Source organism: Oncorhynchus clarkii, chromosome 9 (assembly GCF_045791955.1).
Source record: "Oncorhynchus clarkii lewisi isolate Uvic-CL-2024 chromosome 9, UVic_Ocla_1.0, whole genome shotgun sequence".
NCBI classification, from domain to species: domain Eukaryota; kingdom Metazoa; phylum Chordata; class Actinopteri; order Salmoniformes; family Salmonidae; genus Oncorhynchus; species Oncorhynchus clarkii.
In genome coordinates, this window is record NC_092155.1 from 2,489,281 (window position 1) to 2,628,208 (window position 138,928).

General features: G+C 42.7%; 2 protein-coding genes and 1 long non-coding RNA gene across 3 annotated transcripts; all 3 read left to right on the forward strand.

Moving 5' to 3' along the window:
- The first annotated feature begins 25,263 nt into the window (after nt 1-25,263).
- LOC139415763 (low affinity immunoglobulin gamma Fc region receptor II-like) lies at nt 25,264-48,853 on the forward strand. Its single transcript, XM_071163845.1, has 7 exons — nt 25,264-25,302; nt 26,951-26,995; nt 36,710-36,985; nt 37,664-37,906; nt 47,227-47,367; nt 47,541-47,582; nt 48,219-48,853. Exons 1-7 carry the CDS (start codon nt 25,272-25,274, stop codon nt 48,245-48,247), a joined length of 807 nt encoding a protein of 268 aa, XP_071019946.1. The 5' UTR covers nt 25,264-25,271; the 3' UTR covers nt 48,248-48,853.
- A 5,300-nt stretch (nt 48,854-54,153) lies between these two features.
- On the forward strand, nt 54,154-86,731 carry LOC139415767 (butyrophilin subfamily 1 member A1-like). Its single transcript, XM_071163851.1, has 3 exons — nt 54,154-54,361; nt 84,077-84,433; nt 86,427-86,731. The coding sequence occupies exons 1-3, from the start codon at nt 54,289-54,291 to the stop codon at nt 86,729-86,731; spliced, it is 735 nt and encodes a 244-aa protein (XP_071019952.1). The 5' UTR covers nt 54,154-54,288.
- LOC139415770 (uncharacterized) lies at nt 59,967-77,998 on the forward strand. Its single transcript, XR_011635013.1, has 3 exons — nt 59,967-60,096; nt 71,932-72,078; nt 77,490-77,998. It is a non-coding gene; the product is annotated as an uncharacterized lncRNA (long non-coding RNA).
- Nucleotides 86,732-138,928: the final 52,197 nt, after the last annotated feature.

Genomic DNA, 138,928 nt, shown 5'->3' on the forward strand with positions numbered 1-138,928 from the left:
CATCTGCACAGTCCATGTACAGACACTTACATACTGTCCTACATGTGAGAAATACATCTGCACAGTCCAGGTACAGACACTTGCTTACTGTCCTACATGTGAGAAATACATCTGCACAGTCCAGGTACAGACACTTGCTTACTGTCCTACATGTGAGAAATACATCTGAACAGTCCATGTACACACACTTACATACTGTCCTACATGTGAGAAATACATCTGCACAGTCCATGTACAGACACTTACATACTGTCCTACATGTGAGAAATACATCTGCACAGTCCAGGTACAGACACTTGCTTACTGTCCTACATGTGAGAAATACATCTGCACAGTCCAGGCACAGACACTTGCTTACTGTCCTACATGTGAGAAATACATCTGCACAGTCCAGGTACAGACACTTACATACTGTCCTACATGTGAGAAATACATCTGCACAGTCCAGGTACACACACTTGCTTACTGTCCTACATGTGAGAAATACATCTGCACAGTCCATGTACACACACTTGCTTACTGTCCTACATGTGAGAAATACATCTGCACAGTCCATGTACACACACTTGCTTACTGTCCTACATGTGAGAAATACATCTGCACAGTCCAGGCACACACACTTGCTTACTGTCCTACATGTGAGAAATACATCTGCACAGTCCATGCACAGACACTTACATACTGTCCTACATGTGAGAAATACATCTGCACAGTCCAGGCACTCACACTTGCTTACTGTCCTACATGTGAGAAATACATCTGCACAGTCCATGTACACACACTTGCTTACTGTCCTACATGTGAGAAATACATCTGCACAGTCCATGTACACACACTTACATACTGTCCTACATGTGAGAAATACATCTGCACAGTCCATGTACACACACTTACATACTGTCCTACATGTGAGAAATACATCTGCACAGTCCAGGTACAGACACTTGCATACTGTCCTACATGTGAGAAATACATCTGCACAGTCCATGCACAGACACTTACATACTGTCCTACATGTGAGAAATACATCTGCACAGTCCAGGCACTCACACTTGCTTACTGTCCTACATGTGAGAAATACATCTGCACAGTCCATGTACACACACTTGCTTACTGTCCTACATGTGAGAAATACATCTGCACAGTCCATGTACACACACTTACATACTGTCCTACATGTGAGAAATACATCTGCACAGTCCAGGTACAGACACTTACATACTGTCCTACATGTGAGAAATACATCTGCACAGTCCATGTACAGACACTTACATACTGTCCTACATGTGAGAAATACATCTGCACAGTCCATGCACAGACACTTACATACTGTCCTACATGTGAGAAATACATCTGCACAGTCCAGGCACTCACACTTGCTTACTGTCCTACATGTGAGAAATACATCTGCACAGTCCATGTACACACACTTACATACTGTCCTACATGTGAGAAATACATCTGCACAGTCCAGGTACACACACTTACATACTGTCCTACATGTGAGAAATACATCTGCACAGTCCAGGTACAGACACTTACATACTGTCCTACATGTGAGAAATACATCTGCACAGTCCATGTACAGACACTTACATACTGTCCTACATGTGAGAAATACATCTGCACAGTCCATGTACAGACACTTACATACTGTCCTACATGTGAGAAATACATCTGCACAGTCCATGTACAGACACTTACATACTGTCCTACATGTGAGAAATACATCTGCACAGTCCATGTACAGACACTTACATACTGTCCTACATGTGAGAAATACATCTGCACAGTCCATGTACACACACTTACATACTGTCCTACATGTGAGAAATACATCTGCACAGTCCATGCACAGACACTTACATACTGTCCTACATGTGAGAAATACATCTGCACAGTCCATGTACAGACACTTACATACTGTCCTACATGTGAGAAATACATCTGCACAGTCCATGTACAGACACTTACATACTGTCCTACATGTGAGAAATACATCTGCACAGTCCATGTACACACACTTACATACTGTCCTACATGTGAGAAATACATCTGCACAGTCCATGTACAGACACTTGCATACTGTCCTACATGTGAGAAATACATCTGCACAGTCCATGTACACACACTTACATACTGTCCTACATGTGAGAAATACATCTGCACAGTCCATGTACACACACTTACATGCTGTCCTACATGTGAGAAATACATCTGCACAGTCCATGTACACACACTTACATACTGTCCTACATGTGAGAAATACATCTGCACAGTCCAGGTACAGACACTTGCATACTGTCCTACATGTGAGAAATACATCTGCACAGTCCATGTACAGACACTTACATACTGTCCTACATGTGAGAAATACATCTGCACAGTCCAGGTACAGACACTTACATACTGTCCTACATGTGAGAAATACATCTGCACAGTCCATGTACACACACTTACATACTGTCCTACATGTGAGAAATACATCTGCACAGTCCATGTACAGACACTTACATACTGTCCTACATGTGAGAAATACATCTGCACAGTCCATGTACACACACTTACATACTGTCCTACATGTGAGAAATACATCTGCACAGTCCATGTACAGACACTTACATACTGTCCTACATGTGAGAAATACATCTGCACAGTCCATGTACACACACTTACATACTGTCCTACATGTGAGAAATACATCTGCACAGTCCATGTACAGACACTTACATACTGTCCTACATGTGAGAAATACATCTGCACAGTCCAGGCACACACACTTACATACTGTCCTACATGTGAGAAATACATCTGCACAGTCCAGGCACACACACTTACATACTGTCCTACATGTGAGAAATACATCTGCACAGTCCAGGCACACACACTTACATACTGTCCTACATGTGAGAAATACATCTGCACAGTCCAGGCACACACACTTGCATACTGTCCTACATGTGAGAAATACATCTGCACAGTCCATGTACACACACTTGCATACTGTCCTACATGTGAGAAATACATCTGCACAGTCCATGCACACACACTTGCATACTGTCCTACATGTGAGAAATACATCTGCACAGTCCATGTACACACACTTACATACTGTCCTACATGTGAGAAATACATCTGCACAGTCCATGTACACACACTTACATACTGTCCTACATGTGAGAAATACATCTGCACAGTCCAGGTACAGACACTTACATACTGTCCTACATGTGAGAAATCGAGTTGATTGATTTACATTATTCACATTTTTGTTTTGTATCTATTATCTTATTTTATTATTATTTATTGTTGCTGTTTATACACCTTGTGGGTGGAGGCAATAGTTAAAAAAAATGGGAGAAGACTAGTATTTTGTAGCTGAATTCCTCAGTGTACCTGTATATAAGAATATATCACTATGTTGCCAAAAATAACAAGACTGTTATTGTTTCCCTTCGATAAAATGCATACAAAACTACTTTCTGCGTATAGCCTATACCAGTGCTAACTCTTGCTAAAAATTTTTTTACACATATGCAGTACCTTTAGCAATAATAATAATAAACCTCTACTTTAGTAATGGAAACAATCATGACAGGTGTGTTGTAATTAAAACGAGTGGTGTCCACTGATTAAATCCAGTCTTTCTGCATTGTGAAGAGGGAAAACCCAGATATTCACAAAGTTTGTGATGAATGACAGGTTGTTTCTGAAAGGAAATATATAACATATGTACATTATAGGAACACCTGTAATTACAAAAAGTACAATGATTGATGTTTTGCTTTAGCTTTGAGATGAAGAATCAATGGTAGACACCTTGCAAGTGCATGAAAAGATCAACTGTACAAAAGTCTGTTTGTTGAAACTATACTTTCAGTTCCTGTTAATGCTCTGTTCCAGACTTACTTCTCCCTACACATCATAGCAATAGAAGGAAGAAGGATTGGGAAACTAACTGCAAATAACAATAAGCTGAACTCCGCCTAGCAGAGACATCTTTGTAATAGCAACTATTAATGATGTTTTATGGTATTAAAGTTAAGGGAAATCACCCTTAGTGGGTGAACCTCAGTAGGGGATGAAAAGGGAAAACCCCATCTTGGAAGCTGAGAGTATTACTTGCAAATTACTGTAAGTGTTTACCCCGGGTTGCAAACCAGCTTGCAATCCTTATTAAACAAACTAACCTCTGATCAAAGAAGTTTCCTGTGGTCTCTTGTATGAACTGAGGGCAGAAAGCGCTTACATTTCTTCATGCAAAATTTTTTCTCCTAAAATGACCCAAATTTAACTGCCTTTAGCTCAGGCCCAGGAGCAAGGATATGCATATTATTGGTTCCATTTAAAAGGAAATAGTTTGAAGTTTATGGAAATGTAAAAGATTTGGTAAAAGATAATACAATTAAAAAACCAACCGTGCTTTTCGGTTAGCTCAACCGTCCCGTTTAAGGGACACCGATGCCAAATAAGTTTTTAAGATGCTTTATTTTAGGGGTTTAGTGAAGGTGGGTCATTTTTTTACTCTTAGGACAAGGGGAGTGTACATGATGTTAAGACTTCACAAGGGTTAAAGTTTGCTGTTTACAAGAAGCATTGCCTGATATGAACCATGCCTCGAACAAAAGAGATATCAGAAGACCTAAGATTAAGAATTGTTCACTTGCATAAAGCTGGAAAGTATCTCTAAAAGCCTTGATGTTCACCAGTCCTCAGTAAGACAAATTGTCTGTAAATGGTTAAAGTTCAGCACTGTTGCTACTCTGCCTAGGAGTGGCCATCTGCAGCAATGACTGCAAGCTCACAGTGCAGAATGCTCAACGAGGTTAAGAAGAATCCTAGAGTGTCAGCTAAAGACTAACATGAATCTCTGGAACATGCTAACATCTCTGTTGATGACTCTATCATATGAATTAGGAAAAGGTGTTCCGCTAATGGAACACCTGGCCAACAGCCAGTGAAATTGCAGAGCGCCAAATTCAAACAACAGAAATCTCAAAATAAAAATTCCTTAAAGAAAAACTGATTTCAAAAGACTTAAGGATATTGAGACGCTTGAGTCTCTCCTAGCCAATAGCCTGGGGAAATGTAGAGCGGCAAATTCAAATAGTACTAGATAAAAACTAAAACTTTCATTAAATCACACATGCAGGGTACTCAATTAAAGCTACACTCGTTGTGAATCCAGCCATCATGTCAGATTTTAAAATGCTTTTCGGTGAAAGCATGAGAAGCTATTGTCTGATAGCATGCACCCCCCTCCGAAACACACGAACGAGACGTAAACAAAATAATTAGCGTAGCCGGCGCTACACTAAACGCAGAAATAAAATATAAAACATGCATTACCTTTGACGAGCTTCTTTGTTGGCACTCCAATATGTCCCATAAACATCACAATTTGTTCTTTTTTTCGATTCAATCCGTCCATGTATACCCAAAATGTCCATTTATAAAGCCCGTCTGATCCAGAAAATAACAGCTTTCCAAAACGCAACGTCATTTTTTAAAATTAAAAAAGTTGCCTATAAACTTTGCCAAAATCCTTCAAACTACTTTTGTAATCCAACTTTAGGTATTAATAAACGTTAATAATCGATCAAATTGATGAAGGGGCGATCTGTATTCAATAGCAGTGAGTCAACAAATTATGGACGATTTTCTCTCTTTCATACATATCCGGTGTGTACTCACTGACAGGAGGTGCCTATTCTTCATTTCACCAAGGATTAACTTCAACCCAATTCCCATCGTGTGGAAGTTGTAGAAACTGTAAGCTGGGCGCTATCTATTTTCCCTTGCCATAGACAATACAGGGACCTGGCGGAGGGATTTTTAATATTTTTTTCTGAACAGTTTTTCCTTGGGCGTTTGCCTGCTACACAAGTTCTGTTATAGTCACAGACATGATTTAACCAGTTTTATAAACTTCAGAGTGTTTTCTATCCACACATACTAATCATATGCATATACTATATTCCTGGCATGAGTAGCAGGACGCTGAAATTTTGCACGCTTTTTATCCAAAAGTTGAAAAAAGGCACCCTAACTACTAAGAGGTTTTACTTTAACTGTGATTATCTGAGGACAGCTCTCAGCTAGCAAAACATTACATACAGTTACCAGCCAAGTAGACGAGTCACAAAAGTCAGAAATAGCGATAAAATGAATCACTTACCTTTGATGATCTTCATATGGTTGCACTCACAAGACTCCCAGTTACACAATAATGGTTAGTTTTGTTCGATAAACTCCCTCTTTATGTCCAAAACCTCCGTTTTGTTAGCAAGTTTTGTTCAGTAATCCACTGGCTCCAAAGTGGTTTAGTTCAGGTATCCATTGGCACAAAGCTCGGTCAGCAGCAGGCAGACGAAAAATCTAAAAAGTACCATAAAAGTTTGCAGAAACATGTCAAACGATGTTTATAATCCTCAGGATGTTTTTGTCATAAATAACCAATAATATTTCAAAAGGACAATATCTCCTTCAATAGAAAAGGAAAAACAGGAAAGACGTGCTCCCGGTCACGCGCAACAAATATCTCTGGAAATTTCCACTGTCCACTCATTGGAAGTGGTGTTACTCCCTCATTTTTCAGAATAAAAGCCTGAAACAATTCCTAAAGCCTGGCCACATGTAGTGGAAGCCATAGCGATCACGAACTGTGTCATAGGTCTTTGTGTGGTGGATAGGCTTTCAATGGAGAGAAAATAAAAGCAATTCCTGGATGGATTTTCCTCAGGTTTTCACCTGCCATATCAGTTCTGCTATACTCACAAACATTATTTTAACAGTTTTGGAAACTTTAGAGTGTTTTTCTATCCAATACTACCATGCATATGTATATCCTAGCTTCTGGGCCTGAGTAACAGGCAGTTTAAATAGGGCACCTTATTCATCCAAGCTACTAAATACTGCCCCTGTTTCCAGAAAGGTTAAACACTAAACAAGAATGGTGTTCATAAGAGGACACCACAGAAGAAGCCACTGCGGTCCAAAAAAAACATTGCTGCACATCTGAAGTTCGCAATAGAGCACCTGGATGTTCCACACCGCCACTGGCAAAATATTATGAGGACAGATGAAGCTACAGTTGAGTTGTTTGGAATGAACTCACAACACTATGTGTGGAGAAAAAAAGGCACAACACACCAACATCTAAACCTCATCCCAACTGTAAAGTACGGTGGAGGGAGCATCATGGTTTGGGGCAGCTTTGCTGCCTCAGGGCCTGGACAGCTTGCTATCATCTATGGAAAAATGAATTACCAAGTTTATAAAGATATTTTGCAGGAGAATGTAAGGATATCTGTCCACCAATTGAAGCTCAACAGAAGTTGGGTGATGCAACAGGACAACGACCAAAAACACAGAAATAAATCAGCAGAATAAACAGAATAAAATACGCCCTCTGGAGTGGCCCAGTCAGAGTCCTGACCTCAACCTGATTGAGATGCTGTGGCATGACCTCAAGAGAGCGTTCACACCAGACATCCCAAGAACATTGCAAAATTGAAACAGTCTGATCTGAAAATATAAACAATGTTTGTTTGAGGTTATTGCTGCCAAAGTAGGGTCAATGTTATTAAAATCAAGGGTTCACATATTTTTTCCAACATGCACTGTGAATGTTTACACTGTGTGTTCAATAAAGACATGAACATGTAATTGTTTGTGTGTTATTAGTTTAAGCAGACTGTGTTTGTCTGTTGTTGTGACATAGATGAAGACCATTTTATGCAGAAATCCAGGTAAACCAAAGGGTTCACTCACGTTTTCTTGCCACTGTATATCCTTAAAACTTCATTGGGATAGGGGGCAGCATTGGGACGTTTGGATGAAAAGCATGCCCAGAGTAAATTGCCTGTTACCCAGGCCCAGAAGCTAGGATATGCATGTAATTGGTAGATTGATTTGGATAGAAAACACTCTGACGTTTCTAAAACTGTTTGAATGATGTCTGTGAGTATAACAGAACTCATATGGCAGGCAAAAACCTGAGAAAAGGTTCAACCAGGATGTGGGAAATCTGAGGTTTGTAGTTTTTCAACTCATTTCCTATCAAATTTACAGTGTCAATGGGGTCATAATGCACTTCCTAAGGCTTCCACTAGATGTCAACAGTCTTTAGAACCATGTTTGAGTCTTCTACTGTGAAGTGGGGGCGAATGAGAGGGGATTGAGTAAGGTCTCTCCCAGAGTGGCATGAGCTGGTCATGCACGTTCAAGTGACAGGTAGCTTGCTTTCCATTGCATTTCTACAGACAAAGGAATTCTCCCGTTGGAACATTATTGAAGATTTATGATAAAAACATCCTAAAGATTGATTCTATACTTCGTTTGACATGTTTCTACAAACTGTAACGGAACTTTTTGACCTTTCTTCTACTCGCGCCTCATGAATTTGGGTTATTGGGCAAAACGCACCACCAAAAAGTAGGTATTTGTACATAAATGATGGACTTTATTGAACAAATCAAACATTTATTGTGGAACTGGGATTCCTGGGAGTGCATTCTGATGAAGATCATCAAAGGTAAGTGAATATTTATAATGCTATTTCTGACTTCTGTTGACTACACAACATGGCGGATATCTGTTTGGGTTGTTTTGGTCTCTGAGCGCTGTACTCAGATTATTGCATGGTGTGCTTTTTCGGTAAATCTTTTTTGAAATCTGACACAGCGGTTACATTAGGGCCAAGTTTATCTAAAGTTCCATGCATAACACTTGTATTTTCATCAACATTTATGATGAGTGTTTCTGTATATTTGGCTGTGGCTCTCTGCAAAATCACTGAATGTTTTGGAACTACTCAACATAAAGCGCCAATATATAGTGAGAATTTTTGATATAAATATGACCTTTATCGAACAAAGCATACATGTATTGTGTAACATGAAGTCCTATGAGTGTCATCTGATGAAGATCATCAAAGGTTAGTGATTAATTTATCTCGATTTCTGCTTTTTGTGACTCCTCTTTGGCTGGAAAAATGGCTGTGTTTTTCTGTGAGTTGGAGCTTACCTAACATAATCATTTGGTGTACTTTTGTTGTAAAGACTTTTTGAAATCAGATACTGTGGCTGGATTAACGAGAATTGTATCTTTAAAATGGTGTAAAATACTTGTACGCTTGAGGAATTTTAATTATGAGATTTCTGTTGTTTTGAATTTGGCACCCTGCAAATTCACTGGCTGTTGGTGAGGTGGGACGTTACCATCCCACATATCCCAGAGAGGTGAAACAATATAAATATTAAATTGTATAGATATTTTACCATATAGTTATTAAACTATATAGATTTTAAACTATGTAGATTTTAAACTATATAGATACTAAACTATATAGATATTAAACGATATAGATGTTAAACTATATAGACATTAAAACATATAGATATCAAACTATATAGATATTAAACTATATAGATATTAAACTATATAGATATTAAATTATATAGATGTTAAACAATATAGATATTAAACATTATAGATGTTAAACAATATAGATATTAAACAATATAGATGTTAAACAATATAGATATTAAACATTATAGATGTTAAACAATATAGATATTAAACCATATAGATATTATGGAGCTGGGTTGGACCCCGTGCCTGGACTGGGCACCGGCGCAGAGGGCTCCGGTCCTGGAGCTGGGTTGGACCCCGTGACTGGACTGGTCACCGGCGTAGAGGAACGCTTCGGCCTTGGAGAGGGACTGGACGCCGTGCCAGGACTGGGCATCGGAGCAGAGGAAGGCTCCGGCCTTGGAGCTGAACTGAACACTGTGCCTGGACTTGGCACCGGCGCAGAGGAAGGCCCTGGCCTTGGTGCTGGACTGGACAACGTGCCTGGAGGAAGGCTCCTGCACTGGAGCGGGACTCGGGAGGCGCACTGGAGGCCTAGTGTGTTGGGCCACTGGAGACCAGAAAATCCATTTGGCTATACTTAAACTCTTTAACATCATCCTTAACTCTGGCATCTTCCCCAATATTTGGAACCAAGGACCGACCACCCCAATCCACAAATGTACCCCTATAACTTACATGGGATATGCGTCAACAGAAAACTTGGGAAAGTCCTCTGCTTTATCATTAACAGCAGACTCGTAAAAACAATGTACTGAGCAAATGTCAAATGGCCTTTTTACCAAATTACAATACAACAAACCTGCCATTCACCAAGCACACCCTAATTGACAAACAAACCATAACAAATTCAATGTTGATTTCAAAAAAGCTATCGACTCAATTTGGCACGAGGGCCTGCTAAACAAATTGATAGAATGTGGTGTCGGGGGAAGAAATACAACATTACATAATCCATGTTCACAAACAACAAGTGTGCGGTTAAAATTGGCCAGAAACACACATGTTTCTTTCCACAGGGCCTACAGCAGCACCTAGATGTTCTACACAGATTCTTCAGAACTGGGCCCTGACAGTAAATGTCAGTAAGACCAAAATAATGGTGTTCCAAAAAAGGTTCAGTTCGCACAAAGTCCATCTAGACACCGTTGCCCTGGAGCACACAAAAAGCTATACATACCTCAGCCTAAACATCACCACCACAGGTAACTTCCACAAAGCTGTGAACGATCTGTGATACAAGGCAAGAAGGGCCTTCTATGCCATCAAAAGGAACATCAAATTTGACATACCAATTAGGATCTGCCTAAAGATACTTGAATCAGTTACAGAACCTATTGCCCATTATGGTTGTGAGGTCTGGGGTTCCCTCACCAACCAAGAATTCACAGAATGGGACAAACACCACAATGGAATTACATATAAATATCCTCTGTAAATATCCTATGTGCACAACATAAAACACCAAATATAATGCATGCAGAGCAGAATTAGGACGATACCCGTTACTTTCAAAATCCAGAAAAGAGACGTTAAATTCTAGAACCACCTAAAGGAAGCAATTCCCAAACCTCCCACAACAAAGCCATCACCTACAGAGAGATGAACCTGGAGAAGAGTCCCCTAAGCAAGCTGGTCCTGGGGCTCTGTTCACAAACACAAACAGAACACACAGAGCCCCAGGACAGCAACACAATTAGACCCAACCATATCATGAGATTGCTATTGAGAAAGGCTGCCGTGGGCAGACCTGGATCTCAAGAGAAGACAGGTTATGTGCACATTTTCCACAAAATTTGATACAACACTAGCTAATATGGTTAGAAGTTTGCCCATAACAAAGTATCCTTCACAATTAGTAAACTTTTGGATAAAAAATTGTGTGGAAAAGTCCATAATAAAGCTCTGTGTACACATGGATTATGTACTGTACATATGTGGTAGTGGTGGAGTAGGGGCCTGAGGGCACACAGTGGGTTGTGAAATCTGTGAATGTATTGTCTGTTTTTTATTGTATAAACAGCCTTAATGATGCTGTACCCCAGGAAGAGTAGCTGCTGCCTAACAGGAACTAATGAGGATCCATAATAAACCCCAGGAAGAGTAGCTGCTGCCTAACAGGAACTAATGAGGATCCATAATAAACCCCAGGAAGAGTAGCTGCTGCCTTGGCAGGAACTAATGGGGATCCATAATAAACCCCAGGAAGAGTAGCTGCTGCCTTGGCAAGAACAAATGAGGATCCATAATAAACCCCAGGAAGAGTAGCTGCTGCCTTGGTAGGAACTAATGGGGATCCATAATAAACCCCAGGAAGAGCAAATGGGGATCCAACATTTTTTGTGACCTGTTGCCTTTTTTGGGGGCAGAAATGCCTTCTTGAACATATGAACTTTCATGTGCCTTAATAACAAACTTTTATGCCATCTATAAATACGAATAAAATTGTTAAATTATGAAACTTGCTGGTTTTAGCCACAGAAAAAGTTGGCAACCTTCGCGCTAGCCATGATTGGCTGAGATAATGAATGGGCTGGACATGCCGAGAGATGAGTTTCGGATTGGTATGTCGTGTAGAATCTTCTTTATATAAAATTATTTGTGTAGATAAAAAGTTGTGATTGACTACTTTCAGGAAGACGATCTTTACCATGCTGACTGACTCTAAAAATGAATCAGACGATGTGAACCAGAGTGATTTGACACGATGGGCTAAGCAAGCTGTACAAACAAAACAGAAACGACCCAGGATGTCTTCCTTATTTAAAGTGGTTCCAGTTTGCTGTGAAAAATCATGCATGTGGAAGAGTCCAGCTACATTTTCTGATATTATTACGCTCTGACCTGCCCCCTATCCTAGAGATGTTAAAGTGGTTCCAGTCTGCTGTGAAGAATTCATCCAGAAGAGTCCAGCTACATTTTCTGATATTATGCATTTCTAATATCATCAGGATGTTGTTTTCATTGCAAGTTAAAGCTTACTGTTGTCACGCTCTGACCTTATCTCTGTTTTCTTTATATTTTTGTTGGGTCAGGGTGTGACGAGGGTGGGTATGTTAGTTTTTCTATTGTCTAGGGAGTTTTTGTATATCTAGGGGTTTTTGAAAGTCTAGGTATATGTAGGTCTATGGTAGCCTAGTTCCCAATCAGAGGCAGCTGTTTAAATTGTCTCTGATTGGGGACCGTATTTAGGTAGCCATTTTCCTAGGGTATTTGTGGGTTCTTGTTCTGTCTGCACTGTACAGTGCCTTGCGAAAGTATTCGGCCCCCTTGAACTTTGCGACCTTTTGCCACATTTCAGGCTTCAAACATAAAGATATAAAACTGTATTTTTTTGTGAAGAATCAACAACAACAATCTACAACAATCATGAAGTGGAACGACATTTATTGGATATTTCAAACTTTTTTAACAAATCAAAAACTGAAAAATTGGGCGTGCAAAATTTCGCAAGGCACTGTACATATTAGCTTCACGGTTCATTTTGTTATTTTGTTTGTTTTGTTCAGTGTTCATTCTTAATAAAAGAATGTACGTATAGCACGCTACGCCTTGGTCTCCTCCTTACGACGCCCGTGACAACTGTTCTCTATCTACCTGACATTAGGCTGCTGGCTGCTAACTAGCTAACATTGAACCTATTTGGTTAACTATGACAATCGTTTTTTATTGCTAGTATTGTATGGATTGGGAATATGGCTCATTATTTAGCTAGTGTCATAACATGGCCCTTTTTGGGTATAGAGTATTCCCCTGTTAAGGGAATTTTTATCAATGATGACTAATTATGTATACATTTCAATCAGGACTGACTAATCAGAATACTATTATGTTACTGTATATGTACTAATCCGAATACTATTATGTTACTGTATATGTACTAATCAGAATACTATTATGTTACTGTATCTGTACTAATCAGAATACTATTATGTTACTGTATATGTACTAATCAGAATACTATTATGATACTGTATATGTACTAATCAGAATACTATTATGTTACTGTATATGTACTAATCAGAATACTATTATGTTACTGTATATGCATGAATTTTCTTTCTTAATCTTAGTACTGAATATAATGTGTGTGAATGAATCAATGATTAGAACAATGACGGTCTGTTCCTTGGTAGGAATGAATGAACTAAATCTTCAGACCGGCTAGAATGCTTATCTACACCGGAAAACCTTGGCTCAGCCGTAAATTATATTAAATTGGTAGGGAGACGGATGTGGGAAGGCTTGAGATACAGCCTTTGTACTGGAATGGAGATGGCACGGGTTGGTGCTGAAACTAAGGACGTCATTTTCAGTTTATAACCTGTGGTAAACTGTATCGTATTCAGTACTCTCGTGAATAAACTCTGCTGTTTGACTTTAAGACTGGGCTCTGTCCATTATTATAGAATAAGGGTCTTACAAATCCTTATGAATTGACAGAGTGTTTAATTTTAATTGGGTATTAAAACATAGAGAAATGTAATTCCTTTAACACCCCCTCTCTCTCCCTCAAACACCCATGTTCTGTATACTGTATACTCCCCTTGTCTCAAGGGTAAAAAATGACCCACCTTCACTAAACCCCTAAAATAAAGCAGCTTAAAAACTTTTTGGGATCGGCTACCCTTCCACGGGACGGTTGAGCTAATGCGATTAGAATGAGGTTGATAGTAACAAGAACATTTCCCAGGACATAGACATATCTGATAATGGCAGAAAGCTTAAATTATTGTTAATCTAACTACACTGTCCAATTTATAGTAGCTATTACTGTGAAATAATACAATGGTATTGTATGAGGAGAGTGCACCATTTTCAACATGAAAATGTATTAATAAACAAATTAGGCGCATTTGGCAGTCTTGATACAAAATGTTGAACAGAAATACAATGATTCATTGGATCAGTCTATAACTTTGCACATACACTGATGCCATATAGTGGCCAAAATCTATATTTCACCTGGGCTGAAATAATACATTATGGTCTTTCTCTTGCATTTCAAAAAAGATACAAAATAACTTTTGTTTTTTTCATTGTATTGTAATATATTTTACTGTTGTTATATTCTACTACATTCCTTTCACATTTCCATAAATGTCAAAGTGTTTCCTTTCAAATGGTACTAATAATATGCATAAATCGCTGAAGTTGGAGACTTTTATCTCCCTCGCCAACTTTAAACATCTGCTATCTGAGCAGCTAACCGATCGCTGCAGCTGTACATAGTCTATCGGTAAACAGCCCACCCAATTTACCTACTTCATCCCCATACTGTTTATATTTATTTACTTTTCTGCTCTTTTACACACCAATATCTCTACCTGCACATGACCATCTGATCTTTTATCACTCCAGTGTTAATCTGCTAAATTGTAATTATTCGCCTACCTCCTCATGCCTTTTGCACACAATGTATATAGACTCTTTTTTTTCTACTGTGTTATTGACTTGTTTATTGTTTACTCCATGTGTAACTCTGTGTTGTCTGTTCACACTGCTATGCTTTATCTTGGCCAGGTCGCAGTTGTAAATGAGAACTTGTTCTCAACTAGCCTACCTGGTTAAATAAAGGTCAAATAAAATAAATATCCTTGCTTCAGGGCCTGTTAGGCAGTTAGATTTGGGTCATTTTAGGCAAAAACATTTTTTTGAAAGGGCTAATCCTTAAAAGTTTTAAACCCCAAATCTATTTTGCATGAAGAAATGTAAGGGATTTCTGCCCTCAGTTCATACAAGAGACCACAGGAAACTTATTTGATCAGAGGTTAGTTTGTTTAATAAGGATTGCAAGCTGGTTTGCAACCCGGAGTAAACACTTACAGTAATTTGCAAGTAATACACTCAGCTTCCAAGATGGGGTTTTCCCTTTTTATCCCCTACTGAGGTTCACCCACCAAGGGGGATTTCCCTTAACTTTAATACCATAAAACATAATTAATAGTTGCTATTACAAAGATGTCTCTGCTAGGCGGAGTTCAGCTTATTGTTATTTGCAGTTAGTTTCCAAATCCTTCTTCCTCCTATTGCTATGATGTGCAGGGAGAAGTAAGTCTGGAACAGAGCATCAACAGGAACTGAAAGTATAGTTTCAACAAACAGACTTTTATACAGCTGATCTTTTAATGCACTTGCAAGGTGTCTACCATTGATTCTTCATCTCAAAGCTAAAGCAAAACATCAATCATTGTACTTTTATAATTACAGCTGTTCCTATAATGTACAGATATTATAAATTCCTTTCAGAAACAACCTGTCATTCATCACAGACTTTGTGAATATCTGGGTTTTCCCTCTTCACAATGCAGAATAACTGGATTTAAGCATTGGACACCACTCGTTTTATTTACTACACAAATCTAATCAAATCAAATGTATTTATATAGCCCTTCGTACATCAGCTGATATCTCAAAGTGCTGTACAGAAACCCAGCCTAAAACCCCAAACAGCAAGCAATGCAGGTGTAGAAGCACGGTGGCTAGGAAAAACTCCCTAGAAAGGCCAAAACCTAGGAAGAAACCTAGAGAGGAACCAGGCTATGTGGGGTGGCCAGTCCTCTTCTGGCTGTGCCGGGTGGAGATTATAACAGAACATGGCCAAGATGTTCAAATGTTCATAAATGACCAGCATGGTCCAATAATAATAAGGCAGAACAGTTGAAACTGGAGCAGCAGAACGGCCAGGTGGACTTGGGACAGCTAGGAGTCATCATGTCAGGTAGTCCTGAGGCATGGTCCTAGGGCTCAGGATCTCCGAGAGAGAGAGAGAAAGAAAGAGAGAAAGAGAGAATTAGAGAGAGCACACTTAAATTCACACAGGACACCGAATAGGACAGGAGAAGTACTCCAGATATAACAAACTGACCCTAGCCCCCCGACACATAAACTACTGCAGCATAAATACTGGAGGCTGAGACAGGAGGGGTCAGGAGACACTGTGGCCCCATCCGAGGACACCCCCGGACAGGGCCAAACAGGAAGGATATAACCCCACCCACTTTGCCAAAGCACAGCCCCCACACCACTAGAGGGATATCTTCAACCACCATCTTACCATCCTGAGACAAGGCTGAGTATAGCCCACAAAGATCTCCGCCACGGCACAACCCAAGGGGAGGGGGGGGGGCGCCAACCCAGACAAGATGATCACATCAGTGACTCAACCCACTCACCCCTCCCATCGACGGTATGAGAGAGCCCCAGTAAGCCAGTGACTCAGCCCCTGTAATAGGGTTAGAGGCAGAGAATCCCAGTGGAAAGAGGGGAACCGGCCAGGCAGAGACAGCAAGGGCGGTTCGTTGCTCCAGAGCCTGTCCGTTCACCTTCCCACTCCTGGACCAGACTACACTCAATCATATGACCCACTGAAGAGATGAGTCTTCAGTAAAGACTTAAAGGTTGACACCAAGTTTGCGTCTCTGACATAGGTAGGCAGACCGTTCCATAAAAATGGAGCTCTATAGGAGAAAGCTCTGCCTCCAGCTGTTTGCTTAGAAATTCTAGGAACAATTAGGAGGCCTGCATCTTGTGACCGTAGCGTACGTGTAGGTATGTACGGCAGGACCAAATCAGAGAGATAGGTAGGAGCAAGCCCATGTAATGCTTTGTAGGTTAGCAGTAAAACCTTGAAATCAGCACTTGCTTTGACAGGAAGCCAGTATAGGGAGGCTAGCACTGGAGTAATATGATCAAATGTACAGTTGATTTGTCAGAGGACAAACCATTCACAGAGACAAACTGATATCTTTCAGACAGATAAGATCTAAACCAGGCCAGAACTTGTCCGTGTAGACCAATTTGGGTTTCCAATCTCTCCAAAAGAATGTGGTGATCGATGGTATCAAAAGCAGCACTAAGGTCTAGGAGCACGAGGACAGATGCAGAGCCTCGGTCTGATGCCATTCAAAGGTAATTTACCACCTTCACAAGTGCAGTCTCAGTGCTATGATGGGGTCTAAAACCAGACTGAAGCATTTCGTATACATTGTTTGTCTTCAGGAAGGCAGTGAGTTGCTGCGCAACAGCCTTTTCAAAAATGTTTGAGAGGAAGATTCGATATTGGCCGATAGTTTTTTTATATTTTCTGGGTCAAGGTTTGGCTTTTTCAAGAGAGGCTTCATTACTGCCACTTTTAGTGAGTTTGGTACACATCCGATGGATAGAGAGACGTTTATTATGTTCAACATAGGAGGGCCAAGCACAGGAAGCAGCTCTTTCAGTAGTTTAGTTGGAATAGGGTCTAGTATGCAGCTTGAAGGTTTAGAGGCCATGATTATTTTCATCATTGTGTCAAGGGATATAGTACTAAAACACTTGAGCGTCTCTCTTGATCCTAGGTCCTGGCAGAGTTGTGCATACTCAGGACAACTGAGCTTTGAAGGAATACGCAGATTTAAAGAGGAGTCCGTAATTTGCTTTCTAATAATCATAATCTTTTCCTCCAATAAGTTCATGAATGTATCACTGCTAAAGTGAAAGCAATCCTCTCTTGGGGAATGCTGCTTTTTAGTTAGCTTTGCGACAGTATCAAAAAGGAATTTCGGATTGTTCTTATTTTCCTCAATTAAGTTAGAAAAATAGGATGATCGAGCAGCAGTAAGGGCTCTTCGGTACTGCACGGTGCTGTCTTTCCAAGCTAGTCGGAACACTTCCAGTTTGGTGTGGCGCCATTTCTGTTCCAATTTTCTGGAAGCTTGCTTCAGAGCTCGGGTATTTTCTGTGTACCAGGGAGCTAGTTTCTTATGAGAAATGTTTTTAGTTTTTAGGGGTGCAACTGCATCTAGGGTATTGCGCAAGGTTAAGTTGAGTTCCTCAGTTAGGTGGTTAACTGATTTTTGTCCTCTGGCGTCCTTGGGTAGACAGAGGGAATCTGGAAGGACATCAAGGAATGTTTGTGTTGTCTGTGAATTTATAGCACAACTTTTGATGTTCCTTGGTTGGGGTCTGAGCAGATTATTTGTTGCAATTGCAAACGTAATAAAATGGTGGTCCGATAGTCCAGGATTATGAGGAAAAACATTAAGATCCACAACATTTATTCCATGGGACAAAACTAGGTCCAGAGTATGACTGTGGCAGTGAGTGGGTCCAGAGACATGTTGGACAAAACCCACTGAGTCGATGATGGCTCCGAAAGCCTTTTGGAGTGGGTCTGTGGACTTTTCCATGTGAATATTAAAGTCACCAAAGATTAGAATATTATCTGCTATGACTACAAGGTCTGATAGGAATTCAGGGAACTCAATGAGGAACGCTGTATATGGCCCAGGAGGCCTGTAAACAGTAGCTATAAAAAGTGATTGAGTAGGCTGCATAGATTTCATGACTAGAAGCTCAATAGACAAAAACGTCATTTTATTTTTTGCGGGATGCACAGGGGATATGGTCACTAGTGTAACCAGGAGGTGAGGCCTCATTTAACACAGTCAATTCATCAGGCTTAAGCCATGTTTCAGTCAGGCCAATCACATCAAGATTATGATCAGTGATTAGTTCATTGACTATAATTGCCTTTGAAGTAAGGGATCTAACATTAAGTAGCCCTATTTTGAGATGTGAGGTATCATGATCTCTTTCAATAATGACAGGAATGGAGGAGGTCTTTATCCTAGTGAGATTGCTAAGGCGAACACCGCCATGTTAGTTTTTCCCAACCTAGGTCGAGGCACAGACACGGTCTCAATGGTGATAGCTGAGCTGACTACACTGACTGTGCTAGTAGCAGACTCCACTATGCTGGCAGGTTGGCTAACAGCCTGCTGCCTGTCCTGCACCCTATTTCATTGTGGAGCTAGAGGAGTTAGAGCCCTGTCTATGTTGGTAGATAAGATGAGAAGAGTCCGTCACTCCTCAGCAGGTCAGGCTTGGTCCTGTTTGTCGGTGAGTCCCAGAAAGAGGGCCAATTATCTACAAATTCTATCTTTTGGGAGGGGCAGAAAACAGTTTTCAACCAGCGATTGAGTTGTGAGACTCTGCTGTAGAGCTCATCACTCCCCCTAACTGGGAGGGAGCCAGGGACAATTACTCGATGCCGACACATCTTTCTAGCTGATTTACACGCAGAAGCTATGTTGCGCTTGGTGATCTCTGACTGTTTCATCCTAACATCGTTGGTGCCGACGTGGATAACAATATCTCTATACTCTCTACACTCGCCAGTTTTAGCTTTAGCCAGCACCATCTTCAGATTAGCCTTAACGTCGGTAGCCCTGCCCCCTGGTAAATAGTGTATGATCGCTGGATGATTCATTTTAAGTCTAATACTGCGGGTAATGGAGTCGCCAATGACTAGAGTTTTACATTTGTCAGAGCTAATGGTGGGAAGCTTCTGCGTCTCAGACCTCTGACTCCTACTCGCTGCTTAATGGGGAAAACCGGTTGAAATTTTCTGTCGGCTGAATGAGCGACACCGGTTGAGCATTCCTACAGCATTTCCTACCAGAAACCGTGAGAAAGTTGTCCGGCTGCGGGGACTGTGCCAGGGGATGTATACTACTATCTGTACTTACTGGTGGCACAGACGCTGTTTCATCCTTTCCTACACTGAAATCACCCTTGCCTAACGATTGCGTCTGAAGCTGGTCTTGTAGCACAGCTATCCTCGCCGTAAGGCGAGTACAGCGACTGCAATTAGAAGGCATCATGTTAATGTTACTACTTAGCTTCGGCTGTTGGAGGTCCTGACGAATCGTGTCCAGATAAAGCGTCCGTAGTGAAAAAGTTGAGGGAAAAAACAAAAATATAAACGGTAATTAAAAGTAAAAACCTTAAAGTTGTTAGGTAGCAAAATAGGTTGGCAACAAAACGCACAGCAACACGTAAACAAATCTGCAAGTTGTGACCGGAAATGACGTGATCTCCGTAATGAAAATACACCTGTCATAAATGTTTTCTTAACTAAAGCAGAGGTTTATTATTATTATTGCTAAACATACTGCATAGGTGTAAACAAATGTTTAGCAAGAGTTAGCACTAGTATAGCCTATTGGCAGAAAGTAGTTTTGGATGCATTTTATTGAAGGGAAACAAAAACAGTCTTGTGCAGATGTATTTCTCACATGTAGGACATAGTGTTTGTTTTACAGTCCTTCTTTGGGGGGCAGAATTGGCATCTCCTCCTCTTGCCTGCCCCAGCTGCAGCCTCAGGTGGATCAGGACAAGATACAGCCCCCTTATCTCAGCTCACTGGTCACCATAGCAACACCCACTCATAGCACCCGCTCCAGCAGGTATATTTCACTGGCCATCCCCAAAGCCAACACCTCCTTCCAGTTCTCTGCTGCCAATGACTGGAACGAATTGCAAAAATCACTGTTGGAGTTGGAGACTTATATCTCCCTCACTATCTTCAAGCATTGGCTGTCAGAGCAGCTTACCGATCGCTGCAGCTGTACGCAGCCCATCTGTAAATAGCCCATCCAACCAACTACCTACCTCATCCCCATATTAATTTTGTTGGGGGGATTTTTCTGTTCTTTTGCATACCAGTATTTATAACAATATTTCAACTTGCACATCCTCATCTGCAAATCTATCACTCCAGTGTTAATTGCTCAATTGTAATTACTTCACCACTATGGCCTATTTATAGCCTTACCTCCTTACTTAATTTTCACACACTGTAAACAGATTTTCTATTGTGTTATTGACTGTACGTTTGTTTATTCCATGTGTAACTCTGTGTTGTTGTTTGTGTCGCACTGCTTTGCTTTAGCTTGGCCAGGTCTCAGCTGTAAATGAGATCTTGTTCTCAACTGGCCACCTGGTTAAATAAAGGGGAAATTAATCAAATAAAAAAACAGCTTTCAAGCTTTCAAAAGCGCTGCAGAGGCTGCTGTGTTGGGGCTCCCTTATTTGAATGGGTGGAGTTACAAGGGCCTTTCCCAGCTGCTCCAGGAACACCCTCCTCTTGTTTCGCTTATCAGGCATCCAGGTAGGGTTGGTATGAGGACACATCAATGACGTAATGGAAGATGACCAGGGGCCAGCAGCAGTCATCCTCCTGCAGCTGTTATTTCCAATCACCTTGTCCAGGTTGTCCACACCTCCTTTGTTGTGGTTATAATTCAGAATGATGGCTGATTTCTTGTCCTCACGATCACTGATCTCAGCAGTTTTGTGCAGTGTGGTCAGGAGGACCACATTCTTGTTCCTCTTTGGGAGGTAAGAAACTAGAGTGGTGGTGGTGGTGAAGGCAGACTTTGATGAGAAGGCCTCTCTCCCCCTTGTTGAGAGGAGTGCAGGGGGGAGCTCAGGCTTGTTCTTTCTAACTGTGCCAACTATGGTGGTCTTCCTCTTCTGTAGTTGCTGGCTGAGTTCAATCAGTAACACACATAATCTCAATTTGTCATTGTGTGTGTGTTTGTGTATTTGTGGTTTTTGTGGTGTGTAAATGATTTTATAACAGCAGGGTCAAAATGATGAACAAAGGGGGTTTTCTCTGCTGTTAAACACAGTGGCAGGTCATGTTTTACCCTTAAGACAACACAAGAGTTAAGCACACTGTGTTTATCTACTGTTGTGACTTAGATGCCGATCAGATCAAATGACCAATTTATGCAGAAATCCAGGTAATTCCAAAGGGTTCACATACTTTTTCTTGCCACTGTTGATAGATAGATATACACAGACAATAAATATATATAAAATATATACAGTACCAGTCAGAAGTTTGGACACACCGACACATTCAATGGTTTATCTTCATATATACTATTTTCTACAATATAGAATAAAGGTGAAGACATCAAAACAATGAAACAACACACATGGAATCATGTAGTAACCAAGAAAGTGTTAACAAAATATATTTTATATTTGAGATTCTTCTAATTATCCACCCTTAGGTCCCAACTAGAAAAAGTAACACCTATCTGAGAATGCTGTTCATTGACTACAGCTCAGCATTCAATACCATAGTTCCCACAAAGCTCATCACTAAGCTAAGGACCCTGGGACTAAATACCTCCCTCTGCAACTGGATCCTGGACTTCCTGACAGGCCACCCCAGGTGGTAAGGGTAGGCAACAACACATCTGCCATGCTGATCCTCAACACTGGGGCCCCAAAGGGTTGGGTTCTTAGTCCCCAACTGTACTCTCTGTTCACCCACTACTGCGTGGCCAAGCACGACTGCAACACTATTATTACGTTTGCTGACAACTCAACAGCCTGATCACCGACAACGATAAGACAGCCTATAGGGAGGAGGTCAGAGACCTGGCAGTGTGGTGCCAGGACTGCAACCTCTCCCTCAATGTGAGCAAGACAAAGGAGATGATCGTAGACTATGAGAAAAATAGGGCCGTACAGGCCCCCATTAACATCGATGGGGCTGAAGTGGAACGGGTCGAGAGCTTCAAGTTCCTTGGTGTCTACCTCACCAACAAACTATCATGGTCCAAACACACCAAGACAGTCATGAAGAGGGCACGACAACACCCTTCAGGAAACTGAAAGGATTTGGCATGGGTCCCCAGATCCTCAAAAAAGTTTTACAGCTGCACCATTGAGAGCAACCTGACCGTTTGCATCACTGCCTGGTATTGCAACTGCTCGGGATCTGACCTTAAGAACAAATTCTTATTTTCAATGACGTCCTAGGAACAGTGAGTTAACTGCCTGTTCAGGGGCAGAACGACAGATTTGTACCTTGTCAGCTCGGGGATATGAACTTGCAACCTTTCGGTTACTAGGCCAACACTCTAACCACTAGGCTACCCTGCCGCCCCGATCAGGAAGTGACTCATGTTTTGAAACCGTGGTGCTCCCCTATTTGCCACATTCCTTTGTTCTAGGCGTCTACAGCATTTTGACGTAATTTCATGCCTTTTTTTTGAAGAATGAATGTTTAAAATTATTACTTTTGTATTTTGAAGTTCGCGCTCTGTTATTTCACCGGATGTTGTCGAGGTGGGACGCTAGCGTCTCAATGATCCGAAAGAAGTAAAAATATCTGAAGAGTTATATTAGGAAAATTATATCTTTATAATGACAATGGTCTAATGCCTCCTATCAGAAAGACCTGTAGAACACACCTGGCTCTCCTCCACCAGTCATACAAGGAGAATGGTCTAATGTCTCCCATCAGAAAGACCTGTAGAACACACCTGGCTCTCCTCCACCAGTCATACAAGGAGAATGGTCTCATGCCTCCCATCAGAAAGACCTGTAGAACACACCTGACTCTCCTCACCAGTCATACAAGGAGAATGGTCTAATGTCTTCCATCAGAAAGACCTGTAGAACACACCTGACTCTCCTCACCAGTCATACAAGGAGAATGGTCTCATGCCTCCCATCAAAAAGACCTGTAGAACACACCTGACTCTCCTCACCAGTCATACAAGGAGAATGGTCTAATGTCTCCCATCAGAAAGACCTGTAGAACACACCTGACTCTCCTCCACCAGTCATACAAGGAGAATGGTCTAATGTCTCCCATCAGAAAGACCTGTAGAACACACCTGACTCTCCTCACCAGTCATACAAGGAGAATGGTCTAATGCCTCCCATCAGAAAGACCTGTAGAACACACCTGACTCTCCTCACCAGTCATACAAGGAGAATGGTCTAATGTCTCCCATCAGAAAGACCTGTAGAACATACCTGACTCTCCTCACCAGTCATACAAGGAGAATGGTCTAATGTGCCTCCCATCAGAAAGACCTGTAGAACACACCTGACTCTCCTCCACCAGTCATACAAGGAGAATGGTCTCATGCCTCCCATCAGAAAGACCTGTAGAACACACCTGACTCTCCTCCACCAGTCATACAAGGAGAATGGTCTAATGTCTCCCATCAGAAAGACCTGTAGAACACACCTGACTCTCCTCCACCAGTCATACAAGGAGAATGGTCTAATGTCTCCCATCAGAAAGACCTGTAGAACACACCTGACTCTCCTCACCAGTCATACAAGGAGAATGGTCTAATGTCTTCCATCAGAAAGACCTGTAGAACACACCTGACTCTCCTCCACCAGTCATACAAGGAGAATGGTCTCATGCCTCCCATCAGAAAGACCTGTAGAACACACCTGACTCTCCTCCACCAGTCATACAAGGAGAATGGTCTAATGTCTCCCATCAGAAAGACCTGTAGAACACACCTGACTCTCCTCCACCAGTCATACAAGGAGAATGGTCTAATGTCTCCCATCAGAAAGACCTGTAGAACACACCTGACTCTCCTCACCAGTCATACAAGGAGAATGGTCTAATGTCTCCCATCAAAAAGAAAGCAAGCACTTGTTCAGAGTGAGCGGTCTGTCTACCAGAAGATGGTTGCTGACTGCTAGACCACCAGTCAAGACCTGCAGTTGTCTCTGGGGGCCCCTACTGAACCAGCAAGCAAAGACATCAGGATGCATTAATCCTCAATCCTCTCAGTAGTAACTCATAGTAGGGGTTAGAGGTCAATCTTCTTCGATATACATTATTGGCTGATAGTAGGGGTTAGAGGTCAATCCTCTCAGAATAACACAGTTGAGCACATGGGAATGGTTGGCTTTAATGGATATTACCCTAGTTCCATTGATGGTGGGAGGAGTGACAATGAATAACTATACAGTGGTAGAGGAAGTATAGACAAGATAATCTACTCTCTCTGTTTCATCACCTAGTCAATACTCTCAGATCTATAGAAATATACAGTGGTAGAGGAAGTATAGACAAGATAATCTACTCTCTCTGTTTCATCACCTAGTCAATACTCTCAGATCTATAGAAATATACAGTGGTAGAGGAAGTATAGACTAAATACTTGACTGTCTCTTCCTCTGTTTCACCGCGTCGTCAGCAGGGACTTTTGTGTGTGGTCAGAACATGAAGGAGGAGGAGGGTCTATAAGTCTGTAACTGGAGATCACAGTCTCACTCAGCATCAAGACAGGATGAAACTCACACTGCTCTGCTGGCAGCTCTGTAAGTACTCTCCCTCCCTGTGTGTGTGTGTGTGTGTGTGTGTGTGTGTGTGTGTGTGTGTGTGTGTGTGTGTGTGTGTGTGTGTGTGTGTGTGTGTGTGTGTGTGTGTGTGTGTGTGTGTGTGTGTGTGTGTGTGTGTTGTGTGTTGTGTGTGTGTTTCGGCAGGTGAGATGGAACATCTTACGATTATCTATTATTATCTATTATCTATTATCTCAGTTTAAAATCTATATAGTTGAATATCTATATAGTTTAATATCTAATATCTATATAGTTGAATATCTATATAGTTTAATATCTATATAGTTTAATATCTATATAGTTTAATATCTATATAGTTTAATATCTGTATAGTTTAATATCTATATAGTTTAATATCTGTATGGTTTAATATCTGTATATTTTAATATCTATATAGTTTAATATCTATATAGTTTAATATCTATATAGTTTAATATCTATATAGTTTATAGTCTTGTCTCAGCCAGGTCAGCAGGGGGGGGCAATGAGACTGTAGTCTTGTCTCAGCCAAGTCAGCAGGGGGGGGCGGGGGGGGGGGTAATGGGACTGTAGTCTTGTCTCAGCCAGGTCAGCAGGGGGGGCAATGAGACTGTAGTCTTGTCTCAGCCAGGTCAGCAGGGGGGGGCAATGAGACTCTAGTCTTGTCTCAGCCAGGTCAGCAGGGGGGGGGGGGGGGGCAATGAGCCTGTAGTCTTGTCTCAGCCAGGTCAGCAGGGGGGGGCAATGAGACTCTAGTCTTGTCTCAGCCAGGTCAACAGGGGCGCGGTAATGGGACTGTAGTCTTGTCTCAGCCAGGTCAACAGGGGGGGGGGGGGGGGGGGATAATGGGACTGTAGTCTTGCCTCAGCCAGGTCAGCAGGGGGGGGGATAATGGGACTGTAGTCTTGCCTCAGCCAGGTCACCAGGGGGGGGGGGGGGGATAATGGAACTGTAGTCTTGTCTCAGCCAGGTCAACAGGGGGGGGGGGGGGGGGTAATGGGATGGTAGTCTTGTCTCAGCCCGGTCGGGGTCCATAGTGAGGTCATATTAGTTTGTAGCTGAGAGTCTCCTCTTTCCATAGTGGGGTCATATTAGTTTGTAACTGAGTCTCCTCTTTCCATAGTGGGGTCATATTAGTTTGTATCTGAGTCTCCTCTTTCCATAGTGGGGTCATATTAGTTTGTATCTGAGAGTCTCCTCTTTCCATAGGGGGTCATATTAGTTTGTAGCTGAGAGTCTCCCCTTTCCATAGTTGGGATAGTTGGGTCATATTAGTCTGTAACTGAGTCTCCCCTTTCCACGAGACTTGTGGGAGTTGTAGAGTGCCATTCCACACAGATGTGGAAGTCCAACATAGTCTGATGCTGTGGATTGCAACACAGACGATGCAAAAACACAGATCTCTTAAATTGACGGATTTTGATGGGAATTTTTGCAGTATGTTAATAAGATTCACACAAGAATGTGTTAATAGACTATTAAGTAAATTAATATCTGTGGTGCAGCTCAGTGTTTCCATCATGTACCATAGTGATAGTTCTCTCTGTGTGTTTCAGTGTTTACATCATGTACCATAGTGATAGTTCTCTCTGTGTGTTTCAGTGTTTACATCATGTACCATAGTGATAGTTCTCTCTGTGTGTTTCAGTGCTGTTGAGTACTCTGGTATACTGTAGCCTCGGACAAGGTGGAGGTGAGTACATTTCTCTATATTCATCACCTGTTCTATAATAGTAACATTTCTCTATATTCATCACCTTTTCTATAATAGTAACATTTCTCTATATTTCTCTCTCTCAGCCAATCATCAATTATTGGTGTAAGTACTGTGCTTGTTGAGTGCCCTTCCCTATAAGACTGTTGTCAATTTGCTTACTGTACAATAGCATTGTATCTGGTCGACCACTATTTTTTTCCAGAAGTTTACTAAGGTTTGGTAATAGGCTGACTGCAACTTCAAAAACTAAGAAGAAATCTAAGTTTTAGCACAGGGACTCAGTCTTGGAAATTCGTACCATGAAGACAGAACGCACCTGCTAAAATCGGTTTCCTATTGAACATACTTCTTTCCATAAGATAGTTTGATTACATTTTAGGGTATCTGAGGAGTGTATAGAAATGTATTTTGACTTGTTGAAACAAAGTTTAGGGGTTTTCGGATTCATTTCTCTGCATGTTGATCAGTGGATTACTCAAATCGATTGCGCCAACTAAACAGACTTTTTGGGATATAAAGAAGGATTTTATCTAACAAAACGACACTACATGTTATAGCTGGGACCCGTTAGATGACAAGTCAGAGGAAGATTTTCAAAAAGTAAGTGAATATTTAATCGCTATTTGTGAATTTATGAAAATTTATGGAAAAATATTTTGACGTGGGGCGCCGTCCTCAAACAATCGCATGGCATGCTTTTGCTGTAATAGCTACTGTAAATCAGAGATAGATGAAGAAGAATATTTAAACTGATACAAGACAATATATGTACCTAAATGTTTAAAATCCATCAATTTTACGATTATTTACTTCAATTGCTCCAGTTTCACCGGAAGTTGTCCCACTAGCCCTAAGAAGCTCTGATTGAACCATGTTGTAGAGTGTTGATAACTGTAGCTCTGATTGAACCATGTTGATAACTGTATCTCTGATTGAACCATGTTGTAAAGTGTTGATAACTGTATCTCTGATTGAACCATGTTTAAAGTGTTGATAACTGTATCTCTGATTGAACCATGTTGTAAAGTGTTGATAACTGTATCTCTGATTGAACAATGTTTAAAGTGTTGATAACTGTATCTCTGATTGAACCATGTTGTAATGTGTTGATAACTGTATCTCTGATTGAACCATGTTATAAAGTGTTGATAACTGTATTTCTGATTGAACCATGTTGTAAAGTGTTGATAACTGTATCTCTGATTGAACCATGTTGTAATGTGTTGATAACTGTACCTCTGATTGAACCATGTTGTAAAGTGTTGATAACTGTAGCTCTGATTGAACCATGTTATAAAGTGTTGATAACTGTATTTCTGATTGAACCATGTTGTAAAGTGTTGATAACTGTATCTCTGATTGAACCATGTTGTAATGTGTTGATAACTGTACCTCTGATTGAACCATGTTGTAAAGTGTTGATAACTGTAGCTCTGATTGAACCATGTTTAAAGTGTTGATAACTGTAGCTCTGATTGAACCATGTTATAAAGTGTTGACAACTGTATTTCTGATTGAACCATGTTGTAAAGTGCTGATAACTGTATCTCTGATTGAACCATGTTGTAAATTGTTGATAACTGTAGCTCTGATTGAACCATGTTTAGTGTTGATAACTGTAGCTCTGATTGAACCATGTTGATAACTGTAGGTCTGATTGAACCATGTTGATAACTGTAGGTCTGATTGAACCATGTTGTGAAGTGTTGATAACTGTATCTCTGATTGAACCATGTTTAAAGTGTTGATAACTGTATCTCTGATTGAACCATGTTTAAAGTGTTGATAACTCTATCTCTGATTAAACCATGTTGTAGAGTGTTGATAACTGTATCTCTGATTGAACCATGTTGTAAAGTGTTGATAACTGTATCTCTGATTTAACCACGTTGTAAAGTGTTGATAACTGTAGCTCTGATTGAACCATGTTTAAAGTGTTGATAACTGTATCTCTGATTGAACCATGTTGTAAAGTGTTGATAACTGTGTCTCTGATTGAACCATGTTTAGAGTGTTGATAACTGTATCTCTGATTGAACCATGTTTAAAGTGTTGATAACTGTATCTCTGATTGAACCATGATTAAATGTAGCTGAAAAAAGTGAAGAAGTTGGCAATATCAGTTGGTTTTGTGATGAATGATTCAATGAATGATAGAGCTGAGTTTGCCTTTTTCCCAAAAATGTATTTAAGGTGCTCCAAAGCTTTTTAGTATAATTATTTTATAATTTATTTTTGTTTATATTAGTCACATGATTTCTTAATTTGCAGTATGTTTGCCAATCAGTTGGGCTGCCAGATTTATTTGTCATACCTTTTGTCTCATCCCTCTCAACCATATCATTTTTCAATTCCTCATCAATCCAAGGGCATTTAACAGTTTTTACAGTCATTTTCTTAATGGGTGCAAGCTTATTAGTAGCTGGAATAAGCAATTTCATAAATGCGCCAAGTGCAGCGTCTGGTTGATCCTCATTGCACACCACAGACCAGCAAATATTCTTTACATCGTCAACATATGAATCATTACATAACCTCTTGTATGACCTCTTATACACTATATTAGGCCCAGCCTTTGGAACTTTGCTTTTCCTATATATGGCCACTATATTGTGATGAATACCTCCTGTGGATCTGGATACTGCTTTAATAAAGCACATTTCTGCAGCAATAGATGTTGATGATTTAATTCCCGTGCAGTTTTCCCTGGAAGGTTGGATGTACCAGGTTGCAGGCGCTGGTTAAAGTTTGAAGTTTTTTCTTGAGTGGGCAGCTTGATGAGAGCCAGTCAATATTTAAATCACCCAGAAAATGAACTTGCCTAGAGTGGTGGGTGCAGAGTCAATTGCAGCAAGCAGAGGATACTGGGGAAGCCGACTTAATTTGGAATCCCAAACGCCCCAAAACAATTGCCGATAAATATACAAAAAAATTGTCCGACCCAACACAGGACACAAACGGACAGGAACACAAACACGTACACTCTGACTAACAGAAAACAATCCCGCACAAAAATAGGCGGGCCTAACAGGCTTAAATAGACATGAATCAATAAACAAAATAAGAGACAGGTGCAACCAATAAGACCAAACAAACAGAAAAGGAAAAATGGGTGACCGGCGACGACAACCGCCGAGCGCCGCCCGAACAGGCTGGGGAGCCACCTTCGGTGGGAGTCGTGACAATACTTCTCTGTTGATGTGAAAAACATTTCAAGCATTTCCCACATGTTATCGATACTGACTGTTAACGCTTGATGGTCTATAGCAGCTTCCCACCAGAATGGGCTTTAGGTGAGAAAGATGAACCTGTAGCCATATTACTTCAACAGTATTTAACATTAGATCTTCTCTAAACTTTACAGGAATGTGGTTCTGAATATGAACAACAAAACCGTCCCCGTTGGCATTTCTGTCTTTTCTGTAGATGTTATAACGATGTATTGCTACCACTATATCATCAAATGTACTATCTAAGTCAATCCATTATTTTCTGGGTTGCTTAATTGTTTTTACTGCTTTACTGGGAAGCTTATCAGAATTAGACTTACTCATGTTGTTTATATTGGAGCTGCAAAAAAGTGGTCTTCCTACTGGGGCTCAGTGTATGTCTGGTTCATTGGCTCATGATTAATGCATACCATTTTATTTTTTATTTTTTATTTTACAGTTATTTTACCAGGTAAGTTGACTGTGAATACATTCTCATTTTATAGCAACGACCTGGGGAATAGTTACAGTGGAGAGGAGCCAACTGTAAGCTGTAGGATCAACATTCAGAGATATTATTAAGGGGACATCATTTAAGTTACTTACAATGTGTCTGCCAACGCTCCTAGGATAATGTACATTTGATGCAGCATTATGACATTGTCACACTGGTAGGGATTAACTGAGCTGGTCTTGGGTCATTGATCAGTCATTGTTTCATCTTATCTATGAACATAGACAGGGCTTTAACTCCTCTAGCTCTACAAATATATAGGGTGCAGTCCAGGTAGCAGGCTGTCTGCCACTAGCACAGTCAGTGTAGTCAGCTCAGCTATCCCCATTGAGACCGTGTCTGTGCCTCGATCTAGGTTGGGCAAAACTAAACATGGCGTTGTTCGCCTTAGCAATCTCACTGGAATAAAGACCTCCTCCATTCCTGTCATTATTGAAAGAGATTGTGACATCTCACATCTCAAAATAGGGCTACTTAATGTTAGATCCCTCACTTCCAAGGCAGTTACAGTCAATGAACTAATCACTGATCATAATCTTGATGTGATTGGCCTGACTGAAACATGGCTTAAGCCTGATGAATTGACTGTGTTAAATGAGGCCTCACCTCCTGGTTACACTAGTGACCATATCCAGGGCGCATCCTGCCACTGCGGAGGTGTTGCTAACTTTTACAATAGCAAATTGTCACGACTTCCACCGAATTCGGTCCCTCTCCTTGTTCGGGCGGCGGTCGACGTCACTGGCCTTCTAGCCATCGTCGATCCGCTTTTCATTTTCCATTTGTTTTGTCCTTGTCATACACACTGTTGTAGTAAAGTCAACATTCAATGTATTAATATGAGTAATAGACTATACTAGTAACGGATACATTCAACGTATTTATATGAGCTATAGTAGTTAAGGAGACATTCAATGTATTAATTTGAGATATAGACTATAGTAGTTAAGGAGACATTCGGTGTATTCATTTGAGATATAGACTATAGTAGTTAAGGAGACATTCAGTGTATTAATATGAGTTATAGTCTATAGTAGTTAAGGAGACATTCTATGTATTAATATGAGATATAGTCTATAGTAGTAAAGGAGACATTCTATGTATTAATGTGAGATATAGACTATAGTAGTTAAGGAGACATTCTATGTATTAATGTGAGATATAGACTATAGTAGTTAAGGAGACATTCAATGTATTAATATGAGTTGTAGACTATAGTAGTAAAGGAGACATTCTATGTATTAATGTGAGATATAGACTATAGTAGTTAAGGAGACATTCTATGTATTAATGTGAGATATAGACTATAGTAGTTAAGGAGACATTCTATGTATTTATATGAGTTATAGACTATAGTAGTAAAGGAGACATTCTATGTATTAGTAGGAGTTATAGTACTAAAGGAGGCATTCAATGTGTTATTATGAGTTATAGTAGACAAGTCGTTTTTCAATGTATAAATATGATCCATATACTATAATAGTAAAAGAGTAAATCAAAGTATTAATATGATCTATAGTCTATAGTAGTAAAGGAGACATTCAGTGTATTAATATGAGTTATAGACTACAGTAGTAAAGGAGACATTCAGTGTATTAATATGATCTATAGTCTATAGTAGTTAAGGAGACATTCAGTGTATTAATATGAGTTATAGACTACAGTAGTAAAGGAGACATTCAATGTATTAATATGATCTATAGTCTATAGTAGTTGAGGAGACATTCAGTGTATTAATATGAGTTATAGACTACAGTAGTAAAGGAGACATTCAATGTATTAATATGATCTATAGTCTATAGTAGTTGAGGAGACATTCAGTGTATTAATATGAGTTATAGACTACAGTAGTAAAGGAGACATTCAATGTATTAATATGATCTATAGTCTATAGTAGTTGAGGAGACATTCAGTGTATTAATATGAGTTATAGACTATAGTAGTAAAGGAGACATTCAATGTATTAATATGATCTATAGTCTATAGTAGTTGAGGAGACATTCAGTGTATTAATATGAGTTATAGACTATAGTAGTAAAGGAGACATTCAATGTATTAATATGATCTATAGTCTATAGTAGTTGAGGAGACATTCAGTGTATTAATATGAGTTATAGACTATAGTAGTAAAGGAGACATTCTATGTATTAATATGAGTTATAGTCTATAGTAGTAAAGGAGACATTCAATGTATTAATATGAGTTATAGTCTATAGTAGTACAGGAGACGTTCAATGTGTCATGTCATTAAATTGAAGACATAGTTTTATCAAAGATTCTCTGTAATTAGTATAACGTGATCAAAGTAATTAATCGTGTAACTGTAATTAACTAGGAAATAGGGGGCACCAAGGAAAGTATTCAGATTACAAAGTTATAATTTCCCAATATAACCTTTCAGATATTTTATATCTGATCAATTAGTCTTCAAATTAATGAATTATTTACTTTACCTCACGTTAGTCTCATTCCAAACATCGTAAATTGTTTGGTTATCTGCATGAACCCAGTCTTCATTTTGAGTCATCCATAGAGCAATTGTCTTAAATAATTTATTTATTACTAACTAAGTATTTCACAGAAATGCATAAACACACAAACAAGGTAAATATGGTTACAAGAAATGATAGGGGGATGTGCCCTAGTGGGCTAAACCGGCATGGCGGCTTGTTAGACAAAAGGGGAAGTGGGGGTCGACTAAGAAGTCACTACAGAGTTAATAACTATAAAATTTGAAATGCTAATCCTTTGCACATGAACGCTCACTCATTCGGGAACAATTGCATTCAATATATATATTTACTCTCAGTGTGTCGTCTCATTTGCTGTTGATAAGTTTGTTTCTGTTGGAGAGTTTTGTCCTCTCTCTCTCTCTCTGTCTTGGTTAGAGGGGATAGTTCAGAGTGACATTCATTTGTTATAGAATGGATGTTTCGGCGGTTGTCGTTAATAATTACCATCAAAGACTTGTTCTTATTCTGTCGGTATCGATAGTCTAAGATTTTAACCACGTGGAATGGTTAAAAGATTCAACAATGGTCTACAATCTTTGTCCTCCCATGATTGAGAGAAACATGGTCTGGTGATAATTTCTCAAAGTTGGGTTTTATTCGGAATTGCAGAAAAGGGTCGGTCCCAGGACACCTGACCCTAACTGGGCTCAGGGGCGGTCCTCTGATTTAGTACAAATCAAAAGGGAATTTATATTTTCATTCATTAAACAGCCCAAAATCATATTACACAATTTTACAAACAGTATCATACTCACTCATTCATATTATACAACAAGTAGATGTAAACCTCATATCTGAGGCTATTATATAAACAGCGTTATGGTAATGTGGCCACACCGTCTCCCATGATCTTCCACAAGTTGTAACAAACGGATCAGTTCGTAGCTGGATTTTTCACCGATCTTTTATACTTTCTCCGGAACATGAAATTTGTTCGTACCTCAACTTCTGTGAGGTGGAAGAAATTCCTTAGTGTAATTGAACATTTACTCTGCCTCTCATACTATGTGGCCATGTGGCAGGGTCTTCTCAGGAATTTACAACCTCTCTCTGACCACAGCAGCCTAGTTGAAGGAGGCAAGGGGGAGGCAGGGAGAGGGGGCTGGGCCTTGCTATACCCAAAGAGGGCAACGGCATGACAAATGTATTAATTTGAGTTATAGTCTATCGTAGTAAAGGAGACATTCAATGTATTAATAGGAGTTATAGTCTATAGTAGTAAAGGAGACAATCAATGTATTAATAGGAGTTATAGTCTATAGTAGTAAAGGAGACATTCAATGTATTAATATGAGTTGTTGAGGAAATTTCCTGTATTACCAAATCATGAGAGAGCAAACCACACACAAGTCAGAGTTATCATAAAGTCCATCTTTAATTATATGAGCTTCACCATAGCCTTGTGACTCGCAGATCAATTCAGTGTCTATAAATGAATTCTCTGAGAGTGCTTAAAAATAGTTCTTAGTATCATTTATAGCCAAGACACAACCATCTCAACTCACATGACGAATAACAGATCTTAGGAACAGTACAAAGGAAGACTTTACTTGAGAGAGGAGTATCCCATAGCCAGACAGCATTAGCTATAAATTATCTTTCAGTTTGGTCTCCTAAACGAAGTTCTTATCTCGTTCTTGGTATCACTTAGGACCAAAACATTACCTCATACAATGGCATATATCAATTGTCAATTCTAGATACTCCCATCTCAAATACACCTCCTCCTGGACAAGCTCACCGAGACAGTGAGCCTCTTAGGTCATATACTAGATCAAGTTAAGGGCAACCTCAGAGGAGACATGTAATAGTTACAGACACATTCCCATAAGAAGACAAGCCTGACCTCTCCCCTCTCTGGGGCTCTTTCCCACATAAGCATACTTATGAAAATTGATAAAAACATCAATCAATGTTACCTAAAGAATTCTGATTCTGCCACAACAGAGTTATAGGCTTTAAAAGTTCTGTTTGAAAAAGCTAACCTTAGCTTTCCTATCTGACTGAGTATATTGGTTCCTGAGTTCCCTGAAAGGTTACATATTGCGGGGCCTATTCGATGCTAATGCAGAACGCCACAGGATGTTTTTGTGCTGGTCAAGGGCATTCAAGTCTGGGGTGAACGAAGGGCTATATCTGTTCCTAGTTCTATATTTTTTGAAAGGGGCTTATTTAAGTAGGAAAGGAAAACACTTTTAACCTCTTGAAGCTAGGGGGCACTATTTTTATTTTATGAAAAATAACATTCCCAAAATAAACAGCCTATTTCTCAGGACCAGATGCTAGAATATGCATAAAATTGACAGCTTGGGATAGAAAACACTATAAAGTTTCCAAAACTGTAAAAATATTGTCTGTGAATATAACAGAACTGATATTGCAGGCGAAAGCCTGAGAAAAATCCAATCAGGAAGTGACTCTTATTTTGAAACCCATGTGTTACTATGCATCCCTATTGACCATTGAAAGGGATATCAACCAGACTCCTTTTTCTACGGCTTCCCTAAGGTGTCTACGGCCTTTAGACGTAGTTTCAGGCCTTTATGTTGAAGAATGAGCGTAAACAACCACATTGCGTAAGTGGTCAGCTGATGGCTCTCAGAGTGATTCTTGCGCAAAAGAGAGAGGTAGCCATTTTTCCTCCCGGTCCTACTGAAAAGCCAACTGTCCCGGTTGATATATTATCAAAAAGATATTTGAAAAACACCTTGAGGATTGATTATAAAAAACGTTTGCCATGTTTCTGTCGATATTATGGATATAATTTGTAATTTTTTTCTGCGTTGTCGTGACCGCTATTTCCGGTGGATTCCTGGGCATAACGCATCAAACTAACAGAGGTATTTGGATATAAAAAATATATTTATGGAACAAAAGGAACATTTGCTGTCTAACTGGGAGTCTCGTGAGTGAAAACATCTGAAGATCATCAAAGGTAAACGATTAATTTAATTGCTTTTCTGATTTTCGTGACCAAGCTTCCTGATGCTAAGTGGAAAGAATGCGATGCTAGGCTATCGATAAACGTACACAAACGCTTGTATTGCTTTCGCCGTAAAGCATAATTTCAAAATCTGAGACGACAGGGTGATTAACAAAAGGCTAAGCTGTGTTTCGCTATATTTCACTTGTGATTTCATGAATATGAATATTTTCTAGTAATATGTTTTGACCCTTGCGCTCTGCTATACAGCGGTTGCTTATGACAATTCTCCCGGAGCCCGGAGGAATAGTTCTAAGAGGTTAAGTGGTGCTGAAACCTGCATTATAAATTGGGTGGTTCCAGCCCTGAATGCTGATTGGCTGGAAGCCATGGTATATCGGGTGTGACAAAACATTTATTTTTATGCCGAAAGAGTCCGAATCTCATCTTCTCATGACCTTATCTCTCTCTCTCTCCCTCCTCTCGATCTCCTCCTCGCTCTCTATCCCTCTCTCTTGCTCTCTTTCTCAGATATCTCTCTTCCTGCCTATCTGAGTGTCAGTCCTGACAGATCTCAGTTCTTTAAATATGAGTCTTTCTCTCTGAGCTGTGAGGATCAGGGGAACTCTGCTGGATGGAGAGTGATGAGGAACGCAGAGAGAGGGAATGTTTCAGAGTGTAATATTGACTGGGGAAAACAACAAGGGTCTTCATGCATCGTATTGCTAATACCATCAGACAGTGGAGTGTACTGGTGTGAGTCTGGGTCTGGAGAACACAGCAATGCTGTCAACATCACAGTACATGGTATGTCCACAAACACCATCTACTAACATTATTGTGTTTAGTGGTTCATTTGGTTTCAGATAGCTGATGTTATGTTTATATATGATGTTTATATATTATATACAGCTGGAGCTGTGATCCTGGAGATACCTGTTTATTTATGATGTTTATATATTATATACAGCTGGAGCTGTGATCCTGGAGAGACCTGTTTATTTATGATGTTTATATATTATATACAGCTGGAGCTGTGATCCTGGAGAGACCTGTTTATATATTATATACAGCTGGAGCTGTGATCCTGGCGAGACCTGTTTATATATTATATACAGCTGGAGCTGTGATCCTGGAGAGACCTGTTTATATATTATATACAGCTGGAGCTGTGATCCTGGAGAGCCCTGTTTATATATGATGTTTATATATTATATACAGCTGGAGCTGTGATCCTGGAGAGACCTGGTTATATATGATGTTTATATATTATATACAGCTGGAGCTGTGATCCTGGAGAGACCTGTTTATATATAATGTTTATATATTATATACAGCTGGAGCTGTGATCCTGGAGAGACCTGTTTATATATTATATACAGCTGGAGCTGTGATCCTGGAGAGACCTGTTTATATATGATGTTTATATATTACATACAGCTGGTGCTGTGATCCTGGAGAGACCTGTTTATATATTATATACAGATGGAGCTGTGATCCTGGAGAGCCCTGCCCTTCCTGTGACTGAGAGAGATTCTGTGACTTTGAGCTGCAGATATCAGGGAACTCTCTCTAACCTCACAGCTGATTTCTACAAAAATGGATCCCTCATCAGGACTGAGACTACAGGAGAGATGACCATCCCTGCAGTATCCGAGTCAGATGAAGGACTCTACAAGTGTAACAACTCTGAAGGAGAATCACCAGAGAGCTGGATGACAGTGACAGGTTAGAATATGAGAAACCTTGACATTCAGATCTTCTGGTTCTTCTTTACACTGTTAAGAGGTGCTGAAACCTGCATTATGAACTGGGTGGTTCTTCTTTACACTGTTAAGAGGTGCTGAAACCTGCATTATAAACTGGGTGGTTCTTCTTTACACTGTTAAGAGGTGCTGAAACCTGCATTATAAACTGGGTGGTTCTTCTTTACACTGTTAAGAGGTGCTGAAACCTGAATTATAAACTGGGTGGTTCTTCTTTACACTGTTAAGAGGTGCTGAAACCTGCATTATAAACTGGGTGGTTCTTCTTTACACTGTTAAGAGGTGCTGAAACCTGCATTATAAACTGGGTGGTTCTTCTTTACACTGTTAAGAGGTGCTGAAACCTGCATTATAAACTGGGTGGTTCTTCTTTACACTGTTAAGAGGTGCTGAAGCCTGCATTATAAACAGGGTGGTTCTTCTTTACACTGTTAAGTGTTGCTAAAACCTATAAACTGGGTGGTTCCAGCCCTCAATGCTGATTGGCTTGGAAGCCGTTGTATCACACGGTACACGGTAAAGCATGTATTTTTACTGGTTGGTAACCAGTTTATAATAAAGCACCTCAGTGGTTTGTGGCGATGCATAAGATCAGTATGTTGGTACATTGGCCATACAGTGCCTTGCGAAAGTATTTGGCCCCCTTGAACTTTGCGACCTTTTGCCACATTTCAGGCTTCAAACATAAAGATATAAAACTGTTTTTTTTTGTGAAGAATCAACAACAAGTGGGACACAATCATGAAGTGGAACGACATTTATTGGATATTTCAAACTTTTTTAACAAATCAAAAACTGAAAAATTGGGCGTGCAGAATTATTCAGCCCCTTTACTTTCAGTGCAGCAAACTCTCTCCAGAAGTTCAGTGAGGATCTCTGAATGATCCAATGTTGACCTAAATGACTAATGATGATAAATACAATCCACCTGTGTGTAATCAAGTCTCCGTATAAATGCACCTGCACTGTAATAGTCTCAGAGGTCCGTTAAAAGCGCAGAGAGTATCATGAAGAACAAGGAACACACCAGGCAGGTCCGAGATACTGTTGTGAAGAAGTTTAAAGCCGGATTTGGATACAAAAAGATTTCCCAAGCTTTAAACATCCCAAGGAGCACTGTGCAAGCGATAATATTGAAATGGAAGGAGTATCAGACCACTGCAAATCTACCAAGACCTGCCGTCCCTCTAAACTTTCAGCTCATACAAGGAGAAGACTGATCAGAGATGCAGCCAAGAGGCCCATGATCACTCTGGATGAACTGCAGAGATCTACAGCTGAGGTGGGAGACTCTGTCCATAGGACAACAATCAAAAAAAAAAAAGAAAGCCATTTCTTAAAGATATCCATAAAAAGTGTTGTTTAAAGTTTGCCACAAGCCACCTGGGAGACACACCAAACATGTGGAAGAAGGTGCTCTGGTCAGATGAAACCAAAATTGAACTTTTTGGCAACAATGCAAAACATTATGTTTGGCGTAAAAGCAACACAGCTCATCAGCCTGAACACACCATCCCCACTGTCAAACATGGTGGTGGCAGCATCAAAACATAAAGCAAAATCTACAATGGAATGGTTCAAAAATAAACATATCCAGGTGTTAGAATGGCCAAGTCAAAGTCCAGACCTGAATCCAATCGAGAATCTGTGGAAAGAACTGAAAACTGCTGTTCACAAATGCTCTCCATCCAACCTCACTGAGCTCGAGCTGTTTTGCAAGGAGGAATGGGAAAAAATGTCAGTCTCTCGATGTGAAAAACTGATAGAGACATACCCCAAGCGACTTACAGCTGTAATCGCAGCAAAAGGTGGCGCTACAAAGTATTAACTTAAGGGGGCTGAATAATTTTGCACGCCCAATTTCTCAGTTTTTGATTTGTTAAAAAAGTTTGAAATATCCAATAAATGTCGTTCCACTTCATGATTGTGTCCCACTTGTAGTTGATTCTTCACAAAAAAATACAGTTTTATATCTTTATGTTTGAAGCCTGAAATGTGGCAAAAGGTCACAAAGTTCAAGGGGGCCGAATACTTTCGCAAGGCACTGTATACTGTAAAACACCTATTGCTTAAATATGTACTGGCTTGGTAGTAACATGTCTAACACTGTATTTGCTGTAACTAACCATGGAAATATACTGAACATTTACATTAGGAACAGAAGAACTAACCATGGAAATATACTGAACATTTACATTCACAAACAGAATACTAAATCTGTGTTCATGTACAGAACATAGTCGGAAGTTTACATAGACTTAGGTTGGAGTCATTGAAACTCGTTTTTCAACCACTCAACAAATATGTTCTTAACAAACTACAGTTTTGGCAAGTCGGTTAGGACATCTACTTTGTGCATGACACCAGTAATTTTTCCAACAACTGTTTACGGAAATATTGTTTCACTTATAATTCACTATATCACAATTCCAGTGGGTAAGAAGTTTACATACACTAAGTTTACATACACTAAGACTGTGCTTTCTGATAGGCGAATTGCGATCATTTGAGTCAATTGGAGGTGGATGTATGTCACGCCCTGACCTTAGAGAGCTTTATATGTCTCCATTTTGGTTTGGTCAGGGTGTGATTTGGGTGGGCATTCTATGTTCCATTTTCTATGTTTTCTATTTCTTTGTTTTGGCCAGGTGTGGTTCTCAATCAGGGACAGCTGACTATCGTTGTCTCTGATTGGGAACCATACTTAGGCAGCCCTTTTTCCCACCCTAATAATAATGATAATTCCAGTGTACTCCCTTCAATCATTAGTTTTAAACTTCCTCAATGGTCATATGTACTGCACCTTGGTCTTCCTCTTTCGACAGCCGTGAAAATGTATTTCAAGGCCTACCTTCAAACTCAGTGGCTCAAAAATTAATTATTTAAGACCTCAGAAAGAAGTTGTAGAACTCCAAAAGTCCAGTTCATCCTTGGGAGCAATTTCCAAACGCCTGAAGGTACCAGGTTCATCTGTACAAACAATAGTGTGCAAGTTTAAACACAATGGGATCACGCAGCCGTCATACAACTCAGGAAGGAGACGCGTTCTGTCTCCTAGAGATGAATGTACTTTGGTGCGAAAAATGAAAATCAATCCCAAAACAACAGCAAAGGACCTTGTGAAGATGCTGGAGGAAACAGGTATAAAAGTATCTATATCCACAGTAAAACGAGTCCTATATCAACATAACCTGAAAGGCCGCTCAGCAAGGAAGAAGCCACTGATCAAAAAACCCATAAAAAAGCCAGACTACAGTTTGCAACTGCACATGTGGACAAAGATCGTACCTTTTGGAGAAATGTCCCCTGGTTTGATGAAACATAAATAATGACCATCGTTATGCTTGGAGGGAAGGGGGAGGCTTGCAAGCCGAAGAACAACATCACAAGGGACGCACAAGGGGTGGTAGGTTCATGTCGTAGGGGTGCTTTGCTGCAGTAGGGCCTGGTGCACTTCACAAAATGGATATATTGAAGCATCATCTCAACATATCAGTCAGGAAGTTAAAGCTTGGTCGCAAATGGGTCTTCCAAATGGACAATGACCCCAAGCATACTTCCAAAGTTGTGGCAAAATGACTTAAGGACAACAAAGTCTAGGTATTGGAGTGGCCATCACAAAGCCCTGACCTCAATCCTATAGAACATTTATGGGCAGAACTGAAAAAGCGTGTGCGAGCAAGGAGGCCTACAAACTTGCTTCTGTTACACAAGCTCTGTCAGGAGGAAGTGGCCTAGATTCACCCAATTTATCTGGAGTATTTCTCCTTTCTTATCCGGTGTCCAGTTTGAATTTAAGTATACTCTAATTATCTCTCTTTTTCTCTCTTTCTCTCTTTCTTTCTTTCTTTCTCACTTTCTCTTTTTTTCTTTCTTTCTCTCTCTCGGAGGACCTGAGCCCTAGGACCATGCCTCAGGACTACCTGGCCTGATGACTCCTTGCTGCGCCCTAGTCCGCCTGGCTGTGCTGCTGCTCCTGTTTCAACTGTTCTGCCTGTGCCTAAGGAACCCTGAACTGTTCATCGGACATGCTACATGTCCCAGACCTGCTGTTTTCATCTCTCTAGAGACAGCAGGAGCGGTAGAGATTTATTTTATTTTATTTTAATTCACCTTTATTTAACCAGGTAGGCTAGTTGAGAACAAGTTCTCATTTACAACTGCGACCTGGCCAAGATAAAGCAAAGCAGTGTGACACAAACAACAACACAGAGTTACATATGGAATAAACAAGCGTACAGTCAATAACACGATAGAAAAAAGAACGTCTATATACAGAGTGTGTAAATGGCGTGAGGAGGTAAGGCAATAAATAGGCCATAATAGCGAAGTAATTACAATATAGCAGATTAACACTGGAGTGATAAATGAGTAGATGATGATATGCAAGTAGAGATACTGGTGTGCAAAAGAGCATAAAAGTAAATAAAAACAATATGGGGATGAGGTAGGTAGATTGGGTGGGCTATTTACAGATGGACTATGTACAGCTGCAGCGATCGATTAGCTGCTCAGACAGCTGATGTTTAAAATTAGTGAGGGAAATATAGGTCTCCAGCTTCAGTGATTTTTGCAATTCGTTCCAGTCACTGGCAGCAGAGAACTGGAAGGAAAGGCGGCCAAAGGAGGTGTTGGCTTCGGGGATAACCAGTGAGAGATACCTGCTGGAGCGCGTGCTACGGGTGGATGTTGTTATCGTGACCAGTGAGGTGAGATAAGGCAGAGCTTTACCTAGCATAGATTTATAGATGGCCTGGAGCCAGTGGGTCTGCCGACAAATATGTAGCGAGGGCCAGCAGACTAGAGCATACAGGTCGCAGTGGTGGGTGGTATAAGGTGCTTTGGTAATAAAACGGATGGCCCTGTGATAGACTGCATCCAGTTTGCTGAGTAGCGTATTGGAAGCTATTTTGTAGCTCGGTAGGATAGGTAGGATAGTCAGTTTTACTCAGGATAGTTTTGCGACGTGAGTGAAGGAGGCTTTGTTGCGAAATAGAAAGACAATTCTAGATTTGATTTTGGATTGGAGATGTTTAATATGAGTCTGGAAGGAGAGTTTACAGTCTAGCCAGACAACTAGGTATTTGTAGTTGTCCACATATTCTAGGTCAGAACCGTCCAGGGTAGTGATGCTAGTCAGGCAGGCGGGTGCCGGCAGTGAACGGTTGAAAAGCATGCATTTGATTTTACTAGCGTTTAAGAGCAGTTGGAGGCCACGGAAGGAGTGTTGTATGGCATTGAAGCTTGTTTGGAGGTTAATTCATTCTTGTGACTCTCAAACCCGGATCTGGGAGCGTAATGATCGCCTGACACGAATTAGCATAACGCAACGGACATAAATCTTCCCAAAAAATATTCCTATTCATCACAAGTGAAATATATTGGAACACAGATTAGCCTTTTGTTAATCACCCTGTCATCTCAGATTTTCAAAATATGCTTTACAGCCAACGCTAGACAAGCATTTGTGTAAGTTTATCGATATCCTAGCATAGCATTATGCCTTGCTAGCAGCAGGCAACCTTGTCACGGAAATCAGAAAAGCAATCAAATTAAATCGTTTACCTTTGATGAACTTCGGATGTTTTCACTCACGAGACTCCCAGGTAGATAGCCAAAGTTCATTTTTTCCCAAAATATAATTTTTGTAGGCGAAATAGCTCGGTTTGTTAATGGTGGCGGGACCCCTTTATGTCAGATTATAATGGTGGCGGGACCCCTTTATGTCAGATTATAATGGTGGCGGGACCCCTTTATGTCATAGATTATAATGGAGGCGGGACCTCTTTATGTCATAGATTATAATGGAGGCGGGACCCATTTATGTCATAGATTATAATGGTGGTGGGACCCATTTATGTCATAGATTATAATGGAGGCGGGACCCCTTTATGTCATAGATTATAATGGTGGCGGGACCCCTTCATGTCATAGATTATAATGGTGGCGGGACCCCTTTATGTCATAGATTATAATGGTGGCGGACCCCTTTATGTCATAGATTATAATGGTGGCGGGACCCCGTTATGTCATAGATTATAATGGTGGCGGGACCCCTTTATGTCATAGATTATAATGGTGGCGGGACCCCTTTATGTCATAGATTATAATGGTGGCGGGACCTCTTTATGTCATAGATTATAATGGAGGCGGGACCCATTTATGTCATAGATTATAATGGTGGTGGGACCCCTTTATGTTATAGATTATAATGGTGGCGGGACCCCTTTATGTCATAGATTATAATGGTGGCGGGACCCCTTTATGTCATAGATTATAATGGTGGCGGGACCCCTTTATGTCATAGATTATAATGGTGGCGGGATCTCTTTATGTCATAGATTATAATGGTGGTGGGACCCCTTTATGTCATAGATTATAATGGTGGCGGGACCCCTTTATGTCATAGATTATAATGGTGGCGGGACCTCTTTATGTCATAGATTATAATGGAGGCGGGACCCATTTATGTCATAGATTATAATGGTGGCGGGACCTCTTTATGTCATAGATTATAATGGAGTCGGGACCCATTTATGTCATAGATTATAATGGTGGCGGGACCCCTTTATGTCATAGATTATAATGGTGGCGGGACCCCTTTATGTCATAGATTATAATGGTGGCGGGACCCCTTTATGTCATAGATTATAATGGTGGCGGGACCCCTTTATGTCATAGATTATAATGGTGGCGGGACCTCTTTATGTCATAGATTATAATGGTGGCGGGACCCCTTTATGTCATAGATTATAATGGTGGTGGGACCCCTTTATGTCATAGATTATAATGGTGGCGGGACCTCTTTATGTCATAGATTATAATGGAGGCGGGACCCCTTTATGTCATAGATTTATAATGGTGGCGGGACCTCTTTATGTCATAGATTATAATGGTGGCGGGACCCTTTTATGTCATAGATTATAATGGTGGCGGCACCCCTTTATGTCATAGATTATAATGGTGGCGGGACCCCTTTATGTCATAGATTATAATGGAGGCGGGACCCATTTATGTCATAGATTATAATGGTGGCGGGACCCCTTTATGTCATATGGAGGCGGGACCCATTTATGTCATAGATTATATGACGAGCTTTCATAAATGTACTTTTGGCATTGGCTAATGTTCTCATGTTCGGTTATCTTAATGTAATCTTTGACATGTTACCCTATTCAGAAATTGCAAATGTACTGGGTGTCACCTTCTCTTCCTCTGGCCAATGTACTTATGTCCTTGCTACTTCAGCATAGCAACTGGACCTATTTATATTACATTAGCTCCCACAGTCACCCCCTTTGAAAAGGGGGAGGACCACGGCAGCTTTTCAATATTTAGGGAACTTGGGCGATATGAAAGAGAGGTTGAACAGGCTGGTAATAGGGGCTGCAACAATTGCGGTGGATAGTTTTAGAAAGAGAGGGTCCAGACTGTCTAGCCCAGCTGATTTGTACAGGTACAGGATTTGCAGCTCTTTCAGAACATCTGCTATCTGGATTTGGGTGAAGGAAAAGCTGGGGAGGCTTTGGCAAGTAGCTGCGGGGGGTGGGGGGGGGGGGGGGGGCAGAGCTGTTGGCTGGAGTTGGGGTAGCCAGGAGGAAAGCATGGGCAGCCATAGAGAAATGGTTATTGACATTTCCGATTATGTTGAAATGTTGTAGTTGGGTATGGAAATTTCAGAATTTTTGGTGGCCTTCCTAAGCCAGGATTCAGACACGGCAAGGACATCAGGGTTGGCGGAGTGTGCTAAAGCAGTGAGTAAAGCAAACTTAGGGAGGAGGCTTCTGATGTTGACATGGATGAAACCAAGGCTTTTTCAATTACAGAAGACAACAAATGAGAGTGCCTGGGGACACGCAGGACCTGGCTTAACCTCCACTTTACCCGAGGAACAGAGGAGGAGTAGGATGAGGGTACGGCTAAAGACTATCAAGACTGGTCGTTGAGTGCGTTGGGGACAAAGAATAAAAGGAGCAGATTTCTGGGCATTGTAGAATAGATTCAGTGCATAATGTGCAGACAGGGGTATGGTGGGGTGCGGGTACAGTTGAGGTAAGCCCAGGCCCTGAGTGATGATAAGAGAGGTTGCATCTCTGGATGTGCTGGTTATACTGGGTGAGGTCACCGCATGTGTGGGAGGTGGTACAAAGGAGGAATCTGATGCATGTAGAGTGGGACTAGGGGCTCCACTGTAAACTAATACAATGATAACTATCCTAAACAACAGTATACAAGGCATAAAGCAATCACAGGTGTTGATTGGGAGAGCTGATGCTCTCAACAACAGCTAATCAGCTAAGACAACAACAGGTAAAATGGCGAAGAATGGGCAGGGGGTCGGTTAACTACACACAGGGCCTGAGTTCGAGGCCGACAGATAAACATAATAAACAAAGTGGAGTACTGTGACAAATGAACAGTCCAGCAGGCATCAGCTATGTAGCCAAGTGATCATTGGGTCCAGTGAACAGCAATAGATGGAGCAGGGAAGCCGCGGGGTAGGCGTTGCTACAGTTGCACGCGGGAGACACAGCATTTAAAGTTAGTAATCCGGGGTAGGTAGAAGCGTCTGCTCCGTCGTCTGGCAAAGGCCGGTTGAAGGCACAGCTGATGGAATTACATCTGCGGACCAGTCGTGGTGGTACGGCGGGGCGCCCTGTCGACGAAGGGGCAGGGCCAGATGGAGAAAGAGGTATTGCTAGCCGGGAGATGCGCCTGGCTCAGGGCTAGCTTCGGGGCTGGGTCACTTGGTGGCTTGATGATCACGTGCTTTTACATTTGCATTTCTTGCTGTTTGGGGTTTTAGGCTGGGTTTCTGTACAGCACTTTGTGACATCAGCTGATGTAAGAAGGGCTATATAAATACATGTGTTTGATTGATTGATTGATTGATTATTGTGGCAAGCTTCAAAAAAGTTTGACCCAAGTAAAAAAAAAAAATGTAAAGGCAATGCTACCAAATACTAATTGAGTGTATGTAAACTTCTGACCCACTGGTGATGTGATGAAAGAACTAAAAGCTGAAATAAATCACTCTCTACTATTATTCTGACATTTCATATTCTTAAAATAAAGTGGTGATACTAACTGACCGAAGACAGGGAATTTTTACTAAGATTAAATGGCAGGAATTGTGAAAAACTGAATTTAAATGTATTTGGCTAAGGTGTATGTAAACTTCCGACTTCAACTGTATGTGTGTGAGTGTGAGTGTGTGTGTGTGTATATTTTCATTTTGTTATTTTATTTCCATGCCCAACATAATTCAATCTCCAACTGCAGTTCCAGCTCCCATTCCATCTCCAGCAGTCCCAGTGTTGTCCATGTCTCTACCCAGGCTGCTGTGTAGTCTACTGGTGGGGTCTCCCTACCTGCTGGTGACCATCATACTGATGGTGAAAGGCTGCAGGAGCAGGACTCCGGGTGAGAACCTGAGTTTATTCAGGATCGACTCATTCCAACAGAATACCTGCTGTAATTCACAATGACTCAAAATCAGAAAGGACTGACAATACTGAGAGAGTCATGTTGTAAAGTGTTGATAACTGTATCTCTGATTGAACCATGTTGTAAAGTGTTGATAACTGTCTGTTTAGGTGAAACCAGGATACCCAGGAATACCCACCAAGACCAGTTAGGTGAGTTTCTACCTTACAACACAACAGCTGCAGGGGCACAATATGGTATTCTGAACACAGTGTGTACTATATTATGTTACCTCTTAGTAGAAGTAGAAAGTAGGATGGTTTAGAGTCAACTACCACAATATGGTATTCTGAACACAGTGTGTACTATATTATGTTACCTCTTAGTAGAAGTAGAAAATAGGAAGGATTCTCTACCATAATATGTAATGGAACTGATATGAATTCATGCATTTAGGAGTAAATAGCCCTGGTATTGATAAAGAGTATATAGCCTGGGTATTGAAAATGAGTAAATAGCCCTGGTATTGATAAGGAGTAAATAGCACTGGAATTGATATGGGAGAGCTGGACATAAGGGGGAAATAGCCCTGGTATTTGGTACATAGTAAATAGCCCTGGTATTGATAATTAGTAAATTGCCCTGTTATTGATAATTAGTAAATAACCCTGGTATTGATAAGGGAGAACTGGACATAAGCAGGAGCCCCATTGGAAGTAATTTGATAGGATTCTAAGTAGCACAGTATTGACTCGTAAATCATCTGATATGATTTACATTTCTTAGTGGTTCTGTATTGGATAAGTAAATACATGGCCACACTGATGAACTACTTCTGTGTTGAACAGGTGATTGTGTTGAAGAAAAGAGAGGCTGAGATCACCTGATCACCATAACAACCATCAGAATGGAACTCATGGAATTCTAATATAGAACTGTGAGTCACAATGCTGTATGTTGTTACATTGTAGCTCCACCTGCTGGAACAATAGTGGCATTTGATCAAATGTGATCTATTAACTGATACATGTATTATTCTGATTGGAATGTGTTTTAATATAATGTGTGTTGTATTATTCATCCAGCAGCTGTCCTTTAACATCAGTCATATACTGGTCATATACTGTATAGCATTATGGTTGATACATTGTAAATGCCTTAACTTATCATGTCTATACAGATCAACTGTGGTTCAGGCATTATTGTTACAGGTTCAGTATAATGTTATACCGTTACATGTTACAGAGTTGGAAAACATACAGGAGAGGAGAATTCAATTATTACAATTATTTACTTTATTTTCCTATTTTGGTCTCTAGAATAGTGCAGCATAATTTTATTTTATTTAAACATGAAACTAAAGTAGGCCTTTTGTTTTATTGTGGTTGTTTTGTGCAAAACCATTATTTTTCAATTAATCATCGAGGAAAGATATTGCTTTTGTCTTTGTAGCATATATAAATAAATAAATGATTTTCCTCAATCATGTAGCCTGTTTTTTAATCTGTTCTGAATGACATCACAACCACTTCATTTTTAATTTCATTCACTTCCCTTGAGTATCTTCTACATACTCCATTCCAGGTTCCCCCTACAGCCCCCAGGGCCTTGAGTATCTTCTAAATGCTCCATTCCAGGTTTCCCCTACAGCCCCCAGAGCCTTGAGTATCTTCTAAATGCTCCATTCCAGGTTTCCCCTACAGCCCCCAGGGCCTTGAGTATCTTCTAAATGCTCCATTCCAGGTTTCCCCTACAGCCCCCAGGGCCTTGAGTATCTGCTAAATGCTCCATTCCAGGTTCCCCTACAGCCCCCAGGGAGTATATCTACAGCCCCCAGGGAGTATATATATAATATCTACAGCCCCCAGGGAGTATATCTACAGTATCCACAGCCCCCAGGGAGTATATATATAATATCTACAGCCCCCAGGGAGTATATCTATAATATCTACAGCCCCCAGGGAGTATATATATAATATCTACAGCCCCCAGGGAGAATATCTATAATATCTACAGCCCCCAGGGAGAATATCTATAATATCTACAGCCCCCAGGGAGAATATATATAATATCTACAGCCCCCAGGGAGAATATCTATAATATCTACAGCCCCCAGGGAGAATATATATAATATCTACAGCCCCCAGGGAGAATATATATAATATCTACAGCCCCCAGGGAGTATATCTACAGCCCCCAGGGAGTATATATATAATATCTACAGCCCCCAGGGAGTATATATATAATATCTACAGCCCCCAGGGAGTATATATATAATATCTACAGCCCCCAGGGAGTATATATATAATATCTACAGCCCCCAGGGAGTATATATATAATATCTACAGCCCCCAGGGAGAATATCTATAATATCTACAGCCCCCAGGGAGTATATATATAATATCTACAGCCCCCAGGGAGTATATATATAATATCTACAGCCCCCAGGGAGTATATATATAATATCCACAGCCCCCAGGGAGAATATCTATAATATCTACAGCCCCCAGGGAGTATATCTATAATATCTACAGCCCCCAGGGAGTATATATATAATATCTACAGCCCCCAGGGAGTATATATGTAATATCTACAGCCCCCAGGGAGTATATCTATAATATCTACAGCCCCCAGGGAGTATATATATAATATCTACAGCCCCCAGGGAGTATATATATAATATATACAGCCCCCAGGGAGAATATCTATAATATATACAGCCCCCAGGGAGAATATCTATAATATCTACAGCCCCCAGGGAGTATATATATAATATCTACAGCCCCCAGGGAGAATATCTATAATATATACAGCCCCCAGGGAGTATATATATAATATCTACAGCCCCCAGGGAGTATATATATAATATCTACAGCCCCCAGGGAGTATATCTATAATATCTACAGCCCCCAGGGAGTATATATATAATATCTACAGCCCCCAGGGAGTATATCTATAATATCTACAGCCCCCAGGGAGAATATATATAATATCTACAGCCCCAGGGAGTATATCTATAATATCTACAGCCCCCAGGGAGTATATATATAATATCCACAGCCCCCAGGGAGAATATCTATTATATCTACAGCCCCCAGGGAGTATATCTATAATATCTACAGCCCCAGGGAGTATATCTATAATATCTACAGCCCCCAGGGAGTATATATATAATATCTACAGCCCCCAGGGAGTATATATATAAAATCTACAGCCCCCAGGGAGAATATCTACAATATCTACAGCCCCCAGGGAGTATATATATAATATCTACAGCCCCCAGGGAGTATATCTATAATATCTACAGCCCCCAGGGAGTATATATATAATATCTACAGCCCCCAGGGAGAATATATATAATATCTACAGCCCCCAGGGAGTATATATATAATATCTACAGCCCCCAGGGAGTATATATATAATATCTACAGCCCCCAGGGAGTATATCTATAATATCTACAACCCCCAGGGAGTATATATATAATATCTACAGCCCCCAGGGAGTATATATATAATATCTACAGCCCCAGGGAGTATATATATAATATCTACAGCCCCCAGGGAGTATATCTATAATATGTACAGCCCCCAGGGAGTATATATATAATATATACAGCCCCCAGGGAGTATATATATAATATCTACAGCCCCCAGGGAGTATATATATAATATATACAGCCCCCAGGGAGTATATATATAATATCTACAGCCACCAGGGAGTATATATATAATATCTACAGCCCCCAGGGAGTATATATATAATATATACAGCCCCCAGGGAGTATATATATAATATCTACAGCCCCCAGGGAGTATATATATAATATCTACAGCCCCCAGGGAGTATATATATAATATCTACAGCCCCCAGGGAGTATATATATAATATCTACAGCCCCCAGGGAGTATATCTATAATATCTACAGCCCCCAGGGAGTATATCTATAATATCTACAGCCCCCAGGGAGTATATATATAATATCTACAGCCCCCAGGGAGTATATCTATAATATCTACAGCCCCCAGGGAGTATATATATAATATCTACAGCCCCCAGGGAGTATATATATAATATCTACAGCCCCCAGGGAGTATATCTATAATATCTACAGCCCCCAGGGAGTATATCTATAATATATACAGCCCCAAGGGAGAATATCTATAATATCTACAGCCCCCAGGGAGAATATCTATAATATCTACAGCCCCCAGGGAGTATATATATAATATGTACAGCCCCAGGGAGTATATATATAATATCTACAGCCCCCAGGGAGTATATATATAATATGTACAGCCCCCAGGGAGTATATATATAATATCTACAGCCCCCAGGGAGTATATATATAATATCTACAGCCCCCAGGGAGAATATCTATAATATCTACAGCCCCCAGGGAGAATATCTATAATATCTACAGCCCCCAGGGAGTATATATATAATATATACAGCCCCCAGGGAGAATATCTATAATATCTACAGCCCCCAGGGAGTATATATATAATATCTACAGCCCCCAGGGAGTATATATATAATATCTACAGCCCCCAGGGAGTATATATATAATATCTACAGCCCCCACGGAGTATATCTATAATATCTACAGCCCCCAGGGAGTATATCTATAATATCTACAGCCCCCAGGGAGTATATATATAATATATACAGCCCCCAGGGAGTATATATATAATATCTACAGCCCCCAGGGAGTATATCTATAATATCTACAGCCCCCAGGGAGTATATATATAATATCTACAGCCCCCAGGGAGTATATATATAATATCTACAGCCCCCAGGGAGAATATCTATAATATCTACAGCCCCCAGGGAGTATATATATAATATCTACAGCCCCCAGGGAGTATATATATAATATCTACAGCCCCCAGGGAGTATATATATAATATCTACAGCCCCCAGGGAGTATATATATAATATCTACAGCCCCCAGGGAGTATATCTATAATATCTACAGCCCCCAGGGAGTATATATATAATATCTACAGCCCCCAGGGAGTATATATATAATATCTACAGCCCCCAGGGAGTATATATATAATATTTACAGCCCCCAGGGAGTATATATATAATATCTACAGCCCCCAGGGAGTATATATATAATATCTACAGCCCCAGGGAGTATATATATAATATCTACAGCCCCCAGGGAGTATATATATAATATCTACAGCCCCCAGGGAGTATATATATAATATCTACAGCCCCCAGGGAGTATATATATAATATATACAGCCCCCAGGGAGAATATCTATAATATCTACAGCCCCCAGGGAGTATATATATAATATATACAGCCCCCAGGGAGAATATATATAATATCTACAGCCCCCAGGGAGTATATATATAATATCTACAGCCCCCAGGGAGTATATATATAATATCTACAGCCCCCAGGGAGTATATCTATAATATCTACAGCCCCCAGGGAGTATATATATAATATCTACAGCCCCCAGGGAGTATATATATAATATCTACAGCCCCCAGGGAGTATATATATATAATATCTACAGCCCCAGGGAGTATATCTACAGCCCCCAGGGAGTATATATATAATATCTACAGCCCCCAGGGAGAATATATATAATATCTACAGCCCCCAGGGAGTATATCTATAATATCTACAGCCCCCAGGGAGAATATCTATAATATCTACAGCCCCCAGGGAGTATATATATAATATCTACAGCCCCCAGGGAGTATATCTACAGCCCCCAGGGAGTATATCTATAATATCTACAGCCCCAGGGAGAATATATATAATATCTACAGCCCCCAGGGAGTATATATATAATATCTACAGCCCCCAGGGAGAATATCTATAATATCTACAGCCCCCAGGGAGTATATCTACAGCCCCCAGGGAGTATATCTATAATATCTACAGCCCCCAGGGAGAATATATATAATATCTACAGCCCCCAGGAGAATATATATAATATCTACAGCCCCCAGGGAGAATATATATAATATCTACAGCCCCCAGGGAGTATATCTATAATATCTACAGCCCCCAGGGAGAATATATATAATATCTACAGCCCCCAGGGAGTATATCTATAATATATACAGCCCCCAGGGAGAATATCTATAATATCTACAGCCCCCAGGGAGAATATATATAATATCTACAGCCCCCAGGGAGTATATCTATAATATCTACAGCCCCCAGGGAGAATATATATAATATCTACAGCCCCCAGGGAGTATATCTATAATATATACAGCCCCCAGGGAGTATTCCTGAATCATTAGTTAGGTATCATGCAGCAACATGTTGATAACTCTGCCTTCCTCTCTGATTAAATTATTGTAATTTCTGCCATACTGCTCACACCTGTCTAGCTAGTCAACAACTGACAGTGAATATAACATTCATTTTATATGATCAATGTTCTTGGGTCATTTCACATCGTAAATTGTTACTAGTTTAAATATTTACTACAGCCTAGTTGTTGTCACATTTATTTCACTATTCACATTAGTGCTCGTATGTGTTTTAGGACATTTGACATGAAGTTAATGTCCATATCAGAACACTGGATGGATCTAGATATCGCGAGACGACATGATGTTAACGTCCATATCAGAACACTGGATGGATCTAGATATCGCGAGACGACATGAAGTTAATGTCCATATCAGAACACTAGATGGAGCTAGATATCCCGAGATGATAATCAACTAGAAGTACTGTAAGTGAAAGTGAAAGTAAAGTGTGAAACTCCACCTCCCTTTTCCTCCGTTATTTCTGGAACAGACGCAGTGTTACATTCTGTTTGTTGACAAATTAGCCTTTCAACTGTTTTGGTTTATGTTTCTAAACTCCTAATAATTGTATTGACCAGTTACAAACAGCTTTACCTTGGAGTCAGACTTGTTTTGTTAGTGAAATGAAGACCTTTCCGACCTCGGCGGTCTGGTGTTTGGGGATTCTGTTCATCAGTGTATCATTGATAACGACAGGTAGGACACAACATTATTCCTTCATTATTTAGCCTGAAGGATATTTTATTATCTGAACATAATATTAACAAGAAATAAACGGGGAGAATTCAAGTGCAGGATCAAAACCGAGTGCAGGAAATGATGTCTTGTCGTCGCTGTGTTGTTGTCTGATCAGACAGGACAGTTTGGGTGTGGTGGTGCTTTAGGGTGGTGTCCGCGGCAGACACTGCAGTTAGGGTAATCTCCATCTCCATCAGACTGGACAGTTTGGGGTGTGGTGGTGCTATAGGGTGTGGTGGTGCTATAGGGTGGTGTCCGTGGAAGACAGGACAGTTTGGGGTGTGATGGTGCTATAGGTTGGTGGTGCTGTAGGGTGGTGGTGGTGTAGGGTGGTGGTGCTGTAGGGTGGTGCTATAGGGTGGTGGTGCTGTAGGATGGTGGTGCTGTAGGGTGGTGGTGCTGTAGGGTGGTGGTGCTATAGGGTGGTGTCCGTGGAAGACAGGACAGTTTGTGGCGTGGTGGTGCTGTAGGGTGGTGGTGCTATAGGGTGGTGTCCGTGGAAGACAGGACAGTTTGTGGTGTGATGGTGCTATAGGTTGGTGGTGCTGTAGGGTGGTGGTGGTGTAGGGTGGTGGTGCTGTAGGGTGGTGGTGGTGTAGGGTGGTGGTGCTGTAGGGTGGTGCTATAGGGTGGTGGTGCTGTAGGGTGGTGCTATAGGGTGGTGGTGCTGTAGGGTGGTGTCCGTGGAAGACAGGACAGTTTGTGGTGTGGTGGTGCTGTAGGTGGTGGTGCTATAGGGTGGTGTCCGTGGAAGACAGGACAGTTTGGGGTGTGGTGGTGCTATAGGTTGGTGGTGCTGTAGGGTGGTGGTGGTGTAGGATGGTGGTGCTATAGGGTGGTGGTGTTGTAGGGTGGTGGTGGTGCTGTAGGGTGGTGGTGGTGCTGTAGGGTGGTGGTGCTATAGGGTGGTGGTGGTGCTGTAGGGTGGTGGTGCTGTAGGGTGGTGCTATAGGGTGGTGGTGCTGTAGGGTGGTGTCCGTGGAAGACAGGACAGTTTGGGGTGTGGTGGTGCTATAGGTTGGTGGTGCTGTAGGGTGGTGTCCGTGACAGACAGGACAGTTTGTGGTGTGGTGGTGCTATAGGTTGGTGGTGCTGTAGGGTGGTGTCCGTGGAAGACAGGACAGTTTGGGGTGTGGTGGTGCTGTAGGGTGGTGTTGCTGTAGGGTGGTGGTGCTGTAGGGTGGTGGTGGTGCTGTAGGGTGGTGGTGCTATAGGGTGGTGGTGTTGTAGGGTGGTGGTGGTGCTGTAGGGTGGTGGTGGTGCTGTAGGGTGGTGGTGGTGCTGTAGGGTGGTGGTGCTATAGGGTGGTGGTGTTGTAGGGTGGTGGTGGTGCTGTAGGGTGGTGGTGGTGCTGTAGGGTGGTGGTGGTGCTGTAGGGTGGTGGTGCTATAGGGTGGTGGTGTTGTAGAGTGGTGGTGCTGTAGGGTGGTGCTATAGGGTGGTGGTGCTGTAGGGTGGTGCTATAGGGTGGTGGTTCTGTAGGGTGGTGGTGCTATAGGGTGGTGGTGCAGTAGGGTGGTGGTGCTGTAGAGTGGTGGTGCTGTAGGGTGGTGGTGCTGTAGGGTGGTGGTATAGGGTGGTGGTGCTGTAGGGTGGTGTCTGTGGAAGACAGGACAGTTTGGGGTGTGGTGGTGCTGTAGGGTGGTGGTGCTGTAGGGTGGTGGTGCTGTAGGGTGGTGGTGCTGTAGGGTGGTGTCCGTGACAGACAGGACAGTTTGGGTGTGGTGGTTTATCAGGGTGGTGGTGCTGTAGGGTGGTGGTGCTGTAGGGTGGTGGTGCTGTAGGGTGGTGTCCGTGACAGACAGGACAGTTTGGGTGTAGTGGTGTAGCAGGGTGGTGCTGCTGTAGGTTGGTGTCCGTGGAAGACAGGACAGTTTGGGGTGTGGTGGTGCTGTAGGGTGGTGGTGCTGTAGGGTGGTGGTGCTGTAGGGTGGTGTCTGTGACAGACAGGGCAGTTTGGGGTGTGGTGGTGTCCGTATTTACACAATACTTCGATATGGCAGTGACTGTTTCATAGCAGGTTAGGAGAATTAGTTTAATTATTTTAAGGTTAGGAAAAGGGTTAGTGAAGACAGATTCTGGTCTGAATTGAAGAGATACAAAGAATTCAGATCGTAAAACGTCTTGTCTTTAGTCATAAATATGGCTGAAGCTAAGGTCTTTATATCAGTACCATTATAGATTAGGGTAATGACTATAGAGGTAGAGGATTCATCTTTATATCAGTACCATTATAGATTAGGGTAATGCCTATAGAGATAGGTCTTTATATCAGTACCATTATAGATTAGGGTAATGACTATAGAGATAGGTCTTTATATCAGTACCATTATAGATTAGGGTAATGACTATAGAGATAGGTCTTTATATCAGTACCATTATAGATTAGGGTAATGACTATAGAGATAGGTCTTTATATCAGTACCATTATAGATTAGGGTAATGACTATAGAGATAGGTCTTTATATCAGTACCATTATAGATTAGGGTAATGACTATAGAGATAGGTCTTTATATCATTACCATTATAGATTAGGGTAATGCCTATAGAGATAGGTCTTTATATCAGTACCATTATAGATTAGGGTAATGACTATAGAGATAGGTCTTTATATCAGTACCATTATAGATTAGGGTAATGACTATAGAGATAGAGGTCTTTATATCAGTACCATTATAGATTAGGGTAATGACAATAGAGATAGGTCTTTATATCAGTACCATTATAGATTAGGGTAATGACTATAGAGGTAGGTCTTTATATCAGTACCATTATAGATTAGGGTAATGCCAATAGAGATAGGTCTTTATATCAGTACCATTATAGATTAGGGTAATGACTATAGAGATAGGTCTTTATATCAGTACCATTATAGATTAGGGTAATGACTATAGAGATAGGTCTTTATATCAGTACCATTATAGATTAAGGTAATGACTATAGAGATAGGTCTTTATATCAGTACCATTATAGATTAGGGTAATGACTATAGAGATAGGTCTTTATATCAGTACCATTATAGATTAGGGTAATGACTATATAGAGGTCTTTATATCAGTACCATTATAGATTAGGGTAATGACTATATAGATGTCTTTATATCAGTACCATTATAGATTAGGGTAATGACTATAGAGATAGAGGTCTTTATATCAGTACCATTATAGATTAGGGTAATGACAATAGAGATAGGTCTTTATATCAGTACCATTATAGATTAGGGTAATGACAATAGAGATAGGTCTTTATATCAGTACCATTATAGATTAAGGTAATGACTATAGAGATAGGTCTTTATATCAGTACCATTATAGATTAGGGTAATGACTATAGAGATAGAGGATTCATCTTTATATCAGTACCATTATAGATTAGGGTAATGACTATAGAGATAGGTCTTTATATCAGTACCATTATAAATTAGGGTAATGACTATAGAGATAGGTCTTTATATCAGTACCATTATAGATTAGGGTAATGACTATAGAGATAGGTCTTTATATCAGTACCATTATAGATTAAGGTAATGACTATAGAGATATGTCTTTATATCAGTACCATTATAGATTAGGGTAATGACTATAGAGATAGGTCTTTATATCAGTACCATTATAGATTAGGGTAATGACTATATAGAGGTCTTTATATCAGTACCATTATAGATTAGGGTAATGCCTATAGAGATAGGTCTTTATATCAGTACCATTATAGATTAAGGTAATGACTATAGAGATAGGTCTTTATATCAGTACCATTATAGATTAGAGTAATGACTATAGAGATAGGTCTTTATATCAGTACCATTATAGATTAGGGTAATGACTATAGAGGTCGAGGATTCATCTTTATAGCTGTGACATTATAGATTAAGGTAATGACTATAGAGATAGAGGACTCATCTTTATAGCTGTGACATCATATTGTCTGGTCAACTTCAAAACATACAGAATGCTGCAGGGTACTGACCAAGACCAGACGGAGAGAACACATCACACCGGTTTTAAGGTCTCTGCACTTGCTGCCTGAGAGTGTTAGAACGATTGTGCACCTCAATACATATCAGACATGTTTTTTTAGTTATGTACCCAGGTAGCACAAACATATGGGCTGATTTCCTGTTACTACAGATCTAAAACTGCTCTGGTCTGGTAGCTGGGTCCGGTCTGAGTCCCAAATGATATACTGTACAGACTAGGCCCTGGTCTGGTAGCTGGGTCCGGTCTGAGTCCCAAATGAATGACTGTACAGAGTAGGCCGGAGTCATTCAGCCCAGATCTGGCAGCCTGAACTGAGCCAAGCCTGCCATTTTAGGGCCAGATCAGCTCATCAATGCCCCAAATCCACTCGATTCTACCTCCTCTTCCACCACTAAAAATAATATATGAAATGTAGGTAGTAATATTTATATGAAATGTAGGTAGTAATATTTATATTAAATGTGCCACCCCTCATCAGGCATTATGTATTAACAGTAGCATGGATGTATCCAAATAAATTTCACTAGAAAACAGATTCAACAAATGCAGCTACTTTGATGTGATTCTATCTGACCTGACCATGTAAGCCGTAGTTTTCTAGCTAGCAAGCAAGGGATAAGAACGTTACCAGCCTGCATAGCAATCAAACCAATATAACTAACTAACTGATAGAACTAACAACCAGTCTGCTTCTCTAACAACCTAACTGATAGAACTAACAACCAGTCTGCTTCTCTAACAACCTAACTGATAGAACTAACAACCAGTCTGCTTCTCGAGCAACCTAACTGATAGAACAAACAACCAGTCTGCTTCCCTAATAACGTAGCTGATAGAACTAACAACCAGCCTGCTTCTATAACAACCTAACTGATAGAACTAACAACCAGTCTGCTTCTATAACAACCTAACTGATAGAACTAACAACCAGTCTGCTTCTCTAACAACCTAACTGATAGAACAAACAACCAGTCTGCTTCTCTAACAACCTAGCTGATAGAACTGACAACCAGTCTGCTTCTCGAGCAACCTAACTGATAGAACTAACAACCAGTCTGCTTCTATAGCAACCTAACTAATAGAACTAACAACCAGTCTGCTTCTATAGCAACCTAACTAATAGAACTAACAACCTATGTTCAACCTTCCATACTGTTCAACCTTCCATACTGTTCAACCTTCCGTACTGTTCAACCTTACATACTGTTCAACCTTCCATACTGTTCAACCTTCCATACTGTTCAACCTTCCATACTGTTCAACCTTCCATACTGTTCAACCTTCCATACTGTTCAACCTTCCGTACTGTTCAACCTTCCATAATGTTCAACCTTCCGTACTGTTCAACCTTCCATACTGTTCAACCTTCCATACTGTTCAACCTTCCGTACTGTTCAACCTTCCATACTGTTCAACCTTCCATATTGTTCAACCTTACATACACTTGGAAATGACTTATCAATGGACAAACAATGATAATAAACATAATTCTCATTCACTGTGAGGTTTACCAACTCAGAGACGTATGGCCTCTGTTCTATGATCACACCAAGCACACTCTCATTTCCATTTCTCATAGAACACTGATGAGAACGTGTCCGCTGGAGCTGTTGACTTCTTCCATCTCAACTTTCTCCTTCCGGTTCCTAAGAGAGTGACAGCACAAGACTTGAAGAGCAAAAAGAAACACAACACATAACAGTATTAACAATGTGGTAAGCTATACATAATTATATGTGTGTGCAGCCTTATGTCTCTCCATCTGGTGTCGGAGGTGAAAGTGTTTCTCCTGACAATTGGCACGAGAGGATGTAGACTATGGCTCTTTACTATTATTTTTTATTTTTTATGTCACCTTTATTTAACCAGGTAGGCCAGTTGAGAACACCTTTATTTAACCAGGTAGGCCAGTTGAGAACACCTTTATTTAACCAGGTAGGCCAGTTGAGAACACCTTTATTTAACCAGGTAGGCTAGTTGAGAACACCTTTATTTAACCAGGTAGGCCAGTTGAGAACACCTTTATTTAACCAGGTAGGCTAGTTGAGAACACCTTTATTTAACCAGGTAGGCCAGTTGAGAACACCTTTATTTAACCAGGTAGGCCAGTTGAGAACACCTTTATTTAACCAGGTAGGCCAGTTGAGAACACCTTTATTTAACCAGGTAGGCCAGTTGAGAACACCTTTATTTAGCCAGGTAGGCCAGTTGAGAACACCTTTATTTAACCAGGTAGGCCAGTTGAGAACACCTTTATTTAACCAGGTAGGCCAGTTGAGAACACCTTTATTTAACCAGGTAGGCCAGTTGAGAACACCTTTATTTAACCAGGTAGGCCAGTTGAGAACACCTTTATTTAACCAGGTAGGCCAGTTGAGAACACCTTTATTTAACCAGGTAGGCCAGTTGAGAACACCTTTATTTAACCAGGTAGGCCAGTTGAGAACACCTTTATTTAACCAGGTAGGCTAGTTGAGAACACCTTTATTTAACCAGGTAGGCCAGATCACCTTTATTTAACCAGGTAGGCCAGTTGAGAACACCTTTATTTAACCAGGTAGGCCAGTTGAGAACACCTTTATTTAACCAGGTAGGCCAGTTGAGAACACCTTTATTTAACCAGGTAGGCCAGTTGAGAACACCTTTATTTAACCAGGTAGGCCAGTTGAGAACACCTTTATTTAACCAGGTAGGCTAGTTGAGAACACCTTTATTTAACCAGGTAGGCCAGTTGAGAACACCTTTATTTAACCAGGTAGGCCAGTTGAGAACACCTTTATTTAACCAGGTAGGCCAGTTGAGAACACCTTTATTTAACCAGGTAGGCCAGTTGAGAACACCTTTATTTAACCAGGTAGGCCAGTTGAGAACACCTTTATTTAACCAGGTAGGCCAGTTGAGAACACCTTTATTTAACCAGGTAGGCCAGTTGAGAACACCTTTATTTAACCAGGTAGGCCAGTTGAGAACACCTTTATTTAACCAGGTAGGCTAGTTGAGAACACCTTTATTTAACCAGGTAGGCCAGATCACCTTTATTTAACCAGGTAGGCCAGTTGAGAACACCTTTATTTAACCAGGTAGGCCAGTTGAGAACACCTTTATTTAACCAGGTAGGCCAGTTGAGAACACCTTTATTTAACCAGGTAGGCCAGTTGAGAACACCTTTATTTAACCAGGTAGGCTAGTTGAGAACACCTTTATTTAACCAGGTAGGCCAGTTGAGAACACCTTTATTTAACCAGGTAGGCCAGTTGAGAACACCTTTATTTAACCAGGTAGGCCAGTTGAGAACACCTTTATTTAACCAGGTAGGCCAGTTGAGAACACCTTTATTTAACCAGGTAGGCCAGTTGAGAACACCTTTATTTAACCAGGTAGGCCAGTTGAGAACACCTTTATTTAACCAGGTAGGCCAGTTGAGAACACCTTTATTTAACCAGGTAGGCTAGTTGAGAACACCTTTATTTAACCAGGTAGGCCAGTTGAGAACACCTTTATTTAACCAGGTAGGCAAGTTGAGAACACCTTTATTTAACCAGGTAGGCTAGTTGAGAACACCTTTATTTAACCAGGTAGGCCAGTTGAGAACACCTTTATTTAACCAGGTAGGCTAGTTGAGAACACCTTTATTTAACCAGGTAGGCTAGTTGAGAACACCTTTATTTAACCAGGTAGGCTAGTTGAGAACACCTTTATTTAACCAGGTAGGCTAGTAGAGAACACCTTTATTTAACCAGGTAGGCTAGTAGAGAACACCTTTATTTAACCAGGTAGGCCAGTTGAGAACACCTTTATTTAACCAGGTAGGCCAGTTGAGAACACCTTTATTTAACCAGGTAGGCCAGTTGAGAACACCTTTATTTAACCAGGTAGGCCAGTTGAGAACACCTTTATTTAACCAGGTAGGCCAGTTGAGAACACCTTTATTTAACCAGGTAGGCCAGTTGAGAACACCTTTATTTAACCAGGTAGGCCAGTTGAGAACACCTTTATTTAACCAGGTAGGCCAGTTGAGAACACCTTTATTTAACCAGGTAGGCTAGTTGAGAACACCTTTATTTAACCAGGTAGGCCAGTTGAGAACACCTTTATTTAACCAGGTAGGCTAGTTGAGAACACCTTTATTTAACCAGGTAGGCCAGTTGAGAACACCTTTATTTAACCAGGTAGGCTAGTTGAGAACACCTTTATTTAACCAGGTAGGCCAGTTGAGAACACCTTTATTTAACCAGGTAGGCCAGTTGAGAACACCTTTATTTAACCAGGTAGGCTAGTTGAGAACACCTTTATTTAACCAGGTAGGCTAGTTGAGAACACCTTTATTTAACCAGGTAGGCCAGTTGAGAACACCTTTATTTAACCAGGTAGGCCAGTTGAGAACACCTTTATTTAACCAGGTAGGCCAGTTGAGAACACCTTTATTTAACCAGGTAGGCTAGTTGAGAACACCTTTATTTAACCAGGTAGGCCAGTTGAGAACACCTTTATTTAACCAGGTAGGCCAGTTGAGAACACCTTTATTTAACCAGGTAGGCCAGTTGAGAACACCTTTATTTAACCAGGTAGGCCAGTTGAGAACACCTTTATTTAACCAGGTAGGCTAGTTGAGAACACCTTTATTTAACCAGGTAGGCCAGTTGAGAACACCTTTATTTAACCAGGTAGGCCAGTTGAGAACACCTTTATTTAACCAGGTAGGCCAGTTGAGAACACCTTTATTTAACCAGGTAGGCTAGTTGAGAACACCTTTATTTAACCAGGTAGGCCAGTTGAGAACACCTTTATTTAACCAGGTAGGCTAGTTGAGAACACCTTTATTTAACCAGGTAGGCCAGTTGAGAACACCTTTATTTAACCAGGTAGGCCAGTTGAGAACACCTTTATTTAACCAGGTAGGCTAGTTGAGAACACCTTTATTTAACCAGGTAGGCTAGTTGAGAACACCTTTATTTAACCAGGTAGGCCAGTTGAGAACACCTTTATTTAACCAGGTAGGCTAGTTGAGAACACCTTTATTTAACCAGGTAGGCTAGTTGAGAACACCTTTATTTAACCAGGTAGGCCAGTTGAGAACACCTTTATTTAACCAGGTAGGCTAGTTGAGAACACCTTTATTTAACCAGGTAGGCCAGTTGAGAACACCTTTATTTAACCAGGTAGGCTAGTTGAGAACACCTTTATTTAACCAGGTAGGCCAGTTGAGAACACCTTTATTTAACCAGGTAGGCCAGTTGAGAACACCTTTATTTAACCAGGTAGGCTAGTTGAGAACACCTTTATTTAACCAGGTAGGCTAGTTGAGAACACCTTTATTTAACCAGGTAGGCCAGTTGAGAACACCTTTATTTAACCAGGTAGGCCAGTTGAGAACACCTTTATTTAACCAGGTAGGCCAGTTGAGAACACCTTTATTTAACCAGGTAGGCCAGTTGAGAACACCTTTATTTAACCAGGTAGGCCAGTTGAGAACACCTTTATTTAACCAGGTAGGCCAGTTGAGAACACCTTTATTTAACCAGGTAGGCCAGTTGAGAACACCTTTATTTAACCAGGTAGGCCAGTTGAGAACAAGTTCTCATTTACAACTGCGACCTGGCCAAGGACTATATCTGTTCTTAGGTCTGCATTTTTTGAAAGGGGCATGCTTATTTAAGATGGTGAGGAAGGCACTTTTGAAGTACAACCAGGCATCCTCTACTGACGGGATGAGGTCAATAGCCTTCCAGGATACCCGGGCCAGGTCGAAATTCAAGTTGCACCCTCCTCGGCCTTGCTATCTCACTTTTATTTGAATGTTAACTGGTATAATAATAATATAGCAATAAAGAATCAGAAGAAATATAACCCCCGATAACCAGTACAACAGGCTTTCACCAGCTTCTCTGTTCTATCCCCTAATAACCAATACAACAGGCTTTCACCAGCTTCTCTGTTCTATCCCCTAATAACCAATACAACAGGCTTTCACCAGCTTCTCTGTTCTATCCCCTAATAACCAATACAACAGGCTTTCACCAGCTTCTCTGTTCTAACCCCTAATAACCAATACAACAGACTTTCACCAGCTTCTCTGTTCTAACCCCTAATAACCAATACAACAGACTTTCACCAGCTTCTCTGCTCTATCCCCTAATAACCAATACACCAGGCTTTCACCAGCTTCTCTGTTCTATCCCCTAATAACCAATACAACAGGCTTTCACCAGCTTCTCTGTTCTATCCCCTAATAACCAATACAACAGGCTTTCACCAGCTTCTCTGTTCTATCCCCTAATAACCAATACAACAGGCTTTCACCAGCTTCTCTGTTCTATCCCCTAATAACCAATACAACAGGCTTTCACCAGCTTCTCTGCTCTATCCCCTAATAACCAATACAACAGGCTTTCACCAGCTTCTCTGTTCTAACCCCTAATAACCAATACACCAGGCTTTCACCAGCTTCTCTGTTCTAACCCCTAATAACCAATACAACAGGCTTTCACCAGCTTCTCTGTTCTATCCCCTAATAACCAATACAACAGGCTTTCACCAGCTTCTCTGCTCTATCCCCTAATAACCAATACAACAGGCTTTCACCAGCTTCTCTGTTCTAACCCCTAATAACCAATACAACAGGCTTTCACCAGCTTCTCTGTTCTATCCCCTAATAACCAATACAACAGGCTTTCACCAGCTTCTCTGTTCTAACCCCTAATAACCAATACAACAGGCTTTCACCAGCTTCTCTGTTCTATCCCCTAATAACCAATACAACAGGCTTTCACCAGCTTCTCTGTTCTATCCCCTAATAACCAATACAACAGGCTTTCACCAGCTTCTCTGTTCTATCCCCTAATAACCAATACAACAGGCTGTCACCAGCTTCTCTGTTCTATCCCCTAATAACCAATACAACAGACTTTCACCAGCTTCTCTGCTCTATCCCCTAATAACCAATACAACAGGCTTTCACCAGCTTCTCTGCTCTATCCCCTAATAGCCAATACACCAGGCTTTCACCAGCTTCTCTGTTCTATCCCATAATAACCAATACAACAGGCTTTCACCAGCTTCTCTGTTCTATCCCCTAATAACCAATACAACAGACTTTCACCAGCTTCTCTGCTCTAACCCCTAATAACCAATACAACAGACTTTCACCAGCTTCTCTGTTCTATCCCCTAATAACCAATACACCAGGCTTTCACCAGCTTCTCTGTTCTAACCCCTAATAACCAATACAACAGACTTTCACCAGCTTCTCTGCTCTATCCCCTAATAACCAATACAACAGACTTTCACCAGCTTCTCTGTTCTATCCCCTAATAACCAATACAACAGGCTTTCACCAGCTTCTCTGCTCTATCCCCTAATAACCAATACAACAGGTTTTCACCAGCTTCTCTGCTCTAACCCCTAATAACCAATACAACAGGCTTTCACCAGCTTCTCTGTTCTATCCCCTAATAACCAATACAACAGGCTTTCACCAGCTTCTCTGCTCTATCCCCTAATAACCAATACAACAGGCTTTCACCAGCTTCTCTGCTCTAACCCCTAATAACCAATACAACAGGCTTTCACCAGCTTCTCTGTTCTAACCCCTAATAACCAATACAACAGACTTTCACCAGCTTCTCTGTTCTAACCCCTAATAACCAATACAACAGACTTTCACCAGCTTCTCTGTTCTATCCCCTAATAACCAATACAACAGACTTTCACCAGCTTCTCTGTTCTAACCCCTAATAACCAATACAACAGGCTTTCACCAGCTTCTCTGTTCTAACCCCTAATAACCAATACAACAGGCTTTCACCAGCTTCTCTGCTCTATCCCCTAATAACCAATACAACAGGCTTTCACCAGCTTCTCTGTTCTATCCCCTAATAACCAATACAACAGGCTTTCACCAGCTTCTCTGCTCTATCCCCTAATAACCAATACAACAGGCTTTCACCAGCTTCTCTGCTCTATCCCCTAATAACCAATACACCAGGCTTTCACCAGCTTCTCTGTTCTATCCCCTAATAACCAATACAACAGGCTTTCACCAGCTTCTCTGTTCTATCCCCTAATAACCAATACAACAGACTTTCACCAGCTTCTCTGCTCTAACCCCTAATAACCAATACAACATACTTTCACCAGCTTCTCTGTTCTATCCCCTAATAACCAATACACCAGGCTTTCACCAGCTTCTCTGTTCTAACCCATAATAACCAATACAACAGACTTTCACTAGCTTCTCTGCTCTATCCCCTAATAACCAATACAACAGACTTTCACCAGCTTCTCTGTTCTATCCCCTAATAACCAATACAACAGGCTTTCACCAGCTTCTCTGCTCTATCCCCTAATAACCAATACAACAGGCTTTCACCAGCTTCTCTGCTCTAACCCCTAATAACCAATACAACAGGCTTTCACCAGCTTCTCTGTTCTATCCCCTAATAACCAATACAACAGACTTTCACCAGCTTCTCTGCTCTAACCCCTAATAACCAATACAACAGACTTTCACCAGCTTCTCTGTTCTATCCCCTAATAACCAATACACCAGGCTTTCACCAGCTTCTCTGTTCTAACCCCTAATAACCAATACAACAGACTTTCACCAGCTTCTCTGTTCTATCCCCTAATAACCAATACACCAGGCTTTCACCAGCTTCTCTGTTCTAACCCCTAATAACCAATACAACAGGCTTTCACCAGCTTCTCTGCTCTAACCCCTAATAACCAATACAACAGACTTTCACCAGCTTCTCTGTTCTAACCCCTAATAACCAATACAACAGACTTTCACCAGCTTCTCTGTTCTAACCCCTAATAACCAATACAACAGACTTTCACCAGCTTCTCTGTTCTATCCCCTAATAACCAATACAACAGACTTTCACCAGCTTCTCTGTTCTAACCCCTAATAACCAATACAACAGGCTTTCACCAGCTTCTCTGTTCTAACCCCTAATAACCAATACAACAGACTTTCACCAGCTTCTCTGTTCTAACCCCTAATAACCAATACAACAGACTTTCACCAGCTTCTCTGTTCTAACCCCTAATAACCAATACAACAGGCTTTCACCAGCTTCTCTGTTCTAACCCCTAATAACCAATACAACAGGCTTTCACCAGCTTCTCTACTCTATCCCCTAATAACCAATACAACAGACTTTCACCAGCTTCTCTGTTCTAACCCCTAATAACCAATACAACAGGCTTTCACCAGCTTCTCTGTTCTAACCCCTAATAACCAATACAACAGGCTTTCACCAGCTTCTCTGTTCTATCCCCTAATAACCAATACAACAGGCTTTCACCAGCTTCTCTGCTCTATCCCCTAATAACCAATACAACAGACTTTCACCAGCTTCTCTGTTCTATCCCCTAATAACCAATACAACAGACTTTCACCAGCTTCTCTGTTCTATCCCCTAATAACCAATACAACAGACTTTCACCAGCTTCTCTGCTCTATCCCCTAATAACCAATACAACAGACTTTCACCAGCTTCTCTGTTCTATCCCCTAATAACCAATACACCAGGCTTTCACCAGCTTCTCTGTTCTAACCCCTAATAACCAATACAACAGGCTTTCACCAGCTTCTCTGTTCTATCCCCTAATAACCAATACAACAGGCTTTCACCAGCTTCTCTGTTCTAACCCCTAATAACCAATACAACAGACTTTCACCAGCTTCTCTGTTCTATCCCCTAATAACCAATACACCAGGCTTTCACCAGCTTCTCTGTTCTAACCCCTAATAACCAATACAACATACTTTCACCAGCTTCTCTGCTCTATCCCCTAATAACCAATACAACAGGCTTTCACCAGCTTCTCTGTTCTAACCCCTAATAACCAATACAACAGACTTTCACCAGCTTCTCTGCTCTAACCCCTAATAACCAATACAACAGGCTTTCACCAGCTTCTCTGTTCTATCCCCTAATAACCAATACAACAGGCTTTCACCAGCTTCTCTGTTCTATCCCCTAATAACCAATACAACAGGCTTTCACCAGCTTCTCTGTTCTATCCCCTAATAACCAATACAACAGGCTTTCACCAGCTTCTCTGTTCTATCCTCTAATAACCAATACAACAGACTTTCACCAGCTTCTCTGTTCTAACCCCTAATAACCAACGGAAACTAATACATTCTTTTTTTTAAAACTAGGCAAGTCAGTTAAGAACAAATTCTTATTTTCAATGACGGCCTAGGAACAGTGGGGTTAACTGCCTGTTCAGGGGCAGAATGACAGAGTTGTACCTTGTCAGCTCTGGGATTTGATATTTTCGGTTACTAGTCCAACGCTCTAACCACTACACTCTAACCACTGGGATACGCTGCCGCCCCTACATTCTAACCACTACACTCTAACCACTACACTCTAACCACTAGGCTATGCTGCTGCCCCAAAGCTTTTCTCCTTGAACCACTAATTATATTGGATAACATTTGTGTTTAAATCTACTTGTAAATATGCATTAAAAACCTAACTAAAATGACCTCTTTCAGGCTATTGGCAATGTAAAATCTTTGCCAGGAAATGGACAGTAGTTTCCCAATGACCCTCCAGACTGTTTCTTTTATAAGGAAGTACTTCCAGATGTTAACATGTGTATTATGAAGTAAACAGTTATTTAACATGGTGTAGACTGCATCACTCATTCCCTCTATATATTAACACATTAGATTAAGGCCAAAGGTTTTGAGAATGACAAATATTAATTTTCACAAAGTTTGCTGCTTCAGTGTCTTTAGATATTTTTGTCAGATGTTACTATGGAATACTGAAGTATAATTACAAGCATTTCATAAGTGTCAACGGCTTTTATTGACAATTACATGAAGTTGATGCAAAGAGTCAATATTTGCAGTGTTGATCCTTCTTTTTCAAGGCCTCTGCAATCCACCCTGGCATGCTGTCAATTAACTTCTGGGCCACATCCTGACTGATGGCAGCCCATTCTTGCATAATCAATGCTTGGAGTTTGTCAGAATTTGGAGGTTTTTGTTTGTCCACCCACCTCTTGAGGATTGACCACAAGTTCTCAATGGGATTTAGGTCTGGGGAGTTTCCTGGCCATGGACCCAAAATATCAATGTTTTGTTCCCACTTAGTTTTCACCTTTGCCTTATGGCAAGGTGCTCCATCATGCTGGAAAAGGCCTTGTTCATCTCCAGAAGTTGTTGTGTTCTTAGGCAAAATTGTGGATGAGCCCACTCACTTGGCTGAGAAGCAACCCCACACATGAATGGTCTCAGGATGCTTTACTGTTGGCATGACACAGGACTGATGGTATTTGAGAGTGGGGGTATATCCCTGCGAGATCTGTAAAAAAAGGACAGAAGTCCCAGTTGCAGTGAGTTTTTTTTTAAAGACGAGAGTTCTAGAAAATAGTGAGTTAAAAAACAAAAATAAAATAGGATAGGATATTTGAACACTGTTTGATTTACGTGTAGTAGCAGTATCATATTGAGAGATGATGTATCAATAATAGAGATATTTGAGGAAGTACCGGAATAGGACATGAAGTCCTGTCCGTATTCTCCAGTAATAGATTCACAGAAGTCTATGGTATCGGTTCTAATACAAGGTATTAAGTGCCGTGACCAATTAATTATTATCCGGGGAAGAGTGTAGTGCTATCTTAGGAAATAGTTAATAGAAGGTGTGTATGATAGACGTGAAGAAATCTAAAACACCCTGAACTCCTGTTGGGAGTGTTTAGGGAATAATAACTAGAGGCATGGCGACCAACAGACCTGTTTCTCCCTGTAATATAGAGATAGCGGAATTTAATAAATGCGCTGAAAGAAGTGCACGAGCATTCTACCAATTCAGCTGGAATATGGGAAAAATTTAGCAAATTAGAGAAAATTGGACAACATTTTCCTGCTGACGGAGAATTCAAATCAAATAAATAATTCAGGGAGGCAATTATGACTTGGCACAAGGACATAAAACCAGAATCAAAAGCTCAATATACCAGTGTTTAGATGTCAGCATTATATCAACAGAAAATGCGTAACGATAAACCCAGAAAGTGTAACACCAGAACACTAATACAGAAAGACTGGGGCCATAGAGAATATCACTAACTATAATTTCAATGACCATACCCATTACCTTCTGGTGTAGACCCTCTAAACCAAAGAAACATGGCGGAAAGCATCAAAGCATAGGGAGACCGAGTGTTTTAGCTGTGTGGCTATTTGGCCATTGGAAAAGGGAGTGTAAAGTGGGTGTGGTCATTGGAAAAGGGAGTGTAAAGTGGGTGTGGTCATTGGAAAAGGGAGTGTAAAGTGGGTGTGGTCATCGGAAAAGGGAGTGTAAAGTGGGTGTGGAACTGTATTCAGAGGAAATGCTGCCAGGCAAGCGTTTGCATCATTTTCAAAAGATCAACAACTACTCGTTTTGAGGTTAGCAAGAATGGAACTTTCACCTAGCGGTGTCTCTGTTCCATCGATATACATAGAGATTAAAGTTGTGAAGGAAGACGTATGAGATAACGTTTTACCTAACTGTTCAGTAAAGGCCAGGGATTAAATATTGTGGGATTCCTTGCGATGAGAAATTGGCTAAATTTGCCGCAGGAAAACATATTTTGGGTTGAAGATTCTAAACGCCAGGGGAACGGATTCTAAAGGTAACACATTTAAATATGGCCAAACATTCCTTGCAAAATGCAGGAGGCCTTAGGGTTTATTTAAATCATGGGACATTTTATGTGGTTTTATTTTTAAATACATTTACGTTTCTTATTCTGGAATGGGATTCTAGAATGGACGAAAGGGTGGAGGGGTCACGAGGAATTAGCATTGGGGTTACCAAACCTAAAAGGAACTTATATATTTTTTTATGTGGTATGATGGAGAACCACATGGGGAAAAGGATCGGTGGTGAGATAATATGGCCGTGTTGTGGGATTTATAGGATGAAATGTTTTGAAGAGGTATTTAAATGGTTTCTGAAGGACAGGCAAAGAAAGGAGGAGGAAACATCTGAATGGTGAGGAAAAGCCTTGAATATTAACAATTCCTAATGAAGAATGATCAAGTTCATTATGAATTAAATAGACGGTTCATTATATAATTCACGAGAAACACCAGTCTCTATCCAAATTGTACCATTACTTTATGAGATACTACCATTTCCTTAGGGAGTTATAAAGAGTTGTGATTCTAAGTTGATTAGTTAAGTGAATCGGTTTATTTTTGAAATTTCACCAGAGGGATCGTGGAATTCTGCGAGGGGTTAGGGTGCCATCTTCATGATCTGGTAACTCTTCCTAGAGCTCGCCAGTAGAATAAGGGAGTACGGACTCATTTAGAAAATGTTTTTTAGCAGTAACATCATGTTATGCTTTTTGACATTTGTCTTATAGATGTTATTAAGAAAATGTCATAATTCATCATATAGTCAATGTTTGTCTAGTTTCCTGAAACAGAAATGAAATTAACTTAACTGTTGTTATGATCTGTGCTTTTTTGAGGTTATCATGGAAGGTGACATCAGATCGTGTTTTAATGCATGAATTTTTGACCACAGACAGTGTGTGTCAACCTCAAAACCCTCCCTAACCGGCTGAAGGAAGAGCGACAAAGGCTCTGAGAGACAGTGACTTTTACCACTCTGAGTCCGGGCCGTAAACCAGGGCCGGGGTGCTGAGAGCGTGGAGAGAGAGAACAAGCTCAGGTGAGAGACTCGTGTACGTGGGGGAAACGGAAGTATCTCCTTGGATATTAAAATCGGGACATTATCAAGGGCCATGAAATGTGACGGGCAAAAGTTTACATGTGCCTTTGGGAAAATTAACTGTAAATGACATCTGAACAAGACACGCCAGAATGATAGGTGCAGGGCGACGGAAATGGGAGGGGGTATACGCCCTGCTAACTATTTAAACTGGGAATGCATTGAGATCCTGATCTTTCTTGACCAGGCCACTCATGACAGGACAACAGGGACAAAAGGGGGGGCTGTAATGAGAAGAGTTATGACCGGCAGTAAAAGGTGGTTTATAAATGTGTGTTCTCACAGGGACGATCGAAGTTGATAAAACTGGAATTGGAGCCTTAGTCTCAAAGTGAGCGCTGAGGTCAGTCATTCCAGATTCTGGTTGGGATAAATTATAAAATGTTTTCGTTGTGATTGGGATACAGCGAGAGAGAATTGCTAAAGCACGATGAGGGGTGGATACGCTGCTAACATTTATGCGGCCGAGAAACGTATCTCTCAGTGTCATGATGAAGGGAGGTGGTTTGTGTGGGGGAATCACTGGACGCCCTCGTGGGATCTAACCCATACTCTATCATTACATCTAACCCATACATCTAACCAATACTCTATCATTACATCTAACCCATACATCTAACCCACACTCTATCATTACATCTAACCCATACATCTAACCAATACTCTATCATTACATCTAACCCATACATCTAACCCATACTCTATCATTACATCTGACCCATACATCTAACCCATACTCTATCATTACATCTGACCCATACTCTATCATTACATCTAACCCATACATCTAACCCATACTCTATCATTACATCTAACCCATACATCTAACCCATACTCTATCATTACATCTAACCCATACTCTATCATTACATCTAACCCATACATCTAACCCATACTCTATCATTACATCTAACCCATACATCTAACCCATACTCTTTCATTACTTCTAACCCATAACACACAATACTCTATCATTACATCTAACCTATAACACGCTATACTCCTCTATCATTACATCTAACCCATAACACACTATACTCTATCATTACATCTAACCCATAACACACTATACTCTATCACTACATCTAACCTATAACACACTATACTCTATCACTACATCTAACCCATAACACACTATACTCTATCACTACATCTAACCCATAACACACTATACTCCTCTATCATTACATCTAACCCATAACACACTATACTCTATCATTACATCTGACCCATACATCTAACCCATACTCTATCATTACATCTAACCCATACTCTATCATTACATCTAACCCATACATCTAACCCATACTCTATCATTACATCTAACCCATACATCTAACCCATACTCTATCATTACATCTAACCCATACATCTAACCCATACTCTATCATTACATCTAACCCATAACACACTATACTCCTCTATCACTACATCTATGTGAGAATGCTGTTCATCGACTACAGCTCGGCATTCAACACCATAGTACCCTCCAACCTCGTCATCAAGCTCGAGACCCTGGGTCTCGACCCCGCCCTGTGCAACTGGGTACTGGACTTCCTGACGGGCCGCCCCCAGGTGGTGAGGGTAGGCAACAACATCTCCTCCCCGCTGATCCTCAACACTGGGGCCCCACAAGGGTGCGTTCTGAGCCCTCTCCTGTACTCCCTGTTCACCCACGACTGCGTGGCCACGCACGCCTCCAACTCAATCATCAAGTTTGCGGACGACACAACAGTGGTAGGCTTGATTACCAACAACGACGAGACGGCCTACAGGGAGGAGGTGAGGGCCCTCGGAGTGTGGTGTCAGGAAAATAACCTCACACTCAACGTCAACAAAACTAAGGAGATGATTGTGGACTTCAGGAAACAGCAGAGGGAACACCCCCCTATCCACATCGATGGAACAGTAGTGGAGAGGGTAGAAAGTTTTAAGTTCCTCGGCATACACATCACAGACAAACTGAATTGGTCCACTCACACAGACAGCATCGTGAAGAAGGCGCAGCAGCGCCTCTTCAACCTCAGGAGGCTGAAGAAATTTGGCTTGTCACCAAAAGCACTCACAAACTTCTACAGATGCACAATCGAGAGCATCCTGGCGGGCTGTATCACCGCCTGGTATGGCAACTGCACCGCCCTCAACCGTAGTAAGGCTCTCCAGAGGGTAGTGAGGTCTGCACAACGCATCACCGGGGGCAAACTACCTGCCCTCCAGGACACCTACACCACCCGATGTCACAGGAAGGCCATAAAGATCATCAAGGACAACAACCACCCGAGCCACTGCCTGTTCACCCCGCTATCATCCAGAAGGCGAGGTCAGTACAGGTGCATCAAAGCTGGGACGAGAGACTGAAAAACAGCTTCTATCTCAAGGCCATCAGACTGTTAAACAGCCACCACTAACACTGAGTGGCTGCTGCCAACACACTGACACTGACTCAACTCCAGCCACTTTAATAATGGGAATTGATGGGAAATGATGTAAATATATCACTAGCCACTTTAAACAATGCTACCTTATATAATGTTACTTACCCTACATTATTCATCTCATATGCATACGTATATACTGTACTCTATATCATCGACTGTATCCTTATGTAATACATGTATCACTAGCCACTTTAACTTCTTGACCATACTTGAGACGCAGACGTCTCAAGTAGGCACCTGGAAATGCAAATGCGCTACGCTAAATGCTAAATGTACTCGTTACAACTCAAACCTTGATCAAAATTCACAAGCAGGGTATTGAATTAAAGCTACACTCGGTGTGAACCTAGCCAGCAAGTCAGATTTTTAAAATGCTTTTCGGCGAAAGCATGAGAAGCTATTATCTGACAGCATGCACCCCCCAAAATGCTAGCACGACACGTAAACAACAGATTTTGCGGTAGCCGGCGCTACCCAAAACGCAGAAATAAAATATAAAACATTCATTACCCTTGACGAGCTTCTTTCTTGGCACTCCTATATGCCCCATAAACATCACTATTGGGTCTTTTTTTCGTTTAAATCGGTCCATATATACCCAAAATAGCTTTGTATGGAAGCTGTGTCATTCAGAAAAAAACATCGTTTTTAAACGCTGCGTAATTTTTTAAAATAAAAAAAGTCGACGATAAACTTTCACAAAACACTTCGAAATCCTTTTGTAATCCAACTTTAGGTATTAGTAAACGTTTATAATCTATCAAAATGATTACAGGGCGATGTGTATTCAATAGGTCCTCGCTTGCAAATCAATGGCTGCCAATGTCTTCATTAACAACATCCGGGTGAAGACTGGGAAAATGGATGCCAGATAGATGGATTTTCCAACAATTAATTCAATTGAAAATGACGACAATGGCGACACCGTGTGGAATTTGTATGAATTGCAGGCAGGTCGATATTAAATTCTGTTCTCTTTTAACAACTCGTGGAAGTGACTTATGGAAAATATTTTTAGCTTTCAGAGAGCAGTTTTTCTTGCGTTTTTCAATGAAACACACGATCTGTTATAGTCACAGCAGTGATTTAACCAGTTTTAGAAACTTCAGAGTGTTTTCTATCCACACATACTAATCATATGCATATACTATATTCCTGGCATGAGTAGCAGGACGCTGAAAAGTTGCGCGATTTTTAACAGAATGTTCGAAAAAGGAGGGGGTAGAAGTAAGAGGTTTTAAACTATGCCACTTTGTTTACATACTCATCTCATATGTATATACTGTACTCGATACCATCTACTGTATCTTGCCTATGCTGCTCTGTACCATCACTCATTCATATATCCTTATGTACATATTCTTTATCCCTTTACACTGTGTACAAGACAGTAGTTTTGGAATTGTTAGTTAGATTACTTGTTATTACTGCATTGTCGGAACTAGAAGCACAAGCATTTCGCTACACTCGCATTAACATCTGCTAACCATGTGTATGTGACAAATAAAATTTGATTTGATTTGATTTTGATCTAACCCATAACACACTATACTCTATCATTACATCTAACCTATAACACACTATACTCTATCATTACATCTAACCCATACATCTAACACACTATACTCTATCACTACATCTAACCCATAACACACTATACTCTATCACTACATCTAACCTATAACACACTATACTCTATCATTACATCTAACCCATAACACACTATACTCTATCACTACATCTAACCCATAACACACTATACTCTATCACTACATCTAACCCATAACACACTATACTCTATCATTACATCTAACCCATAACACACTATACTCTATCACTACATCTAACCCATAACACACTATACTCTATCACTACATCTAACCCATAACACACTATACTCTATCATTACATCTAACACACTATACTCCTCTATCATTACATCTAACCCATAACACACTATACTCTATCACTACATCTAACCCATAACACACTATACTCTATCATTACATCTAACACACTATACTCCTCTATCATTACATCTAACCCATACATCTAACACACTATACTCTATCATTACATCTAACCCATACATCTAACACACTATACTCTATCACTACATCTAACCTATAACACACTATACTCTATCACTACATCTAACCCATAACACACTATACTCTATCACTACATCTAACCCATAACACACTATAATCTATCACTACATCTAACCCATAACACACTATACTCTATCACTACATCTAACCCATAACACACTATACTCTATCACTACATCTAACCCATAACACACTATACTCTATCATTACATCTAACCCATAACACACTATACTCTATCACTACATCTAACCCATAACACACAATACTCTATCACTACATCTAACCCATAACACACAATACTCTATCACTACATTAACCCATAACACACTATACTCTATCACTACATCTAACCCATAACACACTATACTCTATCACTACATCTAACCCATAACACACTATACTCTATCACTACATCTAACCCATAACACACTATACTCTATACATACAGTGTTGAGTTCCCTCAAGATGATGGAACATGGATTAGTGATCCACACTTCCATGTCAGGTGTTCGTGCCTATCAGGTAAAATGGAGGAGATGGGGAACAAAGAGAAAATGACATGACTTGGGAACACCTCTCGGGAAACCTGGCGCCTAAATGGGAAGACTGGGTGAAAGCACGAGGAAGCATCATTAGGGCTTTATAGTCCGGCAGGAAAGTGTCCTGGAGGCATAGAGTCAGGTGAAGAGAAAGTGGGAATTGTCATGGTTTCAGGCTTTGGTTGTCATGCATATATAATTATGCATAGCTTATCACATCGTTAACACTGTTATTTTTTTGTGTTTTTTGTTGCTTTCCAAGTCTTGTGTTTTGTGTGTCGTTTTGTTGCTTTCCAAGTCTTGTGCTGTCACTCTCTTAGGAACCAGAAGTGGGAAGTGCAGAAACTGAAAGCTGCTCCATCTGTCATTGAACGAGACGGCCGATTCAGCTGGAATTACATTTTGTTGTGTGATCATAGTTCAGAGGCCATAAGTCTCTGAATTTGTTCACCTCACGGTGACTGTTCATTGGTTGTTCATTTGTTTGTTTGTTTAATTAATGTTTTATAATAATTTGTTAGGTTTTATTCATGTTTTATTATCATTGTTTATACATGTATTAGTAATTTCCAAGTTCATATGAGTTGAACATTAGGATGCTATTGTTCAAGACGAGGGACTGTTGGGTTCCACATTTTGAACATTGAGATATTAATTAAACGAAAGAAGCATAGAATCCAAGGAGAAAAAGACTGGGCCTCTGTAGAAAAACAGATAGCTGTGGAATGGGTTGGAATGAGTTGGAATGAGTTGGAATGGGTTGGAATGGGTTGGAATGGGTTGGAATGGGTTGGAATGGGTTGGAATGAGTTGGAATGGGTTGGAATGGGTTGGAATGGGTTGGAATGGGTTGGAATGAGTTGGAATGGGTTGGAATGGGTTGGAATGGGTTGGAATGGGTTGGAATGGGTTGGAATGAGTTGGAATGGGTTGGAATGGGTTGGAATGGGTTGGAATGAGTTGGAATGGGTTGGAATGAGTTGAGGGAGTAGAGCAACGGTTGAGATAGGGGAGACAGATGGACATCTGTTGACTCGGGGACAGAGGGGTTGAAATAGGGGAGACAGATGGTCGTCTGTGGACTAGGGGACGGAGGGGTTGAGATAGGGGAGACAGATGGTCGTCTGTGGACTAGGGGACGGAGGGGTTGAGATAGGGGAGACAGATGGTCGTCTGTGGACTAGGGGAAGGAATGGTTGAGGTCAGGAGGTGAGGTCAGTTCCTCTTAAGTTAGTAATCAGGGTTTAGTATCTGGTTACCTTCTTCCTGTTGAGCATAAGATGTAACGATTGGAGACAAGAGGGAGTGTCTTAAGTGGGACATAAATATCTGGATGGAACAAATGTTGGGTTGTCTGATTACAGCTGTACAGAACCTTTGGGAATAATTAAACTTGGTTAAAGCTTCTCTAGTGTCCGTGGGTTATTTACTCTGAAAAATAAGAACCTAACACAGGTAACCATGGAAGAACAATGATTCCAAGCACCACCCTCCTTTTCAAGCTTCCAGTCTGTTATTCGAACTCAATCACCATGACAGAGTGATCTCCAGCCTTGTCCTCGTCAACACTAACCTCTGTTAACGAGAGAATCACTGACATAATGTCAGCTGGTCCTTTTGTGGCAGGGCTGAAATGCAGTGGAAATGTTTTTGGGGGATCAGTTCATTTGCATGGCAAAGAGGGACTTTGCAATACATTGCAAATCATCTGATCGCTCTTGATAACATTCTGGAGTTTACCCAAACTGCCATCAAACAAACTAAGGCAGCAGACATTGTGGACTGTAGACTGTAGACTGTAGACTGTAGACTGTAGACCCATACAAGCTGTGTAGCTCTCGTAGTAGATCAACTGTATGTTCAGAAACACAAAGACTCCATGTCTAATCTAAAAATTACAATGTTCTCATAGAGTGAAAATATATATACATATTTTAGTATTCAACCGTATTTTTAAAAATATTTTTTTTTGTTTTTACAGTATTTTATAAATAGATAAGACAGCATTAGAAGAAAGGATAATTAGCTAAATAATTATTATTGAAATAACACATCTTCAAATAAAGGAACTGGAACAGTAAAGAACTGAATCAACATGGTAAACACACAGCAAACACAGGAACAATATGTGGGGATGGAAGATGGGTTTGGAAAAGTGTTATGTGAGTGAACAAAAATGTAATGGTTGCAAATCCCAGAGCCCATGTTTGTGAGCAGGAGTGAGAGAGAGCTTTCCATTTTGTGCAGATGAGGGATATACATTTTAAAATAAATTATTAATATAGTTTATTTATTGTCCTATCATGACACTCACCTGATGGACCCACTAAGGAGGAGTTCTTATCTGGTTTACAGGCCTACTGTAAGTAGCCTAGACACCCACCTGATGGACCCACTAAGGAGGAGTTCTTACCTGGTTTACAGGCCTACTGTAAGTAGCCTAGACACCCACCTGATGGACACACTAAGGAGGAGTTCTTACCTGGTTTACAGGCCTACTGTAAGTAGCCTAGACACCCACCTGATGGACCCACTAAGGAGGAGTTCTTATCTGGTTTATAGGCCTACTGTAAGTAGCCTAGACGCAGCCAAATCAGAATGGTGAGTGTGGTCAGAGACCTAGAGCAGCAAGATCCCTTATGATTCTGAGCTGCCTGGCAGGGTTGGTCCTACGAACCCCGCTGATGGGAGAGCACAAATTACAAGGACATTCTCAAAGCTGCTAATGAGAACCTTGATGACCTTGTACCTAGCCGGTGGGGATTCCGGTGGGGTGCCCCCAGCCATGCAGTGGCTGTGCTGGCAACACTAGCTGCAGTAACCCATGGGCAGGGGGTCACACTCAGACAATCAGAGACGGGTCAAGCTATTGTGGCCCTGGTGGCATAAAATCATCAAAAAGTCTGACTGCAGAGATGCTTGGGGAAAAGGTCACAATGGGGGGCCTGTGTGTGTTTCAGGGGACAGGGGTGAATCTGATCTCCTTTTACTTGACAATGGTCACAACGGGGGGCCTGTGTGTGTTTCAGGGGACGGGGGTGAATCTGATATCCATCACCTAGGACTTGACAATGGTCAAATCTCACATTTTTGGCATATGGTACTGTATTCATTAGTGGTAGAGTATGGAACTGTTTAACATATAGAGCTGATGGTTGTTATGGTACTGTATTCATTAGTGGTAGAGTATGGAACTGTTTAACATATAGAGCTGATGGTTGTTATGGTACTGTATTCATTAGTGGTAGAGTATGGAACTGTTTAACATATACAGTTGATAAACAGTTGAAGTCGGAAGTTTACACACACCTTATCCAAATACATTTAAACTCAGTTTTTCACAATTCCTGACATTTAATCCTAGTAAAAATGAGGATCACCACTTTATTTTAAGAATGTGAAATGTCAGAATAATAGTAGAGAGAAGGATTTATTTCAGCTTTTATTTCTTTCATCACATTCCCAGTGGGTCAGAAGTTTACATACACTCAAATAGTATTTGGTAGCATTGCCATTAAATTGACTAACTTGGGTCAAACGTTTTGGGTAGCCTTCCACAAGCTTCCCACAATAAGTTGGGTGAATTTTGGCCCATTCCTCCTGACAGAGCTGGTGTAACTGAGTAAGGTTTCTAGGCCTCCTTGCTCACAAATGCATTATCAGTTCTGCCCACACATTTTCTATAGGATTGAGGTCAGGGCTTTGTGATGGCCTCTCCAAAACCTTGACTTTGTTGTCCTTAAGCCATTATTCCACAACTGGAAGTATGCTTGAGGTCATTGTCCATTTGGAAGACCCATTTGCGACCAAGCTTTAACTTCCTGACTGATGCCTTGAGATGTTACTTCAATATATCCACATAAATGTCCGATCTCATGATGCCATCTATTTTGTGAAATGCACCAGTCCGTCCTGCAGCAAAGCACCCCCACAACATGATGCTGCCTCCCCCGTGCTTCACGTTTGGGATAGTGTTCTTCGGCTTGCAAGCCTCCCTCTTTTTCCTCCAAACTTAACGATGGTCATTATGGCCAAACAGTTCTACTTTTGTTTCATTAGAAACAAACAAAAAGCCCGATCTTTGTCCCCATGTGCAGTTGCAAACCGTAGTCTGGCTTTTCTATGACGGTTTTTGTAGCAGTGGCTTCTTCCTTGCTGAGTGGCCTTTCAGGTTATGTCGATATAGGACTTGTTTTACTGTGGAAATAGATATTTTTGTACCTGTTTCCTCCATCATCTTCACAAGGTCCTTTGCTGTTGTTCTGGGATTGATTTGCACTTTTCGCACCAAAGTACGTTCATCCCTACGAGACAGAACACGTCTCCTTCCTGAGCGGTATGACGGCTGCGTGGTCCCATAGTGTTTATACTTGCGTACTAATGTTTGTACAGATGAACGTGGTACCTTCAGGCGTTTGGAAATTGCTCCCAAGGATGAATCAGGCTTGTGGAGGTCTACAATTTACAATTTGCCCCCTCTATGATGTCTTGGCTGATTTTCTTTGGATTTTCCCATGATTTCAAGCAAAGAGGCACTGAGTTTGAAGGTAGGCCTTGAAATACATCCACAGGTACACCTCCAATTGACTCAAATGATGTAAATTAGCCTATCAGAATCTTCTAAAGCCATGACATAATTTTCTGGAATTGTCCAAGCTGTTTAAAGGCACAGTCAACTTAGTGTGTGTAAACTTCTGACCCACTAGAATTGTGATACAGTGAATTATAAGTGAAAATAATCTGTCTGTAAACAATTGTTGGAAAAATGACTTGTTTCATGCACAAAGTAGATGTCCCAACCGACTTGCCAAAACTGTAGTTTGTTAAGAAGACATTTGTTGAGTGGTTGAAAAACGAATTTTAATGACTCCAACCTAAGTAAACTTTCGACTTCAACTGTACTTTACATTAACAAAATGCTCATTGCAATTTAAATGTATATATGTCGTTGTTGTCTTCTCTGTTGTAATCTGATCCGTCTGCTGGAGAGTTCATCAGAGTCTCTCTGGTTGTGTTTCCCCGAAGATCAAAGCCTTTCGTTGTTGTTAGAATGGATACTTCAGAGTACCATTCGGAAATGTTCTCATAGATAGATATTTCGGCGGTTGTCTGTATCCTCGTTCTAGGTTCTCTCTGTGGTAACAAAGGATTTTCAAAAGATCATTCTATAGAATGGAGAGAGAGAGAGTTTCGGTATTTATGGGGGGGGTCATAAACCGGTGGGGGGGGGGGGGGGGGGGGGGGAAGAGAGACAAAGGGGGTTTTCTGACCATCACCCAACAGGGCAAAGTCTTTGCAGAAGCTACAATCTATCTACAATATTAAAGCTGATCTACCCCCTAGAAAATAAAGGGATCACAGCTTTCACCTGGATTCACCTGGTCAGTCTATGTCATGGAAAGAGCAGAGCTGTGTTCGAATACTCATACTAACCACACTAACTGTACTATTTGTGATGTGAACATAGTATATAGTATGCTTATTGGTCATAGTATGGATACAGTTAGTATGCAAAAAGTTCTCGGATGTTGTACTAAATTCGCCAAAATATGAGGTATGCTCGCAGAGGACATTATTATCAACGTATTTTAGGGCCCACAATGCAATTCTTCAGGAAATAGAGGTTCACATCAGCGTAGCCTAGTGGTTAGAGTGTTGGACTAGTAACCGGAAGGTTGCAAGTTCAAACCCCCAAGCTGACAAGGTACAAATCTGTCGTTCTGCCCCTGAACAAGGCAGTTAGCCCACTGTAGGCTGTCATTGAAAATAAGAATTTGTTCTTAACTGACTTGCCTAGTTAAATAAAGGTAAAATAAAATACGATTTTAAGAAAATTATATTATACATCAAACTTGCCAGTATATTTACTACTGGATATCTAACTACCCAACGTTTATTGACTTGATTATTCCCATCATTCTTAGCTTAGCTAAATGGTGTATTCGTTGTGCTTTCTCAATGGACATTCGGGTGCTTTCGTAAATTCGCTCTGGATATCTACACTGATTTCAGAGCACTCTTGTCTGAATGTACCAGAGCACAGAATAATGAATTTATGAGTGCTCAACACCCTTTGAATATGAATGATGTCAGTTAACGTCAGCAAAAAAGCTAAATTAAATTGTTGCCAACAGCACAGTTAGTCACCTCTCTAAATAAATGGTCAGAGTGGTCTCATTTGTGTCTGGAAGTAGCTAGCAAGCTAGCCAGCTTGGGTACTTGACTACCGTTGTAAGGTCAGAATGCTCATATCAACCCTACTCCTCGGCCCGAGCGTGTAGTTTGTGCCCCGAGAGCGAAACACTTTGATTTTACAATGGACAATCTGACAATGCTCTGAATTTATGAGTGCACTCCGGCACTCCAGATTAAATTTAAGAACACACCCGAAGTCGTAAAATGTCGTAGTCATTTGTTACGCTAACTAGATAGTAAGAGGTTGCATAGCAACAGCATCAACTTCCGGTAGACAGGCGAAGAGCTAGTACACTCAACTGAAAGGATCCTGTTCAGTTACAGTATACTAAAATGAACTAATAGTATGTAGCATATACTCAATAAGTATGTAGTATACAGCATGTTAGTATGGGTATTCGAACACAGCTCAGGTGTTCATAATGTTTTGTATGCTCAGTGTATAGTTGGCCTACAACTTGAGTTACTTAATGAGAGGGAGCAGCATTGAGCTAGCAACTTCACTTCCTGGAGTAGCTAAAACTGTCTACAAAAATGTCCCACATGAGACACCACCTGAGTCTTCACATAGGTATGAATGGTGTCATATGGGCCAGAATCAGAAACAGGAAGTTACCAGGTGTCTTTAACTGTGTGTCCTTTGTTTTTCTCCAGGGTCGTCTGAGGTTCAGGTTGTTGGACCGGCTGACCGAGTCGTTGCCTTAGCTGGTGATGACGTAATTCTGCCATGTTCCCTGAAACCCAATGTCAGTGCTGAGGACATGGCAGTGGAGTGGACAGGATTGTACCTGAAAACAAGAAATGTCCATCTTTACCGTCAAGGTCGAGACTCGAATGAGGAGCAGTTTACATCCTACAGGGGAAGGACATCAATGTTTCATGAAGAACTGAAGAACAGCAACTTCTCCTTAAAGCTGACCAGAGTTACTCTCTCTGATGCTGGAAGCTACAGGTGCTTCATTCCAACACTGACCAGCCAGGTGAAGAACACCACTGTTCAACTCTTTGTTGGTGAGTCATGAATACTGGAGATGTGATCAGAGGTTGTATTGGTAAATCTGGCTAAATGATTGGCTGCTAAAAAATCAACATGTCTTCCTCCCTCATCATTCCTTCCTCTGTTATAGATCATGTATTCAGCTGGTCTTCCTCCCTCATCATTCCTTCCTCTGTTATAGATCATGTATTCAGCTGGTCTTCCTCCCTCATCATGTATTCAGCTGGTCTTCCTCCCACATCATTCCTTCCTCTTTTATAGATCATGTATTCAGCTGGTCTTCCTCCCTCATCATGTATTCAGCTGGTCTTCCTCCCTCATCATTCCTTCCTCTGTTATAGATCATGTATTCAGCTGGTCTTCCTCCCTCATCATTCCTTCCTCTGTTATAGATCATGTATTAGGCTGGTCTTCCTCCCTCATCATGTATTCAGCTAGTCTTCCTCCCTCATCATATATTCAGCTCGTCTTCCTCCCTCATCATTCCTTCCTCTGTTAGAGGTCATGTATTCAGCTGGTCTTCCTCCCTCATCATGTATTCAGCTGGTCTTCCTCCCTTATCATGTATTCAGCTGGTCTTCCTCCCTCATCATTCCTTCCTCTGTTATAGATCATGTATTCAGCTGGTCTTCCTCCCTTGTCATGTATTCAGCTGGTCTTCCTCCCTCATCAGTCCTTCCTCTGTTATAGATCATGTATTCAGCTGGTCTTCCTCCCTCATCATGTATTCAGCTGGTCTTCCTCCCTCATCATGTATTCAGCTGGTCTTCCTCCCTCATCATTCCTTCCTCTGTTATAGATCATGTATTCAGCTGGTCTTCCTCCCTTATCATGTATTCAGCTGGTCTTCCTCCCTTATCATTCCTTCCTCTGTTAGAGATCATGTATTCTGCTGGTCTTTCACACTGTCTGTGTCCCAATATTCCTACTACCTACTGTTGACTCACTGGCTGTGTCCAAATATTCCTACGACCTACTGTTGACTCACTGTCTGTGTCCCAATATTCCTACTACCTACTGTGGACTCACTCTCTGTGTCCCAATATTCCTACTACCTACTGTATTGTCCCAATATTCCTACTACCTACTGTTGACTCACTGGCTGTGTGTCCAAATATTCCTACTACCTACTGTTGACTCACTGTCTGTGTCCCAATATTCCTACTACCTACTGTTGACTCACTGTCTGTGTCCCAATATTCCTACTACCTACCGTTGACTCACTGTCTGTGTCCCAATATTCCTACTACCTACTGTTGACTCACTGTCTGTGTCCCAATATTCCTACTACCTACTGTTGACTCACTGTCTGTGTCCCAATATCCCTACTACCTGCTGTTGACTCACAGTAGTTACTATGTACTGATAGTAATACATACTGTAGAGAATGTAATGTATAGTCAACAGCATTGTGCTGTTTTGCTAATTGATTTGTCCAAGGCTTTTGACACAGTGAATTATTGATGTCTGTCAAGTAAAGCTGTTATGGTTTAATGATTATCTCAGTGTTACATCACAATGTATTCAGGTTGATGACATGGTAATGCTGGAGTGCTGCAGGGTTCTGTTAATACTGGAGTGCTGCAGGGTTCTGTTAATACTGCAGTGTTGCAGGGTTCTGTTCATGACTTCTGACCATCTTTCTGTCAATACTCTGTTGTATCTTGTATCTGTGTAGGTGCTGTATCTCAGCCAGTGATCTCTGTTTTATCTTGTATCTGTGTAGGTGCTGTATCTCAGCCAGTGATCTCTGTTTTATCTTGTATCTGTGTAGGTACTGTATCTCAGCCAGTGATCTCTGTTTTATCTTGTATCTGTATCTGTATCTCAGCCAGTGATCTCTGTTTTATCTTGTATCTGTGTAGGTGCTGTATCTCAGCCAGTGATCTCTGTTTTATCTTGTATCTGTGTAGGTGCTGTATCTCAGCCAGTGATCTCTGTTTTATCTTGTATCTGTGTAGGTACTGTATCTCAGCCAGTGATATCTGTTTTATCTTGTATCTGTAGGTGCTGTATCTCAGCCAGTGATCTCTATTGTTGGAACTAAAGACTGGGGGGTGGTCCTGAAGTGTGAGTCTGGAGGCTGGTTTCCTGAACCTGAGATGGAGTGGCTGGACAGTTCTGGAACCATCCTCCCTGCTGATGGACCTCCAGAGAGACACAGGGACTCAGAAGGCCTCTACGCTCTGAGACGACATGTCACCGTGGACCAGACTGACACCAACAGGTTCACCTGTAGAGTTCACCAGACGGAGATCAATCACCTGAAGGAGACAGAGATTCATGTCCCAGGTGAGGTCTTCATTGGTTAACCCAAATACCTGAGACCTCTAGTTAGTTAGACTAGTTGGTGGAGGACGGTTTCCTAGGGTGTGACCTTATTGGTCTGTTCAGTAGTATGTATAAATGATGCTTTACTTCCTGTACAGTATATATGTAGTGTTGTAATGGTTTGACATGGCTTCTCTGTTTCAGATGACGTGTTTCCTAAATTACCCTACTGGTGGAAGGTTGGTCTACTAATAGCAGCAGCTGTTATAGTTCTTGCAGCTGTTGTAGTTCTCACAGCTTCAGCTGGTGTCTACATGTGGAGAAAACATACAGGTGAGTTTAACCTTGATGTCTGACTGGTCCTTGATCTCTGACTGGTCATTGATCTCTGACTGGTCATTGATATCTGACTGGTCATTGATGTCTGACTGGTCCTTGATCTCTGACTGGTCATTGATCTCTGATTGGTCATTGATGTCTGACTGGTCCTTGATCTCAGACTGGTCATTGATGTCTCAACATTAAACAAGTGAACTTTCAGTTTACATTTATTTGATTAATTTGTAAAAATTTCTGAAAACCTGTTTTTGCTTTGTCATTGTGGCGTATTGTGATGTCCTTATGGGGTATTGTGATGTCATTATGGGTTATTGTGATGTCCTTATGGGGTATTGTGATGTCATTATTGGGTATTGTGATGTCATTATGGGGTATTGTGATGTCCTTATGGGGTATTGTGATGTCATTATAGGGTATTGTTGTCACCTATTCCTAATCAGTTGTCTTCACCGGTATCCCTTTTTCATTTTCGTTTGTTTCTGTCTAATTGTTTTCACCTGTTCCTTGTTGTTGTTGTCTTGTTAGAGTTTCACATATAGATATTATGATTATTACTATAATACTGATGGGTCAACTGTTAATCACAGACCTCATGGTTTATTACTATAATACTGATGGGTCAACTGTTAATCACAGACCTCATGGTTTATTACTATAATACTGATGGGTCAACTGTTAATCACAGATCTCATGGTTTATTACTATAATACTGATGGGTCAACTGTTAATCACAGACCTCATGGTTTATTACTATAATACTGATTGGTCAACTGTTAATCACAGACCTCATGGTTTATTACTATAATACTGATGGGTCAACTGTTAATCACAGACCTCATGGTTTATTACTATAATACTGATGGGTCAACTGTTAATCACAGACCTCATGGTTTATTACTAGAATACTGATGGGTCAACTGTTAATCACAGACCTCGTGGTTTATTACTATAATACTGATGGGTCAACTGTTAATCACAGACCTCATGGTTTATTACTATAATACTGATGGGTCAACTGTTAATCACAGACCTCATGGTGTATTACTAGAATACTGATGGGTCAACTGTTAATCACAGACCTCGTGGTTTATTACTATAATACTGATGGGTCAACTGTTAATCACAGACCTCATGGTTTATTACTATAATACTGATGGGTCAAATGTTAATCACAGACCTCATGGTTTATTACTATAATACTGATGGGTCAACTGTTAATCACAGACCTCATGGTTTATTACTATAATACTGATGGGTCAACTGTTAATCACAGACCTCATGGTTTATTACTATAATACTGATGGGTCAACTGTTAATCACAGACCTCATGGTTTATTACTATAATACTGATGGGTCAACTGTTAATCACAGACCTCATGGTTTATTACTATAATACTGTTTATTCATGTGTTTCTAAAGTGAAGTAGTCATCTCTTTTCTATCCTGACTAGTAATGTCCTCTAGTTCTACATCTAACCTGACTAGTAATGTCCTCTTGTTCTACACTATATAACTCTACATCTAACCTGACTAGTAATGTCCTCTTGTTCTACACTATATAACTCTACATCTAACCTGACTAGTAATGTCCTCTACATCTAACCTGACTAGTAATGTCCTCTTGTTCTACAGTATATAACTCTACATCTTACCTGACTAGTAATGTCCTCTTGTCCTACAGTATATAACTCTACATCTAACATGACTAGTAATGTCCTCTTGTTCTACAGTATATAACTCTACATCTAACCTGACTAGTAATGCCCTCTTGTTCTACAGTATAAAACTCTACATCTAACCTGACTAGTAATGTCCTCTAGTTCTACAGTATATAACTCTACATCTAACCTGACTAGTAATGTCCTCTACATCTAACCTGACTAGTAATGTCCTCTTGTTCTACAGTATATAACTCTACATCTAACCTGACTAGTAACGTCCTCTACATCTAACCTGACTAGTAATGTCCTCTACATCTAACCTGACTAGTAATGTCCTCTAGTTCTACAGCATATAACTCTACATCTAACCTGACTAGTAATGTCCTCTACATCTAACCTGACTAGTAATGTCCTCTTGTTCTACAGTATATAACTCTACATCTAACCTGACTAGTAATGTCCTCTTGTTCTACAGTATATAACTCGATTCAGTTTTCAGGAGAGTTTGACCTTTTTAGAACATGTCTGACCCCCAGGGCAGGTCCTCAGGTCCTCTGAGAGAATGTCATGGCTTTAAGGTTCGCTCACCAACATGTATGTTCTGACTGACTATCTGTTCTTGTCCTCAGGGGGAGCTGATGACAGGACGTCATCAGAGAACCAAAGCAATCACAGTCTTTATGATTCTCATGTTTCCTAGTATTACTGGTCAGTTTATTGTGAATGTTGTTGCTTCATTCTAAATCATCCTTTATATGTTTAATAGATTCTGAGGGGATTGAAGAGATGGAGATGGATACTGCCTGATCGGGCGATGCTCGGCGGTCGTTGTTTCCGGCCTACTAGCCGCCGCAGATCTCGTTTTCCTTTTCTGTTAGTTTAGTCTTATTGGTTGCACCTGTTCCAATTTGTGTATTCTTCATTTGCTCGTCTATTTAAGCTTGTGAGGCTCACTCTTGTTTGTGCGGGATTATTTTGTTTTGAGTTGGAGGTGTTTTGTGCTCCGGACTGTGTTACCCTGTGTTTTGGGTTGGTCAGTGTTTTGGGTTGGTCAGTGTTTTGGGTTGGTCAGTGTTTTGGGTTGGTCAGTGTTTTGGGTTGGTCAGTGTTTTGGGTTGGTCAGTGTTTTGGGTTGGTCAGTGTTTTGGGTTGGCCAGTGTTTTCCACCCTGTGTTTTGGGCATGACCAGCTGGTTTCTCCATGCATCGCGCCGACAGAAACAAACATATTTCTGGTAAGAAGAGGGGCGGGGCGTAGGCCTTATGGTTAACAACAACATACAGGAACTCAAGTCCTTCTGTTCACATAGCAATGATTAAAACATTCCCAAACCAGAAACCGTGGATTGATGGCAGCATTCGCGTGAAACTGAAAGCGCAAACCACTGCTTTTAATCATGGCAAGGTGTCTGGTAACATGACCGAATACAAACAGTGCAGCTATTCCCTCCGCAAGGCAATCAAACAAGCTAAGCTTCAGTATAGAGACAAAGTAGAGTCACAATTTAACAGCTCAGACACAAGAGGTATGTGGCAGGGTCTACAGTCAATCACCGATTACAAAAAGAAAACCAGCCCCGTAACGGACCAGGATGTCTTGCTCCCAGGCAGACTAAATAACTTTTTTGCTCGCTTCGAGGACAATACAGTGCCAATGACACGGCCAGCAACCAAAACATGCGGACTCTCCTTCACTGCAGCCGACGTGAGTAAAACATTTAAACGTGTTAACACTCGCAAGGCTGCAGGTCCAGACGGCATCCCAAGCCGCGCCCTCAGAGTATGCACAGACCAGCTGGCTGGTGTGTTTACGGACATATTCAATCAATCCTTATCCCAGTCTGCTGTTCCCACATGCTTCAAGAGGGCCAACATTGTTCCTGTTCCCAAGAAAGCTAAGGTAACTGAAGTGAAGTGCTTTGAGAGACTAGTCAAGGACCATATCACCTCCACCCTACCTGACACCCTAGACCCACTCCAATTTGCTTACCGCCCAAATAGGTCCACAGACGATGCAATCTCAACCACACTGCACACTGCCCTAACCCATCTGGACAAGAGGAATACCTATGTGAGAATGCTGTTCATCGACTACAGCTCAGCATTTAACACCATAGTACCCTCCAAACTCGTCATCAAGCTCGAGACCCTGGGTCTCGACCCCGCCCTGTGCAACTGGGTACTGGACTTCCTGACGGGCCGCCCCCAGGTGGTGAGTGTAGGTAACAACATCTCCACCCTGCTGATCCTCAACACTGGGCCCCACAAGGGTGCGTTCTGAGACCTCTCCTGTACTCCCTGTTCACCCACGACTGCGTGGCCACGCACGCCTCCAATTCAATCATAAAGTTTGCGGACGACACTACAGTGGTAGGCTTGATTACCAACAACGACGAGACGGCCTACAGGGAGGAGGTGAGGGCCCTCGGAGTGTGGTGTCAGGAAAATAACCTCACACTCAACGTCTAAACTAAGGAGTTGATTGTGGACTCGGAAACAGCAGAGGGAGCACCCCCCTATCCACATCGATGGGACAGTAGTGGAGAGGGTAGTAAGTTTTAAGTTCCTCGGCGTACACATCACAGACAAACTGAATTGGTCCACCCACACAGACAGCATTGTGAAGAAGGCGCAGACCAGTCCTCTACTGGCTGTACTGGGTAGAGAGGAACCAGGCTCTGAGGGGTGACCAGTCCTCTACTGGCTGTACTGGGTAGACCAGAGGAACCAGGCTCTGAGGGGTGACCAGTCCTATACTGGCTGTACTGGGTAGAGAGGAACCAGGCTCTGAGAGGTGACCAGTCCTCTACTGGCTGTACTGGGTAGAGAGGAACCAGGCTCTGAGGGGTGACCAGTCCTCTACTGGCTGTACTGGGTATACCAGATGAACCAGGCTCTGAGGGGTGACCAGTCCTCTACTTGCTGTACTGGGTAGAGAGGAACCAGGCTCTGAGGGGTGACCAGTCCTCTACTGGCTGTACTGGGTAGACCAGAGGAACCAGGCTCTGAGTGGTGACCAGTCCTCTACTGGCTGTACTGGGTAGTGAGGAACCAGGCTCTGAGGGGTGACCAGTCCTCTACTGGCTGTACTGGGTAGAGAGGAACCAGGCTCTGAGGGGTGACCAGTCCTCTACTGGCTGTACTGGGTAGAGAGGAACCAGGCTCTGAGGGGTGACCAGTCCTCTACTGGCTGTACTGAGTAGACCAGAGGAACCAGGCTCTGAGGGGTGACCAGTCCTCTACTGGCTGTACTGGGTATACCAGATGAACAAGGCTCTGAGGGGTGACCAGTCCTCTACTGGCTGTACTGGGTAGATAGGAACCAGGCTCTGAGGGGTGACCAGTCCTCTACTGGCTGTACTGGGTAGACCAGAGGAACCAGGCTCTGAGGGGTGACCAGTCCTCTACTGGCTGTACTGGATAGACCAGAGGAACCAGGCTCTGAGGGGTGACCAGTCCTCTACTGGCTGTACTGGGTAGAGAGGAACCAGGCTCTATGGGGTAACCAGTCCTCTACTGGCTGTAATGGGTAGAGAGGAACCAGGCTCTGAGGGGTGACCAGTCCTCTACTGGCTGTACTGGATAGACCAGAGGAACCAGGCTCTGAGGGGTGACCAGTCCTCTACTGGCTGTACTGGGTAGAGAGGAACCAGGCTCTAAGGGGTAACCAGTCCTCTACTGGCTGTAATGGGTAGAGAGGAACCAGGCTCTGAGGGGTGACCAGTCCTCTACTGGCTGTACTGGGTAGACCAGAGGAACCAGGCTCTGAGGGGTGACCAGTCCTCTACTGGCTGTACTGGGTATACCAGATGAACCAGGCTCTGAGGGGTGACCAGTCCTCTACTGGCTGTACTGGGTAGATAGGAACCAGGCTCTGAGGGGTGACCAGTCCTCTACTGGCTATACTGGGTAGACCAGAGGAATCAGGCTCTGAGGGGTGACCAGTCCTCTACTGGCTGTACTGGATAGATAGGAACCAGGCTCTGAGGGGTGACCAGTCCTCTACTGGCTGTACTGGGTAGACCAGAGGAACCAGGCTCTGAGGGGTGACCAGTCCTCTACTGGCTGTACTGGGTAGAGAGGAACCAGGCTCTAAGGGGTAACCAGTCCTCTACTGGCTGTAATGGGTAGAGAGGAACCAGGCTCTGAGGGGTGACCAGTCCTCTACTGGCTGTACTGGGTAGACCAGAGGAACCAGGCTCTGAGGGGTGACCAGACCTCTACTGGCTGTACTGGGTAGACCAGAGGAACCAGGCTCTGAGGGGTGACCAGTCCTCTACTGGCTGTACTGGGTAGAGAGGAACCAGGCTCTGAGGGGTGACCAGTCCTCTACTGGCTGTACTGGGTATACCAGATGAACCAGGCTCTGAGGGGTGACCAGTCCTCTACTGGCTGTAATGGGTAGATAGGAACCAGGCTCTGAGGGGTGACCAGTCCTCTACTGGCTATACTGGGTAGACCAGAGGAATCAGGCTCTGAGGGGTGACCAGTTCTCTACTGGCTGTACTGGATAGACCAGAGGAACCAGGCTCTGAGGGGTGACCAGTCCTCTACTGGCTGTACTGGGTAGACCAGAGGAACCAGGCTCTGAGGGGTGACCAGTCCTCTACTGGCTGTACTGGGTAGAGAGGACCCAGGCTCTGAGGGGTGACCAGTCCTCTACTGGCTGTACTGGGTAGAGAGGAACCAGGCTCTGAGGGGTAACCAGTCCTCTACTGGCTGTAATGGGTAGAGAGGAACCAGGCTCTGAGGGGTGACCAGTCCTCTACTGGCTGTATTGGGTAGACCAGAGGAACCAGGCTCTGAGTGGTGACCAGTCCTGTTCTGGCTGTACTGGGTAGACCAGAGGAACCAGGCTCTGAGTGGTGACCAGTCCTGTTCTGGCTGTACTGGGTAGACCAGAGGAACCAGGCACTGAGGGGTGACCAGTCCTCTACTGGCTGTACTGGGTAGACCAGAGGAACCAGGCTATGAGGGGTGAACAGTCCTATACTGGCTTTATTGGGTAGAGAGGAACCAGGCTCTGAGGGGTGACCAGTCCTCTACTGGCTGTACTGGGTAGACCAGAGGAACCAGGCTCTGAGGGGTGACCAGTCCTCTACTGGCTGTACTGGGTAGAGAGGAACCAGGTTCTGAGGGGTGACCATTCCTCTACTGGCTGTACTGGGTATACCAGATGAACCAGGCTCTGAGGGGTGACCAGTCCTCTACTGGCTGTACTGGGTAGATAGGAACCAGGCTCTGAGGGGTGACCAGTCCTCTACTGGCTGTACTGGGTAGACCAGAGGAACCAGGCTCTGAGGGGTGACCAGTCCTCTACTGGCTGTACTGGATAGACCAGAGGAACCAGGCTCTGAGGGGTGACCAGTCCCCTACTGGCTGTACTTGGTAGACCAGAGGAACCAGGCTCTGAGGGGTGACCAGTCCTCTACTGGCTGTACTGGGTAGAGAGGAACCAGGCTCTGAGGGGTGACCAGTCCTCTACTGGCTGTACTGGGTAGAGAGGAACCAGGCTCTGAGGGGTAACCAGTCCTCTACTGGCTGTACTGGGTAGACCAGAGGAACCAGGCTCTGAGGGGTGACCAGTCCTCTACTGGCTGTACTGGGTAGAGAGGAACCAGGTTCTGAGGGGTGACCAGTCTTCTACTGGCTGTTCTGGGTATACCAGATGAACCAGGCTCTGAGGGGTGACCATTCCTCTACTGGCTGTACTGGGTAGATAGGAACCAGGCTCTGAGGGGTGACCAGTCCTCTACTGGCTGTACTGGGTAGAGAGGAACCAGGCTCTGAGGGGTGACCAGTCCTCTACTGGCTGTACTGGGTAGAGAGGAACCAGGCTCTGAGGGGTGACCAGTCCTCTATTGGCTGTACTGGGTAGACCAGAGGAACCAGGCTCTGAGGGGTGACCAGTCCTCTACTGGCTGTACTGGGGAGAGAGGAACCAGGCTCTGAGGGGTGACCAGTCCTCTACTGGCTGTACTGGGTAGAGAGGAACCAGGCTCTGAGGGGTGACCAGTCCTCTACTGGCTGTACTGGGTAGACCAGAGGAACCAGGCTCTGAGGGGTGGCCAGTCCTCTACTGGCTGTACTGGGTAGAGAGGAACCAGAATCTGAAGGGTGGCCAGTCCTCTACTGGCTGTACTGGGTAGAGAGGAACCAGGCTCTGAGGGGTGACCAGTCCTCTACTGGCTGTACTGGGTAGACCAGAGGAACCAGGCTCTTAGGGGTGACCAGTCCTCTACTGGCTGTACTGGGTAGACCAGAGGAACCAGGCTCTGAGGGGTGGCCAGTCCTCTACTGGCTGTCCTGGGTAGACCATAGGAACCAGGCTCTGAGCGGTGACCAGTCCTCTACTGACTGTACTGGGTAGAGAGGAACCAGGCTCTGAGGGGTGACCAGTCCTCTACTGGCTGTACTGGGTAGAGAGGAACCAGGCTCTGAGGTGTGACCAGTCCTCTACTGACTGTACTGGGTAGAGAGGAACCAGGCTCTGAGGGGTGACCAGTCCTCTACTGGCTGTACTGGGTAGAGAGGAACCAGGCTCTGAGGGGTGACCAGTCCTCTACTGGCTGTACTGGGTAGAGAGGAACCAGGCTCTGAGGGGTGGCCAGTCCTCTACTGGCTGTACTGGGTAGACCAAAGGAACCAGGCTCTGAGGGGTGACCAGTCCTCTACTGACTGTACTGGGTAGAGAGGAACCAGGCTCTGAGGGGGGACCAGTCCTCTACTGGCTGTACTGGGTAGAGAGGAACCAGGCTCTGAGGGGTGACCAGTCCTCTACTGGCTGTACTGGGTAGAGTGGAACCAGGCTCTGAGGGGTGGCCAGTCCTCTACTGGCTGTACTGGGTAGACCAAAGGAACCAGGCTCTGAGGGGTGACCAGTCCTCTACTGGCTGTACTGGGTAGACCAGAGTAATCAGGCTCTGATGGGTGACCAGTCCTCTACTGGCTGTACTGGGTAGACCAGAGGATCCAGGCTCTGAGGGGTGACCAGTCCTCTACTGGCTGTACTGGGTAGAGAGGATCCAGGGTCTGAGAGGTGACCAGTCCTCTACTGGCTGTACTGGGTAGACCAGAGGAACCAGGCTCTGAGGGGTGACCAGTCCTCTACTGGCTGTACTGGGTACAGAGGAACCAGGCTCTAAGGGGTGACCAGTCCTCTACTGACTGTACTGGGTAGACCAGAGGAACCGGGCTCTGAGGGGTGACCAGTCCTCTACTGGCTGTACTGGGTAGAGAGGAACCAGGCTCTGAGGGGTGACCAGTCCTCTACTGGCTGTACTGGGTAGACCAGAGGAACCAGGCTCTGAGGGGTGACCAGTCCTCTACTGGCTGTACTGGGTAGACCAGAGGAAACAGGCTCTGAGGGGTGACCAGTCCTCTACTGGCTGTACTGGGTAGACTAGAGGAACCAGGCTCTGAGGGGTGACCAGTCCTCTACTGGCTGTACTGGGTAGAGTGTTTCTGTGAAAAGTGAAAAGGGAAGTAAAGCATAAGTAGTCATCTCTTTTCTAACTAACCTGACTAGTAATGTCCTCTAGATCTACAGTATATAACTCTACATCTAAACTGACTAGTAATGTCCTCTAGATCTACAGTATATAACTCTACATCTAACCTGACTAGTAATGTCCTCTACATCTAACCTGACTAGTAATGTCCTCTACATCTAACCTGACTAGTAATGTCCTCTAGATCTACAGTATATAACTCTACATCTAACCTGACTAGTAATGTCCTCTACATCTAACCTGACTAGTAATGTCCTCTACATCTAACCTGACTAGTAATGTCCTCTACATCTAACCTGACTAGTAATGTCCTCTACATCTAACCTGACTAGTAATGTCCTCTACATCTAACCTGACTAGTAATGTCCTCTACATCTAACCTGACTAGTAATGTCCTCTACATCTAACCTGACTAGTAATGTCCTCTTGTTCTATAGTATATAACTCTACATCTAACCTGACTAGTAATGTCCTCTTGTTCTACAGTATATAACTCTACATCTAACCTGACTAGTAATGTCCAATACATCTAACCTGACTAGTAATGTCCTCTACATCTAACCTGACTAGTAATGTCCTCTACATCTAACCTGACTAGTAGTGTCCTCTTGTTCTACACTATATAACTCTACATCTAACCTGACTAGTAATGTCCTCTACATCTAACCTGACTAGTAATGTCCTCTACATCTAACCTGACTAGTAATGTCCTCTACATCTAACCTGACTAGTAATGTCCTCTTGTTCTACAGTATATAACTCTACATCTAACCTGACTAGTAATGTCCTCTACATCTAACCTGACTAGTAATGTCCTCTAGTTCTACAGTATATAACTCTACATCTAACCTGACTAGTAATGTCCTCTACATCTAACCTGACTAGTAATGTCCTCTACATCTAACCTGACTAGTAATGTCCTCTTGTTCTACAGTATATAACTCTACATCTAACCTGACTAGTAATTTTCTCTAGTTCTACAGTATATAACTCTACATCTAACCTGACTAGTAATGTCCTCTACATCTAACCTGACTAGTAATGTCCTCTTGTTCTACAGTATATAACTCGATTCAGTTTTCAGGAGAGTTTGACCTTTTTAGAACATGTCTGACCCCCAGGGTAGGTCCTCAGGTCCTCTGAGAGAATGTCATGGCTTTAAGGTTCGCTCACCAACATGTATGTTCTGACTGACTATCTGTTCTTGTCCTCAAGGGGAGCTGATGACAGGACGTCATCAGAGAACCAAAGCAATCACAGTCTTTATGATTCTCATGTTTCCTAGAATTACTGGTCAGTTTATTGTGAATGTTGTTGCTTCATTCTAAATCATCCTTTATATCTTTAATAGAGTCTGAGGGGATTGAAGAGATGGAGATGGATACTGCCTGATCGGGTGCTCGTTGTTTCCGGCCTACTAGCCGCCGCAGATCTCGTTTTCCTTTTCTGTTAGTTTAGTCTTATTGGTTGCACCTGTTCCAATTTGTGTATTCTTCATTTGCTCGTCTATTTAAGCTTGTGAGGCTCACTCTTGTTTGTGCGGGATTATTTTGTTTTGAGTTGGAGGTGTTTTGTGCTCCGGACTGTGTTACCCTGTGTTTTGGGTTGGTCAGTGTTTTGGGTTGGTCAGTGTTTTGGGTTGGTCAGTGTTTTGGGTTGGTCAGTGTTTTGGGTTGGTCAGTGTTTTGGGTTGTTCAGTGTTTTGGGTTGGCCAGTGTTTTCCACCCTGTGTTTTGGGCATGACCAGCTGGTTTCTCCATGCATCGCGCCGACAGAAACAAACATATTTCTGGTAAGAAGAGGGGCGGGGCGTAGGCCTTATGGTTAACAACAACATACAGGAACTCAAGTCCTTCTGTTCACATAGCAATGATTAAAACATTCCCAAACCAGAAACCGTGGATTGATGGCAGCATTCGCGTGAAACTGAAAGCGCAAACCACTGCTTTTAATCATGGCAAGGTAACCGGAAACATGACCGAATACAAACAGTGTAACTATTCCCTCCGCAAGGCAATCAAACAAGCTAAGCTTCAGTATAGAGACAAAGTAGAGTCGCAATTTAACAGCTCAGACACAAGAGGTATGTGGCAGGGTCTACAGTCAATCACCGATTACAAAAAGAAAACCAGCCCCGTCACGGACCAGGATGTCTTGCTCCCAGGCAGACTAAATAACTTTTTTGCTCGCTTCGAGGACAATACAGTGCCAATGACACGGCCAGCAACCAAAACATGCGGACTCTCCTTCACTGCAGCCGACGTGAGTAAAACATTTAAACGTGTTAACCCTCGCAAGGCTGCAGGTCCAGACGGCATCCCAAGCCGCGCCCTCAGAGTATGCACAGACCAGCTGGCTGGTGTGTTTACGGACATATTCAATCAATCCTTATCCCAGTCTGCTGTTCCCACATGCTTCAAGAGGGCCAACATTGTTCCTGTTCCCAAGAAAGCTAAGGTAACTGAGCTAAAGGACTACCGCCCCGTAGCAGTCACTTCCGTCATCATGAAGTGCTTTGAGAGACTAGTCAAGGACCATATCACCTCCACCCTACCTGACACCCTAGACCCACTCCAATTTGCTTACCGCCCAAATAGGTCCACAGACGATGCAATCTCAACCACACTGCACACTGCCCTAACCCATCTGGACAAGAGGAATACCTATGTGAGAATGCTGTTCATCGACTACAGCTCAGCATTTAACACCATAGTACCCTCCAAACTCGTCATCAAGCTCGAGACCCTGGGTCTCGACCCCGCCCTGTGCAACTGGGTACTGGACTTCCTGACGGGCCGTCCCCAGGTGGTGAGTGTAGGTAACAACATCTCCACCCTGCTGATCCTCAACACTGGGCCCCACAAGGGTGCGTTCTGAGACCTCTCCTGTACTCCCTGTTCACCCACGACTGCGTGGCCACGCACGCCTCCAATTCAATCATAAAGTTTGCGGACGACACTACAGTGGTAGGCTTGATTACCAACAACGACGAGACGGCCTACAGGGAGGAGGTGAGGGCCCTCGGAGTGTGGTGTCAGGAAAATAACCTCACACTCAACGTCTAAACTAAGGAGTTGATTGTGGACTTGGAAACAGCAGAGGGAGCACCCCCCTATCCACATCGATGGGACATTAGTGGAGAGGGTAGTAAGTTTTAAGTTCCTCGGCGTACACATTACAGACAAACTGAATTGGTCCACCCACACAGACAGCATTGTGAAGAAGGCGCAGACCAGTCCTCTACTGGCTGTACTGGGTAGAGAGGAACCAGGCTCTGAGGGGTGACCAGTCCTCTACTGGCTGTACTGGGTAGACCAGAGGAACCAGGCTCTGAGGGGTGACCAGTCCTATACTGGCTGTACTGGGTAGAGAGGAACCAGGCTCTGAGAGGTGACCAGTCCTCTACTGGCTGTACTGGGTAGAGAGGAACCAGGCTCTGAGGGGTGACTAGTCCTCTACTGGATGTACTGGTTATACCAGATGAACCAGGCTCTGAGGGGTGACCAGTCCTCTACGTGCTGTACTGGGTAGAGAGGAACCAGGCTCTGAGGGGTGACCAGTCCTCTACTGGCTGTACTGGGTAGACCAGAGGAACCAGGCTCTGAGTGGTGACCAGTCCTCTACTGGCTGTACTGGGTAGTGAGGAACCAGGCTCTGAGGGGTGACCAGTCCTCTACTGGCTGTACTGGGTAGAGAGGAACCAGGCTCTGAGGGGTGACCAGTCCTCTACTGGCTGTACTGGGTAGAGAGGAACCAGGCTCTGAGGGGTGACCAGTCCTCTACTGGCTGTACTGAGTAGACCAGAGGAACCAGGCTCTGAGGGGTGACCAGTCCTCTACTGGCTGTACTGGGTAGAGAGGAAACAGGCTCTGAGGGGTGACCAGTCCTCTACTGGCTGTACTGGGTAGATAGGAACCAGGCTCTGAGGGGTGACCAGTCCTCTACTGGCTGTACTGGGTAGACCAGAGGAACCAGGCTCTGAGGGGTGACCAGTCCTCTACTGGCTGTACTGGGTAGAGAGGAACCAGGCTCTAAGGGGTAACCAGTCCTCTACTGGCTGTAATGGGTAGAGAGGAACCAGGCTCTGAGGGGTGACCAGTCCTCTACTGGCTGTACTGGATAGACCAGAGGATCCAGGCTCTGAGGGGTGACCAGTCCTCTACTGGCTGTACTGGGTAGAGAGGAACCAGGCTCTAAGGGGTAACCAGTCCTCTACTGGCTGTAATGGGTAGAGAGGAATCAGGCTCTGAGGGGTGACCAGTCCTCTACTGGCTGTACTGGATAGACCAGAGGAACCAGGCTCTGAGGGGTGACCAGTCCTCTACTGGCTGTACTGGGTAGAGAGGAACCAGGCTCTAAGGGGTAACCAGTCCTCTACTGGCTGTAATGGGTAGAGAGGAACCAGGCTCTGAGGGGTGACCAGTCCTCTACTGGCTGTACTGGGTAGACCAGAGGAACCAGGCTCTGAGGGGTGACCAGTCCTCTACTGGCTGTACTGGGTATACCAGATTAACCAGGCTCTGAGGGGTGACCAGTCCTCTACTGGCTGTACTGGGTAGATAGGAACCAGGCTCTGAGGGGTGACCAGTCCTCTACTGGCTATACTGGGTAGACCAGAGGAATCAGGCTCTAAGGGGTAACCAGTCCTCTACTGGCTGTAATGGGTAGAGAGGAACCAGGCTCTGAGGGGTGACCAGTCCTCTACTGGCTGTACTGGGTAGACCAGAGGAACCAGGCTCTGAGGGGTGACCAGACCTCTACTGGCTGTACTGGGTAGACCAGAGGAACCAGGCTCTGAGGGGTGAACAGTCCTCTACTGGCTGTACTGGGTAGAGAGGAACCAGGCTCTGAGGGGTGACCAGTCCTCTACTGGCTGTACTGGGTATACCAGATGAACCAGGCTCTGAGGGGTGACCAGTCCTCTACTGGCTGTACTGGGTAGATAGGAACCAGGCTCTGAGGGGTGACCAGTCCTCTACTGGCTATACTGGGTAGACCAGAGGAATCAGGCTCTGAGGGGTGACCAGTCCTCTACTGGCTGTACTGGATAGACCAGAGGAACCAGGCTCTGAGGGGTGACCAGTCCTCTACTGGCTGTACTGGGTAGACCAGAGGAACCAGGCTCTGAGGGGTGACCAGTCCTCTACTGGCTGTACTGGGTAGAGAGGACCCAGGCTCTGAGGGGTGACCAGTCCTCTACTGGCTGTACTGGGTAGAGAGGAACCAGGCTCTGAGGGGTAACCAGTCCTCTACTGGCTGTAATGGGTAGAGAGGAACCAGGCTCTGAGGGGTGACCAGTCCTCTACTGGCTGTATTGGGTAGACCAGAGGAACCAGGCTCTGAGTGGTGACCAGTCCTGTTCTGGCTGTACTGGGTAGACCAGAGGAACCAGGCACTGAGGGGTGACCAGTCCTCTACTGGCTGTACTGGGTAGACCAGAGGAACCAGGCTATGAGGGGTGAACAGTCCTATACTGGCTGTATTGGGTAGAGAGGAACCAGGCTCTGAGGGGTGACCAGTCCTCTACTGGCTGTACTGGGTAGACCAGAGGAACCAGGCTCTGAGGGGTGACCAGTCCTCTACTGGCTGTACTGGGTAGAGAGGAACCAGGCTCTGAGGGGTGACCATTCCTCTACTGGCTGTACTGGGTATACCAGATGAACCAGGCTCTGAGGGGTGACCAGTCCTCTACTGGCTGTACTGGGTAGATAGGAACCAGGCTCTGAGGGGTGACCAGTCCTCTACTGGCTGTACTGGGTAGACCAGAGGAACCAGGCTCTGAGGGGTGACCAGTCCTCTACTGGCTGTACTGGATAGACCAGAGGAACCAGGCTCTGAGGGGTAACCAGTCCCCTACTGGCTGTACTTGGTAGACCAGAGGAACCAGGCTCTGAGGGGTGACCAGTCCTCTACTGGCTGTACTGGGTAGAGAGGAACCAGGCTCTGAGGGGTGACCAGTCCTCTACTGGCTGTACTGGGTAGAGAGGAACCAGGCTCTGAGGGGTAACCAGTCCTCTACTGGCTGTACTGGGTAGACCAGAGGAACCAGGCTCTGAGGGTTGACCAGTCCTCTACTGGCTGTACTGGGTAGAGAGGAACCAGGTTCTGAGGGGTGACCAGTCTTCTACTGGCTGTAATGGGTAGAGAGGAACCAGGCTCTGAGGGGTGACCAGTCCTCTACTGGCTGTACTGGGTAGACCAGAGGAACCAGGCTCTGAGGGGTGACCAGTCCTCTACTGGCTGTACTGGGTAGAGAGGAACCAGGCTCTAAGGGGTAACCAGTCCTCTACTGGCTGTAATGGGTAGAGAGGAACCAGGCTCTGAGGGGTGACCAGTCCTCTACTGGCTGTACTGGGTAGATAGGAACCAGGCTCTGAGGGGTGACCAGTCCTCTACTGGCTATACTGGGTAGACCAGAGGAATCAGGCTCTGAGGGGTGACCAGTCCTCTACTGGCTGTACTGGATAGACCAGAGGAACCAGGCTCTGAGGGGTGACCAGTCCTCTACTGGCTGTACTGGGTAGACCAGAGGAACCAGGCTCTGAGGGGTGACCAGTCCTCTACTGGCTGTACTGGGTAGAGAGGACCCAGGCTCTGAGGGGTGACCAGTCCTCTACTGGCTGTACTGGGTAGAGAGGAACCAGGCTCTGAGGGGTAACCAGTCCTCTACTGGCTGTAATGGGTAGAGAGGAACCAGGCTCTGAGGGGTGACCAGTCCTCTACTGGCTGTATTGGGTAGACCAGAGGAACCAGGCTCTGAGTGGTGACCAGTCCTGTTCTGGCTGTACTGGGTAGACCAGAGGAACCAGGCACTGAGGGGTGACCAGTCCTCTACTGGCTGTACTGGGTAGACCAGAGGAACCAGGCTATGAGGGGTGAACAGTCCTATACTGGCTGTATTGGGTAGAGAGGAACCAGGCTCTGAGGGGTGACCAGTCCTCTACTGGCTGTACTGGGTAGACCAGAGGAACCAGGCTCTGAGGGGTGACCAGTCCTCTACTGGCTGTACTGGGTAGAGAGGAACCAGGCTCTGAGGGGTGACCATTCCTCTACTGGCTGTACTGGGTATACCAGATGAACCAGGCTCTGAGGGGTGACCAGTCCTCTACTGGCTGTACTGGGTAGATAGGAACCAGGCTCTGAGGGGTGACCAGTCCTCTACTGGCTGTACTGGGTAGACCAGAGGAACCAGGCTCTGAGGGGTGACCAGTCCTCTACTGGCTGTACTGGATAGACCAGAGGAACCAGGCTCTGAGGGGTAACCAGTCCCCTACTGGCTGTACTTGGTAGACCAGAGGAACCAGGCTCTGAGGGGTGACCAGTCCTCTACTGGCTGTACTGGGTAGAGAGGAACCAGGCTCTGAGGGGTGACCAGTCCTCTACTGGCTGTACTGGGTAGAGAGGAACCAGGCTCTGAGGGGTAACCAGTCCTCTACTGGCTGTACTGGGTAGACCAGAGGAACCAGGCTCTGAGGGTTGACCAGTCCTCTACTGGCTGTACTGGGTAGAGAGGAACCAGGTTCTGAGGGGTGACCAGTCTTCTACTGGCTGTAATGGGTAGAGAGGAACCAGGCTCTGAGGGGTGACCAGTCCTCTACTGGCTGTACTGGGTAGACCAGAGGAACCAGGCTCTGAGGGGTGACCAGTCCTCTACTGGCTGTACTGGGTAGAGAGGAACCAGGCTCTAAGGGGTAACCAGTCCTCTACTGGCTGTAATGGGTAGAGAGGAACCAGGCTCTGAGGGGTGACCAGTCCTCTACTGGCTGTACTGGGTAGACCAGAGGAACCAGGCTCTGAGGGGTGACCAGACCTCTACTGGCTGTACTGGGTAGACCAGAGGAACCAGGCTCTGAGGGGTGAACAGTCCTCTACTGGCTGTACTGGGTAGAGAGGAACCAGGCTCTGAGGGGTGACCAGTCCTCTACTGGCTGTACTGGGTATACCAGATGAACCAGGCTCTGAGGGGTGACCAGTCCTCTACTGGCTGTACTGGGTAGATAGGAACCAGGCTCTGAGGGGTGACCAGTCCTCTACTGGCTATACTGGGTAGACCAGAGGAATCAGGCTCTGAGGGGTGACCAGTCCTCTACTGGCTGTACTGGATAGACCAGAGGAACCAGGCTCTGAGGGGTGACCAGTCCTCTACTGGCTGTACTGGGTAGACCAGAGGAACCAGGCTCTGAGGGGTGACCAGTCCTCTACTGGCTGTACTGGGTAGAGAGGACCCAGGCTCTGAGGGGTGACCAGTCCTCTACTGGCTGTACTGGGTAGAGAGGAACCAGGCTCTGAGGGGTGACCAGTCCTCTACTGGCTGTATTGGGTAGACCAGAGGAACCAGGCTCTGAGTGGTGACCAGTCCTGTTCTGGCTGTACTGGGTAGACCAGAGGAACCAGGCACTGAGGGGTGAACAGTCCTATACTGGCTGTATTGGGTAGAGAGGAACCAGGCTCTGAGGGGTGACCAGTCCTCTACTGGCTGTACTGGGTAGACCAGAGGAACCAGGCTCTGAGGGGTGACCAGTCCTCTACTGGCTGTACTGGGTAGAGAGGAACCAGGCTCTGAGGGGTGACCATTCCTCTACTGGCTGTACTGGGTATACCAGATGAACCAGGCTCTGAGGGGTGACCAGTCCTCTACTGGCTGTACTGGGTAGACCAGAGGAACCAGGCTCTGAGGGGTGACCAGTCCTCTACTGGCTGTACTGGGTAGACCAGAGGAACCAGGCTCTGAGGGGTGACCAGTCCTCTACTGGCTGTACTGGATAGACCAGAGGAACCAGGCTCTGAGGGGTGACCAGTCCCCTACTGGCTGTACTTGGTAGACCAGAGGAACCAGGCTCTGAGGGGTGACCAGTCCTCTACTGGCTGTACTGGGTAGAGAGGAACCAGGCTCCGAGGGGTGACCAGTCCTCTACTGGCTGTACTGGGTAGAGAGGAACCAGGCTCTGAGGGGTAACCAGTCCTCTACTGGCTGTACTGGGTAGACCAGAGGAACCAGGCTCTGAGGGGTGACCAGTCCTCTACTGGCTGTACTGGGTAGAGAGGAACCAGGTTCTGAGGGGTGACCAGTCTTCTACTGGCTGTACTGGGTATACCAGATGAACCAGGCTCTGAGGGGTGACCATTCCTCTACTGGCTGTACTGGGTAGATAGGAACCAGGCTCTGAGGGGTGACCAGTCCTCTACTGGCTGTACTGGGTAGAGAGGAACCAGGCTCTGAGGGGTGACCAGTCCTCTACTGGCTGTACTGGGTAGAGAGGAACCAGGCTCTGAGGGGTGACCAGTCCTCTACTGGCTGTACTGGGTAGACCAGAGGAACCAGGCTCTGAGGGGTGACCAGTCCTCTACTGGCTGTACTGGGGAGAGAGGAACCAGGCTCTGAGGGGTGACCAGTCCTCTACTGGCTGTACTGGGTAGAGAGGAACCAGGCTCTGAGGGGTGACCAGTCCTCTACTGGCTGTACTGGGTAGACCAGAGGAAACAGGCTCTGAGGGGTGACCATTCCTCTACTGGCTGTACTGGGTAGACCAGAGGAAACAGGCTCTGAGGGGTGACCAGTCCTCTACTGGCTGTACTGGGTAGATAGGAACCAGGCTCTGAGGGGTGACCAGTCCTCTACTGGCTGTACTGGGTAGACCAGAGGAACCAGGCTCTGAGGGGTGACCAGTCCTCTACTGGCTGTACTGGATAGACCAGAGGAACCAGGCTCTGAGGGGTAACCAGTCCCCTACTGGCTGTACTTGGTAGACCAGAGGAACCAGGCTCTGAGGGGTGACCAGTCCTCTACTGGCTGTACTGGGTAGAGAGGAACCAGGCTCTGAGGGGTGACCAGTCCTCTACTGGCTGTACTGGGTAGAGAGGAACCAGGCTCTGAGGGGTAACCAGTCCTCTACTGGCTGTACTGGGTAGACCAGAGGAACCAGGCTCTGAGGGTTGACCAGTCCTCTACTGGCTGTACTGGGTAGAGAGGAACCAGGTTCTGAGGGGTGACCAGTCTTCTACTGGCTGTAATGGGTAGAGAGGAACCAGGCTCTGAGGGGTGACCAGTCCGCTACTGGCTGTACTGGGTAGACCAGAGGAACCAGGCTCTGAGGGGTGACCAGTCCTCTACTGGCTGTACTGGGTAGAGAGGAACCAGGCTCTAAGGGGTAACCAGTCCTCTACTGGCTGTAATGGGTAGAGAGGAACCAGGCTCTGAGGGGTGACCAGTCCTCTACTGGCTGTACTGGGTAGATAGGAACCAGGCTCTGAGGGGTGACCAGTCCTCTACTGGCTATACTGGGTAGACCAGAGGAATCAGGCTCTGAGGGGTGACCAGTCCTCTACTGGCTGTACTGGATAGACCAGAGGAACCAGGCTCTGAGGGGTGACCAGTCCTCTACTGGCTGTACTGGGTAGACCAGAGGAACCAGGCTCTGAGGGGTGACCAGTCCTCTACTGGCTGTACTGGGTAGAGAGGACCCAGGCTCTGAGGGGTGACCAGTCCTCTACTGGCTGTACTGGGTAGAGAGGAACCAGGCTCTGAGGGGTAACCAGTCCTCTACTGGCTGTAATGGGTAGAGAGGAACCAGGCTCTGAGGGGTGACCAGTCCTCTACTGGCTGTATTGGGTAGACCAGAGGAACCAGGCTCTGAGTGGTGACCAGTCCTGTTCTGGCTGTACTGGGTAGACCAGAGGAACCAGGCACTGAGGGGTGACCAGTCCTCTACTGGCTGTACTGGGTAGACCAGAGGAACCAGGCTATGAGGGGTGAACAGTCCTATACTGGCTGTATTGGGTAGAGAGGAACCAGGCTCTGAGGGGTGACCAGTCCTCTACTGGCTGTACTGGGTAGACCAGAGGAACCAGGCTCTGAGGGGTGACCAGTCCTCTACTGGCTGTACTGGGTAGAGAGGAACCAGGCTCTGAGGGGTGACCATTCCTCTACTGGCTGTACTGGGTATACCAGATGAACCAGGCTCTGAGGGGTGACCAGTCCTCTACTGGCTGTACTGGGTAGATAGGAACCAGGCTCTGAGGGGTGACCAGTCCTCTACTGGCTGTACTGGGTAGACCAGAGGAACCAGGCTCTGAGGGGTGACCAGTCCTCTACTGGCTGTACTGGATAGACCAGAGGAACCAGGCTCTGAGGGGTAACCAGTCCCCTACTGGCTGTACTTGGTAGACCAGAGGAACCAGGCTCTGAGGGGTGACCAGTCCTCTACTGGCTGTACTGGGTAGAGAGGAACCAGGCTCTGAGGGGTGACCAGTCCTCTACTGGCTGTACTGGGTAGAGAGGAACCAGGCTCTGAGGGGTAACCAGTCCTCTACTGGCTGTACTGGGTAGACCAGAGGAACCAGGCTCTGAGGGTTGACCAGTCCTCTACTGGCTGTACTGGGTAGAGAGGAACCAGGTTCTGAGGGGTGACCAGTCTTCTACTGGCTGTAATGGGTAGAGAGGAACCAGGCTCTGAGGGGTGACCAGTCCTCTACTGGCTGTACTGGGTAGACCAGAGGAACCAGGCTCTGAGGGGTGACCAGTCCTCTACTGGCTGTACTGGGTAGAGAGGAACCAGGCTCTAAGGGGTAACCAGTCCTCTACTGGCTGTAATGGGTAGAGAGGAACCAGGCTCTGAGGGGTGACCAGTCCTCTACTGGCTGTACTGGGTAGACCAGAGGAACCAGGCTCTGAGGGGTGACCAGACCTCTACTGGCTGTACTGGGTAGACCAGAGGAACCAGGCTCTGAGGGGTGAACAGTCCTCTACTGGCTGTACTGGGTAGAGAGGAACCAGGCTCTGAGGGGTGACCAGTCCTCTACTGGCTGTACTGGGTATACCAGATGAACCAGGCTCTGAGGGGTGACCAGTCCTCTACTGGCTGTACTGGGTAGATAGGAACCAGGCTCTGAGGGGTGACCAGTCCTCTACTGGCTATACTGGGTAGACCAGAGGAATCAGGCTCTGAGGGGTGACCAGTCCTCTACTGGCTGTACTGGATAGACCAGAGGAACCAGGCTCTGAGGGGTGACCAGTCCTCTACTGGCTGTACTGGGTAGACCAGAGGAACCAGGCTCTGAGGGGTGACCAGTCCTCTACTGGCTGTACTGGGTAGAGAGGACCCAGGCTCTGAGGGGTGACCAGTCCTCTACTGGCTGTACTGGGTAGAGAGGAACCAGGCTCTGAGGGGTGACCAGTCCTCTACTGGCTGTATTGGGTAGACCAGAGGAACCAGGCTCTGAGTGGTGACCAGTCCTGTTCTGGCTGTACTGGGTAGACCAGAGGAACCAGGAACTGAGGGGTGAACAGTCCTATACTGGCTGTATTGGGTAGAGAGGAACCAGGCTCTGAGGGGTGACCAGTCCTCTACTGGCTGTACTGGGTAGACGAGAGGAACCAGGCTCTGAGGGGTGACCAGTCCTCTACTGGCTGTACTGGGTAGAGAGGAACCAGGCTCAGAGGGGTGACCATTCCTCTACTGGCTGTACTGGGTATACCAGATGAACCAGGCTCTGAGGGGTGACCAGTCCTCTACTGGCTGTAGTGGGTAGACCAGAGGAACCAGGCTCTGAGGGGTGACCAGTCCTCTACTGGCTGTACTGGGTAGACCAGAGGAACCAGGCTCTGAGGGGTGACCAGTCCTCTACTGGCTGTACTGGATAGACCAGAGGAACCAGGCTCTGAGGGGTGACCAGTCCCCTACTGGCTGTACTTGGTAGACCAGAGGAACCAGGCTCTGAGGGGTGACCAGTCCTCTACTGGCTGTACTGGGTAGAGAGGAACCAGGCTCCGAGGGGTGACCAGTCCTCTACTGGCTGTACTGGGTAGAGAGGAACCAGGCTCTGAGGGGTAACCAGTCCTCTACTGGCTGTACTGGGTAGACCAGAGGAACCAGGCTCTGAGGGGTGACCAGTCCTCTACTGGCTGTACTGGGTAGAGAGGAACCAGGTTCTGAGGGGTGACCAGTCTTCTACTGGCTGTACTGGGTATACCAGATGAACCAGGCTCTGAGGGGTGACCATTCCTCTACTGGCTGTACTGGGTAGATAGGAACCAGGCTCTGAGGGGTGACCAGTCCTCTACTGGCTGTACTGGGTAGAGAGGAACCAGGCTCTGAGGGGTGACCAGTCCTCTACTGGCTGTACTGGGTAGAGAGGAACCAGGCTCTGAGGGGTGACCAGTCCTCTACTGGCTGTACTGGGTAGACCAGAGGAACCAGGCTCTGAGGGGTGACCAGTCCTCTACTGGCTGTACTGGGGAGAGATGAACCAGGCTCTGAGGGGTGACCAGTCCTCTACTGGCTGTACTGGGTAGAGAGGAACCAGGCTCTGAGGGGTGACCAGTCCTCTACTGGCTGTACTGGGTAGACCAGAGGAAACAGGCTCTGAGGGGTGACCAGTCCTCTACTGGCTGTACTGTGTAGACCAGAGGAACCAGGCTCTGAGGGGTGACCAGTCCTCTACTGGCTGTACTGGGTAGACCAGAGGAAACAGGCTCTGAGGGGTGACCAGTCCTCTACTGGCTGTACTGGGTAGACTAGAGGAACCAGGCTCTGAGGGGTGACCAGTCCTCTACTGGCTGTACTGGGTAGAGTGTTTCTGTGAAAAGTGAAAAGGGAAGTAAAGCATAAGTAGTCATCTCTTTTCTAACTAACCTGACTAGTAATGTCCTCTAGATCTACAGTATATAACTCTACATCTAAACTGACTAGTAATGTCCTCTAGATCTACAGTATATAACTCTACATCTAACCTGACTAGTAATGTCCTCTACATCTAACCTGACTAGTAATGTCCTCTACATCTAACCTGACTAGTAATGTCCTCTAGATCTACAGTATATAACTCTACATCTAACCTGACTAGTAATGTCCTCTACATCTAACCTGACTAGTAATGTCCTCTACATCTAACCTGACTAGTAATGTCCTCTACATCTAACCTGACTAGTAATGTCCTCTACATCTAACCTGACTAGTAATGTCCTCTACATCTAACCTGACTAGTAATGTCCTCTACATCTAACCTGACTAGTAATGTCCTCTTGTTCTATAGTATATAACTCTACATCTAACCTGACTAGTAATGTCCTCTTGTTCTACAGTATATAACTCTACATCTAACCTGACTAGTAATGTCCTCTACATCTAACCTGACTAGTAATGTCCTCTACATCTAACCTGACTAGTAATGTCCTCTACATCTAACCTGACTAGTAGTGTCCTCTTGTTCTACACTATATAACTCAACATCTAACCTGACTAGTAATGTCCTCTACATCTAACCTGACTAGTAATGTCCTCTACATCTAACCTGACTAGTAATGTCCTCTACATCTAACCTGACTAGTAATGTCCTCTTGTTCTACACTATATAACTCTACATCTAACCTGACTAGTAATGTCCTCTACATCTAACCTGACTAGTAATGTCCTCTAGTTCTACAGTATATAACTCTACATCTAACCTGACTAGTAATGTCCTCTACATCTAACCTGACTAGTAATGTCCTCTACATCTAACCTGACTAGTAATGTCCTCTTGTTCTACAGTATATAACTCTACATCTAACCTGACTAGTAATTTTCTCTAGTTCTACAGTATATAACTCTACATCTAACCTGACTAGTAATGTCCTCTACATCTAACCTGACTAGGAATGTCCTCTTGTTCTACAGTATATAACTCGATTCAGTTTTCAGGAGAGTTTGACCTTTTTAGAACATGTCTGACCCCCAGGGTAGGTCCTCAGGTCCTCTGAGAGAATGTCATGGCTTTAAGGTTCGCTCACCAACATGTATGTTCTGACTGACTATCTGTTCTTGTCCTCAGGGGGAGCTGATGACAGGACGTCATCAGAGATCCAAAGTAATCACAGTCTTTATGATTCTCATGTTTCCTAGAATTACTGGTCAGTTTATTGTGAATGTTGTTGCTTCATTCTAAATCATCCTTTATATGTTTAATAGAGTCTGAGGGGATTGAAGAGATGGAGATGGATACTGCCTGATTGGGCGATGCTCGGCGGTCGTTGTTTCCGGACTACTAGCCGCCGCAGATCTCGTTTTCCTTTTCTGTTAGTTTAGTCTTATTGGTTGCACCTGTTCCAATTTGTGTATTCTTCATTTGCTCGTCTATTTAAGCTTGTGAGGCTCACTCTTGTTTGTGCGGGATTATTTTGTTTTGAGTTGGAGGTGTTTTGTGCTCCGGACTGTGTTACCCTGTGTTTTGGGTTGGTCAGTGTTTTGGGTTGGTCAGTGTTTTGGGTTGGTCAGTGTTTTGGGTTGGTCAGTGTTTTGGGTTGGTCAGTGTTTTGGGTTGTTCAGTGTTTTGGGTTGGCCAGTGTTTTCCACCCTGTGTTTTGGGCATGACCAGCTGGTTTCTCCATGCATCGCGCCGACAGAAACAAACATATTTCTGGTAAGAAGAGGGGCGGGGCGTAGGCCTTATGGTTAACAACAACATACAGGAACTCAAGTCCTTCTGTTCACATAGCAATGATTAAAACATTCCCAAACCAGAAACCGTGGATTGATGGCAGCATTCGCGTGAAACTGAAAGCGCAAACCACTGCTTTTAATCATGGCAAGGTAACCGGAAACATGACCGAATACAAACAGTGTAACTATTCCCTCCGCAAGGCAATCAAACAAGCTAAGCTTCAGTATAGAGACAAAGTAGAGTCGCAATTTAACAGCTCAGACACAAGAGGTATGTGGCAGGGTCTACAGTCAATCACCGATTACAAAAAGAAAACCAGCCCCGTCACGGACCAGGATGTCTTGCTCCCAGGCAGACTAAATAACTTTTTTGCTCGCTTCGAGGACAATACAGTGCCAATGACACGGCCAGCAACCAAAACATGCGGACTCTCCTTCACTGCAGCCGACTTGAGTAAAACATTTAAACGTGTTAACCCTCGCAAGGCTGCAGGTCCAGACGGCATCCCAAGCCGCGCCCTCAGAGTATGCACAGACCAGCTGGCTGGTGTGTTTACGGACATATTCAATCAATCCTTATCCCAGTCTGCTGTTCCCACATGCTTCAAGAGGGCCAACATTGTTCCTGTTCCCAAGAAAGCTAAGGTAACTGAGCTAAAGGACTACCGCCCTGTAGCATTGAGAGCTTTGAGAGACTAGTCAAGGACCATATCACCTCCACCCTACCTGACACCCTAGACCCACTCCAATTTGCTTACCGCCCAAATAGGTCCACAGACGATGCAATCTCAACCACACTGCACACTGCCCTAACCCATCTGGACAAGAGGAATACCTATGTGAGAATGCTGTTCATCGACTACAGCTCAGCATTTAACACCATAGTACCCTCCAAACTCGTCATCAAGCTCGAGACCCTGGGTCTCGACCCCGCCCTGTGCAACTGGGTACTGGACTTCCTGACGGGCTGCCCCCAGGTGGTGAGGGTAGGTAACAACATCTCCACCCTGCTGATCCTCAACACTGGGGCCCCACAAGGGTGCGTTCTGAGCCCTCTCCTGTACTCCCTGTTCACCCACGACTGCGTGGCCACGCACGCCTCCAACTCAATCATAAAGTTTGCGGACGACACTACAGTGGTAGGCTTGATTACCAACAACGACGAGACGGCCTACAGGGAGGAGGTGAGGGCCCTCGGAGTGTGGTGTCAGGAAAATAACCTCACACTCAACGTCTAAACTAAGGAGATGATTGTGGACTTGGAAACAGCAGAGGGAGCACCCCCCTATCCACATCGATGGGACAGTAGTGGAGAGGGTAGTAAGTTTTAAGTTCCTCGGCGTACACATCACAGACAAACTGAATTGGTCCACCCACACAGACAGCATTGTGAAGAAGGCGCGGCAGCGCCTCTTCAACCTCAGGAGGCTGAAGAAATTTGGCTTGTCACCAAAAACACTCACAAACTTCTACAGATGCACAATCGAGAGCATCCTGTCGGGCTGTTTCACCGCCTGGTACGGCAACTGCTCCGCCCACAACCGTAAGGCTCTCCAGAGGGTAGTGAGGTCTGCACAACGCATCACCGGGGGCAAACTACCTGCCCTCCAGGACACCTACACCACCCGATGTCACAGGAAGGCCATAAAGATCATCAAGGACAACAACCACCCGAGCCACTGCCTGTTCACCCCGCTATCATCCAGAAGGCGAGGTCAGTACAGGTGCATCAAAGCTGGGACCGAGAGACTGAAAAACAGCTTCTATCTCAAGGCCATCAGACTGTTAAACAGCCACCACTAACATTGAGTGGCTGCTGCCAACACACTGACTCAACTCCAGCCACTTTAATAATGGGAATTGATGTAAAATATATCACTAGCCACTTTAAACAATGCTACTTAATATAATGTTTACATACCCTATATAATTTATCTCATATGTATACGTATATACTGTACTCTATATCATCTACTGCATCTTTATGTAATACATGTATCACTAGCCACTTTAAACTATGCCACTTTGTTTACATACCATACATTACTCATCTCATATGTATATACTGTACTCGATACAATCTACTGCATCTTGCCTATGCCGCTCTGTACCATCACTCATTCATATATCTTTATGTACATATTATTTATCCCTTTACACTTGTGTGTATACGGTAGTTGTTGTGAAATTGTTAGTTAGATTACTCGTTAGTTATTACTGCATTGTCGGAACTAGAAGCACAAGCATTTCGCTACACTCGCATTAACATCTGCTAACCATGTGTATGTGACAAATAAAATTTGATCTGATTTGATTTGAGATAAGACCTCGAAAATCAACTTTAACACTTCACCTTCTCTGAGTGTTCTCATATCACCTGCTCTGCATGTTCTCATATCACCTGTTCTGCATGTTCTCATATCACCTGCTCTGTGTGTTCTCATATCACCTGTTCTGCATGTTCTCATATCACCTGCTCTGCATGTTCTCATATCACCTGCTCTGTGTGTTCTCATATCACCTGCTCTGCGTGTTCTCATATCACCTGCTCTGCGTGTTCTCATATCACCTGCTCTGCATGTTCTCATATCACCTGCTCTGCATGTTCTCATATCACCTGCTCTGCGTGTTCTCATATCACCTGCTCTGAGTGTCCCTCACCTGCTCCGAGTGTTCTCATATCATCTTCTCTGAGTGTTCTCATATCACCTGTTCTGAGTGTTCCCTCACCTGCCCTGAGTGTTCCCTCACCTGCTCTGAGTGTTCTCATATCACCTTTGTTGGTTCCACCTTTTCTTGGCTCCGTTATTTACTTAACAACTTAGGAATACTCAAAATGTTCATATATATTTAAGATATTTTAATTAAAATACAGCCGTAGTCAGAAGTCAAAGATAAACATACAACTTATGTCTCTTCTGAGATCTTCCCCGAACAAAAGAAAGACACCTTATGGCATCATCTCCTATGTCAAAACCTGCATGTGCAGCTAAAATAAGTTAATCTTAACACAAGGTTTCTGAGAACCTGTCTCAGCGGTCTGCAAATCTGCCCTTGTTTCAGAGAAAAACAGACGCTGACTCTTTGTGTCTCACTATCACCCTCAGTCCCTTTTTTCACCTATTCTCACAGACGCGGGGCTGCGGGTTTTGGCAGAGAGCTGGATACAGAGAGGCCTCAATATTCAGCTATACAGTGAGCATAAGTACAATGGCACGTAAACAAATTAATAACAACATGATCAATGGTAGGGGTCTTTAGAAGACCCCCCAAAATCAACTTTAACCCTTCACCTTCTTTGAGTGTCCCTCACCTGCTCCGAGTGTTCCCTCACCTGCTCCGAGTGTTCCCTCACCTGCTCAGAGTGTTCTCATATCACCTTCTCTGCGTGTTCTCATATCACCTTCTCTGAGTGTTCCCTCACCTGCTCCGAGTGTTCCCTCACCTGCTCTGAGTGTTCCCTCACCTGCTCCGAGTGTTCCCTCATATCACCTGCTCCGAGTGTTCCCTCACCTGCTCCGAGTGTTCCCTCACCTGCTCCGAGTGTTCCCTCACCTGCTCCGAGTGTTCCCTCATTTGCTCCGAGTGTTCCCTCATTTGCTCCGAGTGTTCCCTCACCTGCTCCGAGTGTTCCCTCACCTGCTCCGAGTGTTCCCTCACCTGCTCCGAGTGTTCCCTCACCTGCTCAGAGTGTTCTCATATCACCTTCTCTGCGTGTTCTCATATCACCTTCTCTGAGTGTTCCCTCACCTGCTCCGAGTGTTCCCTCACCTGCTCTGAGTGTTCCCTCACCTGCTCCGAGTGTCCTCATATCACCTGCTCCGAGTGTTCCCTCACCTGCTCCGAGTGTTCCCTCACCTGCTCCGAGTGTTCCCTCACCTGCTCCGAGTGTTCCCTCATTTGCTCCGAGTGTTCCCTCATTTGCTCCGAGTGTTCCCTCACCTGCTCCGAGTGTTCCCTCACCTGCTCCGAGTGTTCCCTCACCTGCTCCGAGTGTTCCCTCACCTGCTCCGAGTGTTCCCTCACCTGCTCTGAGTGTTCCCTCACCTGCTCCGAGTGTCCTCATATCACCTGCTCCGAGTGTTCCCTCACCTGCTTCGAGTGTTCCCTCACCTGCACTAAGTGTTCCCTCACCTGCTCCGAGTGTTCCCTCACCTGCACTAAGTGTTCCCTCACCTGCTCTGAGTGTTCCCTCACCTGCTCGTAGTGTTCCCTCACCTGCACTAAGTGTTCCCTCACCTGCTCCGAGTGTTCCCTCACCTGCACTAAGTGTTCCCTCACCTGCTCTGAGTGTTCCCTCACCTGCTCTTAGTGTTCCCTCAGCTGCACTAAGTGTTCCCTCACCTGCTCTGAGTGTTCCCTCACCTGCACTAAGTGTTCCCTCACCTGTTCTGAGTGTTCTCATATCACCTTTGTTGGTTCCACCTTTTCTTGGCTCCGTTATTTACTTAACAACTTAGGAATACTCAAAATGTTCATATATATTTAAGATATTTTAATTAAAATACAGCCGTAGTCAGAAGTCAAAGATCAACATACAACTTATGTCTCTTCTGAGATCTTCCCCGAACAAAAGAAAGACACCTTATGGCATCATCTCCTATGTCAAAACCTGCATGTGCAGCTAAAATAAGTTAATCGTAACACAAGGTTTCTGAGAACCTGTCTCAGCGGTCTGCAAATCTGCCCTTGTTTCAGAGAAAAACAGACGCTGACTCTTTGTGTCTCACTATCACCCTCAGTCCCTTTTTTCACCTATTCTCACAGACGCGGGGCTGCAGGTTTTGGCCGAGAGCTGGATACAGAGAGGCCTCAATATTCAATATTCAACAAATGAATAACAACATGATCAATGGTAGGGGTCTTTAGAAGACCCCCCAAAATCAATTTTAACCCTTCACCTTCTTTGAGTGTCCCTCACCTGCTCCGAGTGTTCCCTCACCTGCTCCGAGTGTTCCCTCACCTGCACAAAGTGTTCCCTCACCTGCTCCGAGTGTTCCCTCACCTGCACTAAGTGTTCCCTCACCTGCTCTGAGTGTTCCCTCACCTGCTCTGAGTGTTCCCTCACCTGCACTAAGTGTTCCCTCACCTGCTCTGAGTGTTCCCTCACCTGCACTAAGTGTTCCCTCACCTGCTCCGAGTGTTCCCTCACCTGCACTAAGTGTTCCCTCACCTGCTCTGAGTGTTCCCTCACCTGCACTAAGTGTTCCCTCACCTGCTCCGAGTGTTCCCTCACCTGCACTAAGTGTTCTCTCACCTGCTCTGAGTGTTCCCTCACCTGCTCCTAGTGTTCCCATATCACCTTCTTTGAGTGTTCCCCCACCTGCTCCAGGTGTTCCCTCACCTGCTCCGAGTGTTCCCTCACCTGCTCCAAGTGCTCCTTCACCTGCTCCAAAGTGATCCCTCACCTACCCCGAGTGGGAGTGTTCACAATTTTCCAACACCTTTACGAACCCCACTCAACACTCAACAAGAATTTACACAGCTTTTTCAGCCGTATGCAACCCGGTTCAATCCTCTAGGGACCAAAGCGCAGAGGAAGAGGAAGCATGAGACCTGGAGTCACACATTTTGTTATTGCCTCATTTTGTTATTGCCTCCTCTAGAGCTGCCCACCTCAACGGAGAAGGCTCTCTTGGGCAACATTTGCCTGTGGAAGAAACAGGTCACGTTCGAGGACGGTGGGCCCTGGATTTTTCTGGACACCCTTGAGTCCTATTTCTTTTTGAAATCCTCCGTCCAGTGTCCAGAGCCCGGTCTCTGACCCTTCTGCCTCTGCCTCCAACCAGGTACACTGTAAGGTACATTATGGAGGATTGTGGCATTAACCAGGCCATTGCCTACATAAGGCCCATCCGGGCTGACCTTCCGGTTGTGATGACAGCCGTTTCTGAGGAGGTAAGGATCATTTCAATTTCAAGTCAAATTAAATAGACCTTAATTTCATGACTTCCACCGAATTCGGTTCCTCTCCTTGTTCAGGAGGCGCTCGGAGCTCGGCTTCGCCCGTCTTTGAGCCATCGTCGATCCACTTTTAAATTTCCATTTGTTTTGTCTTGTTTTTCCACACAGCTGGTTTCAATTCCCTCATTTACTTGTTGTTTATTTAACCCTCTGTTCCCCCTATGTCTTGGTGTGGGATTCTGTAGCGGGTTGCGTAACTGGCGACAGAGAAGTCGGGAGCAGAACTGGGTAATAACCGGAGTAGATTTTTCAGCAAAACCAACAGTATCCAGGACAACAAGTATAAATGGGTACAAAATAACCCGTCGCGCATCAGTCAAAAGTGCACAAGCACTACAACAAACAATCCCACACAAAGACATGGGGGGAACAGAGAGTTAAATTAACATCAAAACTATGAAATAACACATATGGAATCATGTAGTAACCAAAAAAAGAGTTAAACAAATCAAAATATATTTTTTTGTATTCAGCCCCCTTGACTTTTTCAAAAAAAATTACGTTACAGCCTTCTTTCATGCCGTCCCTAGGACGTCACTTGAGTGGGTTGAGTCACTGACGTGATCTTCCTGTCTGGGTTGGCGCCACACCTTGGGTTGTGCCGTGGCGGAGATCTTTGTGGGCTATACTCGGCCTTGTCTCAGGTTGGTAAGTTGGTGGTTGAAGATATGGGCTGGATGGAGGGCTGGATGGAGGGCTGGATGGAGGGCTGGATGGAGGGCTGGATGGAGGGATGGATGGAGGGCTGGAAGGAGGGCTGGATGGAGGGCTGGATGGAGGGCTGGAAAGAGGGCTGGATGGAGGGCTGGAAGGAGGGCTGGATGGAGGGCTGGAAGGAGGGCTGGATGGAGGGCTGGATGGAGGGCTGGAAGGAGGGCTGGGAGGAGGGCTGGATGGAGGGCTGGAAGGAGGGCTGGAAGGAGGGCTGGGAGGAGGGCTGGATGGAGGGCTGGATGGAGGCCTGGGAGGAGGGCTGAATGGAGGGCTGGAAGGAGGGCTGGAAGTAGGGCTGGAAGGTGGGCTGGATGGAGGGCTGGAAGGAGGGCTGGATGGAGGGCTGATAAATGCTGTTCGCCATATTAATATACAATAAAAAACGTTGGAGCATACCATATAGCTCAGTATTGTATAATTTACTTTTTACAGTATTTCTAACTGTAAGCTCCAGTAGAGTAGATGACCACAATGTAATGTACTGACTAACCTCTGGGGTCAATCTATCAATATAATATACTGACTAACCTCTGGGGTCAATCTATCAATATATTGTAAGAAGAGAGTATCCTTCTCAGTGTGGATCCAGTATACCCGTATTCTCATCTGTAGAGTATAATGATGATTCAGTTCAACTGATAGCTGCACTCAAAGAAGAAAAACCAAGGAGGAGACAGATGCCAAAACATAGACTTATTTTGTTTCATTTGTATAGTTTACAGAATGAGGTATTTATGATCTTACACACTAGCCAACAATCGTCCACGCCTTCACACAAATACTGCTTTTCTCAGTAAAATATTACTTTATATGAAAGGATTCTGTGGTAAAGGATTCTATAGGTGTGGGGAAAAAATGGGTCCTTGAAAATAATGTTTCTTCACGCATCGCGCCGACCGAAACAAGCATCTCTCTGGTAAGAAGAAGGACGGGGGTGTATGCCTTATGATTAATGAGTCGTGGTGTGATCATAACAACATACAGGAACTCAAGTTCTTTTGTTCACCTGACCATAGTACCATAGTACCCTCCATACTCATCATTAAGCTCCTTCCAACTGGGTCCTGGACTTCCTGAGGTGGTCAGGGTAGGTAATAACATCTCCACCCCGCTGATCCTCAACACTGGGCCCCACAAGGGTGCGTTCTCAGCCCTCTCCTGTACTCCCTGTTCACCCATGACTGCATGGCCATGCACGCCTCCAACTCAATCATCAAGTTTGCGGACGACACTACAGTGGTAGGCTTGATTACCAACAACGACGAGACGGCCTACAGGGAGGAGGTGACGGTCCTCGGAGTGTGGTGTCAGGAAAATAACCTCAAACTCAACGTCAACAAAACAAAGGAGATGATTGTGGACTTCAGGAAACAGCAGAGGGAGCACCCCCTTATCCACATTGATGGTAATGGAGTATCATCGATGTAATGGAGAAGGTGGAGATGGAGAAGAAGGAGAAGGTGGAAAGTTTTAAGTTCCTTGGCGTACACATCATGGACATCATGGACAAACTGAAACAGCGCCTCAGGAGGCTGAAGAAATTTGTCTTGTCACCAAATACACTCACAAACTTCTACAGATGCACAATCGAGAGCTTCCAGTCGGGCTGTATCATCGCCTGGTACGGCAACTGCTCTGCCCACAACCTTAAGGCTCTCCATAGTGAGGTCTGCACAACCCATCACCGGGGGCACACTTCCTGCCCTCCAGATAATGCCATCTATGGTGACACCCTCTACCATTGTCTACCCTCTACCATTGTCTACCCTCTACCATTGTCTACCCTCTACCATTGTCTACCGTCTACCATATAAATGACATCACTTTGTTTTCACTAATAAATATGGTCAAATGGAACCAAATGATCTGTTTCTGTCTTTTTAAATAGGGTAGATTGCCTTCAGTAGTGGAACATGTTATTAATCTACTAGATTAGAGACAATGTCTTCAGTAGTGGAACATGTTATTACTCCAACCTGGATTAGAGACAATGTATTCAGTAGTGGAGCATGTTATTACTCCACTAGATTAGAGACAATGTCTTCAGTCGTGGAATATGCTATTACTCCAACCTGGATTAGAGACAATGACTTCAATAGTGGAACATGTTATTACTCCACTAGATTGGAGACAATGTCTTCAGTAGTGGAACATGTTATTACTCCAAACTAGATTAGAGACAATGTCTTCAGTAGTGGAACATGTTAGTACTCCACTAGATTGGAGATGATGTCTTCAGTAGTGGAACATGTTATTATTCCACAAGATTAGAGACAATGTCTTCAGTAGTGGAACATGTTATTACTCCAAACTAGATTAGAGACAATGTCTTCAGTAGTGGAACATGTTATTACTCCAAACTAGATTAGAGACAATGTCTTCAGTAGTGGAACATGTTAGTACTCCACTAGATTGGAGATGATGTCTTCAGTAGTGGAACATGTTATTACTCCACTAGATTAGAGACAATGTCTTCAGTATTAGAACATGTTATTACTCCAGTAGATTAGAGACAATGACTTCAGTAGTGGAACATGTTATTACTCCACTAGAATAGAGACAATGTCTTCAGTAGTGGAACATGTTATTAATCTACTAGATTAGAGACAATGTCTTCAGTAGTGGAACATGTTGTTACTCCACTAGATTAGAGACAATGTCTTCAGTAGTGGAACATGTTGTTACTCCACTAGATTAGAGACAATGTCTTCAGTAGAGGAACATGTTATTACTCCAACCTAGATTAGAGACAATGTCTTCAGTAGTGGAACATGTTATTACTCAAGTAGATTAGAGACAATGTCTTCAGTAGTGGACCATGTTATTACTCCAGCCTAAATTAGAGACAATGTCTTCATTAGTGGGAAATCTTATTACTCCAACCTGGATTAGAGACAATGTCTTCAGTAGTGGAACATGTTATTACTCCAAGCTAGATTAGAGACAATGTCTTCAGTAGTGGGAAATCTTATTACTCCACCCTGGAATAGAGACAATACTTCAGTAGTGGAACATGTTATTACTCCACTAGAATAGAGACAATGCCTTCAGTAGTGGAACATGTTATTAATCTACTAGATTAGAGACAATGTCTTCAGTCGTGGAACATGTTGTTACTCCAACCTGGATTAGAGACAATGACTTCAATAGTGGAACATGTTATTACTCCACTAGATTAGAGACAATGTCTTCAGTAGTGGAACATGTTGTTACTCCAACCTGGATTAGAGACAATGACTTCAATAGTGGAACATGTTATTACTCCACTAGATTGGAGACAATGTCTTCAGTAGTGGAACATGTTGTTACTCCAACATGGATTAGAGACAATGACTTCAATAGTGGAACATGTTATTACTCCACTAGATTAGAGACAATGTCTTCAGTAGTGGAACATGTTATTACTCAAGTAGATTAGAGACAATGTCTTCAGTAGTGGAACATGTTATTACTCCAACCTAAATTAGAGACAATGTCTTCAGTAGTGGGAAATCTTATTACTCCAACCTGGATTAGAGACAATGTCTTCAGTAGTGGAACATGTTATTACTCCAAGCTAGATTAGAGACAATGTCTTCAGTAGTGGGAAATCTTATTACTCCACCCTGGAATAGAGACAATGACCTCAATAGTGGAACATGTTATTACTCCACTAGATTGGAGACAATGTCTTCAGTAGTGGAACATGTTGTTACTCCAACCTGGATTAGAGACAATGACATCAATAGTGGAACATGTTATTACTCCACTAGATTAGAGACAATGTCTTCAGTAGTGGAACATGTTATTACTCAACTAGATTAGAGACAATGTCTTCAGTTGTGGAATATGCTATTACTCCAACCTGGATTAGAGACAATGACTTCAATAGTGGAACATGTTATTACTCCACTAGAATAGAGACAATGCCTTCAGTAGTGGAACATGTTATTAATCTACTAGATTAGAGACAATGTCTTCAGTCGTGGAACATGTTGTTACTCCAACCTGGATTAGAGACAATGACTTCAATAGTGGAACATGTTATTACTCCACTAGATTAGAGACAATGTCTTCAGTAGTGGAACATGTTATTACTCAACTAGATTAGAGACAATGTCTTCAGTCGTGGAATATGCTATTACTCCAACCTGGATTAGAGACAATGACTTCAATAGTGGAACATGTTATTACTCCACTAGATTAGAGACAATGTCTTCAGTAGTGGAACATGTCATTACTCAACTAGATTAGAGACAATGTCTTCAGTCGTGGAATATGCTATTACTCCAACCTGGATTAGAGACAATGACTTCAATAGTGGAACATGTTATTACTCCACTAGATTGGAGACAATGTCTTCAGTAGTGGAACATGTTGTTACTCCAACCTGGATTACAGACAATGTCTTCAGTAGTGGAACATGTTATTTCTCCACTAGATTAGAGACAATGAATTCAGTAGTGGAACATGTTAGTACTCCACTAGATTGGAGACGATGTCTTCAGTCGTGGAATATGCTATTACTCCAACCTGGATTAGAGACAATGACTTCAATAGTGGAACATGTTATTACTCCAACCTGGATTAGAGACAATGCCTTCAATAGTGGAACATATTATTACTCCAACCTGGATTAGAGACAATGTATTCAATAGTGGAATATGTTATTATTCCAACCTGGATTAGAGACAATGTCTTCAGTAGTGGAACATGTTATTACTCAACTAGATTAGAGACAATGTCTTCAGTTGTGGAATATGCTATTACTCCAACCTGGATTAGAGACAATGACTTCAATAGTGGAACATGTTATTACTCCACTAGAATAGAGACAATGCCTTCAGTAGTGGAACATGTTATTAATCTACTAGATTAGAGACAATGTCTTCAGTCGTGGAACATGTTGTTACTCCAACCTGGATTAGAGACAATGACTTCAATAGTGGAACATGTTATTACTCCACTAGATTAGAGACAATGTCTTCAGTAGTGGAACATGTTATTACTCAAGTAGATTAGAGACAATGTCTTCAGTAGTGGAACATGTTATTACTCCAACCTAAATTAGAGACAATGTCTTCAGTAGTGGGAAATCTTATTACTCCAACCTGGATTAGAGACAATGTCTTCAGTAGTGGAACATGTTATTACTCCAAGCTAGATTAGAGACAATGTCTTCAGTAGTGGGAAATCTTATTACTCCACCCTGGAATAGAGACAATGACCTCAATAGTGGAACATGTTATTACTCCACTAGATTGGAGACAATGTCTTCAGTAGTGGAACATGTTGTTACTCCAACCTGGATTAGAGACAATGACATCAATAGTGGAACATGTTATTACTCCACTAGATTAGAGACAATGTCTTCAGTAGTGGAACATGTTATTACTCAACTAGATTAGAGACAATGTCTTCAGTTGTGGAATATGCTATTACTCCAACCTGGATTAGAGACAATGACTTCAATAGTGGAACATGTTATTACTCCACTAGAATAGAGACAATGCCTTCAGTAGTGGAACATGTTATTAATCTACTAGATTAGAGACAATGTCTTCAGTCGTGGAACATGTTGTTACTCCAACCTGGATTAGAGACAATGACTTCAATAGTGGAACATGTTATTACTCCACTAGATTAGAGACAATGTCTTCAGTAGTGGAACATGTTATTACTCAACTAGATTAGAGACAATGTCTTCAGTCGTGGAATATGCTATTACTCCAACCTGGATTAGAGACAATGACTTCAATAGTGGAACATGTTATTACTCCACTAGATTAGAGACAATGTCTTCAGTAGTGGAACATGTCATTACTCAACTAGATTAGAGACAATGTCTTCAGTCGTGGAATATGCTATTACTCCAACCTGGATTAGAGACAATGACTTCAATAGTGGAACATGTTATTACTCCACTAGATTGGAGACAATGTCTTCAGTAGTGGAACATGTTGTTACTCCAACCTGGATTACAGACAATGTCTTCAGTAGTGGAACATGTTATTTCTCCACTAGATTAGAGACAATGAATTCAGTAGTGGAACATGTTAGTACTCCACTAGATTGGAGACGATGTCTTCAGTCGTGGAATATGCTATTACTCCAACCTGGATTAGAGACAATGACTTCAATAGTGGAACATGTTATTACTCCAACCTGGATTAGAGACAATGCCTTCAATAGTGGAACATATTATTACTCCAACCTGGATTAGAGACAATGTATTCAATAGTGGAATATGTTATTATTCCAACCTGGATTAGAGATAATGTCTTCAGTAGTGGAACATGTTATTACTCCACTAGATTAGAGACAATGTCTTCAGTCGTGGAATATGCTATTACTCCAACCTGGATTAGAGACAATGTCTTCAGTAGTGGAACATGTTATTACTCCAACCAAGATTAGAGACAATGTCTTCAGTAGTGGAACATGTTATTACTCCAAACTAGATTAGAGACAATGTCTTCAGTAGTGGAACATGTTAGTACTCCACTAGATTGGAGATGATGTCTTTAGTAGTGGAACATGTTATTATTCCACAAGATTAGAGACAATGTCTTCAGTAGTGGAACACTATATTACTCCACTAGATTAGAGACAATGTCTTCAGTATTAGAACATGTTATTACTCCAGTAGATTAGAGACAATGACTTCAGTAGTGGAACATGTTATTACTCCACTAGAATAGAGACAATGTCTTCAGTAGTGGAACATGTTATTATTACACAAGATTAGAGACAATGTCTTCAGTAGTGGAACATGTTGTTACTCCACTAGATTAGAGACAATGTCTTCAGTAGAGGAACATGTTATTACTCCAACCTAGATTAGAGACAATGTCTTCAGTAGTGGAACATGTTATTACTCAAGTAGATTAGAGACAATGTCTTCAGTAGTGGAACATGTTATTACTCCACCCTGGAATAGAGACAATACTTCAGTAGTGGAACATGTTATTACTCCACTAGAAGAGAGACAATGCCTTCAGTAGTGGAACAAGTTATTAATCTACTAGATTAGAGACAATGTCTTCAGACGTGGAACATGTTGTTACTCCAACCTGGATTAGAGACAATGACTTCAATAGTGGAACATGTTATTAATCCACTAGATTAGAGACAATGTCTTCAGTAGTGGAACATGTTGTTACTCCAACCTGGATTAGAGACAATGACTTCAATAGTGGAACATGTTATTACTCCACTAGATTGGAGACAATGTCTTCAGTAGTGGAACATGTTGTTACTCCAACATGGATTAGAGACAAAGACTTCAATAGTGGAGCATGTTATTACTCCACTAGATTAGAGACAATGTCTTCAGTAGTGGAACATGTTATTACTCAAGTAGATTAGAGACAATGTCTTCAGTAGTGGAACATGTTATTACTCCAACCTAAATTAGAGACAAAGTCTTCAGTAGTGGGAAATCTTATTACTCCAACCTGGATTAGAGACAATGTCTTCAGTAGTGGAACATGTTATTACTCCAAGCTAGATTAGAGACAATGTCTTCAGTAGTGGGAAATCTTATTACTCCACCCTGGAATAGAGACAATGACTTCAGTAGTGGAACATGTTATTACTCCACTAGAATAGAGACAATGCCTTCAGTAGTGGAACATGTTATTAATCTACTAGATTAGAGACAATGTCTTCAGTCGTGGAACATGTTGTTACTCCAACCTGGATTAGAGACAATGACTTCAATAGTGGAACATGTTATTACTCCACTAGATTAGAGACAATGTCTTCAGTAGTGGAACATGTTGTTACTCCAACCTGGATTAGAGACAATGACTTCAATAGTGGAACATGTTATTACTCCACTAGATTGGAGACAATGTCTTCAGTAGTGGAACATGTTGTTACTCCAACCTGGATTAGAGACAATGACTTCAATAGTGGAACATGTTATTACTCCACTAGATTAGAGACAATGTCTTCAGTAGTGGAACATGTTATTACTCAACTAGATTAGAGACAATGTCTTCAGTCCTGGAATATGCTATTACTCCAACCTGGATTAGAGACAATGACTTCAATAGTGGAACATGTTATTACTCCACTAGATTAGAGACAATGTCTTCAGTAGTGGGAAATCTTATTACTCCACCCTGGAATAGAGACAATGACCTCAATAGTGGAACATGTTATTACTCCACTAGATTGGAGACAATGTCTTCAGTAGTGGAACATGTTGTTACTCCAACCTGGATTAGAGACAATGACATCAATAGTGGAACATGTTATTACTCCACTAGATTAGAGACAATGTCTTCAGTAGTGGAACATGTTATTACTCAACTAGATTAGAGACAATGTCTTCAGTTGTGGAATATGTTATTATTCCAACCTGGATTAGAGACAATGTATTCAGTAGTGGAGCATGTTATTACTCCACTAGATTAGAGACAATGTCTTCAATAGTGGAACATGTTATTACTCCAAACTAGATTAGAGACAATGTCTTCAGTAGTGGAACATGTTAGTACTCCACTAGATTGGAGATGATGTCTTCAGTAGTGGAACATGTTATTATTCCACAAGATTAGAGACAATGTCTTCAGTAGTGTAACATGTTATTACTCCAAACTAGATTAGAGACAATGTCTTCAGTAGTGGAACATGTTATTACTCCAAACTAGATTAGAGACAATGTCTTCAGTAGTGGAACATGTTAGTACTCCACTAGATTGGAGATGATGTCTTCAGTAGTGGAACATGTTATTACTCCAATAGATTAGAGACAATGTCTTCAGTATTAGAACATGTTATTACTCCAGTAGATTAGAGACAATGACTTCAGTAGTGGAACATGTTATTACTCCACTAGAATAGAGACAATGTCTTCAGTAGTGGAACATGTTATTAATCTACTAGATTAGAGACAATGTCTTCAGTAGTGGAACATGTTGTTACTCCACTAGATTAGAGACAATGTCTTCAGTAGTGGAACATGTTGTTACTCCACTAGATTAGAGACAATGTCTTCAGTAGAGGAACATGTTATTACTCCAACCTAGATTAGAGACAATGTCTTCAGTAGTGGAACATGTTATTACTCAAGTAGATTAGAGACAATGTCTTCAGTAGTGGAACATGTTATTACTCCAGCCTAAATTAGAGACAATGTCTTCATTAGTGGGAAATCTTATTACTCCAACCTGGATTAGAGACAATGTCTTCAGTAGTGGAACATGTTATTACTCCAAGCTAGATTAGAGACAATGTCTTCAGTAGTGGGAAATCTTATTACTCCACCCTGGAATAGAGACAATACTTCAGTAGTGGAACATGTTATTACTCCACTAGAATAGAGACAATGCCTTCAGTAGTGGAACATGTTATTAATCTACTAGATTAGAGACAATGTCTTCAGTCGTGGAACATGTTGTTACTCCAACCTGGATTAGAGACAATGACTTCAATAGTGGAACATGTTATTACTCCACTAGATTAGAGACAATGTCTTCAGTAGTGGAACATGTTGTTACTCCAACCTGGATTAGAGACAATGACTTCAATAGTGGAACATGTTATTACTCCACTAGATTGGAGACAATGTCTTCAGTAGTGGAACATGTTGTTACTCCAACATGGATTAGAGACAATGACTTCAATAGTGGAACATGTTATTACTCCACTAGATTAGAGACAATGTCTTCAGTAGTGGAACATGTTATTACTCAAGTAGATTAGAGACAATGTCTTCAGTAGTGGAACATGTTATTACTCCAACCTAAATTAGAGACAATGTCTTCAGTAGTGGGAAATCTTATTACTCCAACCTGGATTAGAGACAATGTCTTCAGTAGTGGAACATGTTATTACTCCAAGCTAGATTAGAGACAATGTCTTCAGTAGTGGGAAATCTTATTACTCCACCCTGGAATAGAGACAATGACCTCAATAGTGGAACATGTTATTACTCCACTAGATTGGAGACAATGTCTTCAGTAGTGGAACATGTTGTTACTCCAACCTGGATTAGAGACAATGACATCAATAGTGGAACATGTTATTACTCCACTAGATTAGAGACAATGTCTTCAGTAGTGGAACATGTTATTACTCAACTAGATTAGAGACAATGTCTTCAGTTGTGGAATATGCTATTACTCCAACCTGGATTAGAGACAATGACTTCAATAGTGGAACATGTTATTACTCCACTAGAATAGAGACAATGCCTTCAGTAGTGGAACATGTTATTAATCTACTAGATTAGAGACAATGTCTTCAGTCGTGGAACATGTTGTTACTCCAACCTGGATTAGAGACAATGACTTCAATAGTGGAACATGTTATTACTCCACTAGATTAGAGACAATGTCTTCAATAGTGGAACATGTTATTACTCAACTAGATTAGAGACAATGTCTTCAGTCGTGGAATATGCTATTACTCCAACCTGGATTAGAGACAATGACTTCAATAGTGGAACATGTTATTACTCCACTAGATTAGAGACAATGTCTTCAGTAGTGGAACATGTCATTACTCAACTAGATTAGAGACAATGTCTTCAGTCGTGGAATATGCTATTACTCCAACCTGGATTAGAGACAATGACTTCAATAGTGGAACATGTTATTACTCCACTAGATTGGAGACAATGTCTTCAGTAGTGGAACATGTTGTTACTCCAACCTGGATTACAGACAATGTCTTCAGTAGTGGAACATGTTATTTCTCCACTAGATTAGAGACAATGAATTTAGTAGTGGAACATGTTAGTACTCCACTAGATTGGAGACGATGTCTTCAGTCGTGGAATATGCTATTACTCCAACCTGGATTAGAGACAATGACTTCAATAGTGGAACATGTTATTACTCCAACCTGGATTAGAGACAATGTATTCAATAGTGGAATATGTTATTATTCCAACCTGGATTAGAGACAATGTCTTCAGTAGTGGAACATGTTATTACTCCACTAGATTAGAGACAATGTCTTCAGTCGTGGAATATGCTATTACTCCAACCTGGATTAGAGACAATGTCTTCAGTAGTGGAACATGTTATTACTCCAACAAAGATTAGAGACAATGTCTTCAGTAATGGAACATGTTAGTACTCCACTAGATTGGAGATGATGTCTTTAGTAGTGGAACATGTTATTATTCCACAAGATTAGAGACAATGTCTTCAGTAGTGGAACACTATATTACTCCACTAGATTAGAGACAATGTCTTCAGTATTAGAACATGTTATTACTCCAGTAGATTAGAGACAATGACTTCAGTAGTGGAACATGTTATTACTCCACTAGAATAGAGACAATGTCTTCAGTAGTGGAACATGTTATTATTACACAAGATTAGAGACAATGTCTTCAGTAGTGGAACATGTTGTTACTCCACTAGATTAGAGACAATGTCTTCAGTAGAGGAACATGTTATTACTCCAACCTAGATTAGAGACAATGTCTTCAGTAGTGGAACATGTTATTACTCAAGTAGATTAGAGACAATGTCTTCAGTAGTGGAACATGTTATTACTCCACCCTGGAATAGAGACAATACTTCAGTAGTGGAACATGTTATTACTCCACTAGAAGAGAGACAATGCCTTCAGTAGTGGAACAAGTTATTAATCTACTAGATTAGAGACAATGTCTTCAGACGTGGAACATGTTGTTACTCCAACCTGGATTAGAGACAATGACTTCAATAGTGGAACATGTTATTAATCCACTAGATTAGAGACAATGTCTTCAGTAGTGGAACATGTTGTTACTCCAACCTGGATTAGAGACAATGACTTCAATAGTGGAACATGTTATTACTCCACTAGATTGGAGACAATGTCTTCAGTAGTGGAACATGTTGTTACTCCAACATGGATTAGAGACAATGATTTCAATAGTGGAACATGTTATTACTCCACTAGATTAGAGATAATGTCTTCAGTAGTGGAACATGTTATTACTCAAGTAGATTAGAGACAATGTCTTCAGTAGTGGAACATGTTATTACTCCAACCTAAATTAGAGACAAAGTCTTCAGTAGTGGGAAATCTTATTACTCCAACCTGGATTAGAGACAATGTCTTCAGTAGTGGAACATGTTATTACTCCAAGCTAGATTAGAGACAATGTCTTCAGTAGTGGGAAATCTTATTACTCCACCCTGGAATAGAGACAATGACTTCAGTAGTGGAACATGTTATTACTCCACTAGAATAGAGACAATGCCTTCAGTAGTGGAACATGTTATTAATCTACTAGATTAGAGACAATGTCTTCAGTCGTGGAACATGTTGTTACTCCAACCTGGATTAGAGACAATGACTTCAATAGTGGAACATGTTATTACTCCACTAGATTAGAGACAATGTCTTCAGTAGTGGAACATGTTATTACTCAACTAGATTAGAGACAATGTCTTCAGTCGTGGAATATGCTATTACTCCAACCTGGATTAGAGACAATGACTTCAATAGTGGAACATGTTATTACTCCAACCTGGATTAGAGACAATGTATTCAATAGTGGAATATGTTATTATTCCAACCTGGATTAGAGACAATGTCTTCAGTAGTGGAACATGTTATTACTCCACTAGATTAGAGACAATGTCTTCAGTCGTGGAATATGCTATTACTCCAACCTGGATTAGAGACAATGTCTTCAGTAGTGGAACATGTTATTACTCCAACCAAGATTAGAGACAATGTCTTCAGTAATGGAACATGTTAGTACTCCACTAGATTGGAGATGATGTCTTTAGTAGTGGAACATGTTATTATTCCACAAGATTAGAGACAATGTCTTCAGTAGTGGAACACTATATTACTCCACTAGATTAGAGACAATGTCTTCAGTATTAGAACATGTTATTACTCCAGTAGATTAGAGACAATGACTTCAGTAGTGGAACATGTTATTACTCCACTAGAATAGAGACAATGTCTTCAGTAGTGGAACATGTTATTATTACACAAGATTAGAGACAATGTCTTCAGTAGTGGAACATGTTGTTACTCCACTAGATTAGAGACAATGTCTTCAGTAGAGGAACATGTTATTACTCCAACCTAGATTAGAGACAATGTCTTCAGTAGTGGAACATGTTATTACTCAAGTAGATTAGAGACAATGTCTTCAGTAGTGGAACATGTTATTACTCCACCCTGGAATAGAGACAATACTTCAGTAGTGGAACATGTTATTACTCCACTAGAAGAGAGACAATGCCTTCAGTAGTGGAACAAGTTATTAATCTACTAGATTAGAGACAATGTCTTCAGACGTGGAACATGTTGTTACTCCAACCTGGATTAGAGACAATGACTTCAATAGTGGAACATGTTATTAATCCACTAGATTAGAGACAATGTCTTCAGTAGTGGAACATGTTGTTACTCCAACCTGGATTAGAGACAATGACTTCAATAGTGGAACATGTTATTACTCCACTAGATTGGAGACAATGTCTTCAGTAGTGGAACATGTTGTTACTCCAACATGGATTAGAGACAATGATTTCAATAGTGGAACATGTTATTACTCCACTAGATTAGAGATAATGTCTTCAGTAGTGGAACATGTTATTACTCAAGTAGATTAGAGACAATGTCTTCAGTAGTGGAACATGTTATTACTCCAACCTAAATTAGAGACAAAGTCTTCAGTAGTGGGAAATCTTATTACTCCAACCTGGATTAGAGACAATGTCTTCAGTAGTGGAACATGTTATTACTCCAAGCTAGATTAGAGACAATGTCTTCAGTAGTGGGAAATCTTATTACTCCACCCTGGAATAGAGACAATGACTTCAGTAGTGGAACATGTTATTACTCCACTAGAATAGAGACAATGCCTTCAGTAGTGGAACATGTTATTAATCTACTAGATTAGAGACAATGTCTTCAGTCGTGGAACATGTTGTTACTCCAACCTGGATTAGAGACAATGACTTCAATAGTGGAACATGTTATTACTCCACTAGATTAGAGACAATGTCTTCAGTAGTGGAACATGTTATTACTCAACTAGATTAGAGACAATGTCTTCAGTCCTGGAATATGCTATTACTCCAACCTGGATTAGAGACAATGACTTCAATAGTGGAACATGTTATTACTCCACTAGATTAGAGACAATGTCTTCAGTAGTGGAACATGTTATTACTCAACTAGATTAGAGACAATGTCTTCAGTCTTGGAATATGCTATTACTCCAACCTGGATTAGAGACAATGACTTCAATAGTGGAACATGTTATTACTCCACTAGATTGGAGACAATGTCTTCAGTAGTGGAACATGTTGTTACTCCAACCTGGATTACAGACAATGTCTTCAGTAGTGGAACATGTTATTTCTCCACTAGATTAGAGACAATGAATTCAGTAGTGGAACATGTTAGTACTCCACTAGATTGGAGACGATGTCTTCAGTAGTGGAACATGATGTTACTCCAACCTGGATTAGAGACAATGACTTCAATAGTGGAACATGTTATTACTCCACTAGATTAGAGACAATGTCTTCAGTAGTGGAACATGTTATTACTCAACTAGATTAGAGACAATGTCTTCAGTCGTGGAATATGCTATTACTCCAACCTGGATTAGAGACAATGACTTCAATAGTGGAACATGTTATTACTCCACTAGATTAGAGACAATGTCTTCAGTAGTGGAACATGTTATTACTCAACTAGATTAGAGACAATGTCTTCAGTCGTGGAATATGCTATTACTCCAACCTGGATTAGAGACAATGACTTCAATAGTGGAACATGTTATTACTCCACTAGATTGGAGACAATGTCTTCAGTAGTGGAACATGTTGTTACTCCAACCTGGATTACAGACAATGTCTTCAGTAGTGGAACATGTTATTTCTCCACTAGATTAGAGACAATGAATTCAGTAGTGGAACATGTTAGTACTCCACTAGATTGGAGACGATGTCTTCAGTAGTGGAACATGTTATCATTCCACTAGATTAGAGACAATGTCTTCAGTAGTGGAACACTATATTACTCCACTAGATTAGAGACAATGTCTTCAGTCGTGGAATATGCTATTACTCCACTAGATTAGAGACAATGTCTTCAGTAGTGGAACATGTTATTACTCCAACCTAAATTAGAGACAATGTCTTCAGTAGTGGGAAATCTTATTACTCCAACCTGGATTAGAGACAATGTCTTCAGTAGTGGAACATGTTATTACTCCAAGCTAGATTAGAGACAATGTCTTCAGTAGTGGGAAATCTTATTACTCCACCCTGGAATAGAGACAATGACTTCAGTAGTGGAACATGTTATTACTCCACTAGAATAGAGACAATGCCTTCAGTAGAGGAACATGTTGTTACTCCACTAGATTAGAGACAATGTCTTCAGTCGTGGAACATGTTGTTACTCCAACCTGGATTAGAGACAATGACTTCAATAGTGGAACATGTTATTACTCCACTAGATTGGAGACAATGTCTTCAGTAGTGGAACATGTTGTTACTCCAACCTGGATTAGAGACAATGACTTCAATAGTGGAACATGTTATTACTCCACTAGATTAGAGACAATGTCTTCAGTAGTGGAACATGTTATTACTCAACTAGATTAGAGACAATGTCTTCAGTCGTGGAATATGCTATTACTCCAACCTGGATTAGAGACAATGACTTCAATAGTGGAACATGTTATTACTCCACTAGATTAGAGACAATGTCTTCAGTAGTGGAACATGTTATTACTCAACTAGATTAGAGACAATGTCTTCAGTCGTGGAATATGCTATTACTCCAACCTGGATTAGAGACAATGACTTCAATAGTGGAACATGTTATTACTCCACTAGATTAGAGACAATGTCTTCAGTAGTGGAACATGTTATTACTCAACTAGATTAGAGACAATGTCTTCAGTCGTGGAATATGCTATTACTCCAACCTGGATTAGAGACAATGTCTTCAATAGTGGAACATATTATTACTCCAACCTGGATTAGAGACAATGTCTTCAGTAATGGAACATGTTAGTACTCCACTAGATTGGAGATGATGTCTTTAGTAGTGGAACATGTTATTATTCCACAAGATTAGAGACAATGTCTTCAGTAGTGGAACACTATATTACTCCACTAGATTAGAGACAATGTCTTCAGTATTAGAACATGTTATTACTCCAGTAGATTAGAGACAATGACTTCAGTAGTGGAACATGTTATTACTCCACTAGAATAGAGACAATGTCTTCAGTAGTGGAACATGTTATTATTACACAAGATTAGAGACAATGTCTTCAGTAGTGGAACATGTTGTTACTCCACTAGATTAGAGACAATGTCTTCAGTAGAGGAACATGTTATTACTCCAACCAAGATTAGAGACAATGTCTTCAGTAATGGAACATGTTAGTACTCCACTAGATTGGAGATGATGTCTTTAGTAGTGGAACATGTTATTATTCCACAAGATTAGAGACAATGTCTTCAGTAGTGGAACACTATATTACTCCACTAGATTAGAGACAATGTCTTCAGTATTAGAACATGTTATTACTCCAGTAGATTAGAGACAATGACTTCAGTAGTGGAACATGTTATTACTCCACTAGAATAGAGACAATGTCTTCAGTAGTGGAACATGTTATTATTACACAAGATTAGAGACAATGTCTTCAGTAGTGGAACATGTTGTTACTCCACTAGATTAGAGACAATGTCTTCAGTAGAGGAACATGTTATTACTCCAACCTAGATTAGAGACAATGTCTTCAGTAGTGGAACATGTTATTACTCAAGTAGATTAGAGACAATGTCTTCAGTAGTGGAACATGTTATTACTCCACCCTGGAATAGAGACAATACTTCAGTAGTGGAACATGTTATTACTCCACTAGAAGAGAGACAATGCCTTCAGTAGTGGAACAAGTTATTAATCTACTAGATTAGAGACAATGTCTTCAGACGTGGAACATGTTGTTACTCCAACCTGGATTAGAGACAATGACTTCAATAGTGGAACATGTTATTAATCCACTAGATTAGAGACAATGTCTTCAGTAGTGGAACATGTTGTTACTCCAACCTGGATTAGAGACAATGACTTCAATAGTGGAACATGTTATTACTCCACTAGATTGGAGACAATGTCTTCAGTAGTGGAACATGTTGTTACTCCAACATGGATTAGAGACAATGACTTCAATAGTGGAACATGTTATTACTCCACTAGATTAGAGACAATGTCTTCAGTAGTGGAACATGTTATTACTCAAGTAGATTAGAGACAATGTCTTCAGTAGTGGAACATGTTATTACTCCAACCTAAATTAGAGACAAAGTCTTCAGTAGTGGGAAATCTTATTACTCCAACCTGGATTAGAGACAATGTCTTCAGTAGTGGAACATGTTATTACTCCAAGCTAGATTAGAGACAATGTCTTCAGTAGTGGGAAATCTTATTACTCCACCCTGGAATAGAGACAATGACTTCAGTAGTGGAACATGTTATTACTCCACTAGAATAGAGACAATGCCTTCAGTAGTGGAACATGTTATTAATCTACTAGATTAGAGACAATGTCTTCAGTCGTGGAACATGTTGTTACTCCAACCTGGATTAGAGACAATGACTTCAATAGTGGAACATGTTATTACTCCACTAGATTAGAGACAATGTCTTCAGTAGTGGAACATGTTATTACTCAACTAGATTAGAGACAATGTCTTCAGTCCTGGAATATGCTATTACTCCAACCTGGATTAGAGACAATGACTTCAATAGTGGAACATGTTATTACTCCACTAGATTAGAGACAATGTCTTCAGTAGTGGAACATGTTATTACTCAACTAGATTAGAGACAATGTCTTCAGTCTTGGAATATGCTATTACTCCAACCTGGATTAGAGACAATGACTTCAATAGTGGAACATGTTATTACTCCACTAGATTGGAGACAATGTCTTCAGTAGTGGAACATGTTGTTACTCCAACCTGGATTACAGACAATGTCTTCAGTAGTGGAACATGTTATTTCTCCACTAGATTAGAGACAATGAATTCAGTAGTGGAACATGTTAGTACTCCACTAGATTGGAGACGATGTCTTCAGTAGTGGAACATGATGTTACTCCAACCTGGATTAGAGACAATGACTTCAATAGTGGAACATGTTATTACTCCACTAGATTAGAGACAATGTCTTCAGTAGTGGAACATGTTATTACTCAACTAGATTAGAGACAATGTCTTCAGTCGTGGAATATGCTATTACTCCAACCTGGATTAGAGACAATGACTTCAATAGTGGAACATGTTATTACTCCACTAGATTAGAGACAATGTCTTCAGTAGTGGAACATGTTATTACTCAACTAGATTAGAGACAATGTCTTCAGTCGTGGAATATGCTATTACTCCAACCTGGATTAGAGACAATGACTTCAATAGTGGAACATGTTATTACTCCACTAGATTGGAGACAATGTCTTCAGTAGTGGAACATGTTGTTACTCCAACCTGGATTACAGACAATGTCTTCAGTAGTGGAACATGTTATTTCTCCACTAGATTAGAGACAATGAATTCAGTAGTGGAACATGTTAGTACTCCACTAGATTGGAGACGATGTCTTCAGTAGTGGAACATGTTATCATTCCACTAGATTAGAGACAATGTCTTCAGTAGTGGAACACTATATTACTCCACTAGATTAGAGACAATGTCTTCAGTCGTGGAATATGCTATTACTCCACTAGATTAGAGACAATGTCTTCAGTAGTGGAACATGTTATTACTCAAGTAGATTAGAGACAATGTCTTCAGTAGTGGAACATGTTATTACTCCAACCTAAATTAGAGACAATGTCTTCAGTAGTGGGAAATCTTATTACTCCAACCTGGATGAGAGACAATGTCTTCAGTAGTGGAACATGTTATTACTCCAAGCTAGATTAGAGACAATGTCTTCAGTAGTGGGAAATCTTATTACTCCACCCTGGAATAGAGACAATGACTTCAGTAGTGGAACATGTTATTACTCCACTAGAATAGAGACAATGCCTTCAGTAGAGGAACATGTTATTAATCTACTAGATTAGAGACAATGTCTTCAGTCGTGGAACATGTTGTTACTCCAACCTGGATTAGAGACAATGACTTCAATAGTGGAACATGTTATTACTCCACTAGATTGGAGACAATGTCTTCAGTAGTGGAACATGTTGTTACTCCAACCTGGATTAGAGACAATGACTTCAATAGTGGAACATGTTATTACTCCACTAGATTAGAGACAATGTCTTCAGTAGTGGAACATGTTATTACTCAACTAGATTAGAGACAATGTCTTCAGTCGTGGAATATGCTATTACTCCAACCTGGATTAGAGACAATGACTTCAATAGTGGAACATGTTATTACTCCACTAGATTAGAGACAATGTCTTCAGTAGTGGAACATGTTATTACTCAACTAGATTAGAGACAATGTCTTCAGTCGTGGAATATGCTATTACTCCAACCTGGATTAGAGACAATGACTTCAATAGTGGAACATGTTATTACTCCACTAGATTGGAGACAATGTCTTCAGTAGTGGAACATGTTGTTACTCCAACCTGGATTACAGACAATGTCTTCAGTAGTGGAACATGTTATTTCTCCACTAGATTAGAGACAATGAATTCAGTAGTGGAACATGTTAGTACTCCACTAGATTGGAGACGATGTCTTCAGTAGTGGAACATGTTATCATTCCACTAGATTAGAGACAATGTCTTCAGTAGTGGAACACTATATTACTCCACTAGATTAGAGACAATGTCTTCAGTCGTGGAATATGCTATTACTCCACTAGATTAGAGACAATGTCTTCAGTATTAGAACATGTTATTACTCCACTAGATTAGATACACTGTCTTCAGTGATGGAACATGTTATTACTCCACTAGATTAGAGACAATGTCTTCAGTAGTGGAACATGTTATCATTCCACTAGATTAGAGACAATGTCTTCAGTATTAGAACATGTTATTACTGCACTAGATTAGATACACTGTCTTCAGTGATGGAACATGTTATTACTCCACTAGATTAGAGACAATGTCTTCAGTAGTGGAACATGTTATTACTCCACTAGAATAGAGACAATGTCTTCAGTAATTGAACATGTTATTTCTCCACTAGATTAGAGACAATGTCTTCAGTAGTGGAACATGTTGTTACTCCACTAGGTTTGAGACAATGTCTTCAGTAGCGGGAAATCTTATTACTCCAACCTGGATTAGAGACAATGTCTTCAGTAGTGGAACATGTTATTGCTCCACTAGATTAGATACACTGTCTTCAGTGATGGAACATGTTATTACTCCACTAGATTAGAGACAATGTCTTCAGTAGTGGAACATGTTATTACTCCACTAGATTAGAGACAATGTCTTCAGTAGTGGAACATGTTATTACTCCACAAGATTAGATACAATGTATTCAGTAGTGGAACATGTTATTACTCCACAAGATTAGATACAATGTCTTCAATAGTGGAATATGTTATTAATCCAACCTAGATTAGAGACAATGTCTTCAGTAGAGGAACATGTTATTACTCCACTAGGTTAGAGAAAATGTCTACAATAGTGTAACATGCTATTTCTCCACTAGATTAGAGACAATAT

Bases quoted from the DNA above. Each gene is read 5' to 3' on its own strand.
- LOC139415767 (XM_071163851.1), top strand. From the start codon at position 54,289: ATGAAGACCTTTCCGACCTCGGCGGTCTGGTGTTTGGGGATTCTGTTC. The intron at 54,362-84,076 runs GTAGGACACAAC...GTTTTTCTCCAG, and splicing joins TGTATCATTGATAACGACAG to GGTCGTCTGAGGTTCAGGTT. The intron at 84,434-86,426 runs GTGAGTCATGAA...TTGTATCTGTAG, and splicing joins CACTGTTCAACTCTTTGTTG to GTGCTGTATCTCAGCCAGTG.
- LOC139415763 (XM_071163845.1), top strand. From the start codon at position 25,272: ATGAAACTCACACTGCTCTGCTGGCAGCTCT. The intron at 25,303-26,950 runs GTAAGTACTCTC...TGTGTGTTTCAG, and splicing joins ACTGCTCTGCTGGCAGCTCT to TGCTGTTGAGTACTCTGGTA. The intron at 36,986-37,663 runs GTATGTCCACAA...TATTATATACAG, and splicing joins TGTCAACATCACAGTACATG to ATGGAGCTGTGATCCTGGAG.